Source organism: Alexandromys fortis, unplaced genomic scaffold (genome assembly GCF_014885135.2).
Source record: "Alexandromys fortis isolate MF-2015 unplaced genomic scaffold, M_Fortis_MF-2015_v1.1 scaffold_271, whole genome shotgun sequence".
In the NCBI taxonomy this organism is placed as follows: domain Eukaryota; kingdom Metazoa; phylum Chordata; class Mammalia; order Rodentia; family Cricetidae; genus Alexandromys; species Alexandromys fortis.
The window spans coordinates 422,128-529,985 of record NW_026068156.1 but is presented as its reverse complement, the minus strand read 5'-3'; the positions used below and the strand labels follow the sequence as shown (position 1 = coordinate 529,985).

Below are 107,858 nucleotides of genomic sequence, written 5' to 3'. Positions count from 1 at the left end.
TGTGTGTATGCACCTGTTCTGTTTCTCATTGTGTGGGTATAGGAATGGTGATTGGGAGTGAGGAAGGCATGGTTCAGTAGGTAAATAAACTTGCTAACAAGTCTGAAGACTTGAATTCAATCCCTGGTGCCCTCGTGGTGGGACGCAAAAACCGGCTCCAGTAAGTTGTCCTATGACCTCCACACCACCTCTTCCGTTAATAATGATTTTTAAACTAAATAAAATTTGATATTAAAGACCGTATAAGAAAAATAATGGTGCCACCTGTTGTTGATCCCTCACATAAGCAGGTGGGTCTCCATGAGTCTGAGCCTTCCCTGGTCTATACAGTGAGCTCTAGGCCAACCAGGGCTACAGAGCAACACCCTGTCTCGGTTTAAAAAGAAAAAGAATGTCTTTGTCTCCATGTGCCTGAGAGCACCTGTGAATGGATTCAAGCGACAGTCTCCGTTCATAGGTATCTAGCTATGTGATGTCATCTGTGTGTAAAGGTGTCTGTTGCACACATGTTGTATATTCAAGATTTGTAATACAGGGCTGCGTCTATACTCCAGTGCTTGCCTAGCATGCACAAAGCCCTGGGCTCTTCCCCAGCACCACATAAACTAGGCATGGTAGTCAACGCACTTGGGAGGTGAAGAGAAGAGAATTTTTGTGAGTTCAAGGTCAGCCTGGGCTGCGTGAGATCAGTAAATTAGTAATATCAAAGATTCACATTATGGAAGTTTTTGTTTTCAAAGATTGAAACTGGTGTGTGTGTGTGTGTGTGTGTGTGTGAGAGAGAGAGAGAGAGAGAGAGAGAGAGAGAGAGAGAGAGATTCCAAGCATGTTTGTCTGTCATATAAGGGTGTGATTATTGATTCTGTCAAGGCAGGAAGATGGTGGAGGTGGTGAGCGGGTGTATTTAGGCAGGAGAAAGGCTGCGTGTGTAAGAGTGGTTCTGTGTTTGTTACTGGGTGTTTTTGCAATGTCCTCATGTATACTTTTGATATCTGCAGTATTTGTTGAGGGAGGGCTCTACTGTACGTAGGCAAGGATAGGCTGGGTCTGAGTGGGTTCGTATGTGAGTCTGTGGGTGTGGTTGTATACATGGAGCTTTGCACATATGAGTAATGATTCCTCGGTGTATAATTTTTGCACACACAGTCTGTCTTTTGTGCTTTCAGTTTCAGCAGCCATGGTTGCAATTAATTGCAGATTGGAAATAACTGGTCAGCACGCTGAGGAACAGTGACTGTTAAGTGCTCAGCCCTAAATAATAGACCATCCATCTGTCTGTGTGTCACACACATGCACCAAAATTTGGGGACCATCATGGAATAAGAGACGGAAAGACTGTAAGAGCTGGAGGGTGGAGAGGAGCGCCATGAAAACAGTCTCTGGACAGGACCTGGCTGATGGACTCAGGAACTCACCGCAGCTGTGGTTACTCGCATTAGACCTGCGCAAGACCAAGGCAGCACGGTCAGTCAGTATTCCAGCAGGCAGCACTAATTAGACTCAGTGGGCTGCAAAAAATTAAAAAAAAAGTGGTATGAAGATAAAAGGGGGACATGCTTTTGGGGGAGTTCCAGGTGAATGGTGGAGCCATTGGAGGGGACATGATCAAACACATTTCATATATGTATGAACTTGTCAAAGAATAAATGATTCAAAAGAAATAAAAAAAGATAAAGTATTTAGAAAAGTCATGGAGTCCAGCTGTGTATAGCGGCTTCCTTCTATCATTTCAGCATTCAGGAAGCTGAGGCAGAAGTATAATCCATGAGTTCAAGACCAGCCTTGATTATAGAATGAGTCTCTGTGTCTCAAAAATAAAGCAACAGATGGGTGTGGTCATGTATGCCTTGAATTCCAGTGCTCTGGAGGTAGAGGCAGGTGAGTTCTAAGCCAGCCAGTGCTATACTGTGAAACTGTCTCAAAATAACAACAAAAGACCAACCAACCAACAAAAAAACAAAACAGATGATGTCTAAAACCCAGGTGTTGCATCACACCCTGTCACCACTCAGGAGTGGAGTCCGGAGGACCAGGAATTTAAGGTTACAAAAGGGTTTTTTGGTTTTGGGTTTTTGTTTTTTGTTTAATATTTATTTACTTATTATGTATACAATATTCTGTCTGTGTGTATGTCTGCAGGCCAGAAGAGGGCACCAGACCTCATTCCAGATGGTTGTGAGCCACCATGTGGTTGCCGGGAATTGAACTCAGGACCTTTGGAAGAGCAGGCAATGCCCTTAACCACTGAGCCATCTCTCCAGCCCCCTCTTTTCTTTTTTTTTTTTTTTTCTTTTTATTTTTTTGTTTTTCGAGACAGGGTTTCTCTGTGTAGCTTTGGCGTCTGTCCTGGACTTCCTCTGTAGACCAGGCTGGCCTCGAACTCACAGAGATCCATACCTGCCTCTTTCCTTTGAGTGCTAGGATTAAAGGCGTGCGCCACCACTGCCTGGCATACAGAAGTGTTTTTTAACAATTTATTTTGTGTGTGTGTGTGTGTGTGTGTGTGCATGTGAGTTTGAGTGTATGTGTTTGAGTTTGAATTGTGTGTGCACACATGTGTGCATGTGCACAGGGAAGCCAGAAGAGGGCATCAAATCCTCTGAATCTTGAATCTCTGGTGTTTGTGAGCTTCTCAATATGAACGATGGGAATTGAATTCCAGTCCTCTACAAGAGCAGCACAAACTCTTCTGAGTCATCTCTCAAGCTCTCAGATTTGAGTCATAACTAAACAATAAATATAAACTTTAAAAATTATTCTCCAAGTAATACAATATGCTGACAGAACTGGGCTTGGCAGTGCGAGCGTTTAATGCCAGCACTCAAAAAGGAAGAGGCAGGCAGATCCCTGTAAGTTCCAGGTCCAGCCTGATCTACATATCAAGTTCCAGGCCAGCCTGGGTGACACAGTGAGATCCTATCTCAAAATAAATAAGCTAACAAATAAATAAGCAAAGCAAACAATAACATGACAATATGCATAGCACATATATAATGAGTATGAATCATGTCAAGTAGAGATAGTTGGAAGTATATGAGGGCTAGAATTGTAGCTCTGTTGACTGAGCTCTTTCCTATCACGTACAGAGATGTGAGTTTAATCCTTAGCATCATACCTGCTGGTACACACTTCTAATCCCAGGATTTAGGAAGCGGGGTAGGAGGATCAGTAGTTTAAAGCCAGCCTGAGCTACGTGGAACTCATCTGAAGAAAGAGTCTGTACCCACACTTGGCACTTGGGTATGCCTTACTTTCTGCAACTCTTCAAGAAGTCCACACCCATGCCCTCGTGTGTGTATTCTTCTGAACTCCTCTCTTTCTCTTCACTCTCTGCTTAAGCCTATACTAAAATATCCTTATTAAACACCAACTCTGCTTCATTTTTAAAAAAAAAAAGACAGTACATGTAGACTTGAAATCCTCATACTCGGAAATCTGAAACAGGAGAATTGCTTCGAGTTTAAGGCAAAGCCTATTTGGAATTCATGATGGAACCCTCTCTATGTCTCTGTGTCTCTGTCTGTCTTTGGAGAGATGGTTCAGTAGGATAAAAACATTTGCTGTGGGCTGGAGAGATGGCTCAGCCGTTAAAGGCTAGGCTCACAATCAAAAATATGAGTTCGGTTCCCAGCACCCATGGCTGTCTCTCCAGCCACAATAAATAAATAAATAAATAAATAAATAAATAAATAAAAAATTTTGCTGTGCATGCAGTAAGATCTGAGTTCAAATTCCCAGAGCCCTCCTGAAAAGACAGGTATGACTTTGTGTACCTATAATCCCAGCATCAAGAGTCAGAGCCAGGCAGACCCAGGGAGCCCCTTAGCTGTCCAACCTAGCTGAAATGGTGAACTTTCCATTTAGACAAGAGATCATGTCTTAAGGGAACAAGACAAAGAAAAGACATCCTTGGTGGGGAAAGATATCCAACATCTTCCAAATGCTGGAACACACACATATCCATGTGCATGCACCACACACTCGTGTGCACACATGCATACAATAGTTTGTGAAAATATTGTGTAAGTTTAATACAAATATTCTGCTATTTTCTTTATTTTAAGACAATTTATTTGTCTGTTTGTTTGTTTGTTGTTTGTTGTTTTTTGAGACAGGGTTTCTCTGTGTAACAGCTCTAGCTGTCTTGGAACTGACTCTGTAGACTAGGCTGGCCTCGAACTCCAAATCTGCCTCCCAAGTGCTGGAATTAAAGGTATATGCTACTACTGCCCAGTTAGATTTATTTCTTTTTATTTTCATGTGTATGAGTGTTTTAACTGCATGTATGTGTGTTCACCACATTCTTGCCTGGAGCCAGTAGAAACTGAAAAGGGGCATTGAATCACCTGGATCTGGAATAGTCTTGTTCTTCTTCTTCTTATTATTATATGCAGGTCCTCAAGCTCCCCAACCCCAGGGCTGACTCTTTGTTAAAAGTTCAGTGTCCTAATACACATCACACACACCTACTTAGGCATAGGTCTCACGGTGGAGAGCAGAGCATGTGACTGGGCAGGGGGATGGGTGTGCCCCAGGGAGGGGAGCTGGGGCATGTGTCCTCCTGCCCGGATGTGCCTAAGCAGGAGTGGGTGTGGGTGCACAAAGCGGCCAGTGTGCGAAGTGTGTTGGCGCGCACGTGCACCTTTGCATCACTACGTCTCCTGCCTTGGCTCCCGGCCCAGGCTCTTAAAGCATGCATACCAGGTGACTTCTGCACTGAGCCTGGTTTCCTTATCTGCTGTATTCACGGGGTTGGGAACACTGGAAGAGACTCCCCGGCAAGGAAGGGTGTTCCCTTTACTACCCTACACTACTATGAGCCTGGCATGTTCTTCCCAGCTCACCCACTTGTTTGCTTTCCCTGAGACGGTTCTCATGACCTCTGTGGACCTCTAAGGACAAGCTCAGGTGAGCCAGAGAACCTACAGCCTGCTGCAAACACTCAAGAGACACCGGGTGAACGTGTAGGCACTTGTTTTCCATCCCAGGAGAAAGCTGCAGGCTCTCATTCACACTGGTCTGGAAGGGCAGGGGGCATCTAAAAATGTCCTAGCAGAAGCCAGGCTAAATGCCCTAACCCCAGGGCCTTGGGGGCCCTCATGGGGCCCAGCCCCCACACCTGGCAGACCTGTAAGCCTGGCTGGGCTAGACTGCCCCACCCACACACTGCCAGGCAGGCTGGAATGGAGGGCCCACCTGCCCCTGGGGGCCTGTTCCTGCAGCCAGGGCAGCCTCAGACACACTGGTTCTTCTGTGTACGCAGGCAGCCCCCAACCCGCAGCCTCCCTCCTGCTTCCAGCAAATTCCTGCCTCCTTCCTCCTCCCTCACCTGGATCCTTATTCTCTCTCACGCCTCCTGTCTCATGAGACAGAAAGGCCCTGGTTATTAAGCTTGGGGGTGGAGGTGACTTAGAAGGTTTATAGGTGAGGGGTGTTCAGGATTAAGTTTGGGGGTGCCAGAGAATGCCCATAAAAGTCATCTGCAAGGTTTTTGCTTGAGTGTGTATTTTTTTCTCATTTAATCCTCCCTCAAAATCTTAGCATAATAATTTAACCCTTGAATCAAGCTACTGGGTTGATTCCCCCCCCCCCTTGAGATGCAGTGTTTCTGGCCGGGTAATATAGCTCAGTGGGTGGAGGTACTGAGGAGGAATGAAGCCCTGAATTCTCTCCTTAGTACCCCATAAACTGGGCCTAGTGGGGTACACCTGTCATCCCAGATCTTGGGAGGTAGAGACAGGAGGGTCACAAGTTCAAGGTCATCTTTGGCTATATAAATTTGTGGGGAGCTAGAGAGATGGCTCAGCAGTTGAGAGCATTGGCCGGTCTTACAAAAGGACCTGATTCAGTTCCCAGTACCCTTGAGGCAGTTCACAATTGTCTGTAATTCCAGTTCCAGGGGATCTGACACCCTTACACAGTCATACATGCGGGTAGAACACCAAAGTACATTAAAAAAATTTTAATAAATATAGCCAGCTTGGACTCTGTGAAACCCTGTGAAACCCTGCCTCACAAACAAAACCACGCCAGGTGGTGGTACATACCTTTAATCCCAGTACTCAGGCTCTGCAGGCAAAGGCAGATAGATTTCTGTGAGTTCCAGGCTAGCCTGGTCAACAAAACAGAGAGTTCCAGACCAACCAATAACAAGACCCTATCTCCAAATCAAAACAAAACTAAACTAAACATGGAGCTGCTAAGGTGACCCAGTGCCTAGAATGAGGTTGTCACCAAGTCTGACAGCTTGTGCTTGGTACCCAGAACCCACATAGTAAAGCTGTCTTCCGATCTCTACACACGAAATGGCACAAGTGTGTAACACAAGTACACATACACAACCAGTAAACAAAATGTGGTTTAAAACACTTGTTGTTTTCTTTATTTTTAATTATGTATATGTGCACGCATGCAGGTGCCTACAGGACTAGAACCCAGGTCCTCTGGAAGGAAGCGTATATACTGACTGGAGAAGGTTACCTCTGCTGGGACACTGTCAGAGGAAGGCTTCCTGGAGGAATGGGGGTAGAGTCAATGCTGGAATGTTGGATGGTAGGAGATATCTTCACAAAGACATTCCAAACAGAGGAACCTATAAGGGCCGAGGCCCGGGGCAGGAATGAGCAGGGATACACGTGCCCTGTGGAATAAGGAATTTGAAAGGAGCTCCAACACCAGGCACGCGCCTTTAATCCCAGCACTTGGGAGGCAGAGGCAGGTGGATCTTTGAGTCTGAGACCAGCCTGGTCTACAGAGTGAGTGCCAGGACAGCCAGGGGCTACGCAGAGAAAGCCTGATTTAAACTCCCCCTTCCCCAACAGGGGCTCCTGCATTTGCTCTCTCTCTGATAATCTCACTGTCTCGGTGCCTGGCTCAGTCTCTCTCCAACCCATAAAACGTCTGCCAGGGACACTAGGGGATCACTTGAGGCAAGAGTTCCAGACAAGCTTGGGCAACAGAATGACACCTGTCTGGAAAAAAAAAAAAAGTTAAAAAAAAAAAATCCAGGTGACTAGGTGTGGTATACACCAGTAATCCCAACCTAGGATAGTTGAGGCAGGAGTATTGCTAAGAATTGGAAACTAGTCTGAGGTGCATACTGATATTCTGTCTCAAGAAAAAGAGAGAGGTGGGGAGAAAGAGAGAGATGAAAAGGATGATATAAAAAGAGGAGAGAGAATTTGCCTGCCATTAGGGAATCCCTGGATCCCATCCCAGCCACCCCCAAACCTGGGGTATGGTGGTGAAATAGAGGCAAGAAGGTCTGGAGTTCAAGGGCATCCTTGGTTACATAGTAGACTGGAGGGCAACTTTTGAAAAATAATATCCTGTCAAGAGGAAGGAGGAAGAGGAAAAAGAGGCAGGAGAGAGGGAGAAAGACAGACAGACGACAGAAGGGTTCTGCAACACACCCTAGCCTTCCTCCAATCCGCCACGGAGAGCACCAGACACAAGGAGTGTCTGAGAAACTGTCCCAGTCAAAAAGAATCGGAGGAAACTTGATAACTATGTGACATGTGGACCTGTGAGTGTGGCTCAGACAACTGGCCTAGCATGTTGTAGCCCTGGGTTTCACCCAAACAACACAAAAACCAGCGTCATCCAAGGTGGGCACTGAAGTAGAAAGGGGGCATTTTGGGAAAATTGAGGAGATCAAAGCAATGAGGGGACTTGAGTTAAAAATTAAAATGATTCCTTAATTTTTAAAATGTTTGTTTTTATTTGTTTAGCATGTGTATGTCTCAAAGGACAACTTGGAGAAGTCAGTTCTCTCCTTCCAACATGTGGCTTCTGGGGATCAAACAGAAGTCATCAGGATTGGGGACAAGTCCTGCAAGCTGTCCTCTTACCTCCTCTGACCTACACACCTATGTGGCAGCTTACACACCCACCTGCACTCATGAATACAAGCACTCTAACAAGAAATAAAAATCTTTAAAAAAAAAAAAGTAGTCTATAGTGCAAGGGATGTGCTTTGTTGGGAGAGACTCGAAACTGTCACTGAGGAACTGGGGTGGAGTTCAGAATCCACCAGTGAGATACCGGAGGTGGGCCTCAGTGGTGGAAAGCTGGCCTAGCACGTAGGAGGCCCTTGGTTCAATCCTATAGTACAAGGGAGGAGGACAGGAAATGGGAGGGGGATTGACGAAGCATGTATGCAAGTAACAGAGCCTAACTGAACATCTGGTCCAGGAGTGCTCACATACAATACGTGAGCTTCATTTGGCCCTGAGGGACCCACCGTCTCTAAGACATTCCTACTGGTACCCAGTGGACCACACAAGCTCTGTGAAGGAGGCCAATCTTAGGGTGTGGTTTCAGGGCCGGGAAGAATGCAGGGACTCAGAATATGGTTTGGAGATAGAATTGACAGAACTTGCCAAGGAATCCTACACAGGAGGGCAGGAGTGGAAAGGTAGGGGTGGGGCCTTGAAAATGCTCAGATCTCTCTGCCTTTCTCAGCCTGGAAGCTGATTCTCCCAGGTACAAAGATGGGGACATTTGATGAAGGGCTGGGTGAGAATGGCTAGTGTTGCTTTGCGTGGATTCAGTTTCAGGTCCCCAAGGGATATCAAGGAGGCCAGAACTTTGTAACGTACAGATACAATGACTGGTAAACCACCAGAGGCTGGGTCCTGTTCGGATTGTTTTGTTGCTGTTATTTGTTTGTTTGTGTTTTAAAGACAGGGTCCCTCTACATAACCCTGACATCCTGGCACTCTCTGTAGATCAGACTGGCCTTGAACTCAGAGATCTGCCTGCTTCTGCCTCCAGAGTGCTGAGATTAAAGGCATGTACCACTACCACTCAGCTCATTTATATATTTTTGAGACAGGGTTTTACAATATAGCTCTTGCTGGCCTAGAACTCACTGTGTAGATCAGACTGGCCTCAGATGTATAGAGATACATCTGCTTCTGCTGCCCAAGTGCTGGGATGTGCCATCATGCCCAGCAAAATTTATTATAATTTTTTTAGGTGTATGAGTGTTTTGTCTGTATGTCTGTACACCACTAGCATGCAGTGCCTATAGAGGTGAGAAGACAATGTTGGATCCCCTGAATCTAGAGTTACACATGCATGATTGTAAGCTTCCCAACCCCAGTCCTCTGAAGAGCAGCCAGTGCTCTTAATTGTTGAACCATCTCTCCAGCCCCCTCTTCCCTCTTGCTGTTTGTCTTAGGGTTTCTATTGCTGTAACGAAACACCCCAACCAAAAAGCAAGTTGGGAAGGAAAGGGTTTATCTGCCTTACACTTCCATATCATTGTCCATCATTGGAGGAAGCCAGGACAGGAACACAAACAGGGCAGGGACCTGGAGGTTGAAGCTGATGCAGAGGCCATGGAAGGATGCTGCTTACTCTAGGTGATTTCTTTCTTTGGACAGGGTTTCTCTGTGTAGCGCTGTCTGTCCTGAAACTGTAGACCAGGCTGGCCTTAAACTCACAGAGATCCACCTGCCTCTGCTTCCAAGTGCTAGGATTAAAGGCATGTGCCATCACTGCCGGGCTGTAGATGATTTCTTAATGGGATACAAACGGATGTTCAACTGTGTTTGGAAGGTAGTGATAACAAGGAGAAAAATCTGCACATGCTCAGGACAGCATCGGTGGAATCCATGGACACAGGGGTCATCCATAAAGGGGAAGAAGGCAGTAGGAAGGGCTGCTTCCTCTGGTTGGGATGAGTCCAGCTGGCAAACTCCTTGTCCTGCATGCCCAAAGAACCAGATTCTGTGTCCAACACCATATAACACGGGCAGGGTGGCTGCATGTGTGTCATCCTAAAACTCAGTAAGTGGAGGCAGAAGAATTAGGAATTCAATGTCATTCTCAGATACACAGGAAATTCTAGAACATTCGGGGCTATGCAAGACTATCTCGACATAATAAGACCTGGGGAGATGGCCTTGTGGGAAAAGTGCTTGCTATAGAAGCATGAGGACCTCAGTTGTGTCCCAGGGCCCACATGAAGAAGGTAGGTGTGGTGACATGTTTCTAACCTCAGTATTCGGAGACAGAAACAAGCAGATGGGTAGGGCTTGTTGGCCAGCCAGTGTAACCTAACTGGCAAGTTCCAGGCCAGTAAGAGAGCATCTCAAAACCCAAGACATGGCAGGCAACGTGGCTCGGGGGGTAAAAGTGCTTGCCACCAAGACTGCCAATCTGAGTTTGATCCTGGGACTCACATGGTGGAAGGAGAAAACCGACCTCTGCAACTTGTAGTCTAACCTCCAGACATGCACACATATAAATCAATAAACTGTAATACAAAGATTAAAAACAAGGAAGATGGAGTGCTGACGAATGACACCCGAAGTTGCCTTCATCCATGTGTGTATGTACATATACACACTTACACACACAAATACACAAAATAAGTATGTATGTCATGGGCATACTACTGAAATACTATCAATCAACACATCCTTATTTACCAGTATGCCCAATAATTTCATTTGGTTTCTTTCATGGGCATAAATACCTATGTGCCCCTGGGCACACACATATGCTTGCACACTCACACACATGTATAGTGTACATCATGCGTCATGCTCGTATATACTGTCAACATTGGAGCAGCTCAGGGTACAGCGCTCCCCTGGTGTGTCCTTGGTCCTTTGTATGTCCTTGATGAGAAGAAACATTTTGTCCACTCCATCGCTTTCTCCATTCCTCTGGTGGGAGGAGGTGCCTGGGCACACCGAAGCAAGCAGTGATTTAGCAACTATGAAAAGCAAGGTCAAGGGCCGTGGATGCGACTCAGTTAAAGGAACACTGTCTAGCCCCACACGAAGCCCTGGGTTCCACCACCAACATACAGAGTTCCGTCGCCAGCTGTGGTGGTGCACACCCATCACCCTGGCACTCAGAGGTGGAGGTGGAGACAGGAACACCCTCTAGTGCCTAGCAAGTTCGAGGTCAGCCTGGGGTTCACGAGCCCCTGCCGGGGAGAGTGTAAAGTTCCCCTGAAGTCTGCCCCCCAGCCCCCCACCCCGTCTTCTCCCCAGTGCATTAGCTCACTACATTTTTCACTCATCTGTTTTCTCCAGCAGCTTCGCCTTTTGACATTTACATCCCCCATCTTGCCCCAAACCGAATCTCCTCTGGGTCATTTTTAAAAATATATTTATTTACATGTATGTGTGGGCCTAAGTCTATATGTGTGCATGTTACATGTGTGTGGGAACCTATGGGTGTGAGAAGAGTCATGAATCCCCTGGAACTGGAAGTGCAGACAGTTGTAAGCGGCCATGTAGGTGCTCTGGAGGAGCAGCCAGTGCCCCTAACTACCGAACTGCCTCTCCAGCCCTCTGCTGGAATCAAATATCCTTAAGGAAAAAGGAAGCTTCAACACCAGAGAGTCTAAAGCCTTGCCCAGAGCTCAGAGCCTGATCTGCCTTTGGTTTCTTCCATGAACAGGAAGCTCACTACTTAGAGACACAGTCTGATTGGAGTCTGTCAGCTACAAAGTTCTCTCTTTAGCAGAATTATGAGTGGAATGACTGACGTTTGTGGAGTCTGTCTCCTAACTCTGGTGGATGGCTTTATCTGTTGGTTTGGCACAATCTAGGATCACCTGATGTACTGGCTGTGACGTCTCCCCAACCCCTCCTCCATCAATGTGAAAAGCTAGTTATCTCAGAGGAGTTTTCTCATAATTGAGAAAATTCTTGCATAAGATTGGCCTGTAGGCAAGCCTGTGGGCACATTTTCATAATGATTTATGTGAGTGGACCTAGCACACAAACATGTGTGTGTGTGTGTGTGTGTGTGTGTGTGTGAGATGTGGTCCTGAGTTGTATAAGAACATAGGTTGAGCAAGCCATGAGGACCAAGCCTATAAGCTGCAATCCTCCATGGCTTCTGCTTCAGTTCCTGACTCCAGGTTCCTACCTTGAGCTGCCGCCCTGACTTCCTTCGGTGATGAACTGTGATGTAGACATTGAAGATGAAATACATCCTTTGCTCCCTATGACATTGCTTTTGGTCATGATGTTTTATCCCAGCAATAGAAACCTTAACTAAGACACCTGGGCATAGTCTCAGAAAGAGGTTATCTAGATTAGGCTGGCCTGCCATCACGTCAATGAGGGACTTTTTTGACTTCATTAATTCATGTAAAGGACCTGTCCTTTGTAGGTGACACCATTGCGTGGGGTTCTAGAAAAGTCCTTTCTCCCTCCAGGTTGCTTTTTTGTCAGTTTTTCTTTAATATTTGTTTATTGAATCTATTTTTATGTCTATTGTGTGTGTGTGTGATTATGTGTTCACAGATGTGCTGGTGCTCATGGAGAACAGAAGAGGGTAGCAGATCCCCTGGAAATAAGTTACAGGCAGTTGTGGGCTACAGTGTGGGGGCTGGGAAGTGAATCTGGGTCCTAATGACTCTCTAGTCCCATCAGCATTTGATCATAGAAACAGAAATATAAACGAGACCACCAGCTTTCCCTGGGATTTCTGGTCTCCCATTATCCCAGCTGCATTGCCCTACCCTCACTTCCCAGTGTCTTGATTAAGCGCTGTTGTCCTAAGTATGAATACGATGAACACAGCATGGAATAAACTGAAAATCATAGGCTTGATCTGTAAAGATGGTTCAATAGGTAAAGTGCCCCGTGCATAGACATGATAACCTGAGTTTTGTATCCTGTCTTAATATTCCTGTGATAAAACATCATGACCGAAGCAACTTGGGGAGGAAAGGGTTTATTTGGCTTACATTTCCACATCTCTGTTTGTCATTGAAAAAAATTATTATAGGAACTCATGTAAGACAGGAACCTGAAGGCAGGAACTGATGAAAAAGAGACCATGGAGGAGTGTTCATTACTGACTTGCTCCTCCTGGCTACTTGTTCCTCCTGCCTTTCTCAGACTTCCTCTCTCTCTCTCTCTCTCTCTCTCTCTCTCTCTCTCTCTCTCTCTCAACTAGCTCATTGGTAGAGCATGGTACTTTTAATCCTAGGTTGTGGATTCAAGTCCCACATTGGGCGCCATTTGTAGGCAGAGACTACACTTTTGTTTCCCAGCCACCCAGATCCGAATAATCATACGAAAACTATATTAATTACAACACTGGCCAATAACTCAGGTGTATTCCTAGCTAGCTCCTACATCTTAAATTTACCCATTTCTATTAGTCTATGTATTGTCACATGGCTGTGGCATTACCTCACTTTCTACATGTTTTTGTTTCCTTGGTGGCTGACTGGCATTTGCTTGACTCTGCCTACTCTCTATATATGTCTCTGTTCAGACTTCCCACCTGGCTTTACTCTGGTTAGCTTTATTTATCAACCAATAAAAGCAGCACATATACAGAAGGATATCCCACATCACTCTTTCCCTCTATTTCTTTCTTTCTTTCTTTCTTTCTTTCTTTCTTTCTTTCTTTCTTTCCTTTCTTTCTTTCTTTCTTCTTTTCTTCCTTTCTTCCTTTTTTGTTTCTGCTTACTGTTATTTTGTTTTGTTTTGTTTTTGAGACAGGGTTTCACTATGTACCCCTGGCTGTCCTGGAGCCCACTCTGTAGATCAGACTGACCTCAAACTCAGAGATCCTTCTGTCTTTGCCTCCTCAGTTCTGGGATTAAAGGTGTGTACACCACTTCCCACCTTCAGACTGTTTCTTTATAGAACTCAGGACTACCAGCCTAGGGATGGCTCCACATACAAGGATTGGGCCCTTCCCCACCAATAACCAATTATGAAAATGCCCTACAGGCTTTCCTCCAGCCAGATCTTATGGAGATAATTTCTCAGTTGAGGTTCCCTCCTCTCCTATGACTCTTGCTTGTGTCAAGTTGACATAAAACTAGACAGCATATATTCCTAGCACCCACATAAAAACTGGGCTCAGTCATGGGCATCTGGAATCTCAACAATACAAGGTAAGAAGACAGATGAATCCTGGGAGCTCATTGGTCAGCAAGTCTAGCCAAAATTTAGTCAAGGACCCTACCTCAAAGAATAAGGTAGAGTTGGGCTGGTGAGATGGCTTCGCGTGTAAAAATGCTTGTGAGTGAGGCTGAAGACCTGAGTTCAGTTCCCAGATCCCACAGCAGAGAGAACCAACTTTTACAAGTTGTTCCCTAATTTCCACAAGTGTACCATAACAAGTGTGTGCCACAATCATATACATATCACATACACACAATAATACTAGATAAAATTATACTTTATTTTTATTTTTTCTGAGACAGGGTTTCTCTGTAGCTTTGGTGTCTGTCCTGGAACTAGCTCTTGTAAATCAAGCTGGCCTCAAACTCACAGAGATCCTCCTGCCTCTGCCTCCTGAGTGCTGGGATTAAAGGCGTGCACCACCACCACCCAGCTAAAATTATACTTTAAAAATAAAATGGAGGGATTAGAGAAATGCTCAGTATTTAAGAGCACACACTACTCTTGCCGAAATCACAAGTTCAATTTCCAGCACACATATCAGGTGGCTCACAGTCCTCTAACTACAGCTCTGAAGGATTCAGATACCCTCTTCTGACCTTCTTGCATACTGCACACAAGCACACATACCCATATACTAACATACAACTAAGAATAAAACATTAATCTTTAAAAATTAAATACAAGCCATGCAGTGGTGGCTGTGATGGGGCTAGAGAGATGGCTCAGAGATTAAGAGCATTGCCTGCTCTTCCAAAGGTCCTGAGTTCAATTCCCAGCAACCACATGGTGGCTCACAACCATCTGTAATGAGATCTGGTGCCCTCTTCTGGATTGCAGGCATACACACAGACATAATATTGTATCCATGATAAATAAATAAATATTTTGAAAAAAAAGAAAAAAAATATGTGACATCAAGATACCAGTGAGACGGTTTGGTGGGTAAAAGCACTTGCCACAAGTCTAAGGGTCTGAGTTCAATTCCCTGAACCCACATGGTAGAAAGAGAGAACCAACTTCTGTGAATTGTTCTCTGTCATGCACAGGTGTGTTGTCACACACACACAGAGACACATATACACACATAGGCACATACGCACATTTACAAACACAGGCGCATACACATATACACACACAGGCACATACACACATATATACACACAGGCACATACACACATATACACACACAGGCACATACACACATATACAAACACAGACATACAAAGACACATTCACATAGACACATCCTTAGATGTGACTGGGACACTTCACTGCAGTGTTCCTGACTAAAGAAGGCAATATGAATGTTAGTGAGCTAACTAAATGGCATAGTACATGCTTAGTACACTGTCTGGCACATTGATAGCTCTTTTTACAGATTTAATAAATAAATTCCTTCACTCAGTCAACTTATAATGTATGTATCCTATAGTTTCTACATTTGGAGAAAGGAAGGAAGGAAGGGGAATGCTTCTATTTTTCTCTCCAGGATTGAATAGAAAATTTCCTCTTGTCTTTAAGTTATGCCCAGATACAGAACACATACATAACATAAACACACACAAACAGATACATACAGATAGACACACATATACACAGAGAGAGAGACACATACAAGACACATACACATTGACGCATATATATCCACACCGACATATACACATAGACACAGACACACATACAGACACAGACACATGCACACACAAACAGATACATACAGACACACACAGACACACACACACACACACTAAAGCATAATGAATAATAATACAGTACCTGGCAAAAAGCAACTAAAGGTAGGGAAGATTTATTTGGATTCACAGTTCAGGAGCACAGTCAATTGTTGCAGAGAAGGGTAAGACAGGAGTGTGAGGCAGCTGGTCATATTCCATCCATGTTGGTGTTTAGCTCCTTTTCTCCTTTTTCTTCAGCCAGGGACCCCAGCCCATGGGACAGTGCCGTCTATATTCAGAGAGGATCTTCACACCCCAGCTAACTCAGTCTAGAAACACCCTTACCGACATGCCCAGGGATCTTTATCTCCTAGCTGCTTCTCGACCCTGTCACATTGACAGTGTTAACCATCACACTCCCTTCAGTTGTTTCTGCCCAGTATTTTGTCACAGTAACTGAAAGGAAGGGTCGTTATTGTTTACTTCTGTGGAGAAGCATGGGTATGACACAGAGTGCGCTGTGAGGCGTTGAGCTCAGGCTGCCGACTCTACCTGCTGATCCAGCTCACCAACCCCACTGTGTGGTGTCAGAGAGCAGGTACAATGTGCCTGGAGGCAAGGCTAGGACGTAGGTAAAGTCAGACAAGAAGGCAGATCCCATCATCGTGGGACCTGGATTCTGGGGACACAGTCAAAATCATTACAATGTTAGGAAGAGAAGTGGACTTAAGAATAGCCAGGTAGTCCATAAAACACAGAGATCTTGAGCTGGGTATGGTAGTGCATAGCTGTAATCCTAAATGCTTGCACAGCTGAAGCAAGAGGATGGTGAATTTGGGGCCAGCCTGAACTGCATAGTGAGAGAGCCTGTCTCAAAGGAACAAATAAGAAAAGGCATCTTAAGCTGGGAAGTGGCCCAATCAGTTAAGTGCCCGTTAAAGAAGAATAATAAACAAATCGGATCCTCAGCACCCGTACAGAAACCCACTGCTAGCTGGGGTGGTGGGGTGTGCTTTGACCCCAGCACTTGGGAGGCAGAAACAGGAAGATCACTGTGAGTTCAAATCCAGCCTGGTCTACAGAGTGAGTTCCAGGACAGACAGAGAGAGGTACATAGTGAGACCTTGCCTAGAAAAAGAGAATCAACTGGCTGAGTGGGTAAAGGAGATATTTGCTGCTAAGGCTGGCGACCTGAGTTCAACCCTGGGATTCACATGGTGGAAGGAAAGAACTGATTCTTACAAGTTCTCTTTGGACCTCCACTGATGTGCAGTGGTATGTGCTATGTGTACATAAAATAAGTAAATAAATATAATAAAAAAATAAAGGCTGGAGAGATGATAAAGTAGATAAGCACTCACTCATGGCCCACTGCCGCCCCTTATGGGACCGACCTCAGTCCCTCATGTGTTTATAAATGATAACAAACAGGTTCAGTTCCCTGAACACATTGGGCAGCTCATAACCATCTATAGCTCCAGTTCCAGAGAATCCAACACCCTCTCTTGGTCTGCCCAGGTCTCTCTCTGTGTGTGGGCTGCTCATATACACAATGAGACCCATAAAGATGCACATAAAATAAATTATTTAAAAAAAATTTGGGGGTGGATGGTGGTGGTGCATGCCTTTAATCCCAGCACTCAGGAGGCAGGCAGATCTCTGTGAGTTCGAGGGCAGCCTGATCTACAGAACGAGTTCCACAGCAGCCAAAGCTACACAGAGAAACCCTGTCTTAAAAAAACTAATAAAAAGAAAAAAGAAAATTTAAGCAACAACAAAGGGTTGGCTCCTGAGGAACTATATCTAAAGATTGATCTTGGGTCTCTACACAGACACACACACAGACACACACACACACGCACGCACACATGCACACACACACACACACACGCACACACACACACACACACACACATACGCATGCACACACACGCCCGCTCAATACTCTCATTGTACACAGGTAAATAAGCCAGTCATGCAAAATCAGTACTTACAAATATGAACAAACATTAACTTATTGCATGGAGTATCACATGGTAGATTACTGCAGTAATGAGGCCCAGTATGGCTGCATCTCTGAGTGTCCACACCTTTGGGGAGGATGTGCCTCCCCCAACTCAGGGCCAATTACATAACTTGTTAGGATCAATGGAAAAAAAAAATTTACAGAAGCAGAGGCTTGGAAAGCATTTGCATATTGAAGTAAGACCTTAAAGTGAGGTGGGGGTTGGAGGTGGAAGGATGACTCAGTCAGAAAAAACAACAAAACAAAAAAAGGCTGGCAACCAAGCCTGATTATCTGATAGCTTGACCCCTGGGATCCACATGGTAGAAGGAGAGAACTGGCTCCTGAGAGTTGTCCTCTGAACTCTACGTGCACATACAGACACATGCACACAAACACGGACTAAATAAATGTTGTGAAATAATACAAAAACATGAATTGCACTCATTAACTTTTTCTTTTCTGTGACAGGGTCTCACTTTGTAGCCTTGGCTGTCTTGGACCTTGCTATATAAACCACGCTGGCCTTCAATTCATAGAGATCTACCTTCTTCGGCCTCGTCAAGTGCTATTAAACAGTCTAAGGGTCTTTATCGGGTTCCTTTCCCTGCCAGTTAAAGAATTAAAAGACAGAAAAATCCTTCGCACCCCAGGTGGCAGTGGGGAAATCCCCAGCACAGCAAACAGCAACAGACAAGAATCAGCAGTGAGGACACAAGGAGAGAAAAGCAGAGAGGCCCAGAAAGCCAGTCTCTTCCGGAACGGCTGGGATTAAAACTCTCTGAAGGGTCTTCCTCCCTCCTTTAGGGTTGGTCAGTTTGAAGAAAGACAGGATGGCCGATTGGCCCACAACTGCTGTGCACCGTTTCCTGAGCAGGCCTTGAATGTTTTGACCCAGCCCAGCAGCAGCAGGGTCCTGCTGGCAGGAGACAAAAGCCTGAAAGGCCTTTGTTTTAAGCCTCAAGCTTTTTTGTCTTTGGTCAGTAGAGTGAGAAAGAAGCTTGCCACCTTTATTACCTAGCCCTGGCCCCTCTCTCTGTCTGACTGGGAATCTATCTAAATCCTAGTCTTTCTCTAGGATTAAACGGTGGTCGAACCACACCCACATTGACCCATTGTTTTTTTAAAGTCAAAGACTTTTTGGGAGTGGGGTGGGGGTTTCAATACAGGGTTTCTCTGTGCATCCCTGGCTGTCCTGGAACTCACTACAGAGATCTACCTGCTTCTATCTCATAAATTCTGGGATTAAAGAGCATGCCATCATGTTTGGCAAGGGAATAGTTTTGATTTTAGTGTTTTCATGTGTGAATGCTATGGTCTCTCCCTCCCTCTCTCCTCCCCCCTCTCAAATGATAATTTGTGGAATCCATTCTCTCCTACCGTGGGTTCTAGGGATCTGAACTCAGGTCCTCACGCTTAAGTGACAAGCGCTTTACTCACTGAACCATCTCTTCAGCCCTAATTTTTTTTGGGGGGGGGAGGTGGGCAGGTACTCATGTAGCCTAGGCTGGCCTCAGACTCACTAAGAGTGACCTTCAATTCCTCACCCACCTGCTTCCGCCTCCTGAGTGCTGTGCCTTGTCACCAGGCTTGTAGCATGTGGTAGTCCTATCGGTGAGGGGCAAGGTGCTTGTGGTGGAAGCCAGCACCTCGCACACCCTAAACACGTTCAGTGCCTCCGGTAGCACTTCCAGCTCCTGTCTAATGGTTTCCAACCACGCTGTGGGACGACCTTCCCCCACTGCTGGTGATGGCAAACATTTTCCATCTTTTTCCAGAGCAACTCAGCCGAGTTTCCCAACACTACAATGAAACTACTCAGCTGTGAGATGCTGTTGTCAAGCCCAGTGTTTGTTTTTCCTAGGAATGTCCTTACTCAGGTACTGCAATAACATCTTGGAGATAATGGGAAGCAATTACTGAGGACTTGGAACTGTGGCTAAGTAGGCAGAGCGTTTACCTAAGGAGACTAGGGTTCCATCCCTGGTATTGAACAAACCAGGCATAGCGGTGCTGTGATCCCAGCACTAAGGAGATGGAAGCTGCAGGTTCAGAAGTTCAGGATCATCCTGAGCTGAATGAGACTTTTGAAGAGTGGTCACTGCACACAAGTCTGGTGCTGAGCCCCCCCCCCCCCCGCAAACCATAGTTAATAGGAAGGCAAACGCCTATGAATTGCTCTCTGACCTCCACACACTTGCTACTACACATGTATCCTTCAAATAAATCAATGTAAAGACAGTTTTTAAAAGGAAGTAGGGAGGAAGACAGGGAGGGAGGAGGAGAGAGAGAGGAAGGAAGAAAGGGAGGAAAGAAGGGAAGGAGGGAGGGAGAGAGGAAGAGAGGAAAGAAGGAAAACAAATTTGTGGGTGTGGTGTACACCTGTGAATCCAGAATACCAGAGGTTGAGGCAGGAGGGTCTCAAATTCAAGGTCATCCTGGGGCTACACATTAAAAACTCACCAGCGCCTGGAAGTGGTGGCGCATTTGTCTTTAATCCCAGCACTCAGGAGCAGGAGCAGGAGGTTCTCTGAGTTTGAGGCCAGCCTGGTTTACAGAGTGAGTTCCATGACTGCTAGAGCTACACAGAGAAATCCTATCTCAGGGGGGAAAAAATCAAACAAACACACAAGATCCTACCTGGAAAAGAGAGAAGAGGAAGAGAGGAAGGAGGAGGAAGAGAAATCTTCATCCCAGTTTCATTTATGACAATGAAAAGCTTTAAAAAAAAAAAAAAAACCCAAAACCAAAACAACAACAACAAAAAACCTGGTGGAAGAAGAAGTCACAAGTTCAAGGACTATTTCACCTTCAATAACAAGACACCTCCTCCTGGAGCTCTATGAATTCTCCTAAATAGGACAACCTTGTTCTGAAAGAGGCCAAGAGTCTGACAACAAAATGTAGACCTTGCTCCCTTGGACGCCCCTCCTTCAGTTAGCACAGCGGGGCGCAGGCTGTTCAGCGCAGCTGCTCTGTAGGCTCATTCCTGCTTGCCCCTAGCTCACTGTGCTCGCCTGCGCTTCAATCCACCTGTACTCCGTGTCCTGGCTGCCTTTCCCACAGAGCAATACTGAAGAATATTTCTACGTCAGTAAATACAGATCCGCCCAGTTCTCCCCATACTCCTACGCTGTCCGCAGACTTCTACTTCCACAGCCACTGGAATTATTTTCCATTTCTCCTTTTGCCAGCGATGGTGTCACTGCCCAAAAGGGCAGCAATGAGCACACCTCCTCAGATACATGGTGATCAGTGGGGACACAGAGGTGAGGATCCTAAGGTTCCCTGGCCAACCAGTTTGGCAGAAAGGTGCTTCCTAGGCTCATTGAGAGAGAGCTCATCTCAAGGAAATAAGGTGGGAGAAGCTCGAGAGATGGCTCATTGGTCAAGAACATTTACTGAACAAACCAGGCTTTGATTCCTAGAACCCATTTGGAGGCTAACATCATCGCCATTGTCACCATTTATGCCCTGGCAGTGCTTAAGCATCCATGGGCAGCCTGTTTATGGCGGTTCTCCAGTTGTTCCTATCCCGAGCAGTCCTAGATGCTTGTGCTATTGTCATACCCAAGGTTCCACAGTCTTCCTTTATGATGTTCTATCCAGCGTTTTTTGGACCTTCCTCTTCGTTTTACTCCATGCACTCCTCCAAGCAGTGCTATCTTTGGGTATCTGTCATCATTCATTCTTATAACATGGCTGAAATATCTCAAACACCACATCCTGTAATTTACTCCTTCTGTAGATGGAGAAATTTTTTAATGTCATCTTTCCACAGTCTATCTCTTCGTATGACACCTAGCATTCTCCTGAGATATGCCATCCCAAACACCTTCCGCTGCTGTTCTGAGGAGCGTTTTATTGTCCAGGTTTCAGAGTTGTAAGGAAGGCAGCTCAAGACAAGTGTCTCACATACTTGTAATTCTGTTGTTGTTGTCGTTCTGGCTCTTGCTGGCCAAACCTTTCCTAGTGCCTGGAATGCAGCCCTAGCTAGTTCTATCCGCCTCTTGATGTCTGAAATAGTTCCCTCCTTTGAAGTGAGGTTTCCTCCCAGATAGACAAAGTTGCCTGTTTGCTTGATGTTCTAATTCTTCGTTACAATGTTAAAATCCTTGTGCGCCCTGCCCTTGTGTTGTAGCTCAGTCTTCTCAGCGCTTGCTCTCATACCAAGGTTGTCACTGACTTCCACCACTCTATTTACCATGGCCTGCAGCTCATTTGGACTCTCAGCAAGTAGTGTTGTAACGTCAGTGAAACGCAAGTTATTGATTCACACACCACTTATCTGCATGCCTATCTTGTCATCCTCCAGGGCTGTTGCTAGTATTAATTCCAGGAATATATTAAAGAGCAGTGGTGAGAGGATACATTCCTGCACCACTCCTACGATTGTCTTAAACTGATCACTTAGTTCTCCGCAGACTGTGACGGATGCAAAGGTGTCTTTAGAGACATTATCTAGTATTCTTATGATTTTCTCTGGGACCCTGTAGAACTCCATTGTTTCCCAAAGTGGTTTCCTCTAAATGCTATCGAATGCCTTCCTGAAATCGAGGAATGGAAGCATTCTGTCATAATTCCCATACATAAGAAGAAGGACAAGCTGGACTGCTCAAATTACAGAGCCATTAGTTTGTTGTCCCTTAGCAGCAAGAGCTACTCCTCCATTGTCCTGCAAGGGATCAAGGGCAGGACAGAAGAAATCCTAGCGGAGGCCCAGTAAGGATTCAGAGCTAACCGGAGCACAATAGATCAGATCTTCACTTTGATGCAACTGACAGAAAAATACGAAGAATTTTCAAAAGACTTATATGTCTGTTACATCGACTTCAGGAAGGCATCTGTCTTGGAGTCTCACAACTATCTGTAATTCCAGTTCCAGAGGCTCTGATGACTCCTCTGGCTGTCACGTGTCATGCATATACATACATACAAACACTCATATACAAAATATTAAAAATATATACTATTTTATTTATATTTATACAATATGTTATAATAATGTAGCAATAATACAAAACGTAAAGTAGAGCTCAATGGAGGAAAAAGACACCTGACACTGACCTCTGGCCTCCATGTGCATGCATGCACACCTGCACACACACACAGACACCTGCACACACATGTCAGTGAGGACACCCAAGGCTGACCTCTGGCCTCCGTACACACATGTGCCTGCCTTTACATGCATTCCCATATATTCACACCCACACATACCTACATGCACACACACACACACACAGACCAGATTTAAAAATGATTGTCATTTTCTGGCTCAATAGCTTTTCTAACCCAGTTCTCAGTAAGGCTGAATTTGTTACTATTTTTAGCCTTTTCCCAAATTAAGGAATAAGAATAAAATGTGTGAGAGTGTTACTGAGGTGGGACACTCAGTTATCTGTCTGTGAGTTGCTTTCAAGATTCTCGAAGCTGGGCTTATCCAAGCAATATTATTCAGTGCTAAAGTCAGGGATGGGGAACATCAGGCACTGGGGAGCACTCCTGACATCCCGGCACTCAGGGGCAGAGGAAGGGGATGTGAATTCAAGACCAGTCTCGGCTACTAATCTAGTTGGAGTTCAGCCTGACTATGTGAGTCCCTGTCTTTTAAAAGGGGAGTTGGAGCCTGGTGGTGGTGGCGCACACCTTTAATCCCAGCACTCTGGAGGCAGAGACAGGCAGATATCTGTGAGTTCGAGATCAGCCTGGTCTACAGAACGAGTTCCAGGACAGGCTCCAAAGCTACGAGAATCCCTGTCTCAAAAAAACAAAAAGTAAAAGGAAAGAAAGAAAGAAAGAAAGAAAGAAAGAAAGAAAGAAAAGAAGAAAGGAGAGTTGGATATATGTGGCTCAGAGGGCAGCGTTTGACCAGCATCCATGAAGAGCTGGTTTCAGTCCTCTACGATGTATACACTAGGTGTGGGGGATATGTGGCTCAGAGGGCAGCGTTTGACTAGCATCCATGAAGAGCTGGTTTTGGTCCTCTACGATGTATACACTAGGTGTGGTGGCCCAGGCCATGTGGAGATAGGAGGACCTGAGTTGGGTACCTAGCACCCAGATGAAAAGCTGGGTTGTACTTGTAATCGCAGTGTCGGAGAGGCAGTGGTAAGGGGTATTCCCTGGGACTCACTGACCAACCAGTCTAGATTAATGGGACCCCAATGTGAGACCCTGTTTTTAAAAAAATGCTTGTGGGACGGACCTGTTGGCAGGCACCTTTAGTCCCAGCATCCTCGAGGCAGAGAGAGGATCTCTGTGAGTTCAAGGCTTACACAGTGAGTTCCGGGACAGTCAGGTCTAGTATCGACAGCTGGGGCTGGGGCCGGGGCAGTAAGTGACAGAGCAGGCCTTTAATTCCAGTACTTGGGAGGTAAGGGCAGGTGAATCTCCATGAGTTAGAGGCCAGCTCATTTATTAGGACAGATTTCAAAGCTCCACAGAGAAACTCTGTATCAAAAACAAACAAAAAAAAAAAAAAAAAAAAAAAAAAAAAAAAAAAAAAAAAAAAAAAAAAAAAAAAAAAAAAAAAAAAAAAAAAAAAAAAACAAGGTGGAGAAGTGGTACCTGAAATTAATCTCTGTCTGAAAACAGGAGAGGAGTTGGAGGGGGCAGAGAAGGAAGAAGGAAATCATGAAATTGTATATTAATTAAAAAAAAAGACTTTAAAAGCTGCAATGTTTTCAGCTCTGAGGTATGCCTCTGGGTGAGTCACTCGGGCCTCTGGACCTGTTTCTGTCTCTCAGTCTGAGTAAGAACAACACCCATCACATGGGGTGACTGCGGAGACGTACAGTCCACTGGACTCGAAACCTAATGGTACAGCCCAAGGCACAGCTTGACGGGCTTGATGGTATAGTGCCTGCCTGCTGTGTGTAAGGTGCTGGCTTCTATCCCCATACCTAAGTAAATTAAAATGTTTCCAAACAGGACGGCAAAACTAAAATGGTACAAATATCTCCTGACTGGCTGCTGTTTGTCTGTCTTCTTTCTCTGGCATGTTTTAGAATCCTACAGTCTTTCTTCTCACAGGGTTGAGTTTCAGTAAAAGCAAAATCAGAATGTTTAAATCAAGGGGCCGGCCAGGTGGGTCAGCTAGAAAAGGGGCTTGCTACCAATTTTGACAACCTGAGTTCAACCCGTGGTATCTATATGTAAAAGGAGAGACTAGATCCTAGTAAATTGTCAATTGTCCTTTGACCTTTGAATATAAGTCATGTGGTATGAGCATATCCACACATACAATACATAACTTTTTTGAGATAGGGAAGAAATAACTTTTTTTTCTTAATAGGGAGTCTCTCTATGTATCCCTGGCAATCCTGAAACTCTCTCTGTAGACCAGGCTGACCTCAAACTCACAGAGATCTACCTGCCTCTGCCTTCCAAGTGCTGGGATTAAAGGCACTATTACCAATAAATAAGTTTTTTAAAGAATAAAAGAATGTTTAAAAAAAGAATGTATAAGTTGAGGGGAGAGCAAGAGGATGAATATGAAAAAAGAAAAGAAACTGTTAGCAGAAGTTTTCATTTTGTTTTAGGAAAGAGTCTTAAGATGGGCAGTGTGGCCCATGCTTTTAATCCTAGAACTGGGAAGGTAGAGGCAGGTGGATCTCTGAGTTTGAGGCCAACTTGGTCTACAGAGAGAGAGAGTTCTATAATGGCCCGGACTACACAGAGAAACCCTGTCTTGAAAGAACAAAAAGAAAGGGGAGGGGCTTACATAGCCCAGGCTAGCCTTGAACTCCCTATGTAGCTGAGGATGACCTGAACTTCTGATCTTCCTGTCTCTGCCTCCAGGTGCTGGAGTGACATTTGTGTACCACTCTTCTTGACTTCTGCAGGGCTAGGAATGGTGGATCCCAGGACTAGGTGAGCTCTCTACCAGCAGGGCCTCATCCTCAGTTCTTGTTCTTTTTTTTTTTTCTTTCTCTTTTTTATTCTTTTTTTAATTGTATTTTATATACATTGGTGTGAAGGTGTCAGATGCCCTGCAACTGGATCTTTAGACAGTTGTGAGCTGCCATGTGGGTGCTGGGAATTGAACCCAGGTCCTCTGGAAGAGCAGTCAGTGCTCTTAACCACTGAGCCATCTCTCTTGAGACAAGGTCTTATGCAATAACCCAGAGTGGCCTCAAACTCTCCTCTTTTTTTCTTGTTTCTCTTTTGTTTGTTCTTTGAGACAGAGTCTCACTGTGTAGCCCTGGATGGCCTCCAAGTCACAGAGATCCAACTGTCTCTGCCTCCTGAGAGCTGGAAGGGCCTCAAATCTTTCTCTACTCTTCCTCAGTTGCTTCGGTGCCCCACCTGGTCTCGTGTCTCCCGGTGAGCACCCATGGCTGCTACTTTTGTTTCACTTATTTTGTAAGCTTACTTTAGTTACATAGTAGTTTCATAATAACAGTTCTCCCGTCTCCTACCTCCAATTAAAAAAAAAAAAAAAAAAAAAAAAAAAAAAAAAAAACAAGGAGACAGCTGACTGTTCAATACTAATTCTTACAATTTCCCTTTCCAGAACTCCCAGAGATCTGCACTCTTCCCGCCAGGTTCCTGAATAGCACAATGGGAGCCCCCTAGTGGCAGAAAATAAAGTTAAGCCACATCCCCTCCCACTGTGAAGCCTGTGAGCCGCCACAATGAGCGGCGTGGCAACAGTGACGTACACTCTGGCGGATAAACAATGGCTACCTAATTGAACTCAAGGGCTGCTCAGCAGGAGGCAAAGCCTGCCTGGTACTGGTGTCGTAGCCAACTTCCCAAGGCTGGTGAGGTAAAGGAGAATCTACAACTGCCACTTTCCTGAAGCTGCATAATTCCTAATTGCATTCTAAAAACACCCACAGACAAGTGCTTCTCTTCCCAGCAGATGGAGACTATCAGAGAAAATCACAGACAAAATGCAGAGAACTGATCGCAGGTACCGCCTCCAGTGGATATCTACAACATAGCTTCTAGCCCTCAGGGAACACCGGGAAGAGAGAGCGGAAAGACTGTAAGAGCCGAAGGACCAGGACATGTGCTGTGAAGCGGTGTCTCCTAGAAAGTGATAGCTCCACAAGATGACTGTTGAAACGAGACATGGGCAGTGATAACACAAGCAGACATGTAACATGGAGGGAGGAAATCTCACAGGGTCCACCCCTCGACAAAGAACTGCGGGCAACTAAGGAACGCTGAGAGCAGAATTCGTTTTTTCCAAGGGACAAACCCCAGTTGATTGTCTAGTACTAAGTGATCAATCCTGAAACCCTATGACTGAGAAAGCCATATTTGTATATTTAAGTGTCTGTACCTTTTCCCTTGCTCAAGTCTAAAAAGCACTTTCTTGTTTCTTGCAGTACTGGGGAATCAAAACCCAGTGTGTGGGCTGGAGAGATGACTTAGCCGTTAGGAGCGTTTGTTGCTCTTGCGGGGTTGGTACCTACCCACATGGCAGCTCACAATGGCCTGTAACTCCAGCTGCAGGGGCTCTGATGTGCATTCTGAACACAGAGGGCACACATACTCACAAGGGCACACATAAACACACCCATAGACACATCATTAAAAAGCTTAACTTTAGACATACAAAACGTGTGCAGTCTAGTGGGTTTTAGTGTATTTATAGAGCTGTGACAGTGTGATGATCAACCTTGGGAATATTTCCTGGCTGGAGCTGTGGCTCTCACTTAAGAGTCAGAGGCAGGAGAACCAGGAATTCAAGGCCAACCTCATCTGCATAGCAAGTTCAAGGCCAGTCTGGACTATATAAGACCCTGACTCATATTAGAATATGACAAGAAGAAAAAGGAGAAGGAGGAGGAGGAGGAAGAGGAGGAGGAGGAGGAGGAGGAGGAGGAGGAGGAGAAGAAGAAGAAGAAGAAGAAGAAGAAGAAGAAGAAGAAGAAGAAGAAGAAGAAGAAGAAGAAGAAGAAGAAGAATTCAACCCAAGTCTTGGGTTCCATCCCCAACATATAACCCAGGGGTGGTGGTGTATACCTGTCATTCCAGCACCAGGAGGTAGAGGCAGAAGGACCAACAATTCAAGGTCATCCTTCAACACATAACAAGTTCAAAGCCAGCCTGAGCTACACGAGGTCTTGTCTTTAAAAATAAGTATGAGAGCCAGGTGGTGATGGCCCATGCCTTTAATCCCAGTACTTGGGAGGCAGAAGTAGACAGATCTCCATGAGTTTGTGGCCAGTCTGGTCTACAAAGAGAGTTCTAGGTTGGCCAGGGCCATTGCACAGAGAAACCCTGTCTTGGGGGAAAAAACAAACAACAACAACAAACAACTAATCCAAACAGAATAAGTATGAGAGCCAGGTGGTGATGGCCCATGCCTTTAATCCCAGTACTTGGGAGGCAGAAGTAGACAGATCTCCATGAGTTTGTGGCCAGTCTGGTCTACAAAGAGAGTTCTAGGTTGGCCAGGGCCATTGCACAGAGAAACCCTGTCTTGGGGGAAAAAACAAACAACAACAACAAACAACTAATCCAAACAGAATAAGTATGAGAGCCAGGTGGTGATGGCCCATGCCTTTAATCCCAGTACTTGGGAGGCAGAAGTAGACAGATCTCCATGAGTTTGTGGCCAGTCTGGTCTACAAAGAGAGTTCTAGGTTGGCCAGGGCCATTGCACAGAGAAACCCTGTCTTGGGGGAAAAAACAAACAACAACAACAAACAACTAATCCAAACAGAATAAGTATGAGAGCCAGGTGGTGATGGCCCATGCCTTTAATCCCAGTACTTGGGAGGCAGAAGTAGACAGATCTCCATGAGTTTGTGGCCAGTCTGGTCTACAAAGAGAGTTCTAGGTTGGCCAGGGCCATTGCACAGAGAAACCCTGTCTTGGGGGAAAAAACAAACAACAACAACAAACAACTAATCCAAACAGAATAAGTATGAGAGCCAGGTGGTGATGGCCCATGCCTTTAATCCCAGTACTTGGGAGGCAGAAGTAGACAGATCTCCATGAGTTTGTGGCCAGTCTGGTCTACAAAGAGAGTTCTAGGTTGGCCAGGGCCATTGCACAGAGAAACCCTGTCTTGGGGGAAAAAACAAACAACAACAACAAACAACTAATCCAAACAGAATAAGTATGAGAGCCAGGTGGTGATGGCCCATGCCTTTAATCCCAGTACTTGGGAGGCAGAAGTAGACAGATCTCCATGAGTTTGTGGCCAGTCTGGTCTACAAAGAGAGTTCTAGGTTGGCCAGGGCCATTGCACAGAGAAACCCTGTCTTGGGGGAAAAAACAAACAACAACAACAAACAACTAATCCAAACAGAATAAGTATGAGAGCCAGGTGGTGATGGCCCATGCCTTTAATCCCAGTACTTGGGAGGCAGAAGTAGACAGATCTCCATGAGTTTGTGGCCAGTCTGGTCTACAAAGAGAGTTCTAGGTTGGCCAGGGCCATTGCACAGAGAAACCCTGTCTTGGGGGAAAAAACAAACAACAACAACAAACAACTAATCCAAACAGAATAAGTATGAGAGCCAGGTGGTGATGGCCCATGCCTTTAATCCCAGTACTTGGGAGGCAGAAGTAGACAGATCTCCATGAGTTTGTGGCCAGTCTGGTCTACAAAGAGAGTTCTAGGTTGGCCAGGGCCATTGCACAGAGAAACCCTGTCTTGGGGGAAAAAACAAACAACAACAACAAACAACTAATCCAAACAGAATAAGTATGAGAGCCAGGTGTGGTGGCACACGTCTTTAATCCCAGCTCTCGGGAAGCAGAGGCAGGCAGATCTCTGAGTTCGACGTCAGCATGATCTACAGAGCGAGTTCCAGGACAGCCAAAGCTACATGGAAAAACCCTGTCCCATAAAAACAAAACAAAATAAGAATGGGGGGTATTCTTTAAATTGTCCCTCTGAGACTTGTCTTGTTACAATGAGATAATGAAGTGGCTGGTGGCATGACCCAGTGGGTAAATGCACTTTCCCAGCACCTGACACCCTGAGTTTATTACAAATAGTGGAAAGTGAGAACAAACTCCCCCAAAAAATCTTCCCTCTTTTTTTGGTCTCAAACTCATGGAGATCCTCCTGCCTCTACTTCCTGAGTTCTGGGATTAAAGGACTGGATCACCACTGCTTGGCCAAAAGTCTTGCTTTGACCTCCACACTTGTGTTCTTGAGTGTACGTATGTGAACATACACACACTAAATAAATACTAAATATAAATGACCCACACATCAGCCAACTGTGAATAATGAACATGCTTTAAGGGCTGGCAAGGACAGGTAAGTCTGAAGACAGTGGCCTTGGGGACTGAAGAGGTGACAATTGGTGACAGAGTTATTCAAATACATTGAGAACAAAGAGAGATTAGGGAATTAAAGCCCTGCTGGCGAAACTCCCAGAACTCAGGTGGTGAAGGCTGGAAGATTAAGAGTTCAAGACCATGGGTTTGTTGAAGGACATCAGCTGCGGAATTTGTGATTTGGGCGAAGATTGAAGTCATGGCTGGTCCTGAAAATGATGCCCAGTTCCAGTTCACTGGTATTAAAAAATATTTCAACTCTTATACTCTCACAGGTAGAATGAATTGTGTTCTGGCCAAATATGGAGGCATTGCTTTGTTGGTCCTATACTTCAAGTTAAGGCCTAAAAAAACTCCAGCTGTGAAAGCATAACTGGGTCTTTCAATGTCTGACCTCATCTGTTAAGTTCCATGCCTGAAGAAGCTGATGTCAACTCATCATGTGATACTCAATTTGTACAATAAATTATGAACCTGGAAAAAAAAAAGAGTTCAAGACCAGGACTGGAAAGATGACTCAGTGTTAAGAGCATTGGTTAATCTTCCAGAGGAACTGAATGTGATTCTGAGCACCCACATGGCAGCTCATAACCACCTGGAGCTCCGGTTCCAGGGAATCTGATGCCCTCTCCTGGTCCCCGAAAGCACCAGGCATGCCTGTTGTGCACAGAGATACATGCAGACAAAACACCCATCAACATAAAATAAAATTTAACATACATAAAGTACAAAGAAAGGATGTCAATGGTATTGGAATAGCAAGAGAAAGGAGCCAAAAATGGTTAGGATGGAGGCATTACCACGTGGCATAGCTTCGAATATTCGTTTTTCAAAAAATAATAATTTGTATGCCTGCATGTAAGTTTGTGCACCGTGTGCATGCAGAAGCCAGCAGAGGCCAGAAGAGCATATCTGATCCCCTGAAACTGAAGTTAAAGACAATTATTGGCTAGTGTGTGCTGGGAATTGAACCCAGATTCTCTACAAGAACAACAAGACTCTTAACCACTGAGCCAGCTCCCCAGTCTCTGAATTTTCATTTTAATCTGCTTCCTTATCCTTGAAACAAAGGGATCTGGAGGGTGCAGACACATTGGGGGTTCAGCAGCGGGGGGGGGGGGGGGGGGGGGGGGGGGGGGGGGGGGGGGGGAAGGGGGTTAGTAGCACTTCAGACAGTACTCTTGCTGTCCATGGTGCTAATAAGCCAGCCAGGTTGTTGTTTTGCGGGTGAGGGGTGGTTCAACACACACGACTCAGGGATCCTACCCTAACTATATCCTGAGAGGATTGTAGGCAGGGACGGAACAGAGCATTCGCTCAGCAGCATTATTTACAGCAGACAAAAAGTAGAAGTCACCTAAACGTCCTCCAGTGGGTGACGGATGAATAAGATGTGGCCCAGTTCTATGATGGAATATCACTCGGCTCTAAAAATGAAGGAAAAGTGAAACACCTTCCATTCCAAACAGACTCAAAACATGAGGACTGGTGAATAAGCCAGACATGAAGAGACCACCCAGGAGGATCCTACCCTAGGAGCTGTCAGACCTACAGACAGAAAATAATACAGTGCTGGGTACCAGGGGTCTGAAAAGGACATGGGAAGTTAGGGATTAATGGGAACAGAGATTCAGCTTGGAAAGATGAGATTTTGGAGATGGACAGTGGAGATGGTTGCACAATTCAAATGTAATAAACGTCGCTAAACTTTACATTTCAAAAATGGTTAAGAGGTGGAGGAATGGCTCAGCAGTTTAAAAACACTTGCTGCTTGTGCTGGCTTGTTTTCATCAACCTAGGCACACCTGGAAAAAGGGATTCAACTGAGGAACTGCCTCCATCACGGGCTTGTGGGAAAGTCTATAGGGCATTCTCTTGGCTGGAATTGATGTGGGAAGGCCTAGTCCAGCCACGCCTCGCTTAGGCAGGTGGGCCTGGGTGGTATAAAAGCAAACTGAGCAAGCCATGAAGAGCAGGCCTGTATAGCAGTGTTCCCCCAAGGCCTCTGCTTCAGTTCCCACCTCGAGCTCCTGCCCTTGCCTCCCTAGTGACAGATGTGATGTGTGAAAGAAAGCCTTTCTTTCCCAAGCTGCACAGCCATGGTGTTTATCACAGCCACAGAAATCCAGCGAGCACACTGTTCCGCAGAGGACCCGAGTTCAGTTCCCAGCACCCACATGGCTCCGTTTACAACTGCCTGTAGCAGCTCAGTGGGAGGATCTGATGCCCTTTGTTGGTCTCCATGGGCACCTGAATGCTTGTGCGCACACTCCCACACAGACATAGGCACATAAGTAAGAATACAAATGCATCTCTTTGGAAAAGATTAGGATAGGGGCCAGCAGAACGACTCAGCAAGTGATGGCGCCTGCAACCAAGCCTGATAGTCTGAGTTCGATCCCCAGGTCCCACAGGTGAAAGGAAGAACTAACTCCTAAAGCACAAATCATGTGCCCTCACCATAATAAATAAAAATGTAATAAATTAAAAATTTTTTTTACTGGTTTTATTTAGCTATACGTTTTTCTCCACTCCCCTCTTTCCCTCCCCCTCCCCTTCTACCGTCTCTTGTGACCCCCACACTCCTAATTTAGTCAGGAGATCTTCTCTCTTTCTGCCCTCTGCAGAACCACATGTGTATCTCTTAGGGTCTCTTGTGTTGTCTAGGTTCTCTGGAATTGTGAACTGTAGGCTGGTTTTTCTTTGCTTTATGTCTAAAAGCCACTTATGAGTGAGTACATATTATATTTGTCTTTCTGGGTCTGGGTTACCTCACTCAATATGTTTTCTACACTCATCATTTGCCCACAAATTTCAAGATATACTTTTTTTTTTTTGCCATTGTGTAGTAGTACTCCATTGTGTAAATGTACCACAAAAAAATGTAATAAAGGGGGCTGGAGAGATGGCTCAGAGGTTAAGAGCACTGCCTGCTCTTCCAAAGGTCCTGAGTTCAATTCCCAACAACCACATGGTGGCTCACAACCATCTGTAATGAGGTCTGGTGCCCTCTTCTGGCCTGCAGGCAGACACACAGACAGAATATTGTATACATGATAAATAAATATTTTTAAAAAAATATAATAAATTTTTCAAAGAAATGATTAAGATGGTTCATTTTAGGGCTGGAGAGATGATGGCTCAGCAGGTTAGGAGCATTGCTGAGTTAGCCTATGACTTGAATCCAAATCCCCAGAAATCATGGAAGTGAGGAATGGGCAATAGAACATTTGTAACCCCAGTGCTATGGAAGATGGGGACCAGAGAACGGTTGGGGCTTACTGGTCACCAGCCTAGCTCCAGGTTCCATGACAGACTCTGTCTCAAGGGAATGAGGTAGAGAGTAATAAAGTAGGACACCGTATGTCCTCCTCTGGCCTCTGCATGTGCACAAGTGCCATGTGCACATACACAGACAGACAGACAGACAAACAAAGATACACACACACACACACACACACACACACACACAGGTTCATTTGATGCACTGTTTATTTTCCAAGGTCTCTTTCACGAGGCCCTAAAGAAGCTTCTCAGAGTTTCCACTCTCCCACCTGGTCCAGCCTATGCTAAGGTCCTGGGATCTAGGCCCAGGCTGTGGCCCCATACAAGTATATCCAATGATGCACGTGCCATAGCCAAGTCACTATTGTGATTTCAGTGTGAAATGTCCCCCATGCCCATTTGAATTACTTGATCTCCAGTGGTTGGAGCTGTTTAGCAAGACTGTGGAAGCTTTAGGAGGAAGCGAGCCCCAGGAGTGGACCTTGAGATTTTGTACCTCAATCCTATTTTCTGCCCCCTTTCTACTTCTTGTCTGTAGATACAATGTGACCAGCCAGCCACCATGCTTCCTATACCATGATGGACTATACTCTCTGAAATGTAAATCGCCCCCAATCCCTCCCTCCCTCCCTCCCTCCCTCCCTCCCTCCCTCCCTCCCTCCCTCCCGTGGCTTCTTGTCAGGTATATCATTACAACAGCAACGGGAACAACTAAGACCTCTAAGATCTACAGTCACTTTCCATGGTTACCTGTTAGAGGTTAGGTTGCGGACTCTTCTTGCCCCCAAGTCAGTCTGGTTCAATGGCCTAAGCTGGAACAGTAAGCAAGAATCTGAGACAAATCTCAAGGTCCAGGGGGACAGGTTCATTTTGGGAAACCATTTCTGAGCACACAGTAGGAACAATGCTTAGAAGTCACATTTAAAAAATAATTTTATTTTCATTGCTGGGGATAGAACTCAGGGTCTTGCATATGCTCATCACAGGGCAATGCCCTCGGACCCTCACTGGGGGCAGGGTGGTTCTAGGCAGGCTCTGTACTGTTCTGTGGACCTACCCTTTTTACTTTTTATGGCAATATAAGGTTTCAGTAAGTTGCCTAGTCTGACCTTGAACTCCCTCTGAAGTCCAGGCTGCTCTTGAACTTGTGACCTGAATCGGCCTACTGAGAATCTTGGGATGACAGTCTTCCACCACCAAGCTGGGCTGAGATTTTCAGAAAGCCCTGTCTATGCCCACGTCTTGAGCAGAGGTGGTGATCCATCCTGTAGGGCTCAGTTTGTAGTGTATACTGTCACACAGAGCCCCTGCACACAGTAGGACTAACCGAGGTGCATAGGCCGTAGGAACTTTTTTTTTACTTTGTATAAGTGTGTGTATGAGAGGCTGTATGTATGCAAGAGTGCAGAAACAGTAGGTCAGAAAAGGCCACCAGATCTCCATGAGAGGCTGTATGTACGCAAGAGTGCAGAAACAGTAGGTCAGAAAAGGCCACCAGATCTCCAGAAGCTGGAGCTACAGCCAGCTGTGAGCCACTTGGGACGGGTGCTAGGAGTCCAACTCAGCTCCTCCGCAAGAGCAGGCTACTTTGTACCCCTTCTTTAGTGGCTGTGGGAATTCAATAGGGAAACTAAGGGATACCTGAGACACCCTGGGAGCAACTACAAGCCAGGCAAGAAGGGACTGTCTTGTCTGGCACCAGCATGCGGTGGACCCACATGCGAGTTGCCACTGCAGTGGGAGAAGTTACAGGCGCTTTCAGATTCCACCCTGCATGCTGAACAATGTGGTGAGGAGCCCCTGAAACCCAAATAAAGGCCCCGGCTGCTTCCAAAGGGGTAATAGTTTATTGGGGGTTAGGAACAATAGTTGGTCAAAGGTCATCAGTGCAGTTCTGCCCTCCCTTCCGGGATGGCAAGTCAGTCCAGTGTGTGGGCCTTGGAGCCAAGGGGGAAGGGCCCAGGGAGTGTCACAGTATAGCAGCAGGAATAGGGGTGTGAGCTCCCCCTCAGGCCCACCCTCATCCTGGTCCAGAAACAGGGGTCCCCTGTCAAGGTCCTCAGGCATCTGCTACCGAGCTGGGGGTCTCCTGAGGCAGGAAGCGTCGCTGCCGGAGCATGGACTTCTCCTCCTCCTGTAGAGACAGGCAACACGTGTTATCCAGACAGGGTGAATGCCACCCACTTTGTGGCATCTACATGACAGTCACAAATAAAACTACCCAACCCTCATCACTCAAAACCAGTTTCTTGCTTGATAAATGTCACCTCAGAGACAACCAGCTTGTGTATCATGACACACTGCCTATCCCAGGGACACTAACACTCTCTGATGGTTAATTTTATTTGTCGACTTGACACAATCTGGAATACCCTGGGAATGGAGAGTCTCAATAAGGAAGTATCTAAACTAAGTTGTTGTGGGAAGAGGTGCCTACTGTAGGTGGTACCATTCCCTAGTCAGGGCTATCCAGTGGGGAAGTGAGCCGAGTGCAAGCATGCATACACCTATTGCTGTCTTCTGACTGTGGACCTAATGTCATCAGCTCTGCTAAGCTCCTGCCTCCTTGTCTCCCCTGCAAAGACTGAATGTAACCTTCAATTGTGCGATAAGTAAACACTTTGGAGAGCATTCTGTCATAGCAACAGACCTGAAACCAATGTGGGTTTAGTTTGTCAGTCCCAAGGCAAGAATCCCTACATCTTCAAACTTGTGCTCTCATGCCACCCAGCACCACCCTCTGATGTGGGATTCTCCTCTGTATGCTGTGAATACCATTGGTTAATAAAGGAACTGCTTTGGGCCTATAGCAGAGCTATAGGGGAACAGAGCTAAGCGGGGTGGGGGGTGGGGCATAAACAATGTTGGGAGGAAGAAGGGCAGAGTCAGAGAGAAGCCATATGGCCTCCTATGGAGACAGACATGCTGAAACTTTACCCGGTAAGCCACAGCCACATGGTGATACACAGATAATGGAAATGGGTTAAATTAATATGTAAGAGTTAGCCAATAAGAAGCTAGAGCTAATGGGCCAAGCAGTGATTTAATCAATATAGTTTCTGTGTGATTATTTCGAGGCTAAGGGGCCAGGGACCAACAAGCCTCCTTACTACAACCTGCCTCCTTACTACAACCCTCCAAGACTTCCATCAGTACTCTCCAATCAGCGGCACATGCGACCTGCTGGGGACTGTCCATTCTTACCACCTCTGAGGCGGTGCTAGGGCTGGCACCCTCTGGGGAGCCCCCTTCATCCCTTGAGCAGTCAGGTCCCGCATCTTCCTCATACTCGGTCAAGCAATCCGATTCCTCCCCTGGGGTGGGAAACGCAGGGTACAGGTAAGGAGACACGGACTCTGGGCTGGTATTTCCAGTCATGCATGCTTCCCATCTCCAGGCCCAGCACCCTCAACTCTCAAGAGCTGCTTCAGCCCTCACCATCAGCACAGCCATCAGAGACGTAGCTTGTTGGAGGCTCAATCCGGGACACAATTTCGGCCAAGTCAGTGAAGCCAGAGCTTGGGAAGGTGAGTATCTGTGGGGGGGGGGGGTGTGAGGCTTTGGAAATAGGGGTGATCTAAGGGGTCTTAAGGGATCAGAGGGGACCCAGAGGTAGTCCCTGAGACTCAGGGATGTACTGGATCATCTGAGGTTTCCAGAATAGAGGGGCTTGGGGTTCTGGAATCTCTGAATAACATTGGCCTCAGCAAAAGCATTGAAAGCTTACATCTGCACGGCGACTTTCATTAAGGTCTGTAGACCGCCGGTCTGTGAGCATTTTCTCAATGACTTCACCTCGGGTCCAGCCTCCAAACACAGCCTTCCCATATTGGTAACCCACATCCTGTAAGACACAAGGAGGCTGGGACTATATCTGATACCATTCCCTGCCCCTGCATCTACACACAGCTTCCTTCAACATGCCTTAAGTGTTTGAGTTCTGGGAGAGCAGACATCTGGATTAAGTCTATCACGGAGAGGCATGTAGCATGCCTGCCCATAGATTTCCAGTTAGTATCCCTGTCAGACATTACCAGTCAACCTCTTCACAGTCTTTCCCACTCAGCCCCATACGGTATTTCAAGTATCAACTCACACCAGATGGCAACGTGCAAAATTATTTTCAAGGTCTGCAAATATGGAGTCTATTTGTGAATAGTGTCATGTCCCACGTCCACGGTAGACATTAGTCCATTACGGTACACCCTTCCAGCCATCACAGAAGTGTATCAGACATTTTAACATGGGGCCTCTGGGAGCAACTACTGATCAATTTCAACTGACGTGAGCTAGGACAGATTTTGCAGGGTCAGTGGTAAACAACATACTGCTACATCTCTCTCTAGACCCATGGCAGACATTACTAACTGATCACTGCTTTCATTCTCCACTCTGGCATTAGAAACCACTCCACAGTGCTTCAGGGAATGTAGCTAACATAGAATACACACAGCCATATCCACATTGCATCTACTGCAGACATTCCCATTCAATCGCCGTTCAGCTTCCCACAGACTCACATAGATCTGGTCAAACTTTCCAAAGTCCATGGTCTTGAAGCAGTCGATGGACGGGCGCAGGTACTCGCAATAGGAGCTAGACTTGACGACTTCCAGCTGCCGCACACACGACACGTATGCCAGGCGGGACTGGATCTCAGCCATGTCTGGAACCTTCACCTTGTGTGCCCAGGGGTTTAGCCGTTTCCACAGCAACCACCAGCCAGACAGACTGTCCCCATAGGTGCTGAGATCTGTCTCATCCTGGCTTCCCACGTCGATGGCAATGACTGTTTTGGCCCCCATGCTGCGGGCAATGTCCGCTGTGGAGCCAAGAGGTCAGCAGCCCAGGGCAGGGATGTCCAACCCAGTCCCACAGATACCACCGCAATATAATACTAGGGTGGGGTGTGTGAGGGTGCATGCAAATGGCATGGTGTCATGCAAACGACATGGACATTTATGCAAATGAAGCCAGGGGGAGAAGATGGTTCCGTGAGTATGGCAGTTATGTCTGTGGCTGTCTGTCTGCATGTCTATCTAATCCAGAGACTGTCTAGCAGGCAATCTCAGACCAAGGAAATCCCTGACTGTCTATTCAGAGTTTGTTTCTGGGTATGCATGTCATCTGCACACGCCTGTGTCTCTTCATACCCCTCTAGCCTGAGAACTTGTTGGAAGCAGTAAGTCTGTCTACTGCCTGCATCTCTGGCTAGGCCTGTCTGAATGCCTGTCAGCAAATGTTCATCTGTGTGTGTGTGTGCTGTGTGCAGGCTGGAGGTCAACACTGAGTGTCTTCCTCTTGGTACCTTAAAAATAAAAAAAGATTAGGCCGGGCAGTGGGGGCACATGCCTTTAATCCCAGCACTTGGAAGGCAGAGACAGGTGGATTTTTTTGAGTCAAGGTCTCCCACTGAACTTGGAACTCACTCATTTCACTAAATTGGCCAGCGAGCAAGCCCTAGGGAAGCCTCCTGTCTGCTTTCACCCCACAGTGCTGGGGTTACGGATGTCCACCACTGCACCCATCTTTTTTGTATGGGTACTGGGACGAAGCTCACGTAATTATGTTTGTATCATCAGCAATCATTTTTCCAGCCCATATGTGTCTGCACATCCAAGTGTGCTGGTCTCCTGTAGGTCTGTTAACACGTGCTCCACGCAAGGGGTTGTGGTCATATTTATATGTCTAGCACACTTAGAGCACTGGCCATTATTAACACGTGCTCCACGTGAGGGTTGTGGCAGTGTTTATGTGTCTAGCACACTTACAGCACAGGACCATGAGAAAATGATTTCAGTCCTGCCCTGAGTTTTACCCTTGTACTATGACAGAAACTGCAGAGAAGAGGTAGATCAAGGGGCATGGCTCTCCCAATAAAAGCTTATTTTAAGCCAGGCTCCTACCTATAACCCTAGCACTTAGAAAGTGGATGTAGGAAGACTATAAGTTCAAGATCATCCTCAGTTATGCGGTAAGTTGGAGGCCAGTTTAGTTTTAACAACAACAACAAGCAGGCCCAGTAAAGTGGCTCAGCAGGTAGGGACATTTACTAAACGATGATGAGCAGAGTCCAACTCCCAGGACCCACCTGATGGAATGAGAAAACTAACTTCTACAAGTTTGTCCTCTGACCACCACATGTGCTGTGGTATGTGTGTGCATGCTCACACACAAATAAATAATATGTAGTTATAAAAAAAATCCTTTATTCATAAAGCCAAGTGCGGGCCCAGAAGCATATTGTGTGCTGTAGCTGGCCAGCTCCTGGTCTATGAGACTGGGGTATACATTTTGAGAGTGATTTTTTTATTTCATTCATTCATTCTTTTTTGTTTATGTTTTTCGAGACAGGATTTCTCTGTATAGCCATGGCTGTCCTGGGAACTCACTCTGTAGACCAGACTGCCCTTGAACTCAGAGATCCACTCAGCCTTCCGAGTGCTGGGATGAAGGGGTATACAACCACCACCCGACCAGAGAGTGGGCTGTTTGTTCAGAGCAGCACACTCATTCACTTCCCATCTGCCCTTGTGAAGTCAGTGGGCATGCTGGGATGTAGCCTGCCTAGTACCGTGTCTGCACAGCACAAAGGAAGCCCTGGGTTCCATCCCTAGCACCATGTAACCTGGGTATGGTAGAGCACATTTGGCATTCCAGCAGCCCAGAGGTGGAGGCAGGAAGATCAGAAGTTCAAGATCATCCTTGACTACCTATCAAGTTTGAGGCCTGTCTAAAAAAAGAAAAAAATTAAGTTGGTGGATATGAAAAATTCTTGCTTGGTCACATAGACACCTTACTCTATCTGCATGTTTATACACACATATTCCATAGAGTGTGCAAGACAGGTGTGAATGAATATACGGGTCAGTGTGGATAAATTACATCTCAAGCATGTTTATTCATATATGTGCATGTGTTCTACCTATGTAAGCACCTGAGAGAGCAGGCGTGTGTGGGGAGCTGGTGTGCATATGTAGAAGTGCATTCTATACATATTTGCACGTGGAACTGTGCACCAGTCCTTGTTCCTCATGGGCACACCTCTCTGTGTCCACTGTGATACCTGAGGATGGAGAGGCACTTCATTTGTCTATTTGTTTACACACAGGCTTGTCTGGAACTTGCTTTGTAGGTGAAAATGGCCTCTGATTCCTGATGCTCCTGAGTCCTGGGAAGACAGGTGTGCAGCATCACGCCTGGTTTGTGTGAGCAGGGGGTAGAATGTAGAGTTTTCCTCACACTAGGTAAGTTCTCTACCAACTGAGCTATAGCCCACCTTTAACAATATATACATATATAGAGAGTGGGTCTCATGTAGCCCAGGATGGCCTCAAATTCACTATACAGCTAAGGATGGCCTTGAATTTCTTTTTTCTTTTTTCCTTTTTGTTTTATTTTGTTTGTTTGTTTTTCCAGACAGGGTTTTTCTGTCTAGCCCTGGTTTTCCTGGAACTTGCTTTGTAGATCAGGCTGGACTCAAACTTAAGAGATTCACCTGCCTCTGCCTTCTTAGTGTGTCACCGTTGCTAGGTGGGCTTGAACTTCTATCATCCTGCCTCCACCTTCCAAGTGCTGGGATCACAGGTGTGTTCTAACATGCCTGATGTGTGTATTTTTCAAGTGTTCATGTTCCTGCCCACATACACTCACCTATCTGTTTGTATGTATGAATATACACATGCATGTGTGTCAGTCTGCATTTCTGAGCAGGCTGTGTGTCCTCCTGAGCTTGTCCATCCACAGGTCTCAGCCCCTTCAAGCCCGCATGTGCAGGAGTCAGCATGGGCATGTGCCTGGTGACAAACATCCATGCAGATGTGAGTGGGCAGCCACTTGCCTGGCAGGTTGTTGATGTAGCCACCGTCCATGAGCAGGTGCCCATCCTTCGGGTCGCACAGCGGGGGCAGGTAGCCTGAGAGCGTCATGCTGGCACGCACATACCGCCACAGGGAGCCTGCCCGGTGGGATACACAGACACAGACACGCACAGACACGCTCAGACACACTTGGAGGCCCGGCCAGCCCGTGGGCTCGCTGACCTGGAACGTTGTTAACGTAACACCCGTCCACCAGCAGGTGACCGTCCTTGGGGTCGCACAGCGGGGGCAGGTAGGGGCAGTAGGAGGCACTGGCCCGGACGTAACGCCACACGCAGCCTGTGGGGGATGGCGGGAAGGGGTGAGGTGCCCGACAAATCTCCCAGCTCCCCACCCCTGGAAATGGACATACCTGGGGCCTTTGGGACATTAGTGGGTGATGGTTAGTGGTCGTGGACAGGCCCAGGTGGACGGTCACTTGTGTTAACAACGTCTCAGATGCTCAGCTGCCCCTCCCCTACAGCCCACCCACACACAGCTGGCCAGCATGGTTGTAGCAGGGCCAGGCAGGATGGCACCCACCATCTTTGTGGACACGCATGGCTGAGGCAGTGATGTCTGTGGTCACATTGAAGTAAGGCAGCCAGAGGTCCTGGGAAGGGGCAAAAACAGGTAGAAGCGGGTAGAAAACCCATGGGAAGAGACACGCAGGGCCAGGTGTGGGGGATGGACATACCTCAATCTGCTTATCCTGGAAAACACGGTGGATACTTCGATTAAAGGCCGAGCCAGTAAACATGGAAGTGACAGGATAGGTGAGGTCCAGTACGGGCTCCAGTACAGAAGTCATGCTCTATGGGTCAAATGGTCAGAACGACTTGCTTAGAATCACAGAGACATTACTGCTCAGGAAGAGTCAGGTACACACAGGGATTATGAGTGTTACTTGGTACCATGATGGCTCTAGCTGGAGTATGGGATTAGAGTCATTAGCTAAGAAGTCACGGAAGGGTCATCCGAGGTCCCAGTGATGTTTCTGAAAGACTCTAGCCAGAATCTCCAGAGCACGGAAACCTGCCCACACTACCAGATCAGGCTATGGCATCATCACAGGTCTCCCGGCCCTCTGGGCACCGAAACCCCATCTCCTTATACCCATAAAACACACCTTGGCCCATTCCCGGGCTCGTTGTTTAGTACGGCTGGCACTGCGTTCCTCCGCATACAGGGCTCCGATGAATGAGCCGATAGATGTGCCACCCACAAGGTCGACTGGTACCCCTGCCTCCTCTAATGCCTTCAGCACCCCAATATGTGAGCAGCCTCTGCAGAATGGAGGGAACCCAGTGACAGACTGGGGATCTGCTAGGACCTGTCCTGAGGAATTCTGCTCCCACTTCCCGTCCTGGCAAAGAAAACTATGACCAGCTACCAGGCTATGGGGTCTCTCCCAGGTAATAAGCTCCACCCACTGGGATTCCTGGCCCTGCCCCTTAGGATTCCCCAGTAAGGAAGCTATGTTTTTGAACAGGACCTTACCTGGCTCCGCCCCCACCCAGCACCAGGGCAATAGTGTTTCCTGTGAGCACCCTTGCTAAGCGGGAGAAGTCGCTGTGGCGGTCTGCACGCCTGGAGAAAACCTTCTCATACAGCTCATGCTGGGATCCGAGAAAGAATAACCATGCATTAGACTTGGGTAACAGTGACCAGGTCTAGGGGATCACTCAGGCACGTGCTGATCTTTGCTATCTATCCCTTTGGTCCAGACTCTGTCTTAGCTCCCTAAGTCCTGCTTCTAGACTGAGGAGGGTGTACCTCCTAGGGCCCTCTCAAGGCCCTGCCCACGCCCTTACCCTGCCAGAGCCCTGGTCAGTTATGAAGCATGCTGCACACCTTCAACCTTAGGCAGATGAGACCTGGCCCCAAACTTTACCCATAAGCAGAAGAGGGCATGACATCAAGCTAGCCCACAGGTGAAGGGCTGTGTCCCCAAACCTCAACCCAAAGCAGCACAAGGTGTATGTACCATTACGGGCCCTTCTCCAAGCCATGCCCAAACCTCAATCCCAAATAGAGAGCAGTTACCCTCAAGTTCTAGCCCCGCTGGAAAGGGAAGTAGCCCCCAAACTATACCTGCAATAAGAAGGTGTACTTCCTAAGGCTCTTATTCACACCACTCCCAAGCCCCACCCCTTTTTCAGGTTCCAGCCCTCACCAGTTTAGCTGGGCTTCGGCGTGAGAAGAGGCGGCGAGGGCAGCGCAGGTGCAGGTGCCCCGAGCACCAGCTGCGCATGTTGAGCCACTCCACTGTGCGCGTGGGACCCGGACCTTCCTCCCGGTGCAGCAAAACCAACTGCTTCAAGGCACGCACGGCAGTGTTCTCCAGCATCTGCTCCAGCTGTGGAAGACAGAGACAAGTGGAGGTCGTGGATTCCTTCTCTACCCTTGCTTGTAAACTCAGTTCCCGCACAGAACAAAACTGCGAGAATGTACATGGACTTATACAGGCCCAGAAGGGAAAGGGACGAGATCCTGAGGGAAGGACTGGGGGGTAGGGGAATGTGTATTACTATACATAGTTGCCAGACCTGACCAACGGTGGGTTCCTGGTCACCCAGGCCCACAATGAGGATGCAGTCGGCCTGGCGCAGACAACGCACAGTCCAGGGAGTCAGTGATGTGTCAGTTTGGTAGAGCACAATGCGATGGGCATCTTCCTGCTGGGCCAGCCACCCTGACAGCCGGAATTCTTGAATGCTGGGATAAGATGAGTGAGTGTCAGCTAGGAGCTGGCCTGGGGACTCGCAGCCTCTCCCAATAAACAGATAGTGTAACCCTACTGCTGGGAAGAGTCAGATAACCCAAGGTCCCAGCTAAAATGGGGGTGGGAGTGTCAAAATCGGGACTCAGATGTTGCAAGGGCTTCCGCATGTTTATTTTCACATATTTGTTTTGCATTACTTTGCTATGTGACATCATCTACAAAAATGCCAAAAACCATGTAATCAAGTTACACATAATAATAATAATAAACCACTCATAATTAAGTATGCTTTGAGCCCCACTATAGCTATGAGAGCTGCATATGGCCCCTGGGTTTCTGGTTGGACACCCTGCTACAAAGAGGTATTTGCCCACATCATCTCCCTACTGATGCCACAGATGGGACACCTTGTTCATAAGCCCAGCATTCCAGCCCCATCAGGAAGGATCTCCAATATATGCCTTCCACCCTTCTAGCCCCACTCCCCAGACCCCACACACCTATCCAGTGCTGAAGCCCCCAGGCGTGCCCGAATGATGTCGCTGTTAAGGAGGAGCGTGGGACCTAGTGGTAGTTGAGGAATGGAAATCAGGAACCCAGTTCAACACTTGGGAGGCCTCTCCTAGAACAGACACTTGTCACCCATCGCTGTGGCTCAGGATCTTCTCCCATCCCTCTTACCACCCACTCACCAACCAGGGTACATCACTGACTAGGGATGACGGGTGCATATACTGGACACACTTCCCACTCACCAATAGCCTGCAAAGCATGCTGCAGTTCCAGAGTAAAGGCCATCATGGGCACCTCAGCACACACGGGGAGGATGGCTACAGTGGACAGATTGCTGGCTGGGTTGGTCAGTTCTGAGTGTTGTGGAACACTGAGCCCAGAGCCTGTTGAAACACCAATAGCAGACTGGCTGAGCAACTCTGTTTGAAGCAGTAGATGTCTTCTCCCCTCCATTCTGTCCCTACTTCCTTATCTGCCTTCTCCATCTCCTTTTCCACCCCCCAGCTCCTCTACTTCCTTTTCATCCTCCACCCTCTCTTCTACCCCTCCTACCTTATCTCCCTTCTCCATCTCCTTCCCTACCTCCCCTCCACCTCCCCTACTTCCTCCTCTACATCTGCTCTTTGTCCCCTGCCTATGGCCCTCACTGCTCCCAGCTATGATAATGTCACACTGAGGCCATGGCTGTGTCTATCCTTGGGTGTTTCTTGTTAAGACGTGGCTAGCACCCTTCACTTTTGATCTTAATCTCAGTGAGACCCGTTATGCAGTTCTGTTGTTGCTATTATTTTTTTTTCTGAGACATGGTCTCATGAAGCTGAGAATGACCCAGAAATCTGGCCTCCTGCATCCAACCCCCAAGAGCTGGGATAACAGACATGTGCTATTATACCCAGTTACCCATTATGCAATGTTAGAACCATTCAGACTCATTCCACTCTGACTTGGGCTACTGTGTCCCAACATCAAGCTAGACAAGAATCTACTTCTGACTCAGCAGTCACTTCCCAGCTTCTCAGCTAACAGCCTAGATGCAGATGTCACTCTCAGCTCCTGCCCAGGCCCCGCTTCATACGTCACCTCCTGGTTGGTTCTTCTCTCCCATAGGTCACACTTAATGAGCTCAAATACTTTCCAAGGCCCCTGATCCCATCTTTCCCTCTCAAGTTACTCCTTGCAGTGGCTTAAAAGCACCAACCCTGGCTTGGGACTACTGGTCAGGTGGAGTGTTTGGCTTAGCATGAGCAACACTCGAGTTCCAGCCACATCACATAAACCAGATGTGGGAGCCTATGTCTGTTATCTAAGCACTCAGGAGGTGGAGGCAAGAGCATCATAAATTCAAGGTTATCCTTGTCTATATAGTGAGTTCAAGCCCAGCCTGGGCAACATGAGACCCTGTCTCGAAACAGAACAAACAAAACAAACAAGAACCCCAAACCACCAAACCTTGTGTGGACCTACCTCTTTCTCACATCTAGCTCTAGGTCAACTGTCAAGGTTCAGCCCATAGGCCTCAAAAGTCCCTTGTCCACCCCTCTTTCTCTCTCGCTTTCTGCCTGCAGCCCTGTTAATTGCCTAGTTTCCTTCTCTGTACTTACCACCTCCTGTCACTGGGATCTTTATGAGTTTTTTAAATTATGCCTTTCGTACCTACATGACCTTGACCTTTATTTCTTGAATGTCAATGTTCATGGGGAAAGGTCAGCAAAAATGTAGACCCTCAGGCCCATTCAGTGGCATGGCTTAAACAGACTGCTCTGTGATCTATTCTAGCTCACAGAAACCACACTCCAGTATATAGAACCACACTTCCTAGCAGGTCAGTTTAACTTCAAAAGTCACTTACCAATGTGCACTAGTGCCATGTGCCACAAGCTCTCTTGTTATTATATTCTGATTCTTTCCCAAGATGCTCAGACTGCATTCTGTTGGGACCAGGAACCAACCTCCCTGCTGAAGATTCCACCCCTCGGACCTAAGAGATGGCTAGCAGGTTGCCTCCAAGTCTGACTGCCTGAGTTGATGCCCCGGACCCATACAGTAGAAGCTAGAAAACTGATTCCTCTGACCCTCACACATGTTCGGACACACACACACACACACACACACACACACACACACACACGATATATAAGTGTAATAAAAGTGTTGCCCTTATTCAAAAAAGAACTTGCCCACTAGCACACTTTAGACCATTCAGCCAACAAGCTGCCTGGAAACAAGAGCTATATATAGAGCACACGGTGATAAGGGCAGCCCCCCACTGGGACAACTGCCAGTCTCAATCCTCCTCCAGCAAGATTTACAGTCAAATGTGCTTTCCTATCTTGCTGTTTTATAGAATGCTTGGGGCACAGCAGTCTAAATCCTCCACTATGCCCCGAGGCTGGCAAACTCACCTGGAAAGGGTCCTTGCAACTGCTGCAGATTGCCTAGAATTTTCTGGCTCAGCAGATGAATAAGGCGGGTCACAACCTGAGGCAGGGGGTTGGGGGAGGGTGAGAATTGTGTTCAGTGAGACAGAAGGGCCCCCACCTTAGCTTCCTTCACCTGGGAGGCTAGAAATCCTGTTACTCGGTCTGCACCCTGATTAGGGCAGCAAGGCACAGGGAGGCCCTGCTCCCTGTCCTTCACCTCCCCAACTAGATGTACCTGTGGGTACCGACGTTTGATGTGGCCCAAGGTGCCCTCCGGGAGCTTGGCCAGCTCGGTGTCTCGCACGGCGTGCACAGTGGTGGCTCGTGGCTGCCGGGTCAGAGCCTCCACCTGGGAAACAAAATATGAATTTACCATAGGTGATAATGGGACCTGAAGAGATATACTGAGGGTGGAGTCCAGACTCCTCCCCCACCAGGACTGATTGCTTTCGACTCGCAAGAGCCAGGAAAGCGGCTTGGGTCGGGACTGAAGTTGGGCACGCAGTCTCCACTTCCATCAGATTACCCGGATGATGAGCATGGAGGTGAAGGGCTGGCTATGCTAGGAGAGAGATGGGAGCTGCCCTTACCACACCAATGAGATCCCCGCGGCCATACTCCCCCACTAGCTCCTTCTTGCCGCTGCCTCGTTGGATGACGCTGCGGAGACGCCCATTGAGTACAATGTACGTGCAATCTGAGCGGTCGCCCTGCCTAGGGTGGATGAAAAGTGGAGAGTCAGGGAAAATTGTAGGTAGGGTCTGAACAGTGAGGTGGGATCAGGGTGGTACCTGTAGAGTGCACGACCGGCCTCCACAGCAGTCCAGTCGATGGCAAAGTCCATCTGGCGCACAAAGGGGGACATCCTCGCAGCCACTGTGTGCGCTGCGCTCAGCACCACACTGGGCTGTGCACGCATGATCCTGCAAGCAAAAAGAAGGGATTGTGGAACCAGGCATTCTTAGAACACATTAAAAGGAATGAAGAAAACGGGTGTCGGCTTGGGAATGAAACAGGAAGGACTCGAACCTGCCCTAGGTGGTGTTGGGAGGTGCTATATAGGGGATCTTTCTTGCCCTTCTAGAAATGGGGTAGGGGGGTACTGTCCTGGTCTCTCCCTCCTCTCTTGGAAAAAATAATTGGACTGCGGTCATCCGGGTGCCATGCCCACCCCAATCCCAGTCTTACTCATAGAAGTCAGATTTGGAGATCCGCAGGAAGGTACAATCTCTCTGGGCACGCAGTGTGAAGATGAGAGGTTCCCCAGTGAGCACAGCCAGCTGCCCCACCAGCTCTCCTGGCTGTGCCACAAACAGGCACACTTCCTCAGCCTTGTCAATCATGCGTTGGTACACGTGCAGGCAGCCCCAGAGCACGAAGTGCAGGCTCACATCCTGTTAGGACAGAGGTTGGGCCATGATGTGAGCCAGCCACAGCCCCTCTCCCCTAAACTCAGGTAGTACGCCTCACAGGAAAGCTTAAAGAAGAAAAGGCTGGAATAGAGCTCCTGTGGTAAATTAAAGGACTGGTCTAGCACACAGGAAGCCCTGGCTTCCATTCCCAGGGCCACATACACAGACATGGTGGTGCACACCTACAATCCCAGCACTACGGAAGCTGAGACAGAAATGTGTCAGGAGGAAGGAGGGGTCAAGATCACCCTTGACTACAGAGCAAGTCTGGGACCACCCTGGGCTGAGACCTGTCTCAACAACACAAGTAAAAGAAAAAAGAGCAAGCAAGCCAAGAGTAGTGTCTTACCTACAATTCTAGCTAGGGCTGTTACTCAGAGAAACCCTACCTTGAAACACAACCACACACACAAATATTCACTGGGCTGGAGAGATGGCTCAGTGGTTAAAAGCACTGCCTGCTCTCCCAAAGGTCCTGAGTTCAATTCCCAGCAACCACATCATGGTTCAGAAGCATCTATAATAAGATCTGGTGTCCTCTTCAGGGATATATGCAGGCAGAACACTATATATAATAAACAAATAAAGATTTACTTTTAAAAAAGACCTTTTAAAAATAGGCAAACCATATGTAGTATGAACTACTACTATTCAAAAATGGGATCCCCCTTGAAAAGATCCTCTTTGGGGTATTTGCACTGGCTCAGAGTAAAGACACTTGCTCCCAAACTCGACATCCAAGTTCAATTCATGGGCCCCACATATGGAAGGAGAGAACTGACTTTGAAAGGCTGTCCTCTGACCAATACATGTATGTTGTGGCACACATGCCCACATATATACTCACATACAAAAAAAAGAGGATTAAAAAAAACTTTAAAGCGATAGGCCCCCTTTGCGCCCGTGTATCTACTCCATTTGCTCCCCAACTGCTTGTTTCCTCCACGGAGCATGTTCCTTTCCAAGGTATTTTAAAGCATTTGTCTTTTTTCACACCCCCCTCCCCCACACAAAAGTGCTAGGGATCAAACAGGTCTTCATCCAGGTGTAGTGCTGAGGTCAGCACTCAGGAGGCACAGGCAAAGGGGGCTCCAGTTCAGGGGCCCCTGGACTATACAGTGACTATACAGGCTGGTCTGAGCTACTTGAGACCTCAGAGGAAAAAAAAACAAAACAAACCATGGGCAGGCAAGATATCTCAGCTGTAAATGTGCTTGTTGCCAAGACTGACAACTTGAGTTCAGTTCCAGGTCTCATATGGTGTAGGAAAGAACAGGCTCTCCCAAGCTGTCCTCTGACGGTCACACGTGCACCTTTCATGTACACACATGTGCGCACTCACATACAAACACACTAACACACACATACAAACACACACAAATAAATAAATGTAATAAAAAAAGAAAAAGACGATACTGGGCGTTCAAAAGCGAGGCGGTGACCCTAGGCCTTTTGCACAACTTGCTCCCTATCTAGACTGGCCTTTCCTCCACCCAACTCGTTGCCCCACCCTTCCTCCTTTGCTGGTGGTCACCTCCTTAGAGGCACTGCCCTGCTTAAGCCAGTCTTTGTAGTGTCAAGAATGTGACCTTTGTAGCTCTAACCCTCTGAGTTTACAAGGATTTATATGCTCCTCTGCGTGATGTCCATCAGAACTGCTGACTCACCAAAGGCATACAGATTTTTTTTTTTGCCACCTGTCTAGCAAGCAGGACAGGTCCCAGACATGGCAAAGGCTCAGTAAATGGATGTTTCTCTCTTTTGTGGTTAGCCTGACCAGTCAGACACATCCTACCCCACCCCTTTAGAAAAGAGGAATTGAAACCACCTAGAGACGGGAAGATCTTTCTCTGTCCAACACACCAACCTGTCTGATGCCATGCATATATGCTAGGACCTATTTCCAGGTAGTGTTTGGATTACATACAGGCATTATTAAGATCATGCTATTGGGAGTGTGTGTGTACACACAGGCATATGTGAGCATATGAAAGCCAGAGGGGGCAGGTTCAGGTGTTGTTCTGATGTGGGACTCCCCCCTCTGTATGCTGTGAATGTGTTTTGTTACCATTGGTTAATAAAGAATCTGCTTTGGGCCTATGGCGGGAATTCCAAGCAGAGATAGAGGAGAAAATAAGGTGGAGTCATGGAGACACCATGTAGCTGCCGAAGGAGACAGATGCCGCAAAACCTTACTGGTAAACCATAAGCCTCATGGTAAAATATAAAATAACAAGAATGGGACTAATTTAAGATGTAAGAGTTATTTAACAAGAAGCCTAAGCTATTGACCAAGCAGTGTTATAATTAATATAGTTTCTGTGTGATTATTTATGGTCTGGGCAGTCGGGAATGAACAAGCAATCTCTTACTATATTGTTCCTTAGGTGCTGTCCATCTTTCTGCTGTGATTTGAGTGCTGGAATTAAAGGCGTGCGCTACCACTGCCCAGTACCTCAGTGGTTTTTTAAGACAGGGTTTCTCTGTCTCTGTGTAGCCCTGGCTATCCTAGAACTTGCTCTGTAGACCAGGCTGGTCTCACCAAGACCCACCTGCCTCTGCCTGCAAGTGCTGGGATTAAAGGAGCTTGCCACCAACACTGAGAAGATTAGGAAAATTTTAGTGCAGGAATTCTCAAGGCCGTGAGCATGCTACTGAATTCACTCAGAATTCCTAAGAAAGGAAAAAAGAGCATTTCTCAAAACGTGTTTCACCAGATCCCTCCTTATAATATGGGCTGAGTATCCCTTATTCATAGTGCTTGGGACTAGAAGTGTTTGGTATTTTGGAATTCTACCACCTGGATTTTGGGATATTTGCAGAAGTAGAATGAGGTATCTTAAAAATAAAAAAACCGACAATAACAAAATGATACAGATCTAAACAGGTGTCACTTCTGTCTGATGTACATTCTACATGCACAACCTAAGTCTAATTCTTTTTAGGTTCATTTTTTTTTTCAATTGTTTTTTGAGAAAGGGTGTCTGTGTAGCTTTGGAGCCTGTCCTGAAACTCCACTCTGTAGACCAGGCTGGCCTCGAACTCACAGAGATCTGCCTACCTCTGCCTTCCCAGTCCTGGGATTACAGGCAAATACCACGACACTACAGCCTGCATTCTAATGTGGGAATGTGGGGTCTGGAGATCACACTCATGTCCTTGTGCTTGCAGAGCACACACCGTACCAGCTAAGCCACCCTTCCATGCCTCTAAGAGGTAATTTTTTATTGCTTCTTATTTGACTGTAATCTGTCCCAGGTCAGGAGTGGACTTCAATATTTATATCATGTTGGCACAAGCTTTTAGATTTGGGAGCACTGTGGATTTTATGCCTTAGAGATGGTGCAGAGAACTCACGTGGGAAGATGCTTGGTACAGCAGTGTTTTTCAGCGTTGACACTATTGATACTTTAGTCTGGATGACTCCTTGCACTGCCTGGGGATTCTAGTATCCTGGTCTGGGGGGCATACACACACTTCCCAAGTCATAACAATCAACAATTGTGACAGTTGGGTGGGTGGGAGGCACTAGCAAGATGGCCTAGTAGCTAAGAATGCATATTGCTATTGTAGAGGACCCATGTTTGCAGTACAACCACAACTGCCCATAACTCTAGCTCCAAGGGCTCTGATGCCTCTGGACTCCACAGGCACCTGTACTCACATGCAAATACCAACATATATAATTTTAAAAAGTAAAAAAAAAAATGACATAAGGTTTGGTGTGGTTTGAAAGAAAATGAACCCCAAAGGGAGTGGTACTATTGGGAGGGTATGGTCTTGTTGGAGTAGGTGTGGCCTTGTTGGAGGAAGTGTGTCACTGTAGGGGTGGGCTATGTGGTCTCCTATGCCCAGTGACACAGTTCACTTCCTGATGCCTGTGGATCAAAATGCAGAACTCTCAGCTCCTTCTCCAGCACCATGTCTGCCTGCATGCTGCCATGATGATAATGGACTAAATCTCTGAAACTGTAAGCCACCTTTTCCTTTAGAAGAGTTGCTGTGGTCATGGTGTCTATTCACAGCAATAGAAATCCTGTATAGTAGGACAGGTAGATCATGCTGGCCTCACACTCATAGAAATCCACCCGCTTTTGCCTCCCGAGTGCTGAACTAAAGGTATGTACCACTAACACCCAGTTAAAATAAATATACCTATTTTTAAAATGCTGGAGTCGGAGAAGGGTGGCTTAGTGGAAGAGCACTTGCTTAGAGCATGTGCAAAGACCCTGAGTTACATATCTATCACACACACACACACACACTTTTCTTTTCTTCTTCTTCCTTTTTTTTAAATGTTATTTTATTTTTTATTTCTTGAGATAGGGTTTCTTTTTTTTTTAATATTTATTTATTATGTATACAATATTCTGTCTGTGTGTATGTCTGCAAGCCAGAAGAGGGCACCAGATCTCATTACAGATGGTTGTGAGCCACCATGTGGTTGCTGGGAATTGAACTCAGAACCTTTGGAAGAGCAGGCAATGCTCTTAACCGCTGAGCCATCTCTCCAGCCCCGAGATAGGGTTTCTGTGTGGACAGTCCTGGCTGTCCTAGAACTTGCTTTGTAGACCAGGCTGGCTTCGAACTCACTGAGATCTGCCCCTGCCTCTGCCTCCCAAGTGCTAGGATTAGCACTGAGAGCTAGAGAATACGTGAGTAGGTTAAGAGTACTGGCTGCTCTTGCAGAAGACCTGGGTTCAGTTCTCAACACCCATACTAAGAAGCTCACAACCATCTACAACTCTAGATCCAGGGGCTCTAATGCCCTCCTCTGGCCTTCACTGGCACTGCACACAAATGGTGTGTATACATACACACAGGCAAAACACTCACACACATAAAAATAAATAAAGCTAACTAGGAGGTGGTGGCACACACCTTTAATCCCAGCACTTGGGAGGCAGAGATGATTGGCTCTCTGAGTTTGAGTCCAGCCTGGTCTACAGAGTGAGTTCTAGGATGGCTAAGGCTACACAGAGAAACCCTATCTCAAAAAAAAAAAAAAGAAATAAACAAATCCTTTTTTAAAAAGCACTGGTGTGAAATGTTAGAGATAGGCAGAACATCACAGCCATTCCCAACAAAGCCAAGAAGACAAGCAGAGCAAAGCCTCCTGCAGGGGCTACAGACTATAGTCAGGCCTTTCCGCAGGCCAGGACTGGGTTCAACTCAAGCATCTTCCTGATCAGCAAGGCCTTGGAGTGGGGCGGGGCTGTGACTTAACTTCCTCAGCTCATCCACCTGGGGTCACACTAGACTAACATCAGCCTCATCTGACTTCCTCTCCTGAAAGGTGCCTGCACCTGCTACGAGCAGCCAAGGGGATAGTAGAACACCCCCATCACGTGACAGAACACTCCACCTGAACCCCCACCTCTATTCCATGTTCTCAGTGCCTCTATCCCACTGCTGGCTTCAACCATCACTAGAGACACACTGAGCTACAAGCCGCTGCAAAGCTTTTCCTGGGCCATGGCCTTTGGATCGATGCAAGGAGCTGATGGGCTCTGCTTATTATCTCCACGCCCACAGACTGAGGAAGCCGAGGACTTTCTAGGGTCTTTGCCTAGAGTCACACAAGGAATTGGAGACAAAGTGTATTTCAACTCAGGAGTTGGGAACTGGCTCAGCTGTTAAAACACTTGCTGCTAAAGTGTGACAGTTCAGATCCCCAGAACCTACATAAATGTCAGGTTACGGTATGGCAGACCACCTATAATTCCAGTCTCAGGAGGAGACTGGATCCCCAACACAGCTAGCCAGAGACTTGGTGTATTGGTAAACTCTAGGTTGGGATGAGAGATGCTGATGGAGGATAATTCCTGACATCAACCATGAACCTGTAAATTCATGCATCCATGTGTACATGCATGTATTCATACATGCATCCACACAAATGAAAAAAGTATGCATATGTATATACACACACAAAAAGAAAAAAACACAAAGGGGAAGTAGATTTCAAGTCTCAACCATTCACCCCAGATTCTCATCTCCACATCTGAATATAAGATCCTAGTTTCACAGCTTCTTCCCTTGGTGAGCCTCAGATTCTCCACACAGAGGAGGGTAGCACAGGCGCTGTCACACCCTGATGTTATCAGGAGGCTCTAAAACAGCGCCTCAGGCTTGCACAGGAGCCACTCCACAAGCGTCTGAATGGATGGAGGCAGAAGACACAATGCAGACAGAGTCGGGGTGTTGCAGCAAAGCACTTGCCTAGCATTGTAAAGTGCTGGGCTCAATCCCCAGTGCCAAAATGACTATAAGTAATAGCAATAATTATGAAGAACGAAAGACCAACCTAGCTCCACGCCAACGACCACAACCACAGCAGACACAATTGATGACTGAACCCTTCCTCTGCATCCTTCTCAACACAGGTGAGAATGTATGGCCTCTGGATCAATTTTACATACACACAAACACACATACTTCTTGGAGTTTAGAGACCAGGTCTTATGTAGCTCAGACTAAGTTTGAGCTCATGTAGTTGAGGGTGACCCTGAACTTCTGATTCCCTTGCCTCTACCCTCCTGAGTAGTAGGATTACAAGCATGTTTGTTTATGCCAGTTTATGTTGTGCTGGGGGTGAAACCCAAACTTCACGCATGTGAGGAGAGCACTCTACCAATCTGAGTCCTATTCCCAGCCCTATTCCTGCCATTTAATGAGCACCTATCCTATCAGGCAGGCACCAAGGCTGGAAGGGAACAGAACATGGAGGTGCATCACAGAATCAAGAAGGCCTCAAGAGGAGAGAGCTAGAGGTTGGGAATACCAGGAGGAAAAGTTCAGGCACTAAGGGTGAAGGTTTGGTAGATCAATGGGACTTGAAGTGAAAGTAGAGGGTGGAGACCATACAACCCAAGGATAGGTTATACATGATGACACACACCCTAAATCTCAGCAGTCAGGGGGAAGAGGCAGATCTCTGTGAGTTTGAGGCCAGCCTGGTCTACACAGAGATCCAGGCCAGCCATGGCTACACAGTGAGATACGGTCTCAAAACAGCACAACACAGCCTCCTAGCATAAGAGGCTAAAAACTTCAGGTATAAGAAGTTGAACTCCGGAGAAGAAGAACAGCAATCACTACTTAAAGGTCAGGGATCAGAGGTCAGAGGAAGAGGTCTAGTAACACAGGTCAGATGTCAGCCTTACCTGGTCCCCCTGGCGGGCTATGATGGTGCCAGCTTTGGCGTGATGGAGCAAGACTCTGCTGTTCAGTAGAGAGGGGTCCTGGGAAGGGAGGGGAGTTGAGATGGATCCAGCCAGGCCTTTAACCTGCCTCCCTCATCCCCTGCCTCCCTCCGCTGTCTGCCCACCTCAATCCGCATCAGCTTGGCCAGCTCTCTCTTCGCAGCCTCAAAGATGCTGCTTGTCTGGCGGCCCTGGTAGGGCCCAAAGGGGCAGCCGCCTGTGGCCGACTCATCTTCACAGTAGCTGTATTCGCAGGCACCTGCTGGCTGCTCCCGGAGCTCCTGAGTGGGGGTCTGTGGAAGGCAGGGCTGGGTGACTTCCTGCCGACCTCCCAGTTGACCTTTTCAAGTGACTCACCAAGACTAGAGGTCGGAAAGGGGGGGTGTGGTGAGATGAGAGAAAAGAGAGGGCCTCACCCTAGCGGATGCTGTCTGAGGTCCTCCAGATGCCTCTTCTTGAAGGGAAACAGATATCCGGCCACGTTCATAGGCCATGTCAAAGTCAGAACGAGGCCCGCCTTGTAAGCCTGTGCATGGTGGAGAGGCAAGAAAGCCAATAAAGATGGAGCTGGGGAGGAACTCAACCATGAAGTATCTGCCTAGAATGTGTAAGGTCCTGGGTTCCACCCCCAGGCTCAAAGTAAATAAGTAAACAAATAAGTTAGTGCCTGCAGCTATAAGCTATAACCAATCTTAATTCCACACTAACCCTGCAACCACGGCAGACATGACTAATTGATAACCACACTTGACCTCTGCATCTTTCTTAACACAGTGGGGAGGAGAACGATCCCAGAGCATACTCACCAAAAATAAGCAAGAAAATAGGATCTATATGCCCATTTTGTAGGAAAGAGAACAAAATCAGGACTGACAAGCAGCATGTCCTGGATTCAAATCTAGACCCCTGAGAGTCCTTTCCACACACCCACCCCTTACTTCCCACCACAAGGGCTCCAAACCTGAGATGTCTACTGGCATGGAGATGCAGCGGCTCAGCAGAGGGGCTGAGGGGGCTTCTAGAGATGTGGGCTTCACCGGATCCCCTGGGGAGAAAAATGCTCAGTATCCAGCACTCAGACCCATAGGCCTCAAGCTAGGACTAGAGCGTGAGAAACAGAAGGGGCCTGGGGAGGATGGATTTAAACCTGTAACACTAGGCTCAGTGAGTAAGGGCATCAAGAGTTCTGGTCCCTGGACTCACATGGTAGAAAGGGAGCACTAACTCTGGCAAGCTGTCCTCTGACCTCCACTGCTTGCTACGGCATGTGTGTAACCCCCTACCCCCAAATAAACACATGTAAAAAAAAAAAAAAAGCACACAAAACTGAGGGACCGGAGAGCACAGAGGTGGAGACAGGGCTGAATGGGGTCAAGTCCCTAGCTGCGAAGAGGAGGAAGGAGTCGCTCAGGTACCTGCAGGTCCAGGCAGTGGGGCTCCGGTGGGGTCAGGGGGGCGGCCAGAGGTCTCCTTCGAGGCTTCCTCGGCACCCGAGGTGCTGACTACCCGTTTAGAACCACGAACAGGGCTGGTGCGGGTTGGGAGGCCAGGGCTGGGGAACAGGCGTAGGGGCTGGATCTCCTGGAGTAGGGGAGTAGAGAATAATTTATGTCTGTGTCCCCCCTCATTGTGTCCCCACATCCTCTTGCATCCAACTCACGTGGCTGAAGAGTTCATTTGTCAGACCTAGGTAATTGTGAAGCGCCAGGAAGGTCACTCTCTGCAGCCTCACCATGATGATCTGCAGGGGTAGGGAGCAGGACCAGAAGAGGAGAGCAGTCAGGATCAGCAGCCAGCATCAGCAGCCTCCACGGAGGTCTGCTGCTCAGGAGTGATAAGCAACAAGTCTGCCTATCCACCGCCGCACCGATGCCTGGGATAGGTGGGGTGGGTCCCAGGGTGGGGTGCTCTGCCGCCCACGGAGGAGGTGAAGGGCCAGCTGACCTGCACCACTCGCACCAAGCTCTCAGGGTACTTGGTGAAGACAGCCGAGAAGGCTTCCACTGGGAGTCTCAGTACCGTAGAGTCCCGGGCAGCCCTAGCTGACACAGTCCGCTGGGGATGCTGGTGACCCTGGGAGATGGGTGGAAGAAGAGGTCAGATCTGTGAGACCGCTCACTGTTCCTTGCAGCCTTCCTGGTGCAGGTGACCACGAGCAGCATCGGAGCTGATGAAATGGGGCCTCCTACCTCTCTACCCAGCACAGAACTGTCACTCACGGTGATGACGTCAAGGATGCTCAGAAGGCTGTTGACGCTGTCTCCAGGGACCACTTCCTTCACCACACACTCCTTCCCGTCCTGAGACACAGGGACCACTGATCAGTGCCAGCCTCCTCCTAGTGGTTGTCACTGGACCTCACCTCCGACTCATCCCAGTAATAACCAACCTCCTAACCAGCTGCTGTTTTCTGCCCATCACTCCTTGCCCATTTGTGTGGACCTCCCCAAATGGTCACTCTGTCCTTTGATAATTTTATAGCACTAGAATTAGAACCCAGAGACCCTGCATGTACCGGGCAAGCACTCACCAGCGAGCACTTCCTTGGGGAATTCTAGGTAGCAGCTCTACCGTACCTATTGCCCCTCACCAGGCAAAGGTTCTACCATTGAGCTCCACATGAAGTCATCATTAACCTGATTTCTGACCACACAACTCCAAAAGTAGTGTCTAAGTCCAGGAGAGATGTGCAGTTGCCCACCCTCCCACAGTGGCTCCGAGAGGTTCACTCACAGGCCCTGGCAGGCAGAGCTCCAGTAGCCCATCTTGAACCACATAGATGCTGGCATCTGGCTGACCGGGCCGAAAGACGTAGTCGCCCTGGCCAAGACGCTGGAAAACCATGTGGCGGCAGAGCTCCAGGAAGAGCGGCTTCTCAAAGTGACCCAGCACCCTGTAGAATGGGCAGTGAGAGAGGGACAGAGGGGGTCAAAGCAGCCCCAGGCTGTGCAGGAACCTCAAAGCATCCAGACCCTGATGCTTACCGAACGTTCTTGAGCATGTAGAGCACCTCAGAGGGTAGGTGGGAATTGGCTAGGTCGCCTTCTGTGAGGTCAGCCTCCAGCACTGAAGGTGGGGGCTCCTTCCGCTGTAGGGTGGGAGTCTCCTTCTGGATACGCAAGATCCTGATGGGAGGAAGGGTTGGGTCAGTGGTTCTCAACCGAACACTACAACTCTTTAATACAGTTCCTCATGTTGTGGTGACCCCAATGATAAAATTATTTTCATTGCTACTTCATAACTGTAATTCTGCTACTGTTATGAATTATAATGTAATATCTGTGCTTTCTGATGGTATTAGGCGACCCCTGTGAAAGAGTCATTTGACCTCCCCAAAGGGGTCTCGAGCAACAGTTTGAGAACTGCTGAGTTAGAGGGATGACAGAAAGCTCAGGCACCCATTTACCCCTTCCCTCTGGTTTATACAGAGCAAATTCCGGCCCATTGTCTAGATCAGGCCCTCTACTTACTTTTATCATTAAAGTTTTATTAGAACACTGCCGTGATAATTCACTCATGTATTACTTATTACCTCTTACTTCAAAGGGAGAGCTGAATAGCCAGCACAGAGACTATATATGTATGCCCCACAAAGCCTAAAATGTTTACTATATGACATTTTACAGAGGAAATTCATGGTGCAAATTTCAGGGACTTGCTTCCCCAGTTACAGGGCTCCGGAATGGATCCTCTAGTTTCTCAGGGGGTTATTTTATTCATTCACAATTTCACACATCTATCTAATGGACTTTAAAGGTACCCTCCATCATCCTCTCTAGCCCTCACCTCCTTCTTTTGGGGAAGTTCCCTTCCTACTTTTGTGGGGTGTCTGGTTTATTTTTGTGGCCCTTGGTATTTAATTAGGGGTGCCTGCAGGAGCATGAGTTGGAGGTTATTTACTTGAGCAAGGGCAACTTCCTGGTGGCTACACCATTGTGGACTATGACTCAAAGCATCACTGATAATCCATACTTCCTCAGAAAGGGGTGGAGCCTCATGAACCCATCCCCCTGTACTCTGTAGCGACCCACTCAGATAGCAATCTGAGCTTCAGGCTGCAGGCAGAAAGAGCACCTGTAAAGGAGACCTGAAAGTCATTCCAGCTCAAAGAGTCCTGAGTGAGCCTCGGACATGAGCATGCTCTGAAGAACACCCCAGATACAGACTTCTGTTCTCTGGAAAGACCTTTCTGGGTTTTTGTTTTGTTTTGTTTTCAGGAAGCAGGGGCCAGGGCAAGGGCTAGGTGGAGAGCCCCTGTTGTACAAGCAAGAGGACTTGAGTTTAATCCCCCACACCCACGTGCTTTGCCAACCTGAGCCATCTTACCAACCTGACAAGAACAAACTAGAAACAAATAACCCTTCTAGAAATCATAGAAAGCTCTGCAACATCATGGTTTGCCACAGAGTCAAGGATGGCCCCTGGAGTTAAATAATACAGCCTTGAGAAAGACCTTCAGGTAGGACTCCTGCTGCAAGAAGATCCCAGAAACCATTTCTTAGTTTACAGAGATTCCTGAAGAGCCTTCTTAAAGACACCAACAAACACCTGAGTCAACCTTCCTGTTTCTTTTCCTTTCTCTTCCTCCCTCCCTCCCNGGCTAAACAAGAGAAGTGTTTACTAGCTGTATAAAAGGAATACAAACTCTTTTCTTCTTTCTCTCTGTCTCTCTCTCTCTTTCAAGACAGGGTTTCTCTGTGTAACAGCCTGGCTGTCCTGGAACTAGCTGTTGTAGACTAGGCTGGTCTTGAACTCATAGAGATCCACCTGCCTCTGCCTCCCAAGTACTGGAACTGAAGGGGCGTGTACCACCACTGCCCGGAACAATGAATCTGTCATGTGACTAACATTTCTAGCACCTTGGTCTGCATCTTGAAAGGCATCCACCTGCAGACCCCAGGAGGGAGGGTGAGGTCACAAACTCAATACTAGAACTAAGTCAAGATGGAAATACATATTCCAAAAGGACATCAGATTATCCAAAAATATTTAGCAACTTGCATTTACAGACCTTAGAGACAAAAGCTTTTTAATCAAATTTCAGAAGTATCATGGTATTCTACTTAAAGAGGTAAACATTTTTTTTTTTTTTTCGAGACAGGGTTTCTCTATGGTTTTGGAGCCTGTCCTGGAACTAGCTCTTGTAGACCAGGCTGGTCTCGAACTCACAGAGATCCGCCTGCCTCTGCCTCTGCCTTCCGAGTGCTGGGATTAAAGGCGTGCGCCACCACCGTCGGGCTCAACAAAGAAATTCTTAAAGATGGCAAACATGATAGGCACAGGCCTGTCATGCCAGTTACTCAGGAGGCTGAGACAGAGGGATCACTCATTCAAGGCCTGACTGGGCTACAGAGAAAATTCAAGACCTACCTGGATAACTTAGCAAGACCTGGTCTCAAAAAACAAAAAACTATAGCGCTTGAGTTTGGCTCACTCAAACTTTAACTAGCATGGCCAGGTCTCTGAGTTTGATACTATGTAACAATAATTTGATACTGTGCACCAAATTAAATATGCTCAGTAAAACAGAAAAGTAGGGCCAGCAAGATTGCTGTGTGCCAAGTCTTACAACCCGAGTTTAATCCCGGGGATTCACGTGGTGGAAGGAGACAACCAGTTGTCATGCACATGCTATGCCATGTACACCTCTACATATGAACACATATGCAATAAATAAACAAATTTTAAGTAAAGTAGGGGCTAGGGATATAGCTCAGTGGCAGAATGCTTGCTGCAAAAAAAAAATACTTGCTGTAAAAATAAATGAATGAATGAATCAATGAACGGGGGTGTGGTTCAGCTGGTAGAGTGCTTGCCTGGCAGGCACAAGGCCTTGGGTTTAATACCCTGGACCATATAGACTAGGCATGGTGATATATATATAATCCCAACACAAAGGAGAATCGGAAGTCAATGTGAGTCCTGACTAAATAGAAAGTTCCAGGCCAGCCCGGGCTAAATGAGGCCTTGTCTCAAAAACCAAAACAAACCCAAGCAAACAACAACATACACACATACACATGATAGCTCCTAGGGAAAAAGAACTACCCCAGGTGAACAACACAGAGAACTCAAGAGAGATGCTCTCCTGTATGGAAAGAGAGATGCCCGTGGAGAAGAGAATCCTGAAACAGCCCCTCTAGCTAGCCGCACAAACATTGAGGAAAAAACAAAAAACAAAAAACTGCAGTACGTCGCCTTGAATAAACTCTCCAATATGGCAAAACACCAGGTGTAGATACCTAAAGACATGGTAGATAGCCTTTGGGACAGGGGAACATTATCGAGACAAGTCTTAAGCACAGGCACATAACACCGTAAGCATTATGTCTGGGAAAGCAGAACTCTGAGATAGCCGCTGCCGAGTGAAAGCCTTGAGATGGCCCTCTGATGTGGAGCCTCCAACTCTGAGATACAGGTATGGGCTGACCCCTGTCCACCACTTGATATTGTACCCAGTGCCAGCCTTACTTCTTGGCAATGTTAAGCATCTTCAGTTTCTTCTTCATGCGGGGCCGGGAAGTGGTGGAGACTGATGTGTCCACCAGGGAAGAAGTGGATTGTGATACCTGGGAGAATTAAGAATATGAGGTCAATTAGAGAAAGAGGAAGGGCAGATCCAAGGGGACCTTATATAAGGGCAGAGGTGTCCCCTAAGAAGTGTAAATAGGAAAAGGGCTGAGTTCCTATGGTCAGCCAGGCCAGCAGGAGGTCCTGGAACTCACCTTCCGCATAATCTTCCGGCCATAGAAAAGCACTTTATCCCGCTTCCGGAACCGATACCGGGGGCCCTCCGGGGCTGGAGTTTCTGGGGATAGGTGGGAGAGAAGGTGCTTTGAGTTCCACGCAGGCTCCAGCAAATTCCCCACTCCTGCCCCTTGGGCTCTCCGGGTACTGAAGCTCCCCTTCCATCCCTACAGTCTTTCCCCAGAGGGGCCCTTTGAATCCTCACTCTGCACCCGTAGCCTCCGCACCACCAAGAGGATGAGCACAGCGGTGACCAGCACCGCCACTCCGGCCCCGATCATCACGCCCAGCACCTGCGGAACGAACGGCACAGGCTGGGCACCGCATATCCGTCTCGCCAAGCCCTCCTCCGGGGCCTTTAGAATCACCTCTGCCCCAGAGGAGGTCGTATTCAGCTCGTGACTCGGTGTCCCCATCTGCAGAATGGGTCAATGCCGGTTCCCTTCCCACCTCCACGGGGGAAGCGACCGACACATTCCCTGAGGCTGGGTATCCCGCGATGCATGCCGGGAAACGTAGTTTCGCCTGCACATTCATCGTTCTCGAAGAGAGAATCCCGCGGCGTATAGCAGCCCGCCGGGAGTTGTAGTCCTGTGTACAAATTCCCCAACCCTTACCATTCCGGTTTGCAGTGGAGCCTCCATTGGTTGTTTCAGACTAGGTAGCAGGTCTGATAGCCTGCAGTCCTGGAAATCGAGGAGCAGAAGGGAGCAGAGCAAGATGTCAATCAAGCCTACCCAGCCCGGATCACAGGCTCTTACCCCAGTTCTACTCACAAACCACGCCCCCTAGATACCTTTGGCCTGGATGACTTCTCCATTCGCCAGGGTTTGGGTGGGAGCGGCTAGAGGGGTTGCTGCTGGACAGAGGGATGCGGGCAAATTGACCTCCCATCCCGGATCTAGGGGTGAGATCAACCCCAGCTCCTTATTTGACCCCCTTGCTTATACATAAGGCAGACCAGACTCCCCAACATACTCATCAGCACCTAATGGTAGTGGTCCAGTCAACAGCTCCCTGGCAGGTGTCCTTAGGCCATGGTCTCTTCTGAAAGTGGTTCCTTCGTTAGCCTTGGCTTTTCGTAGGTCTGACTAGTCTTGACTAACAAACCCTCAGGCTGGACGCCCTCCTACATCCTGTTAAGACTTGATGTTCCACTCCAGGAAAAGCTAGGACCCGTAAGCCAGGAAGCTGAGGCGACAACAGGACTCTGGACTCCTAACCCAAGCCTGTCCCATCGAGAAGTTTGGGAGCTGGGGCGTTGAGCACTGCCATGGACTCTCTTGGAAATGGGACCCTAAGGCCCTCGGGGTGGGATGAGCTCCCAAAGTGTTATAGATTTACGCTTGCAGATTGAACTGTCATGAAACAGGAAAGTTACGGTGCGGAGTATCCCTGGGATCAAAGGAATGATGCAGGCAGTATAACCAGGGACGCCGGAATTGGGGGAGGGTAGGAGGGGCGGCGCACTGGAAAGTTACTGAGAGATCGGGAGATATACATAACTACTATCTAAAAGTCTAGGTGTTGGGAGAGCACCCGAGCTTTCTGGAAGGTACTGAGGGAAGATGGAATGCTACGGGGACTCTTTTGGGACGCTGGAGATCTTTTTGATACCTTGGACTATTAATGCGAATTTAGAGGGATAGCAGAGCCCTGAAATGCTACCTGGAACATCGTTAGAATGTTACTCCCCTTCTGTACTCCAGGACGCACCTGGCTATGGAAGCGGAAACACCGGCGCTAGGAACTCGGGAATGGGGGTGGGGTGGGAGCATCAGAAAGTCGGGACCTACCCGGAATCAGAGGACAAACCGATACGGGACAAAACTGAAGCTTGCTAACGGTCCTCGAAGGGACATCCTTGCTCGATCGATGGAAACTCGGACCACCCAGGAGCTGCAACCAGTGTTCACCCAGCGTTGGCCAACACCCCTAGCTTTCCGTCCGCAGCCGCGGCACCTTTAAATTATTCCACTGCAAGGCACGCCCCAGCCCCGCCTCCTGCCACGCTTGGAAGGTCGCACTGCACCAGCCAAGCCCAGTGTGGCGGCCTCTTAAAGGAGCTGACTTGTGGTGAAAGGGCTGCCCTCCCACCCCAGCTACAAATTAGATCATCACGTTTATGTTCCCTTTTATTTAACAGCAACCCTACATGCCCTCCCTTTCCCAGTGTCCGATTCGACAAGTCCACAAGGCCTGTCAAAAGCAAATTTGAAAAATAAATAAGCTGGGGTTCCAGCAGTACAGGGGATAAAGTCTATGGCAATGATCCTGGAGTCAGTTCACCAGCAGCGAATGGTCCTCCGGGGAGTCCCTGGAAAAGAGAAGTGGAAATAAGGGCCTTTGGATCTCTGGCACACACGCCTTCCCCTAGGCTCTATCAACCCACAACCCACACCTGGGGCTCCAACCTTCCACAGCAGCAGAGCAGGCTGCAAGCCGAGCCACTTCCGCGCCGGAACTTGCCAGATGTAGGACTATCTTGGCACTGCTCGATGTAAGCCTGGAGCTCGCTCTTCTCTGTGCCAGTACCTCCCGGGTGCTGGGGAGAGACGATGCCCCAAAACAGCATGAAAGTTGGTCCTGACTGCTAAAGCTCTTAAGGTTCAGTCAACTGGGTGTCCACTGTTTCTCCGATGGGACCACCTTGGTCTCACTTCTGGACCTTTGCCTTGTAGCTTGCTTCACTGTAGAAACCTTTTCCATCCCTGGATGTGGCCACAGGGCTCAATTTTATTGGTTTAGTGCCCTCTGCTGTAGGCCAGGAGCCTACACTGTGTATTTTAGCAATCTATCTTGAAACAAGGCAACTCACAGCTATGAATGTGAGGCCTGAACTCCTACATCCAAAGGTGCTACAGGAGTGTGCTCCCAAGACTCAAGGTGGCTGCTTGGGGCCTGGGTGACAGTACTATACTTGTGGGATGGCTACAGATCATCCATGTGGGAACGGGCACACATCTGCTATCAATGACATAGAAGGAGGCAGGGTCCCAGGAAAACCTTCTTCTCATGACTTCCTGGGACCACCACTATTTCTCCAAGCTCTTTCTGGCTACCACGTCTTGAATCTTCCAGTCTTGAAGTATGCTCTCCCTTGGGATTTCATCTCTCCAATCCAGAATTCTTAGGAGTAGAGGGGAATATTCTAAGCAGCCACCTGCCACAAAGGCTTTTGGATACTTATGTATATTTGCTTTATTTGTATGCGTGTGTGCTTAGCTCCTGTGTCTTCTTGGGTGCTAAGAAAAGGTTGTTTTCCTGCAGGCTGTGGGAGGCTGAATGAGAGGACAGTGGGGTATCAGGGAGGCAGGAATCACACTCAGTGTACTCAGTGTGGAGTACACTGGGCATCAAGTGGTCAGCATCCATCTAGTGCTAATGGGAAATATGAATAGTACATGGATTGATAGCCACTAGCAAGAGGTATAAAAGAAGCATGCAAAGTTACAGAAGGACCCTGATACAGTTGGTATTAGGGTAGGGCTGGAAAAGCTTCTAAGCTGGAAACGTGGCTCAGTTGGAGAGCGATCGTGCAGCGTACGGGAAGCCCTGGGTGCCATTCCCGGCACCACATACACTTGATGTGGTGGTAAAAGTATCTATAAGCCCAGCACTCAGGTGGGGGAAGCAGGAGGACAGAAGTTCAAGGCTGTTCTCCAAGGGCAGAACTTAGCAGGCCTGTAAGATGGTTCAGAGGGTAAATAAAAGTATTTGACACCAACCCTGGTGATTCCACATCACGGAAGAAGAGAACGGACTTCCACAAACAACACTATGCTGTGCACAACCCTCTCCCACCCCCCAAATAAGAAAATGTTTGAAAAAGATCATATGGGAGAGGGAGGAGGCCAGTGAGACGGCTCAGCAGGCCTCGAGCTCAGGTCCATGACTCGTGTGGTGAAAGGAGAGACCCAATTCCGGCAGGCTGTCTTCTGACCTCCACACATGTGATGAGATGTGTATGTAAGGGTGTATGCATACACACACACACACTGAGGAGAGAGTACATAAAATACAAGACTACAGAAATCTGTCCTTTCCCACCCATCCGGCTGAATGCAGCTGTGATATGCCCTAGGCTTCTCTTTCAGGATGACCCCCACACACAACCCCAACGACCCGCAAATCCAGTTCCAGCCTGCCCTCTCCTCGGACTGTCTTTCCGGCTTGACCTACTGTGACCCCAGGTCAACTCTGTGAAGTCAGGCAGCCCTGGGAACTGATTCAGGAGGAGGGTAAAGATGGCTGACCTTGATGGTGTCGTAGGCGCCCGTGATGAGTGCGATGAAGAGACTCAGCACCATGTAGATGAAGAGGCTGATGAAGGAGTAGAGGTAGAGCTGGGAGAAGAGCCACACCAGGCTACTGCGACCCTGCTGGGCCTGCATGGCTGCAAACGTCACAAACATGTCGTCCCCGTTGATGAGCGAAAACAGACACTCAGAAACCATGGACAGCGAGCGGAACTGTAGACAGTGAGAGGATAGGTATGGCTGGGGTTGTCAGGCTCACTGGGGTCAGCGGCAGGATGACTGGCAACTGGGCCCATCTGAGGGTCATCATATCAATGGTGAGGTCAGGGAGTTAAAGGTCACAGGCTCAAGGCTGATAGGTGGACTAACCCAAGTCAAGACAGTCATCAGTGACCACAAGAATGACCAGGCCGCAGGGTCAATGTCAGGATCCCTGGGGGTCAGAGGGGACAGAATATAAAACTGCTACAAGGTGCAGAGGAGGTGGCTCAGCTGGTAAAGTATGAGATTCCACGTTTGAGCCCCAGCATCTACATAAAAAATTGGGTGTGGAAGTGTGCCTGCAATCCTAGTCCCTTGGGGCTCAGAGGCCAGATAATTGATCCTGATCATGGGTTACAGACCAATTAGACCTGTCTCAAAAGAAAAAAACCAAGATATGGCTGGACATGATGACACTCCCAGCATTCTGGAGGCAGAAGCATGCATGCCTGTGAGTTTGAGGCTAGCCTGTTTATATGGTAAGTTCCAGGATAGTCAGGGCTACACTGTGAGACCCTGTCTTAAAACAAAACTATTGGGGTGAAAAATTTTTTTTAGAAATGACAGCAAAGGCTGACCTCTGACTTCCATATATGTGCATATACAGTACATGTATACATGTGCTCACACACATGCACAATTTACTTACACAGATGATAAGACAAAACCTACAAGTCTGTAGGTATGGTAGCAGAGGTCAAGGTGGGTCTTTCAGGTAATCAGATCAACAACTAAGAGACCAGAGGCTGGGAGAGGGGTGGGAGCCTGGGGCCCTTTGGCAGTTCACAAATACAGCCTCCAGTAGCCCATACCTTCACATGGTAGGGCCCCAGGACAATCCAGCCACAGAAGCAATAGCCCAGGTAGATGACAGCCACACAGCAGCAGAAACGCATGACACTGGGCAGTGCCACACGCAGCGTGGCAATCAGGATCTGCAGAGAGGAAACGGAACCACAGTGAAGGCAATGGTCACAATCCAACTAGCTCTCAAATGGCAGGGAGGACCTCACCAATGTGACCAGAGGAGCTGCTGAGTTTAGATAGGGCAGGACCCACCTGGGAGGAGCCTAGGACATACCACAGCTGGATTCAGCTGGACGGGCAGGTAGGGACAGGCTCCCGTGGTCCTGCCCGGGTACAAAGACGCGTATGTCTGTGGTAGGTGGGTATAAGAAAGAGATTTGTGGTTTGGTAATGGAGTTCAGTTGTAGAGCGCCTAGTATGCACAGGGCCTTGAGTGTGATCCCTGGCACTACCTAAAACCAAGCATGATGGCATACAGCTATCAATCCAGCACTTGGGAGGCAGAAACTGAAAGAACAGGAACTCAAGGTTATCTTCAACTAGTAAGGCCAGCCTGGGCTACACAAGACCTTGCCTTTAAAAAAAAACAAAATACAAAGCTGATGGTAGTGGTGCATGCTCTGAATCCCAGCACTCAGGGAGGCAGAAGCAGGAAAATCTCTCAGTTCAAGGCCAACATGGTCAGGACTACACAGAGAAACCACGTCTCAAAAAAAAAAAAAAAAAAACCCAAAACCTAAAACTAAAAAATAAAGATGTGGTGGTGCACATCTTTAATCCCAGCACTCAAGAGGCAGAGGCAGGCAGATCTCTGTGAGTTTGTGGCCAGAGCAAGTTCCAGGACAGCCAGGGCTACACCGAGAAACCCTGTCTCAAAAACTTGAAAATAAATAAAAAGATAAATAAAAGGAAAAGAAAGGTGTTTGTGATGGGTCACCGACTGACAAGAATTAGTGACTGCTTTGTGTGCTTGGGTTTGTTTGAGAACTTGGGGCAGATGATACCCAGGGCCGGCTCAGGGGCAGGAGACTTACGTTGTATTTGTGGAAAAAAGTCAGGTAGCGGATGACACCAACCCAGACGAGCAGTGTGGAGGTACCCAAGAGGATGCTGCAGACATCATAGCTAGCTAGGTTCTGTAGGCAGGAGTGAGGGATCAACTCATAGGCATACTCTACATGGGGGGGGGGAGTTGGTCCCCAAAAAGGCAAAGACATGAAGACAGAGACACAGGGCCCCGAAAGCAGGTCACTGGAAGGACTTGTACCTTTGCCTCAATGCCGATCTTCATGACAGTGCCCGAGATGGTAAGCACGTCACTGGTAACCAAGAGGATGTACCAGCCATTGACAAACTCGAGCCGTTCCCACAGACTGATTTCCCGACCCCGTCGCCGCCACATGAATGCAACAAACTCCTATGGGAGGAGCCCAGGTGAGGGTCTATCTAGAAACTACTAGGCCATCACCCCCACCATGGCCCCAGGGCTGGGCAAGGCGGGCACCAGCGCTCGTGACACCAGGGCCTCACGTTCTGCAGTAGGAAGCCACGTAGCAGTGAGCGGGCACACAGCAAGAAAGACAGGGAGCAGGTGAGGATGACCACCACATCAAATAGAAGCCGGAAGCTGTTGTCTCCTACAGGAAGGAGGGTGGGTCCCATCAAAATTCACATGGGGCCATAAGAGGTTGGGGCTAGGGGTTGGGCCAAGGAAGGAGTCCTAGAGGAGAGGGTGTGTGTGTGTGTGTGTGTGTGTGTGTGTGTGTGTATGGCTGGTTTAGGGCCATCAGTAGATTTAGGGATTCCCTAGCATGGAAAGTGTCAAAATTCTTGATGAACACTGATATGGAGCATAATTCTTTTGCAGTGTTAAGTCAAGCACTCTACCACTAAAATACATCCCTACCCTGTTTTGTTTGGTTGTTTGTCTCAAAGACAGGATCTCATATATCCCAGGCTGATCTCATACTTACTATGTAACCAAGGTTGGTCTTGAATTCAGCCTCCAGAATACTAGGATTATAGGAAAGCTAATTTTTTTTAAAGTAATTTCAAAGCACTGAGAATGGAAGATATGACCTCATATCTGCTAGAAATTACTCTGCTACTGAGCTACATCTCCAGTCCATTTCGTTTTATTTTGAGACAGGGTCTTGCACAGCCCAGAGTAATCTGGGATTCACGACATAGTCAAGGTAACCTTGAACTCCTAACCCTTGTGCTGAGAGTATAGGAAAATATTTATTTACTCATGTATTTATTTGCAGTACTAGTGACTAAATCTAAGCCTTGAGCATGCTAGGCAACAATTGTACCACTGTCATCTTTTTACTTTTTGTTTTAAGCTCTCTAAATTGCCCAGCTGTCTTTGAGTTCACTCTGAAGTCCAGTAGGCCAGGCAGATTTTGAATTTGTGATCATCCTACATCACCCTCCTAAAGAGTTGGGATTAGAGGCCTGCCTACTTGTGGTGGACTTGACTGGGTCCAGGACACTCCCAGGCAGGTTATGGTGCATGACTGACGGTGGTCTGGGGCTCACAGACAAGGCGTGGAAGGTAAGGACGCTGGACAGTACTATAGGAAACACCTGAGAGTTATGACTGTTTGGGAGGCAGTGTGGGGGGGGGGGGGTCTGAAGGTAGGAGGGTTTTTACCATGTCTGGAGACGCTGGGATGTTTACACTCCTGGATGTGGGTCTGGGTCTCCAGGCGGATAGGGATTCGCCCACTGTGTGCTTTATTGTCAAACGTGATCTGAAGAGGTAAGGGCAGAGTAAGCCTGAGCAGCCCCAAGTACCAGTCCCCAACCCTCATGACAGATGGCCCAGGTCCTAGCCTCTACCCCATCACTCTCACACCATCTTGGTGAAAGCTCTCTGATGCCCCCTAACCAGGCAGAGGGTGCACGGGAGTCAATCTGCTCACCAGGACACTGAAGGTGTAACAGTCTGGGATCTCATTGTTGATGAGGCTCTGCAGGTTAATCGTCTTCAGCTGGAAGTGGATGGTGACGTTGATCAGCCTATGGGGGGGGAGGGCTTAGGTGAGGGTCAGGGGCCCAATGTCAGCTGCTATCCTGTGCTGACTCTGCAGCTAGCAGAGGAAACAGCTGTGGTGGCTCCAGCCCCCGACCAACTCCATGAAAGTGGCTTCAGATCCAGATGTCTGGACTCTTGCCACCTCCACCCACCCCATCCTCAGCTGGGCCCTTGAGCCCCTCAAGGAATCAATCCCCTCAAGAGAAAATGGTAATACTTGTGGAATTTCAGTGTGAGGTTCTTGTAACTGGTGCTGCTATCCAAGAGCTCCAAGTCCTCACTGGGGATGTCGGGGGGTCTGTCAGGAGGATCCACCTGGATACAGTCTGAAGACAAGTAGTCACGTCATATTCTGGGGAGGCCCAGGCAGTCTCCCACAGTTCTGTCAGGCTTTCTTCACTGTTTCAACTCCCACTTTATGCTTTATTGCTTTTTTTCCAGCACTAGGGATCAAGCCTAGAATTTGCGTGCTAGGCCAGAGTTCACCAGAGCTATACCTTCAGCCCTCCTTTCACACTTGACCTTTTGCTGCCTCCACCCAAACCAGGGTTATGATCTACCTTATGCTCTACAAAGACCACAGCGTCCCATGGGCTCTCCGAAAGCTCAGCGAGTGGATGGCATTCAAAACAATGCCTGGCTCTTCCTGCGGCGTGCATTCCAGTCAGCACGCTGCACATGTCAAATTGCTCATGATTATACAATCTGATTACACAGACAGACAGCTGACAAGGGCAGGATTTTACATACTTTTTTCTTTTTCTCTATTTCCCTTTCTTCCACAGCCTCACCTTTACCCTCTCACTGGGGGATTCTAGGCAGGCTCTCTAGTGCTGAGACATATCTGTAGCCCCTAGGTCAGGATTTTAATCCTGGAAACCTAAACTTCCCAAAATTAGGCCCTGCCCTGGCTACTCACCAGTGACTACCCTTGGGTCAATGTCAAAGGTATCATTGGCTGGGTCCACATGGCCACGGTGGTAGTACCGCTGGCAGAGAGCCAGAGCAGAGCCATTGGCCCAAGGACCACCCCCACCACGGACGTAGGCATACCGGCCCAGGGATATGTCAGGCAGGATCAGGTACTGTGAATAGAGAGAAGAGGGCCTGTCAGCCCCACCTGTGCTGCACAGTACTCCTGCAACCCTCTCACACCCCCTACCTGGTCCACAGCGTAGAAGATGGCTTGGTAGAGCTGTTCCCGTGTGTAGGCAGCAAAGGTGTCATCAGCACCGTCAGAGTAGCCCAGCAGGAAGAGATGTCGGAAGGCGATGGTGTTCTCTTCCCGGAATGTCACCACCAGCTGATTGCTGAGCCCAAAGAGAATGAGCTGCCAAGAAGGAGCCAGAGGTTGGTGAGGAAGAAAAAGAGAATCCAAGAGATATTCCCTGGGGCGAGACAAGGCCCTACTGGCACTGCAGGGGGAGCCTGTAATTTGCTATTCAGTCAAAGATAACCCTGACCCTGACCTTCCTGGCTCTACCTCCCAAGTGCTGGGATAATAGGTGTACACCACCACACCTGGTTTATGCAGTACCGGGGATAAAACCTAGGGCTTCATGCACGCCAGGCAAGTGCTCTACCAGCTGAGCTAGATTCCCAGCTGTCTTGGGGTTACTACTGTGATGAAACAGCATGACCAAAGGCAACTGGGGGAGGAAAGGGTTTATTTGGCTTACACTTTCACATCTCAGTTCATCACTGAAAGAAGTCAGGACAGGCACTCAAACAGGGCAGGAGCCTGGAGGCAGGAGCCAATGCAGAGGCTATAGAGGGGTGCTGCTTACTAACTAGCTTGCTCTATATGGTTTGCTCAGCCTGCTTTCTTATAGAACCCAAGACCACCAGCCCAGGGGTAGCCCCTTCCACAATGGGCTGGGCCCTCTCATCAATCATGAATTAGGAAAATACCCAACAGCTTGTTTACCACCAGATCTTATGGAGGCATTTTCTCAATTGAGGTTTCCTCCTGTCCAATGACTTTAGCTTGTGTCAGCATATAAAAACTACCAGCTCCTTGTACTTCTTCTTTGCCTTGAGTAACATGGCGCTCTTCACTTCTTATTCCTTAAGTTCCATGCTACGCCCATAAAAGCATCCCCAGTACACAGCACAAGATGGATACTGGTAAACCTCACAGCAGTGGAGTATGGTCAATATGTTTACTGATTGGCAGGTGGTGTGCTAAACCCAAGCCTCCAGGATAAGTACTGTAGGTCTACTTTTGCTGAGAGGAGATCAGGATAGCATCAGATTAACTGGATTCAAATGATGTCTACACAGTGCTCAGTCATGACTCTTAACCTGTGTGAGCCTCAAGGCTATTTAGGTATACACTGGAGGGAAGAGTATGGCCAGTGCTTCTGGGAAGCTACAAGGAGTTCCTGAGCACAAATCTCAGACTCCTTCCTAACTGGTAATACCTCTGTCATTGTCGTTATGAGGCAGCAAGGGGCCCCTCTGAGATGAGAACAGTGGCTGTGGTGGTTTTGGTAACATTTGGCAGAAGCCCTGCCTGACTGCTCTCACCTGCACAGTGACCACCAAGATCTTGACCACCTGCAGCATCAGCTTGCAGGGCTTACGGCCTTTGGCTCGGAACTTGTCACAGGGACTCATAAAGAAGTACTTGAGGCGGCGGCGGAGGTCTTCCTCTTCTGGAGGCGTTGTTGGGACTGGTGAAGTCCCCACCTGGGTCCCATACCCAGGATTGGGGGTCAGCAGTCTCTCAGTTTCTAAAAGAATGGGAAAAGATAGTAGAAGATCAGGGATGGACAATGCCCTTTGCTTCCTTCCCCAGCAAGTCCCACCAATCCTACAGGCAAGGGCGAATGCAGAAGAAAAACTAGAGTGAGAGCCTGTAAAATAGCTCAGTAGGTAAGGGGTTTACCACCAAGCCTGACAACCTGACTTTGATCTTCTGAACCTACATGGTGGAAGGAGAGAACCCACCAACTCATGCACAGGTGCACACATACACAATAAGTAAATGTAATAAGAAGTATTTTATAAAAAAAAAAAAAAAGAAAAAGAAAAACCAGGGCTGGGATGTAGCTCCGCTGTCAGAGTGTTTGTCTAGGAAGCACAAAGCTCTGAGTCTGGTCCCAGCGTAAGAGAAAGTGAGCATGGTGGTGGTGCACCTGAACTCCCAGCTCTCGGGAGCTAGGGGCAGGAGGGTCAGGAGATCAAGTATATCTTTGGCTATCCAGTAAGTCTGAAGCCAGCCTGAGCTACACGGGCCCCTGGTTAGAAAGGAAAGGCAAGTGGGGAGGGTGGAGGTAGGAAGGGGAGAAGGCACAAACGTAATCTGAACACTGGAAAGTTGAGGCAGGAGGATTACAAGCTCTAGGCCAGCATTGGCCACACAGTGAAAGAAAAAGAAACCTGGCAAGGCACAGGCCTATAATCCAGCACTTGGGAAGTAGAAGTGGGAGGATCAGGAGTTTAAGGTAGCCACGAGTCTGGGGCCAGCCTGGGGTTCTGTCTCAAGGAGAAAGGGGCGGGGGCGTAGGCAGTAAGATGGCTCAGAGAGTGGAGATGTTTGCTACCAAGCTTGGCAGTCTAAATTTATTCTCCTCCCTGAGCCTCAGCCTCATCTTCCAAAAGAAGTAGCCACAATCCTCCATAAATGGAGCACTCGATACTTATAAAGCTTTTGTCTCAGAGCCTGGATTGAGGCTAGCCAGAAAAATCCACCAGTCTTCTTGTGGGCTCAGGGGCAGAAGGATCAGCTTGGTCTACGCTGGCTTCTTGGAGAGCTTGGCAAGGCCCCTATACTTATCCCAACTCTAGTCTACAGGTAATTAGCACATAGCAGAGCCCACATTCCAGAGTTCTCAGGACAAATCCCACAAGAAGAACCTTTGAACCCATTAGAAACCAGCCCATCCCAGGTCACAGGTCTGGGCCTAACAATAATAAAGGCTGGCATAATGATTCATGTCTGTAAACCCAGCAGAGGTGAAAGTTCAAGTTTTCCCTGAACTACATACCGAAACACAGGCCAGCTTAGGTTAGAACCTGACCCAGAAGAACCCCAAAACTGGGGCTGGCTTAGGTAAAGTAGGTGACTCATTAAGTAGGTGAAGATGCTTGCTGCCAAGCCTGACAACCTGAGTTCAACCCCTGGAACCCACATGGTGGAAGAGACAGGTTGCCCTGTGCAACCAACTCACTTATCATCCTTCAGGGGACCACACAGCCAAGAGCCAAATTCCAGCCTCAGTTCGCCTCCCCCAACTCTTCCAGAAACTGGAAATTAAAACCATTTTCCCCTAAGGCTGAGATCCTGAAACTGCTTTGAGAATCCTGCTAGATCCAGCAGGGAAGAGCCCGTTCTTCAGTGCATAGCTAGGTCTGTGTATAGGTAGGGCACAGCATGGGGCTCACACCTGCCAGGCAAACACTTGAGAGTTGGAGGCAAGAGAGCTATGAGTCGTAGGCCAGTGTGGGAGAGTCAACTACGAGCACAAAAACAAAGTTCCCAGGCGGCAGCAACGGTTGGGGTCCCCACCAGTCCTGGTTCCTGGTAGCTGAGACTTGTCTCTAACAGCCTAGTCACCTCCACTGGAAGACCTTTCGGGTCTCAGTTGGTCTTTCTCATATTCTCTCTCTCATTCTCTCTCTCTCTCTCTCTCTCTCTCTCTCTCTCTCTCTCTCTCTCTCTCTCTCTGGAACAAAACAAACAACAACAACAACAAACAGATGTAGTCCCAGGTGGCTTCAAACTCATTAGAATTGAAGATGGCCTTAAACTCCTGATTCTCCTGCCTCCACCGCCCAAATGCTGGATGCTGAGATTGCAGGCATGCCTCTGCTCCTGGCTTTCATCCTCTATCTAACAAAGCTATGTAGATTTCCCCGCTTTAAGACAGGGTGTCACTGGCTGGCTTGAACTCACAGGAATCCACCTGCCTTTGTCTCTTGGGCCTGAGTGCTGGGATTAAAGGCATACACAACCAGGCCTGGTGAAAATAGATTCATTTGTGCTGCTGGAGATGGAACACAAGTGTTCTATCTGTGAGCCATTCTTCCAGCACTAAGCCTGCCAGGATGAAGCTGGCCCATGTCACTACCTGTGGTTCTTCAAGTCTGGACCTGGCCCCTCCCTATTTAATCTAGGTGAGCTTGTTTACAAGCTAGTAGGGGAAAGCCAGAGGCAGGCTGTTACTCCCCAGCTAAGATCACAGCTAACCTATCCCAGACACTACTGGCCAGGCCTCCCACAGGAGTGTCTGAAGTCAGAACACAGTGGGGATCAACATGAGATTTCACCCCAGATTTCCCCATGGCAGGCCTGGAAGCTGGGAACATACAATCTCAGTTTAGGAAGGCAAGACCGCATGTGTTGTAATTGAATTAGTCCCCTAGATTCATGGAGGCCATCCCGCTAGCTCCCTTCCTGCCTGCATTTAGGGAAGCTGAGCATTTGAACATTGGCTGCCAGAAGCGAAGCCTTGAGTCTCATGTGAAAGTTACTGAGTTTCAGTAAACTGAGCAACTGGACCTTTACAGCTGGGGATATAGCTCAGTGGTAGTGTGTTTGCTTAGTAAGCGTGTCCCTAGGTTCAATCCAGAGAGAGAAGAGGCAGAGGAGGACTACTTGTCTAGGCCTGTAATCCCAGTGCTCAGAGGCCGAGAAAGGAGGATCGCATATTCAAGTCTGGTGTGATGGTGCACACATGTAATTCCAGCACTGTGGAGGCAGAGGACGGCACATCTCAGAGTTCCAGGACTGCCAGGGCTACACAGAAAGACCGTCTCAAAACAACCAAAAACAGGGGCTGGAGAGATGGCTCAGTGGTTAAGAGCACTGTCTGCTCTTCCAGAGGTCCTGAGTTCAATTCCCAGCAACCACATGGTGGCTCCAAACCATCTGTAATGAGATCTGGCGCCTTCCTCTGGCGTGTGGGTATACATGGAGGCAGAAAGTTGTATAAATAAATAAATAAATCTTAAAAAAAACCAAAAACAAAAGCAAAGCAGGTTGAAGTCTTGCCTACAGAATAAAACACTGATCCCAAACAAAACAAAAGCACCACTAATAAAATCCTTGGGTTTCAACTACTGTCCTAATAGGAGAAGCTGGCTGCTGTCTGTGTTCACAAACTGAGCAGAGACTAGGTGCTAAAGGTAACACTCTCATAGGTCACATACTACCTGGAAAGAAATGCCCCAGAATAACAATAAAGCCATCCATGATGACCCATGCCTACAATCCCAGCACAAGGGAGGCGGAGGCTGGGGTTATAAGGAGTCCTGCCCTTTGAAGTTGGAGAAGTTTATGCCCACCCACAGTCAGAGTTCTCGGTACTATCTGCCTCTTTGAAAGGCCAGTGCCCATCCACCGGTCCTAGGAACCATCTGCCCATGTTTCCTCCATAGGGCAGCTAAGAAGTCTGCACCAGACTTAAGGGGAAAAACTGAAAGCTTAGTGTCAGCGGTTGGGAAAGACGGTGGTCACTCACCACCCAGTTCTAGGAGCTGTGGAAGCTCACTGCTTGAGGCCAAGCGATGCTGGTACCCTTCTACAACCTAGGTTCTGGGTACTATGCAAGCTCTCCACCTAAGTTAGAAATGTTGGTACCCACCCACCACCCAGGTTCCCATGGGGATTCTGGGGAACTTCAGAGCTGGAAACTGGGAGCTCATCCCCCAAGTTCTCTGAGCCTTCTGCCCTTCCCTTCCCTTCCCAACAGAGCAGCAGAGAAAGTCCGCACTAGACTTGAACGCGAAGCTGGGCGCTCACCGCCCAAGGTCGGGGATGTTGACGCACACACGCTGCCCAGGTTCTAGGAGGCATCTGTCAATCTCTCTCCCATAGGAATGCAGAGAAGACCTCAGAGAACTTCAGAACGTTAACTGGCCGCTCGCCTCCCAAGGTCAGGTATGTTGATACCCACCCGACGCCCAGATTCTAGGATCTGTGGAGGCTCTCCGCCTGAGGTCGGAGATGCTGGTGCCCACCCGCCGCCCAGGTTCCAGAAGCCGAATGCCCATTTCTCCCGCTCTGGACTTGAGGAGCGGAGGGCTGGGCGCTCGCCTTCCGAGATCAAGGAGCCGGACGCGCCCTCCCGCCGCCCGCGCTCACCTGAGCCGCGCCGGCCCGCCGCGGTGGCCATGGCCGCACGGTGAGCGCGGGGCGCGGGCGGGTCCGAGAGCGCGCCGCGGTCACTGCGGCCTCGCTCCCTCCCGGCGTCGCTTCAAACCCTCTCGCGTCAGCTGACAGGAGCCGCGGTCACGTGAGCGGGACGCCAGCGCTGAACACGTGACGAATTCTGACCCAGCCTAGGATGCCAGGGCAGTGCTTCCCCTCCGTCCCTCCATTCCCGCAGTGCGCATGCGCCTCCTCGGTAGCGCCGTGCCGGCTAAGGGCAGTCGCGCGGTCCTAGCACCGACTAGCAAGGCTAACAGGTCTGGGAAACTTGATTTCTAGCGTGTGGCAGGGACTGGTTCCGATCTGGCTCCGTGTCAGCCTCGTGACTTCTATGCCTACAGCTCGCGCTGTTACCCTTCATGGTGTCCGGTGATGATCCTACGTCCTAAGCCTAAAGTACCCTCCCCTCAACTCCCAGAAACTTTTCCGGTCTCCCATCCAGGTTACAAGCAAACTGTACTTTCTAAGCCAAATAAAACCATTTTCTACCAGCCCAAACACTTCGGCCTTTCTGCACTCAGTCCTGCCTTTTACTGCCAACCTCCGCCTATGAGCAGCCTGAAGGACCTCCATAGAATTTGTCTCTACTAGAACCTCCTAGTGGTTTCCCGTGGCTTTGCAAAGACCTGAAAACTTCGCGCTCAAATGGAGACTCCACCTCTTTATGGCCTCAGGACATTTGCGGTCTTCGGTAGCAAAGATAGGTTCTGTGTAATTTTGAATCCAAGCACTTCTAACCATCACTTCAAAACTTTCCAGAGTGCCTTAAACTATGCGATCTATTTCTTTCTATTAATAATAATAATAAATTAAAATCTTGCTGGGCGTGGTGGTTTATGCCTTTAATCCTGGCAAGTGGAGCTGAGTTCAAGGTCAGCCACAAAGCAATTTCCAGGACAGCCAGGAAGAGAAACCCTGTCTTGGAAAAAAACCAAAAACAACAAAAATTTCTTTTTCTTTGTAAAATGGGAATCACCCACAGTTATCTGCCTCTCAAAGCGGTACAAGACCATTTTCCCAGTGTTGAGGCTGTCACCCAGTTGGTAGGGTGCTTGTTCAGCAAGCACAAACTGGGATCTGTCCCCAGCACTGCAGAAACAAGGCAGGATGGCCAGTGCAGTCAGTAATATTGGTAAACATAGTAAGACTCCCTCAAAAGCCAGACATGGAGGCTGGTGAGATAGCTTAGTGGCCTAAGTGCTTGTTTATATGAGTTCGGGACTTGAATTCAGGTCCCTAGAATTCATATAAAAACCATGGCTTGGTACCTGCAATCCCAGCATTGAGGAGGCAGAGAGGAGAGGATCCTTGAGGCCCAGGCCCGGGTGCCAGGCATTCTAGTAAATCTGTGAGCTCCGGGATAAAACACATAAGGGGCTGGAGAGATGGCGTAGCAGTTAGGAGCACCGGGTCTTGTAGAGGATTAGAGTTCAGTTCCCAGCATGGCAGCTCACAACCATCCCTAACTCCATTTCCAGTATATACTGACCTCCAAAGTTACTAGTCACAGTGAACACTTACCTGGAAGCAAAATACTTATAGATCTATAATAAAAATAAAAAAAGAAGAGCAAAAAGGAAGACATCAACCTGGATCCCTTACCTTCATTGTACACACAAACAGGCACTCACATCCACACCCACAATTACAACACACACTCATACACACACACACACAAGCAGGCATGTTGCGTCTTGTAGAAGATGGTTTTTGAAACCACAGCAAGGTCTGTGTAGTGATACCCTACCCCTAAAACAAAATAAATCAAACATAAAACTCTTCCTCAGGAAAAGTGATCCCTCCACTAAATCAGAAACCTTGCTATGCTTTAGAATGTTCCACCCTCTGTGCTTAGCTTTATAAGTGTCCAAACTGTGCTGGTCTTGCTTCCTGCTGGGACCTCAATGAGCATTAGATGTTTATTGAGGCATGATGGTTTACAGCTATGCACCCAGGAAACTGAGGCAAGCCTGGACTACATCGAGTTCCAGGCCAGCACGAGGTACAAAATGAGACTTTATCTTAATAAACAAACAAATCAAGAGCAGAGATCTTTCGATGTTAATCCTGGGTCAGTACCCAGGACCCACATGGCAGTTCATAACTGCCCATAGCTGCCGTCCAGGGCATCCAGCACCACTCTGGCCTCTCTGGGCACCAGGTATGCACTTGATGCACTTTGTATGCAGGCAAAACACTCATACACATGAAATAAAAATAAAACTTTTAAATAAAATAAAGAAGGTTGGTAGAAGGCTTATCAGGTAAAGGCACTTGCTGCCAAGCCTGATGGGTTTAGTCCCCAGAACCTTCATGGTAGGAGAACCGGCTCCTGAAAGTTATCTTGCCTCCACACAAAATGAATGTATATGATGACTCAGTGGGTAAGAGCACTACTGCTCTTACAGAGGACCTGGGTTCAATTCCCAGAGCCAAGATCATGGTTCATAACCAGCTGTAACTCCAGTTCCAGGGGATCCAGCGTCCTCTTCTGGCCTATGTGGGCATTCCATGCACATAGTACACAGATATACATACAGGCAAAACATTTATACACATCAAATAAAAATAGATATTTTAATATAGAAATAAGCAACAATCACCAAGTAATAGCATAGCCTTTTGGGACAGAGTCTCACTACATAGCCCAATCCTCCTGCTACCACCTCCAGAGAGCTGGGGTGACAGTCCTGCGCCACTACACAGGCTAAGAGATGTTTGTTAAGCACATAAGGAAGAGCAACCTCCACTCCCCCAGTGGCTTTTCAAGGGCAAGGAGGTTAGCTCAAGGATCCAATGGATCCTTTAGTAGCCCACTAGAACATCAGCATGCCTGAAATTCCAGCACTGGAAAACACCCACAGACGTTGAGTGACTGATCACAGTGGCCAGACCCAGGAGAACAGTGGCATGATGTGTGGGAAAGATTGTGTGGGGCCTTGTATGGGAAGCTAGGAAGCCTAGAGGGTGTGCCTCCACCGGTCTGGGCTCTGACCACACCCTCCACCCCTACCCGCAATAGGAGAAAGCGCAAAAGGCAAGCAACACACAGAGTCAGGAGGCAGGAGGATTTTACTATGAATATAACAGACACTTTCCCCAAACCACCATAGATGCCAGTGCCCCCTTTATCCATCGGGCCCTAGCAGTGCCCCTTCCTCCTTTACCCACTTGGGACTCTCTCCAGTTGGAAGGGCTGGGCTGGGACTGTCGTGAATAGGAGAGCAGAGATTCATTTGGGACTTGGGGTTGGGGTCAGGACTGGGGACGAGATCGGGGGTTGGGCTGGGATCAGATTCTTGGTCAGGACTGGGCACCACATCAGGGTCAGCATCATGGCCTGGTTTAGGGTCAGAAGACAGAACAAGATCGGGACTGGAGACGGATCCTGAGTGGGTCTGGAGGATGGGATTTCGGAGTGAACCCAGCACAGAAGTAGGATCAGGACTTCGAGCAGAGCTGGCACCAGAACTGAGGTCCAGGCCAGATTCCAGCACAGAAACAGCATCGGGACCTAGGAAAGAGATCTGCCCTGGCCTCACCATAGAAACTGGGCTCAAGCCAGGCCCGAGGCCCAGCCCAGCTGCGGCCGCTGCAGCAGCTGCTGCTGCGGCCGCTGCAGCTCCCTCGTGCACCCGCTTATGCTTGGTGAGGCTAGAGGCTTGGCCAAAGGCCTTGCCACAGAGCTGACAACGGTAGGGACGCTCGCCAGAATGCACGTGGAGGTGTTGCAGGAGCGCCGAGCTCTGCCCAAAGGCCTTGGAGCAGTGTGGGCAGGCATAAGGTCGCTCACCAGTGTGGATGCGGAGGTGGTGCTGCAAGTTGGAGCTCTGCCCAAAGGCCTTGCCACAGTGGGGACAGCGGTAGGGACGCTCAGCCGTGTGCGTGCGCTGATGCTGGAGCAAGGCTGAGCTCTGCCCAAAGGCCTTGCCGCACTGTGGGCATGGGTAAGGACGCTCGCCTGTGTGGGTGCGCAGGTGTTTAAGCAGCGCAGAACCCTGCCCAAAGCCCTTGGCACACACCGGGCACTTGTGGGGACGAGGGCCACCATGTGTGCGCAGGTGTTGGGCCAGCAACGAGCCATGACCAAAGGCCTTGCCACACACCGGGCAGTGGTGTGGCTTCTCCCCGCTGTGGCTGCTGCGATGTTTGAGCAGTGTGGACCGCCAGCCGAAGGCCTTGCCGCAGGCAGCACACTGGTAGGGCCTCGCGCCCGTGTGGATGCCTCGATGCTGGGCCAGTGTGGCGCCGTGGCTGAATGACTTGCCACAGTCGGGACAGCGGTAAGGCTTCTCTCCACTGTGGGTGCGCCGGTGCTGGCTCAACCCAGAGCTGCGACGGAAGGCTCGCCCACAATCGGGACAGGAAAACGGACGAGGTGGACTTGCGGGGGCGGGAAGCACTGCTGGGTTTGTGGCCAAGATTTCAGGGGTGGCAGTGAGGCCAGAGGGAAGGGGATCCACATCTGGAGCAGCCGGGCTGAGGGTGTCACTGCTTGGGTCCAGAACCAGGGGCACCGGGCCAATGACATCAGGATCAAGGTCAAAACTTGAAGACGTGGGATCCAAATCTTGGGAATCTGAGTCTGGCTTCCCCAAAATGGACTGCTGAGCTTCTTCTGCCTCAGGGTCCAGATCTTCAAAGCTGGCGTCCCCATCTTCTGAGACAGTGTTGAGGTCTTCCGGCTCCGGCTCGGGGCTTTCAGAAATAGGGTCTGGATCTTTGGGACTGGGGTCCAGGTCTTCTGGGTCTGAATGGAGGTCTCCATAAAGTGGCCTAAGGCTCTTGTGGCCCGGATTCCTAACCAGGACTGAGCGTCTCATCCTAGAAGTGCAACTGCTTGCGGCTTCTGGCACAGAATCTGCAGTATGAGCACAGGAGATTGGTGGAGGGAGGTGCGGGGGAAGGGGAAAGAGACTGGCCCATGCCACACAAAAGTCCCTGCTAACTACATAGATTTTGTTTTTGTTTTTAACCACAGGAAGAGTTCTAACTGGTGTCCTACCTAGGATTTAGAGGGGAGGGACCCTAGTGGGACATGCTGACAGTCTCCGTTTTCAGCTTAAACCTGGAGGGGATAAGAGGCCATCTTGGGTTTTTGTTTTTTTAAGCAAGGTCTTGTGTAGCCTGAGTTGTCTTTCAACTCATAAGTAACCAAGGATAACCTTAAATTTCTTATCCTCCTGCCTCAACCTCCTGAGTGTAGAACTGCAGGCTGTGCACGGGCACATTCGACTTAGGTAGTCCTGGAATTCAAACCCAGGGTTTCCTGCACGGTAGGTGAGCGACATCTCTAGCTCCATCCTGAGCTCTTGTAGGAAGGGAGCTTGGGTCTTATAGAAGACAATTCTAAGGTCTGACACCCTTCATCTGGAGAAAAGGATGTCAGGGTTCTTTGTTCCTCATGAGGTCATGGTCTGAATTCTTGCCCCACCTTAGAAAGTGGTAGATCAGGATGTTCCTGATAGAGAGGGGAACTTGTGTGGTTTATCCTGCAGAAGCAGAATGGGTGGTGGTAACGCTGAGAAGTTAATGATAGCTGGTACCCCTTCTGTGTCCCAGTGAAGAATTCTAGACCTCCCAGCTTGGGTGGGATATATTATCTCCTAGACAGAAGATCTTTGGTGTCTATTCCCTAAGCTAGAGGACACGGGAGAGGAGACCTGAGCTAGCTGGCTCAGTACACACCTGTAATCCCAGCATCTGGGACGCTAAGGCTGGAAGATCTGCACAATTCAAGGGCAACCTGGGCTACAAATGTAACAGTTTTCAAAATTAAGGAGAGTGAATAAATACATGGGTCTTTCCTAGGGAAGAGAGTGCGACGGGGGGGGGGGGGGGGGGGGGGGGGGGGGGGGGGGGGGGGGCACTAAGAACTCCACAGCCAGAAGGGAGGAGAGAGCAGTTAATAGATCTATTTTCCAATTGGTTAGAGGATTGTGCTTTTAACCCCTTGGTGAAAACAATAGCTGGGCACTGTGGGGTGATGGAGAAAACTGGGGGGGGGGGGTTGACAGGATAAGGGAGAGGAGGCATGTCTCCAGGAAACTGAATGCCTGAGCCCCAGACTCAATGATTAGGGTGTGAAGACTGTGTTAAGGGGAAGGCTAGGGGGGCTGTGTTAAGGGGAAGGCTAGGGGGGCTGTGTTAAGGGGAAGGCTAGGGGGGCTGTGGATTGGGAGAAAGTAAGAGAGCTCTACTTTGGGGCTGAGGGAACTCTTTTGTTTGTTGGACTGGGTTCCTGGGGATTAGGAAAATCTACCCAGCCCCAGCCTCACAGCCAGGAGACTTACACAGAGGGGTGCTGAGTTCCCCTAAAAACTTCTCTACCCAGGCCCCACTGTTGAGATTAGCGGGCAATACTCCCGGGAGTCCTTCCAGATTTCTGGGAGGCAAGGGACTTTTAGATTGTTTCGAAGGAAGCAGTTTCATGAACTCCCATCTTGGATGGAAACTCCCATCTCTTAGACGAGGGAGAAGGCAGGTGCACCCGGATCACCTCTTGGGAAAAGGGGCTTCAAAGAACTCCCAAGTCTGGGAGGTGGGAGATAACAATTGGGATTCTTTTCCTGGGACCCTTGAGGTAATACTATACCTCCCCGCTGCACACACACACTATGGAGTAAAAGGCCTTTCTTAAGTCCCACATCGGAGGAAGAACAATACCCCAGGCTTTTCTTGGTTTCCAGAAAGAAAGCACCTCCACCCACCCACCATCACCTCCTGAAGCAAGGAGGCGTCCTGCGCTGCAGGACCTCAGAGCTAGCGGGCGCCTCCACCCACCCCGATCACAGGCTCACAGTGGGGGGGGGGGGGGGTTTGCGGGTGGTCCCGGGGGTGGCGGTTTAAATGCACTAGGCCTGAGCTTCTTGGGGACCCCCCGTCTTCCACCGCGTCTGCCACCTTGACTACCTAGCTCGAGAGCTGGCACCACACACTCGGCGAGGGGTGCATATAAGTAGCCCAGAGCCGCGCCCCGCACCCTGCTCTTAGTGTGGGGGCCTCCTCCCAGCCACCTCCCCCTTTTGCCGAGTCTTTCCCAGTCTGCCCGATCCGCTCTCGGGGTCACTCACCCGATGCCCCTCGCCCCTGCCCGGCCCAGCTGCACCAGCGCTGGCCAGACGGCGTCTCCCCGCCCCAGGCTCGCAGGAAACCCCACCGCCCACCAGCCCCGCCGGCGGCCCCCTCGGCCCAGCGGCCCCGCCAGGCGCTCCCGGGGAGCGAGAGGGGCCGGCCGAGGGCCGCTGCGGGAGCTGCTGGGACTTGTAGTTCGCCCGCGCCCTCGGCGGCCGGCGCCATCGCTGCCCCCGCCCCCCGGGCCAAGTCTTTGTCCCGGCCCTGGCCACCCCGGCCAGCACGCGTCCAGTCTTTGTCTGCGTCCTACCAGCCCGCGCTATCCTGGCACGATCCCTCCATTCACCCATGTGCCTCTTTCCGCCCCTTCTCCGACTCTGATCTTGACACTCTCCATCTGTATCCCTGTCTGTGTCTCCATCTGTACATCTCTCTTCTATTCTGTCCGCTCCTCTCTGTCTCTTTTTGCCTTCACCCCCTTAAAAAAATTAATTATTTGATTTAGTGTGTATTAGTGCCGTGTTGCTCATGGGAAAGGAAGTTGGAGGACAACTTGCAGGAGTCAACTCTCTCCTTCCACCTTATAGATCCCAGGGACGAACCGTGATTAACCTGTACTTGGTGAAACAATTCTCCTTTCTTCTTTTCTTTCTCTGTTCCTACCAGGCTCTCTCTTTTTCATCTTTCAATTTCTTTGCCTCTGGCCCGGTCATTTTCTGTGCCTTTGCCCTCTTTTGTTTCTGCCGGCCTTTGTCTTGGTCTTTTGCCCATTTTTCTATCTTGGTTCAAACAACAGCTATCATAATATCCAACCACATAGGCAAAGGGAGGCTCTGAGAAGCCCTGCAATTTAAAAAGTGTTTGTCTTTGCTTCATCCAGTATTATCTCAAAAAGTTTAGGGCTGTCAAAACAGTTCAGTGGGTGAAGGTCTGTGGTGAGACTGATGGGGACAGGGAGGTGACCCAGTCCGTAAACTGCACGCTGCAGAAGCTTAGGGACTTCAAACCTCTGGCAATGATGTGGAAAGACAGACTCAGTGGTGGGCAACCACAGTCCTAGATTTGAGGTGGCAGAGGCAAGAGGATCCAGGGACTCACGGGCCAGTCAGTCTAGCTGAATTAGTGGTTCCAGTTTCGTTGAGGAACTCTGTCTCAAAAAGTAAAGTCAGAGGACCAACGAGGCAGTTCAGTGGGTAAAAGTACTGGTTCAAGGGCTCTTAGACCTGAGTTTGATTCCCTCGTCCCCACATGGTGGAAGGAGAGAACTGTCTCCTACAAGTTGTCCTCTGTCCTCCACCTGCAAGCCATACGTACCCCACCACATAAATAAGTAAGTAAATAAATGTAATCTAAAAAAAAAATCAAGATAGCCTGGCTGTGGTGGTACACTCCTTTAATCCCAGCACTTGGGAGGCAGATGCAGGCTGATCTCTGAATTTGAGGATGACCTGGTTTACAGAGCTAGTTCCAGGACAGTCAGGGCTACACAGAGAACCCTTATCTTGAAAAAACAAATATAATAAATAAACAAACAAACAAATAAATTCCATATAAATAAGGAGGTGCACAATTGAGGACGACACCTGAAGTCAACCACTGTACTCCACACACATGTATGTGTGCAGCCCCCCCCCCCCCACACACACACAGTTGTTTGTTCATAGAATCCTTCACTACCTTCAGGAAACTTTTTCGTCCCCTGTCCCCAGTAGTAAAGTCTGAAACTTCCATCTTCTCAGCCTCCTATTCTAATGTCAGGTCAAGAAGCTGGAGCAAGTGCTGATTTTGGGAACACTGACATCGCCTGTCAGCCAGGATTAAAGAAGGCTATAGGGCAAATTTTACGACTTAGACACACCTCCCTCCACCATAGAGAATAGAGAATGAAAACAAGCCCTGGGCGGCTGGCAGCGGGACACAGACCTAAGCATAAATGATGGGGTACAGCAAGGCCACCCGCTGACCATATCTGACCTAAGATAGGCTGCAACCAAAACAATGACCACACATCCCTCCTTTTCCCCATAACACAAATGACTGCCCCTGTCTGCCAGCCACAGCCCACATTCCATTTTCAATCCTCCCACAGCTCTGAGATAAGAGTTGCTGGAATCCCAGCCACAGACTGTACCAACCATAACTGCTTCAATTTCCCCTAAAGCCACCTGGCGCAAGTTTATGCCCCTCCCCCAGAAGTCTCCCAACATCCTCTGCTAAAGAGAGTCCTCTTTCAGCCTGGGATCTTTCTCACTGAATACAGAAGCTTGTGTTCCTCCCTGTTTTCCTCCCTCCCTTCCTCTACATGTAGCTCAGGCTGATCTCAAACTCACCATATAGTTGAGGAAGACTACCCTGGGCTAAATGAAACCCTTTTTCAAAAATATAGAAGCAAAACAAGATAGACAGAAAGAAACTGAAAACAAAATGCCCCCCAAAGAAAACCAAAATAACAGGAATCACCCCTGGGAAAGAAGAGGACATTGAAATGTGGAGCTCTCTCCCTCCACCATGTGGGTTCTCAGGGTGGAACTCAGGTCTCCCCAGGTGGCCACAAATTGGACCTGCTGGGCCCATCCCACAGGCCCTTTTTCAATCTTATGTCATAAAAGACATATACGATTCTTTTTTTTAAAATATTTTATTTATTTATTATGTATACAATATTCTTTCTGTGTGTCTGCCTGCAGGCCAGAAAAGGGCACCAGATCTCATTACAGATGGTTGTGAGCCACCATGTGGTTGCTGGGAATTTGAACTCAGGACCTTTGGAAGAGCAGGCAATGCTCTTAACCACTGAGCCATCTTTCCAGCCCTGACATATAAGATCTTACACACATTTTTTTTGACAAAGAAGAGATTGTGTCTACTCCATGTGAAATTGGTGAGCTGAATTCTCTGTCCGCACCAAATGATGAAGGTAATGAGGTAGAGATAAAACTGGCATTATCAGAGATAATCGAGGTGGATTCTAGCTGCCCCTTCCTCCTGACAGATTAAATACTCCCTGTCCACAGAACCTAAGTATTCCTTTCAGTAGTGAGAGCTCACTACAGGCTTTAATTTACCCTCGTTAGGTTATGACTTTCAACTAGATAGATGGTCTGGGCAGACATAGGTCTATTGCTAGGAGACAAGAACCAGTAATATTAGGCCCCAGAGGGAAAAGATTGTGGAGTGGCCAAGCATGTGGTGTATACCTTTAACCCCAACACTCAGAAGGCAGAAGCAGGCAGATCTTTATGAGTTCAAGACTGGCCTGGTCTACTCTAGGCCAGCCAAGGCTATAGAGTGAGATCCTGTCTCCAAATAAACAAACAAAACCAAAAACACAACAAAAACATTATGGTGAGAGCCAGAAGGATGGCTTTGTGGGTAAGGTGCTTGCTGCCAAGCCTAAGTTTAATCTCCCCCCTTATCCACATTGTGGAAGGAGAAAATCAACTCCTATAAGCTGTCTTCTGACCTCTACCCAAGCAACGCAGCACTTGTGCCCCACAGCAACCCGCACTAAGTAAATGAATGTAAAACAAACAAACAAACAAAACCCCAAACCATTGAAACTTTTAAAAAACTGGCATGCTGGTACCCACCTTTAATTCCAGCACTCAGGAAGCAGAAGAAGGCAGATCTCTATGAATTTGAGAACATCCTGGTCTACATAGATAATTCCAAGTCACTTAGGGCTACGTAGTGAGATGTTGTCTCTAAAAGGAAGGGGCGGTGGCCCCTGAAGAAATGGCTTAGCGGTTAAATGCATTTGCTGCTCTTACAGAGGACCAGAGTTCAATTCCCTGCACCCACATAGCGTAATTCACAAATACCTGTAACTCTAGCTCCAGAGGACACGATGCCCTCTTCTGGTTTCTGTAGACATAACCAAGATGCATATAAATAAAATAAATATTTTTTAAAATTAAAAAAAAAAAAGACCTGAAGGAGTCTGGACTGATACTGTCCCAGAGTCCAGGACTCTTCACCACACTCAATGTTCCTGCCCAAAGCCTTTGTACGGCACTAGCCATTTTCTCCTTTATAGTAAGTACTTTAAAGACTTTCATTTTCTCTCTTTTCTAGTAACTAAAGACTTTCTTTAAAAGATTTAGTCATTTTTATATGTATGGGTGTTTCGTCTGCATGTATGTATGTGCTCCACAAAGAAGCAAGTGCCATAAGGGCCCAACAGAGGGCATCAGAACTGAAGTTAAAGACAGTTAGCTTAGGCAACATATGGGCACTGGGAATTGAGCCCAGGTCCTCTGGAAGAGCAGCTAGTGCTCTTAACTGCTGAGATATTTCTTTCTTTTCTTTCTTTTCTTTTCTTTCCTTTCCTTTCCTTTCCTTTCCTTTCCTTTCCTTTCCTTTTCTTTTCTTTTCTTTTCTTTTCTTTTTGGTTTTCAAGACAGGGATTCTCTGTGTAGCCTTGCTGTCCTGAAAAACTCACTCTGTAGACCAGGCTGGCCTTGACTCAGAGATCCACCTGCCTGTGTTCCCCAAGTGCTGGGATTAAAGGAGTGCACCACGACTGCCTGGCTGATTTTTAACTTTTTAAATTATGTGTCTACATGCATATCTGTGTGTGTATGAGAGAGAGAGAGAGAGAGAGAGAGAGAGAGAGAGAGAGAGAGAGAGAGAGAGAGAGATCAGTGCATTCGGAAGCTGGGGCACTGGGGCTGGACTCACAGGTGGTTGTGAGCCACTAGACGTGAATGCTGGGAATAAAACTCAGGTTATCTGCAGGAGCAGCCAGGGCTCTTAACCACTGAGTCATTTCCAGACCCGCTATCCAGAAGAGCTGGATGTTGGTGGTGCATGTCTTTAATCCCAGGAGTCAGAGGCAGGTGGATCTCTGAGTTCAAGGCCAGCCTGATGTGCAGAGAGAGTTCGAGGACTACCAGGACGACCAGGACGACCAGGACTACCAGGACTACCAGGACTACCTCTTGCCTGAGTCTCCAGGTGTGCTCCACCACACACAGCTGCTCAGGTGTCTTGGTGACATCATTCTCTCCAGCACAACCCTCTGTATTAGTTACTTGTCTCATCACTTGAGAAACTATCTGATAGAAGCTCACAGTTCAGGGTTGTGGAGATGGCTCAGCGTTAAGAGCACCCACTGCCTTCCACAAGACCGGGATTTAAATTCCAGAACCTACATGGTGGCCCACAACCATCTGTAACTCCACTTCCAGGGGAGCCAAAGTCCACTTCTGGCTTCCACAGGCACCAGGATGTCCATGGTGTGCAGACATACATGTAAGCAAAATACACACACACTCTAAGAAAAAAAAGAAAGGAAGGAAGGAAGGCAGAGAGGGAGGAGGGAGGGAGGGAGGGAGGGAGGGAGGGAGGGAGGAAGGAAGGAAGGAAGGAAGGAAGGAAGGAAGGAAGGAAACTTCACAGTTTGAGGGCACGGTTCATCACGGTGGGATGGCAAACTGACAGGAGCTAAGGCAGCTGGTCACATTGCCTCCACAGTCAGGAGAAGGCTGGCAGTGAAGAATGCTGGAGCTTAGGACACTTACTCCTTGTTCAGGCTGGAACCCTAGATCATGAAATTGAGCCACCTATACTTAGGGTCTTCTTGCCTTACTTAACCTAACCTAGAAACTCTCACGTAGACATGCTCAGTGGTTGGTTTTCACAAAGATTCTAAATTCTGTCCAGGGCAGTGAAGATGGCTCAGCAAACAGAGGCCTTGCCACAAAGCTTGGTCCTTGGGGACCTGAGATGGTGAAAGGAGAGAACCAATTCTTGCAAGTTGCCTTCTGACACCCGAACCCTACTGTGGCAAATGCTCAAACACAAATCAATTTTTTTTAAATTAATGAAGTTTTTTTGTGAAGATAAAGCCTGTCAAGTTGACAATCAAGTGATATTTATTGCTGGCTCAGGCAAGGATACAATGGGAGTTGGGGGCTCAGAGGGTCTACTTTCTGTCCCCAGCAGCCCACGCTTTTGGGCGTGCCCAGTGGCACATGGCTCTCCTGAATGTTACTTGGCTTCAGTACCAGCGGGCCCTGGTACTTGAAAGGAAACTGGTCTTGAAAATGGGTGGAGAAGAAGCGCTGTCCACCCAGAGGGGGCTCTATGTGGCTGTATTTGCACTGTGAAGTCAAGGTAGGTGATTTGTCAGACAGCCTTGTGCTTGCTGACCCTGGCCACCTCTAGATCTCTCTGGGGAGGGCATTGGAGGGCGAGAAGTCGCTCAGCACTGTACCCTATATGGGAGGACCTGCATTCCATCCCTGGGGCCTACATGGTAGAAGAGAATTGACTACAGCAAGTGTCCTCTGACCTTCCCATGTATACCAAGGCATGTGTGTGCCCATGCATTCACATACATGCACACACCCACACACCCCACTAAAATAAAATGTCATAAAAATTAAACGATCAGGGGCTGGAGAGATGGCTCAGAGACTAAGAGCACTAACTGCTCTTCCAGAGGGCCTGAGTTCAATTCCCAGCAACCACATGGTGGCTCACAACCATCTAGAATGAGATCTGGTGCCCTCCTCTGGCCTATAGGTATATAGGCAGACAGAACACTGTATATATAATAAATAAATAATAAATCATAAAAATTAAATAAATAAAATCATTTTTTAGACAGCCCCTAGAATGACCCCAGGACTTTGGATGGTCTTAGGTGGCCTCTAAATGAACCCTTCTTTTGAGATTTAAACCAACCTGTCTGGTAATAAATGTATCTGAATTGGTGTAGACTTGAGAGTTGGGAGAAGCTAGGGCTAACCTTGAAGCTGGGTTATTAACATGACCTCTGAATTCTGAGTGGTAGTGCATGTGTGCCTGCAACCTCAGCCCTGGGGAGATGGAGGGAGGGGGTCATCTCGAAAAAATAAAAAAGACTCTTAGCTTGATCCTCAGCACTGACAAAATTACTTTCAGCACAGGTTGACCCTAGCTGACTCGACTGTGATTCTGAGACTGGGGTTGACATTAGTCTGAGGGGTGCTGATGAGGGGATGTATCCCCTCCCTCTGACTCACCTTCTGTAACAATTCTTCGGTGATAGTGGCTCGAACTGTTCCATGCGGCTTCATCATCTTTTGGTTCGTGGTTAAAAAGTCTAATTCTGGAGATTTGGGTTTGGGGAAAGTTGGGGAGCAGAGGAAACGAATGAGGCAGGGTATGAGGGACCAAGGGTGGAAGATACAGGGTTCAGGGACCTATGTTGAACTGAGGTAAAGACAGTGTGAAGTGTCAGCAGGATTAAGCCAGAGGAGTCTGAAGGGCGGGGCCAGGGAAGTCACTGCCTAGCCAGCGCCTAACAGAGGAGGAGGGCTTAGGGATGGATGAGGGAGAATAAGGGAAAAGGGCCTTGCCCAGACTATAGGATTGGAATTACACATAGTTTGCATAGTCCAGGAGATCAGAGTTGTCAATCCAAGGTGGAGTCAATTCGAGGTAGGTGGTGGTAGGCACTTTGAGGGACGGAACTTTGGGAATGGGTCGGGGCTTTAGGAAGGGGGGATGAACTTGGGGGATGGGGATGTGGCTTCCAGGGAGTTATGAGTCCAGCGATGGGCAGGTCTTTAAAGATAGAGTAAGATTTCTAGACATAAGAAGTATTTGATGGCACACGACTTTAATTCCAGCACTCGGGAGTCAGAGGCTGGTGGATCTCTGAGTTCGAGGCCATCCTAGTTTAAAAAGCGAGTTCCAGGACAGCCAAGGCTACACAAGGCTACTCAGAGAAACCCTGTCTGGGGAGGTGGGGTCAGGGAAGAGAAGCAAGTAATATGAGCATGTCCTTGGAGATGGAGAGTGGACTTCAGGGGATGGGCAGGTGTGTGGGAATGAACAGGGAATTGGGGCTGGGGTGTCTTTAGTACTGGCGCTGTGCTTTCATATGCGGGGGGGGGGGTCTTTAAGAATGAGGTGATGTTTTCAGCAATGGACAAATCTTCCAGGGACAGAAGCAGATCTTTAGAGCTGAAGGAGGGGATGGAGTGAGGGGCGGGGCATCAGGAAGGGACGGTTTTTAGTGAGGTGAGGCTTTCAGTGATGGACCGTGCTTCCAGGAACCAGGGAGGATCTTGGGGATGGGACAGGGTTCTCAGGGATGGGTAGACCACACTCACCACCTGTGCCCTCAGGCAAGTTACTCTGCAAGAAAGAAAAGTTACGGACTCTCTGTTTTGGGCTGGTGTCCGGAGGGCAGTAGGTGGAGCCCGTGGAGGTTTGGAAGAAGTCTCGGAGCAGCTTTTCTTCTCCCAGGATCACGTGATGCTTCAATTTCTCATGGGACACATGTCGCGTTGGAGGCTGAGTCACAGGAGGCGGCTGTAGGAATACAAGCTTCTAGAGATCTCTGGTCCAGAGGCTCCAGCACCGAGAAGCAGTCGCGTGGCGTGGGTAGCTCCCACCCTCTGGGTTCCAGATGGGCTTAGATTTAATTCGGTTATTGTATTTTACAGACAGAGCCATTGTGGCTGATACTGGTGCGTGTGCGTGCGTGTGTGTGTGTGTGTGTGTGTGTGTGTGTATGTGTGTGTGTGTGTTTGAATCCCAGGGCCTGAGGTCTATACTGAGCTTCACCTCTTGTTCTGCCTTTGAGACCCGCTTCCCCCCCATGAGAGCACACTGGCACCTTCTCCCTCTTCCTGCTGACCTCACCATAGAAGAACTTTGTGGAGGTGGCAAGGCTGCCAGGGCCAGGGCACCAGTTTCCTTCCAGGATGTGCGACTCTGGGGTCTTATCATGGTGAAGGACAAAAGGCTCTGCTGGGGAGAGGTGTGTCAGTGGTAGGCAGCACACAAAAAGAAGCCAGGGATGGAGTACACACACCAGTTCTCACCTGGCTTTCGGGGATAGAAGTGGTCGTTCATGGTGGTCCTGTCATGGAACATGCCGTCTCCAGGACCAATGCTCACCCGGTGGATGTGGGCTGCAGTCTGGGCCTTGTCATACCTCAGGCAAAGTGATGGGGTAGGTGAACCAAGGCTGAGCCTGGGGTGTGTCGATGTTTGTATAAGTTTGTGAGGCAGACTGAACCTGTAGTCCCGGCTGGCCTGCCTCTGCCTCAGGAGTTGTGCTGGTCAGTGGTCAACTAAACACAAACTGAATCACCCTGAAAGAGGTCCCCTCAACCTAGGAATTGTCTCCATCAAATTCCTGTTCTTGTGGTGTCTGTCTGAGGGGATTTTTTAGAAGGGCATTTTCTTCATTAATGATCGATGTGGGAAGGGCTGGCCCCTGTGGGTGGTGTCACCCCTGGACTGATGATTCTAGGTGGCTTACAAAAGCATGCTAAACCAGCCCTGGAGAACAAGCCAGTGAACAGCATTTCTCCAGGGCCTCTGCTTCAGTTCCTGCCTCTAAGAGGTTCCTCCTTGAGTTTCCTTGACTTCCCTCAACGATGGACTATAATCTACAAACCACTTTCCTTCCAAGGTTGCTTTTGGCCTCTGTGTTTATCGGAGCTGCAGAAGCCTAAGCAGGACAGGAGTGCCAGGATTAAAAGTATGCGCCACTTTGCTCAGCCTTTTTATTTTTATTAATTATTAATTATATTTATGTTTTTGGAGACAGAGTTTCGTCATATAGCCCTGGCTGTCCTGAAACTCACTCTGTAGACCAGGCTGGTTTGTTTCTGCCTCCCGAGTTCTGGGATTAAAGGTGTGTGCTGCCGCCGCCACTGCCATCACCTGGCTGTTTTGGGAGGGGGCGGGGGGGTTCAAGACAGTGTTTCTCTGTAGCTTTGGAGCCTCTCCTGGAATTAGCTCTTGTAGACCAGGCTGGTCTCGAACTCATAGAGATCCACCTGCCTCTGTCTCCCAAGTGCTGGGATTAAAGGTGTGTGCCACTACAGTCTGGTTTCTCACTAGCTATGGAGCCAGTCCGGGAACTTGCTTTGTAGGCCAGGCTGGCCTCAAACTCACAGAGATCCATCCACCTGACTCTGCCTCCTGAGTGCTGGGATTAAAGGTGTGCGCCACCATTGCCCTGCAACACCTGGCTGTTTTTAAAGATGATTGTTTTATGTGTATGAGTGCTTGCCTGTATATATGTAAGCGTACCACATGTTCCTGGTGTTTCTGATGCCCATAAAAGCCAGAAGATCTCCTTGAACGGGGATTACAGATAGTTGGGAGCCACCATGTGTGTACAAGAAATCAAATTCGGGTCTCCTGCCAGAGCAGCAAGTACTGCTGAGCCATCTCTCCAGCCCTTGTTTATTTATTTTAATTTATTTATTTTGAGGCAGGGTTTTGGTATGTGACTTTGGCTGAGCCAGAACTATGTAGACCAGGCTGGCGTTGACTTCACAGTGAACCCCCATTCTCTGGCCCCCAAGTTCTGGGATTCAGGGCATTCTCCTCCATACTCAGTTTCCCATTTTAAAAAGAATTTTTTAAATTAAATGTGTATGGGTATTTTTGCCTGCATGTATATCTTTGCACCGCATTCATACATGCTGCCTAAGGAGACAAGAAGGCATCAGGTCCCCAGGAACTGGAGTTACAAACAGTCATGAGTTGCCATGTGGGTGCTGGGAATCAAACTTGGGTCTTCTGGAAAAGCAGCCAGTGCTGTTCGCCAGTGAACAGACCACCCTCCCTATTTTTCAAGACAGAGTTTCTTTGTGTAGCTCTGGCTGTCCCTGGAACTTGGTCTGCAGACCATGCTGGCCTCAAACTCATAGAGATCAACCTGTCTCTACCTCTTGAGTGCTGGGACTAAAGGTGTGTGCCATCACTGCCTAGCCCTTTCCATTTGTTTGTTTGCTTTTAAAGATTTATATTTCATTTTTATTTTACATGCATGTGCATGTGCTACGTGTGTGGAGGCTGGCAGAGGCCAGAAGGTGGTGTTGGATCTTCAGAAACTGGAGTCATAGGCTGTTGAGAGCTACCACGTGAGTGCTGAGAACCAAACTCTGGTCTTCTGCATAGGAACAAGAGCTCCTATGCAGCTGTGGAAACATCTTTCCTTCTCCTTATTTTTGTGTGTGTTGTGCTGCTGTATGTGTGTTGTGCATATACAGGCTGTGTGCAAGTGTGAGCCCGAGTGTGTGTGTGTGTGTGTGTGTGTGTGTGTGTGTGTGTACCTGTGCTTCTTCCATGGTGCACATGTGGAGGTCAGAGAAGAGATTATGGAAATCAGTTCCCTCCTTTCGCTATGTAGATCCTAGGAATTGAACTCAGGTCATCAAGCTTGGTGGCAAGCACCTTTAATCACGGAACCATCTCATTGGCCCCTGTCTTGTTATTTTGAGAGCGAGTTTCACTGATCCTAGAGTTAGGCTGGCAGCTGACACGCCCCAGTGATTGCCCTGTCTGTGTGTACCACACCCTGGGGATGATGGGCACATGGCCACAGGCAGCTTTTTAGGTAGGCGCTGAGGATTTGAACTCATGTCCTCACGCTCATGCTGCAAACACTTTTCCATACTGAGCCATCTCCCCAGCCTCCCACAGGGTGCTGACAGGCAACTGTGAGCAAACTGTGGTCTTTCCTACCTGTGTGGTGGCAGCTCCTGAGGTGTGTACGTCTGTTTCACGTATGAGCACAGGGTGCTGTAGCCAACCTTGCTGTCTCCTAGGTTCACACTAGAGGAGGCCTACGGGCAAAGAAGGGTGGAAAGGTGGAAACCACCCTAGCTGCCATGGCTGCACCCTCCCCCCGCCCCAGCAAAGCCAGAGCCACATTGATTTACCCTCTTACACATCAAGGCAGGTGGGCCTGGGAGGGCCTGGAACTGATTCTGGTAGGAGGTGCCTTCCTTTCCCTTGTAGTTCCACTTCAGGGGATTGGGGCCCCCTAAGGAAGAAGAGGAAGGTAGTGGGAGAGAATGGGGCTGATTCTCTGCAGCCTTAAGGCTTTCTGGGATTGTAGCCACAGGAAGGTAGTCTGAACAGCCCTGAGCATTCTAGACTGAAGGATATCTGCAAACTATCCCCAAAAAACAATAAAAAAAGGGGGGGCTGTTGAGATGGGTTGGTGGGTAAAGGTGCTTGCCACCAAGCCGGATGACCTGGGTTAGAGCTCCAGGTTTCACCTGGTGAAAGAAAAGTGTCTCCTGCAAGCTGTCCTCTGACCTCGTACTTGAACCCTGGAACATGTGCACATGCATATAAACACAAGAAACATAAGATAAAATAACTACCAAGGCTTAAGACAGGCACCTTGCTAAGTCCATTTCCCTTAGGGTCTCATGTCGTCTGGTCTCAAATGTCACACAGTCAAATATGGCCTTGAACTGACTCTCCTGCTCATGCCTCCCTGCAGTGCTAATTTTACTGGCATGGCCACCATGCCTGGGCTCCTCTTTCCTTTCTTCTAAATATTTTTGTTTTGTTTCAGGGTGTGTGTGTGTGTGTGTGTGTGTGTGTGTGTGTGTGTGTGTGCATTGAGAGAGTATAGGAACTCGCAGTTCTCAGCCTTCTGAGTGCTGGGGTCATGCGCCCAGCTCAGGCTGAATGGGACCTGGTATTCTCTCACTCCTCTTACACCCTTGTGGTACAGAGACTGCAAGTGGCCGGGTAGAAAAGAAGAGCACGGAGGCTGGGCAGTGGTAGAGCGCTTGCCTGGTATGTGTGAGACTCAGGACAAAGAAAAGGCTGGGGAGATGCAGTAAAACATTTGTTTCCACAACCATGAGGACCCGGGTTGGGACCTCCAGAATTTACATAAAAAGTCAGAAATGGTGGCACAAGTCTGTAGTCTCAGCACTAGGGAGGCGGCTCCCAGGTGCTTGCCTGCCAGCCAGAGCAGCCTATTTGAGGACTTTCCAGGTCATTGCCAGACCCTAAGTTCTGGAAGACAGGTCCCCTCTCTCTTTAGACCTGAGAGTGTACATCTTAAAGTGTTCTCCATGGCCTGTTGCCCAAGGGTGGGCTGTCCCCTCAACTCTGTGACAAGGAGGCAAGAAAACAGCAAAACAATCCAAGCATGAAAACATCATGTACTTGAGAACAGCTGGAAGGTGAGCCACTTGGAACAAACAGAACTACTGCTTATCCCATGACATGAAAGCCCCTGGGCGGGAAAGGGAGGACATTCGGCCCTGGGAAGCTCACCGCAAGGAGACACTTCCCTTCCCCACACCCCCCTCTCCTCTGTAGACTAGGCTGTCCTGGAGTTTGCTCTATAGAAGAGGCTGGCCTAGGACTCACAGAGATCTGCCTGCCTCTGCCTCCTGAGTGCTGAGATTAAAGGCATGCGCCACCATGACGTCAGTTTTGCTGCATGTTTGAGCTCCTGTTCTGATGTCATTTCTATCCACTCTTTTTTTCATTTGGAAGCCTCCCCTGTGAGCAGAGCCTCACTGCTCTGCCCCAGGAACAAGGGGGCTTTCCCAGGTGGTCTCTGACGGATGCTCTGAACACCCAATAGGAGAATGTTTACTAGATAAGGCTGGTTTCTACTGTGTCATCACTTTGGTTTTTTTTTCTGTTATTTTGGCTTGCTATATACTAATAAACTCATTCATTCAAAACCAAAAGTATGGCTATCGTAGCTCATTCTCTTAATGCATAAAACACCCTGTTTCAAAGTAAAAGATGAAGATGTCTGAGCTCTGAAACTCAAGGTTGTCCTCTAAATGACATGGTTGCACCCAAATCACAGAATCCCAAAGCCCAACTCAAAGGGTATCCTCTTACAACTACGGTTATACTGGAGTCATTGCCAGACAATTCCAAAACAAAAGTAAAAAGAAAAACCTAGGGCGTCATATACACTAGTCCAGTGTTCTACCATTGAGCTATGTTCTCAACCTTTTTTCTTTGGGGAAACTCACCAAGTCTCTCAGGTTAGACTTGAACTCATGCTGTAGCCAAAGCTGGTCTTGAACTTCTCTCAGCCTCTTAAGTGCTTATATTACAGGCATGAACAATCATGCTCGACTTTTTGTTTGTGTGTGTGTGTGTTGTGTGTGTGTGTGTGATGTGTAGGATTGAGAACAACTTGCAGGAATGAGTCCTTTTCTACCATGTAGGACCTAGGAATTGAACTCAGGTCATTAGACTTGGCTGCATGTGCCCTTTCCCAGTGAGCTGTCTCATAGTCCCTGGTACCTAAATTTCCTTGATATTTGGAACTGGCTGATTCTTTTGTGGGGTAGTGCTGCCGCTGTGCATGGTAGGATCTGGGACATGAGCCAAAATTTGTAGTAATCCCTTCCCTTAGCTCCTGAGTGCTGGGATTGTAGACATGAGCCACCAAGCAAATTGGGATTTTTTTTGTTTTGTGTGTTCATGTGTGTGGGTACATGAGAATGCACATGCATGTGAAAGTCAGAGGTTGATGTCAGGTGTCTTCCTCAATTGCTCTCCATCTTATATTTTGAGACAGGGTCTCTCACTGAACCTGGAGCTCTCTGATTCAGTTAGACTGGCCAGCAATTGGGGAGGTGTGTGTGTGTGTGTGTGTGTGTGTGTGAGAGAGAGAGAGAGAGAGAGAGAGAGAGAGAGAGAGAGAGAGACTCCTACCTGTCTCTTTCTCCCAACCATGCATAATGTAGGTATTAGGGGTGGAACTTGGGTTCTCATGCTTGCCGATCAACCAGTGTACTGACTGAGTCATCTCGCGAGCCTTGTTTTATTTTTTGGAGACAGGGTCCCAGGCTAATCTTGAACCCACTATGTAGCAAAGCTGAACTTCTGATCTGAAGTGAGTCTTTACTTCCCCAGTGCTGGGATGATAGGTGTTGGCCATCATGCCTAGTTTATATAGTGCTCAGGTTGCAAACCAGAGCTTCATGAATGCTAGGTAAATACACTACCAACTGAGTAGTGTATTCTCAGCCCTGGCAGTTTTAGCAGCAGCATCTTTGGTCTCTACTGGGTAGCAACTAGAAGCGTTTTCCCTCTCCAAGATGACAAGTGGCCATTTGGGGTGTGGACGAGGGTGGGGGTGTAGTTTGTGAGGGGTCCCTGAGCGACCTTAAGGTGCACTTGGCCAGAGCGCGCGCTCACCCAGGTGGCTGCTGGGCACACGGGGCTGAGGAGTGTCGTCGTCGAATGGCGGGTAGTGTGCCTGGTACGAGGTGGGAGGAATGCCGAGCTGCTCCCTGTCGCCTAAGGGCACCGAGTCGCGATCGAAGATGAGGCGCGCGCCTCGGATGTCCTCACGGGCGTGCGGCTCAGGCCAGCGGTAGTCAGAACGTGCGGTGGACAGGTTGAGACCGGTGCGCGGGTCCGCGTGCACGTGCAGGTTGCTGATCTGCATGGCTCGCACGCGCTCCATTGTCTGCTCCCGCCGCTCTTCCAGCGACGGCATCTCGGGAGGCGGCGAGAACGCGCGGCGCACCTCGGACACGCGCTTCTGGGCCGCCCAATGCGCTTCCATTTGCAAGACCTTGGGGTGCGGTGGCGAAGCTGGGGGCCGCGCCGGGGTGACGGAGGAATAGGCCGGGAAGTCCCGGTGCGTCGTGCATTGCATAGTACCATCGTGCAGCCGCGGATCGGGGCCCAGAGCGAAGTGTGAGGCTTTGAGGAACTCCAGGGACATCGGGCACACAGGCATCGTGAGGCCCCTGGCGCCACCTGCGAGGGGCGGAAGACAAAGGCCTAAACTCGTGAAAACCGCCTTCTCCACCACAGGACAATGCTGCCTTTCAGTCCTTAGCCTGATCCCAGAAAGAGGAAAGAGACTCCTTACTTGGCTCCTGCTGTGTAGGGGTGTTGTACTGTGCTGGCTAGTTTTACGTCAATTAGACACAAGATAGAGCCCTTTTAGAAAAGGAAACGTCCAACAGCTGAGACAATGCTTCACTAGATTGACCTGTGGCTCTTCCTTTCTCTCTTTCTTTCTTTCTTTCTTTCTTTCTTTCTTTCTTTCTTTCTTTTTTTCTCCCCCCTCCTTCTTTCTTTCTTTTTCTCTATTTTTATGGACCAATCCCAGTTCTCCCTCCATCCTCTCCCCTCCCCCCGAATCTGCTTCTCATTGAAATTAAGGCCTCCCTGCCTCCCTTGGGGAGTCCAACTAAGACGTGTGCTGCGTTCTATAAGGCTGAGCAGGCCATGAGGAGCAAACCAATAATCAGCACACCTCTATAGCCTCTGCATCAGGTCTTGTCTTCAGGTTCCTGCCTTGAGTTCCTGCTCTGACTTCCCTGGATGATGAACGAAAAGCTGTAAGGTGAAATACACCCTTTCCTCCCCAACTTGGTTTGGGTCATGCTGTTTTGTCACAGCAATAAAAACCCCGAGATGGTTACCCCTGTCATCAGTTAGCCAAAATAGATCAAGAGCCCTGCACTTTTGTTAGCTCAGGACTGGAGACACACACATACATGAGTGAATACTTAAACATTGTGATGGGCAGTGAATCTGAAATCACATAGGAGGCAAGCCTCCAGGCAGGCCTGTGAGAGACGAGGTTGGAGGTTTATTGTGAGTTATACACTAAAAGTGACCCTGAGCTCGGTCCTGGACTGGATAAATCAGCAGTTCTCAACCTGTGGGTTGCCCCCCTTTTGGGGGTCAGATCACCCTTTCCCAGGGGGTCACATAAGGCCATTGGAAAACACAAATATTTACATTATGACTCATAACAGCAAAATTACAGTTATGAAGTAGCAACAGAAATAATTTTATGGTTGGGGGTCACCATGTGAGGTACTAAGGGTCACAGTGTTAGGAAGGCTGAGAACCTCTGGTGTAAAGGCTAAAGTGAGTTGAGCACAAGCGTGGGTGGCTTTGCTTGTCGACTGCAGATGTCATGTGACTGGGCTCCTTCCACTTTCAGCTTCAGACGGTCATCCCGCTGCTCGGCCAGCTGGAACTTGGTGCAGAGCTGCCGCATCCTTTGTCTTCCTTGATGCTCCTCGGAGACCCAGGCTGCCCATCAACATTCGCTCTCCCTGACTGAAGCCTGCTATGTGCTCACATTGAACTCTTGAAGCAATAATATATCACCTTTTCTTTTAAACTTCAGGCCCTGGTATGCCTTCGCAATGATTAGTATGATGTTAGGAATGAGTAAGCAGAACTCTTCAAACACACTGGGTGTCAACAAGTGAGAGGCCTGGTTTAAAATGGTTCCTAATGTAAATTGGTTTGAAGAAGGCACCAGAATTGTTACGGTGAAAAACTGAATTAGTCATGAGTGTTCTGGCTTAAATTCAAGGAGAGATGAGAACAAAAGGGCTAAAGAGTACAATCAGACAGAGTGAAAGAAATCTGGAAACCACGTGACTCAGGATGGAGAGCAATGGAATCAAATCCCTTAAATAAAAATTTATTTACAATAAAAAACCTTACATTAGGTGCTTGATTCTATAGCACATGAAAATAAGCATAAATGAAAAGACAGAAATGCCATATATTGGGCTAGGGTTCTGATACGTTGGCAGAACGCTTGCCCAGCATGCATTGGGTTAGAACCCCAGCACTGCATAAACCAGGTGTGGTGGTACAGGCTGTCACCCCAGCAATCCGAAGGCAGGGACTGGAGGTTTAGAAAGTCAAAGTCATTCTTATCTGCATAGAGAATCCAAGGTTAGACTAGGCTACCTAAGGTCTCAAAAAGAAGGGACTGGACAGATGGCTCAACCGTTAAGAGCACTTGTTGCTCTTGCAGAGTAGTTGGGTTCGATTTCTAGCACCCACAAGCTGGCTCACAGCCATCTGTAACTCCAGTCCCAGAGGATCTGACACCTTCTTCTGGTCTCTGAGGGCATCTAACATACATGTGATGTACATACAATCATGCAGGCAAAACACCCAGATACTTAAAATAATAAACTAAGTAAATCTTAGAAAAGAAAAAGAAAACAAAACAAGATTTGAAGTTTGGATCAATCCATGAATTTGATACCTAGCATGCTTGTTATGTGGCTCTTATAACCCCAGCATTGGGGTGGCAGAGACAGGGGGATTCCTGGGGCTCAGTGGTATTTAACCTAGCTTAACCAATGAGCTCCATACCAGTGAGAGATGTTATCTCATGGAAATTTTGAGAATGACACCTGAGGTTGTCCTCTAGAGCCTTTACACACACACACACACACACACACACACACACACACACAGTCAGCTGCCTTTGTGCTGGTAATCCCAGAATTTGGAATGTAGAGTCAGGAGAATGAGAAGTTCAGGCTCAACCTTGAGTGTGAGCTTGGGATCAGCCTGGGCCAATGAATGAATGAATGAAAGAATGAATGAATGAAATAAGGAGCCCTGCACTGCAATCTGCTGGTAGTGTTCACCTAGCATGCATGAAGACCTGGTTCCACTCCCAGCATGGCATAAACCAATCATGGTAATACACCTATAATCCCCAGGTTAGGAGGTGCAGGAAGATCAGAAATTCAAGGTCACCCTTGACTGCAGAGCAAGTTGGAGGCCAGCCTAGGCTACGTGCAACCCATCTCAGGTTAGAGCTTCAGCTTAGGGATTGAGTATGGGCTTAGCATATGTGAGATCCTTGGTTCAGTCCCTAACAGTGAGGGGGTCAGACCTACCTCACTGGGTTAATGAATCTTGAACTTAGAACACGTCTGGTCCCTCAGACTCCCTCTGGCCCCCGGTCATGCCAGGGGCTGGTCTTCTGGTCCTTTCTAGAGGTTAACCCAAGGTGACTTAGCCCCGCTCATTGTGACATTGTGGCCCCAAGAGTTCCTCCAGATGACGTTGTCACAAAGGTACCCTGCTACCCCTGGGGGCCGCCTGGAGGACCTGGACTTGAGTTCTTGTAAGAGACCCATGCATGCAATTTGGGTTTTCAGAACCTCAGTTTTGTGATCTGGGAAACAGGATGGATAGTAGTGATGACTTTAAAAGCAGCAGTGTGCTGGGGCTATTATTTTGCTATTATTATTTTTTTTTTTTTTGGTTTTTCGAGACAGGGTTTTTCTGTGGCTTTGGAGCCTGTCCTGGCACTAGCTCTTGTAGACCAGGCTGGTCTCGAACTCACAGAGATCTGCCTGCTTCTGCCTCCCGAGTGCTGGGATTAAAGGCGTGCACCACCACCGCCCGGCGTTTGCTATTATTTTTAAAGATTTTCTGTTCATCTTGACCTTTGTGCACGGGGACTAACGCCCTTCCGTCACTGGCTTCTTCTTACCATTCCAGGACTCACAGGTTGCCAAACAACCTTTTTATAATTTAATTCCTTAAAAAAAAACTTCATTGGTTTACTTATTTATTTTGAGACAGGGTTTCTGTGTGTACCCCTGACTGTCCTGGAATTCACTCTGTAGACCAGGCTGGTCTTGAACTCAGAGATCCGCTTGCTTCTGCCTTTCCAGTGCTGAAATTAAAGGTGTGCGCCACCACTGCCCAGCTTTAACTGTTTAAAAATTACATTTTCTGAGGTTAGCTTTAACTTTCAATTGACACAACCTAGAATCACTTGTGAAGAGTCTCAGTGAGGAGCTGTGTAGATCCAGTTGACCTGTGGACTTATCTGTACCGGTTTGTCTTAAGTATCGATGTGGAAAGACCCAGTCCACTGTAGGTGGCAACATTCCCTAGATGGGGTCCTGGGATGCATAATGTAGTATGGAGAAACTAATGAGCACATCGAGCAAGAAAGTGAGCACCGATGCGTTTAATGCTCTTTGCTGTCAACTGCAGATGTGTTGGTAGTAACTCAAGTTCCAACCTTGCCTTTACAATGATGGACAGTGAGATGAAATACCCGATTTCTCCCCTAAATTGTTCGTTTTTTAGAGAACTTAAAACACAGCAATATAAATAGAACTAGAGCACACTTATTTGTATATTTTGGGAGTGCTCCATGGTGGCCTGTGGATATCAGGGAACAACTTTTGGGAGTCATTTCTCTCCTTGGGTCCTGGGGATTAGGTCATCATGGGGGTCACTAGGCTGATGGCAAGTGCATTCACCCACTGAATCATCTTTCTGGCCCCTGATTATTTTTGAGATGAATCTCATGTAGCCCAGGCTGTTCTCCAACTTGCCATATAGTCAAGGAGGACGGATGTGCACCACCATATCCACGTTATGTGGTGCTAGGGATGGGACCCAGGGCTCAATGCATGCTAACAAACACTCCACCAACTGAGCTACAGACCTGGTCCCTCCCTCAAGCTACTATTTAAATGGATGTTTCCCTACTACCCAAAGGTTGCTTGGAAACACATTCTTGGTTAAATGAATTCTGATGAATTCAACTGATCTCTCTCTCTCTCTCTCTCTCTCTCTCTCTCTCTCTCTCTCTCTGTGTGTGTGTGTGTGTGTGTGTGTGTGTGTGTGTGTTGGGTGTTTTAGAAAGTCTGCAGAGGATTTGTTTTGTATGAGTTTGGTGGGAGAGAAGGGAATGGGGCTTTCTGGCTGGGGCTGAAACTCATCTCGGTTACGGAGGCGCAACACCAAATTGGCCTAGTTTCTTTTCCTTCTTCCTTTTTTGTATTGCTGTGGATGGAACTCAGGTTCTCCCACACGGGTAGACAAGCACTCTGCTAGTAAACTAGGCATGGTGGTAAATGCACCTGTAATCCCAGCATTGTACTCTCAGCAGTCAGGAGGCGCAGGTTCAAGGCCAGCTTGGTCTACATAGTGACACCTTGACTTAAAACAACAAAAAAGTGATGGGTCGGGGCAAGATGGATGAGCAGGTAAGAGCACTTGCCACTGAGTCTGATGATCTGAGTTTCACGAATTTCACTGTATGTAAATTATGCTTCAATAATGCCTGTTAGAAAGAATACCCCCCCACACAGAGAGAGAGAGAGAGAGAGAGAGAGAGAGAGAGAGAGAGAGAGAGAGAGAGAGAGAGAGAGAGAGAGAGAGAGAGAGAGAGAGAGAATATATTTTTTAAAAAAACAAACTGAAGGCCAGGCCTGTGGTGCATGTCTTTAACCCCAGAATGCAGGAAGCAGAAGCAGGTGGCTCTCTGTGAGTCTGAGACAGCCTTGTCTCTGAAGAGGGTTTCAGGCTAGCCAGAGCTACTTGCTGAGCTAAAAAGGTCAATGTTGAAGTTACAATGAACACCAAAGCAATTTGGATGGCTTTCTTCTAAAAAAAAAAAAAAAAAAGCAGTTCCAGCCAATTGTGGCTTTTGTCCCTTGGGTTGAGGCTAGTTCTCCCAGCCTCCAACCCACCCAGGGCTTTGGTCCAACCAGCCAGCCAGACACAGCATTTCCTCCTCTTTCTCCCGCTTGCTGGAAATGCAGGGCCCAGGGTGGGGGTAGGCGAGCGGGGTGTGATGTGGCTCATCAGCAGTGCTTGCCTAGCATGAATGAAGCTCTGTTTCTTGAGTCTCTGGAATTGTTTTAAGGAAGAACCACAAAGAAATGAAGCAGGGACGAAGCTGTGATTGGCAGAGGACATTAGTTACTCTCATAAACTAGGAACAGAGGTTTGGGGTTGGAGAGATGGCTCAGAGATAAAGGTGCTAGCCACCAAGCCTGGTGACTGAGTTAGATTCCTGGAACTCCTGTGGTGGAAGGAGCGAACCATCTGAATGTTCTCAGACAGCCACCTGCACGCCACAGCACCTGCACGCCCACCTACTCACACACACGATAAATAAACCCAAAAAGAACGGAGGGCTGGCGCCTCCTGTCTGTGCTCAGCTGTGCACGCTGCCTGTGTTTAGAGACGCGACAACAGAGTGGCCTTGTCTCATGTGGGTATTCTGTGTTGGGAAGGAGGACATTGGCTGGAGACCAGTGGTGACTGCCAGACCGTGCCTGGCAACTCCAAGGCCAGCTAGGAAGGCCAGGGCAGCATAAGTATTCTTCTCAAAGGTCAGTCAAGCTCGACTCTTCACCAGATGGTAGGTGCTGGGAGAGCATGGCCTGCAAAGTTCAAAGCTATATCTCAGGGTGAGGAATGGCAGTGGCGGGTGGGGGCAGGTGCAACAGCTGGAGGGGCAGAGGGCATGGTGGTGGTTCTGCAGAGAGCCTGGCAGCATGCAGGGCATTCAGAGAAAAGCATCGTGCAGACACAAGCCATTAGGGAGAGCATATATTCAAGGACCTTTCTAGACATGTCTGTGCTCATCTGGAATCTCAGCATTTGCGAAGTGGAGGCAGGAGGATAGCTGCAAGTGAGGCCACCCTGGAACATATAGTGAGTTTCAGGCCATCCAGAGCTACAGAGTGAGACCCTGTCTCAAACAAGTAAACAACCACACACACACACACACACACACACACACACACACACAAATCCCAGAGTCAGTTATGGTAGTACACACCTGTCATCCCTGCTCTTAGGAAGGAGGGACAAGACTCTGTGGCGCTCAAGGGAAACCTCAGCTGTTAGCAAGTTCAGGACACCTGTCTCAGGGGCTGGGGAAGTGGCTCAGTTGATAGAGGGTTGGCTATGCAAGGACCCAGGTTCAATCCCCTGGGCTTGTTGCTAAAAAGCAGGGTATGGTAGCATACTTCCAATTCCAGCACCAGGAAGACAGAGACAAAAGGATCCTTGGGACTCTATGTGCAACTGGCTCCAGGCCAGTAGGAGACCTTATCTCAAAAATAAAGTGGAAGACATGGCTGTCTAGGCTCTACATGTGTGTGTACACATGTGTATCCCCCTCATTAGAGCTCAACCCAAATAAAGGTGCAAGGAATATTCAGAAGGTGTGATAAGTAAGGTCCCATAAGATGATGACATTTAGGCAGAAGCCCAAGAATCTTGTATGCAAGGTGAGTATAGGCTAATAGAATGAGACACTGTTTCAAACATGAAAGTGAGTAAGAGATATAAGAAAATATGGACAGAAGGTGAAGGCAGAAGCCACGTGGGTATCTAGAGGGAAAGCACTCCAGGTAGAAGGAACAGCTGTGCAAAGGCCCAGGGGCAGAGAGAGGCTTCATTTGAAGGGACAGGAGGAAAAAGATGGGGTTAAGAGCAGCGGAGGGAAGGGGAGAGAGTAACAGAGGTTAATGGACAGTAGATGTCTTCCAAAAATGAGTTGGTTATCCTGGTAGGAAAATGCAAGATGGAGACCACTTCCCATCCACCAGGCTGATTATCAGAATAAAAATGATGTTGCAAAGACACTGGCGGGGCTCCAGTCCTGCCGCATTGTGAGTGGGGACGTAAGAGAGCACAACTACCCTGGAAAACAGGCAATCCCTCAGAAACCTGGAGCCAGGGAGATGGCTCAGCGTGGAGAGGAGCTGAGGAAGGCCTGAGTCGAGACCCAGCTGACTCCCGAAAGTTGTCCTCTGCCTGTCACTCATGTGTGTGCACACCCACATGTATGTTAATAAACAAAATGTAAATCCGATTTTTGAAAGTTAAACACAGGGCTTGGGGTATAGCTCAATGATAGGGTGTTGCCTACCAAGTGCAAGGCCCTA

General features: G+C 48.3%; 5 protein-coding genes across 24 annotated transcripts; 1 reads left to right on the top strand and 4 right to left on the bottom strand.

Moving 5' to 3' along the window:
- The first annotated feature begins 29,986 nt into the window (after positions 1-29,986).
- On the top strand, positions 29,987-30,325 carry LOC126491630 (ATP synthase membrane subunit K, mitochondrial-like). Its single transcript, XM_050127434.1, has one exon. The coding sequence runs from the start codon at positions 30,040-30,042 to the stop codon at positions 30,211-30,213; it is 174 nt and encodes a 57-aa protein (XP_049983391.1). The 5' UTR covers positions 29,987-30,039; the 3' UTR covers positions 30,214-30,325.
- Positions 30,326-34,953: 4,628 nt separating this feature from the next.
- Positions 34,954-63,980, bottom strand: Pnpla6 (patatin like phospholipase domain containing 6). Of its 17 annotated transcripts, none has more exons than XM_050127351.1 (36): positions 63,803-63,978; positions 62,985-63,401; positions 62,803-62,865; positions 62,624-62,692; positions 62,212-62,299; positions 61,985-62,067; positions 61,731-61,828; positions 58,244-58,384; positions 57,993-58,152; positions 57,479-57,559; positions 57,204-57,332; positions 56,920-57,000; positions 56,675-56,840; positions 56,221-56,304; positions 55,676-55,785; positions 55,385-55,552; positions 55,221-55,298; positions 47,831-48,036; positions 47,434-47,565; positions 47,233-47,356; positions 46,878-46,991; positions 46,625-46,700; positions 44,465-44,605; positions 44,210-44,273; positions 43,534-43,702; positions 43,161-43,343; positions 42,485-42,603; positions 42,114-42,270; positions 41,682-41,798; positions 41,528-41,597; positions 40,966-41,082; positions 37,646-37,947; positions 36,853-36,969; positions 36,564-36,660; positions 36,330-36,439; positions 34,954-35,259 (listed from the first exon to the last, which is right to left on the bottom strand). In XM_050127351.1, exons 3-36 carry the CDS (start codon positions 62,824-62,826, stop codon positions 35,185-35,187), a joined length of 4,050 nt encoding a protein of 1,349 aa, XP_049983308.1. In that variant the 5' UTR covers positions 62,827-62,865; positions 62,985-63,401; positions 63,803-63,978; the 3' UTR covers positions 34,954-35,184. The 17 variants fall into 17 exon arrangements, with proteins under 17 accessions (XP_049983308.1, XP_049983310.1, XP_049983313.1 ...); XM_050127353.1 differs by having other exon boundaries at positions 62,985-63,197; XM_050127356.1 differs by having other exon boundaries at positions 62,985-63,175.
- A 143-nt stretch (positions 63,981-64,123) lies between these two features.
- Mcoln1 (mucolipin TRP cation channel 1) lies at positions 64,124-77,649 on the bottom strand. Of its 2 annotated transcripts, XM_050127363.1 has the most exons (15): positions 77,464-77,649; positions 72,903-73,108; positions 71,536-71,703; positions 71,293-71,458; positions 70,591-70,699; positions 70,261-70,357; positions 69,990-70,089; positions 68,864-68,970; positions 68,601-68,750; positions 68,368-68,469; positions 67,608-67,682; positions 67,339-67,461; positions 66,263-66,478; positions 64,421-64,551; positions 64,124-64,323 (listed from the first exon to the last, which is right to left on the bottom strand). In XM_050127363.1, the coding sequence occupies exons 1-15, from the start codon at positions 77,492-77,494 to the stop codon at positions 64,287-64,289; spliced, it is 1,818 nt and encodes a 605-aa protein (XP_049983320.1). In that variant the 5' UTR covers positions 77,495-77,649; the 3' UTR covers positions 64,124-64,286. The 2 variants fall into 2 exon arrangements, with proteins under 2 accessions (XP_049983320.1, XP_049983321.1); XM_050127364.1 differs by lacking the exon at positions 67,608-67,682 and having other exon boundaries at positions 77,464-77,642.
- Positions 77,650-80,092: 2,443 nt separating this feature from the next.
- Znf358 (zinc finger protein 358) lies at positions 80,093-85,461 on the bottom strand. 3 transcript variants are annotated; one of them, XM_050127441.1, is made up of 2 exons: positions 84,914-85,461; positions 80,093-82,390 (listed from the first exon to the last, which is right to left on the bottom strand). In XM_050127441.1, exons 1-2 carry the CDS (start codon positions 84,951-84,953, stop codon positions 80,658-80,660), a joined length of 1,773 nt encoding a protein of 590 aa, XP_049983398.1. In that variant the 5' UTR covers positions 84,954-85,461; the 3' UTR covers positions 80,093-80,657. The 3 variants fall into 3 exon arrangements, with proteins under 3 accessions (XP_049983398.1, XP_049983397.1, XP_049983399.1); XM_050127440.1 differs by lacking the exon at positions 84,914-85,461 and adding an exon at positions 84,603-84,843; XM_050127442.1 differs by lacking the exon at positions 84,914-85,461 and adding an exon at positions 83,218-83,306.
- Positions 85,462-90,479: 5,018 nt separating this feature from the next.
- Saxo5 (stabilizer of axonemal microtubules 5) lies at positions 90,480-100,099 on the bottom strand. Its single transcript, XM_050127344.1, has 8 exons — positions 99,550-100,099; positions 96,288-96,391; positions 96,091-96,191; positions 93,426-93,538; positions 93,239-93,348; positions 92,709-92,910; positions 91,614-91,699; positions 90,480-90,707 (listed from the first exon to the last, which is right to left on the bottom strand). Exons 1-8 carry the CDS (start codon positions 100,097-100,099, stop codon positions 90,480-90,482), a joined length of 1,494 nt encoding a protein of 497 aa, XP_049983301.1.
- Between the last annotated feature and the right edge of the window lie 7,759 nt (positions 100,100-107,858).

Coding starts and splice junctions, on each gene's coding strand:
- Mcoln1 (XM_050127363.1), bottom strand. CDS start 77,494: ATGGCCACCGCGGCGGGCCGGCGCGGCTCAG. Junction 68,751..68,863: donor GTGGCTTCCTACTGCAGAAC/GTGAGGCCCTGG, acceptor CTCCTCCCATAG/GAGTTTGTTGCATTCATGTG. Junction 67,462..67,607: donor TCCAGCTGAATCCAGCTGTG/GTATGTCCTAGG, acceptor TCCTCTCTGCAG/ATCCTGATTGCCACGCTGCG.
- LOC126491630 (XM_050127434.1), top strand. CDS start 30,040: ATGGCTGGTCCTGAAAATGATGCCCAGTTCCAGTTCACTGGTATTAAA.
- Znf358 (XM_050127440.1), bottom strand. CDS start 84,828: ATGGCGCCGGCCGCCGAGGGCGCGGGCGAACTACAAGTCCCAGCAGCT. Junction 82,391..84,602: donor GCAGGGGCGAGGGGCATCGG/GTGAGTGACCCC, acceptor CTCATACTGCAG/ATTCTGTGCCAGAAGCCGCA.
- Pnpla6 (XM_050127362.1), bottom strand. CDS start 62,543: ATGAATGTGCAGGCGAAACTACGTTTCCCGGCATGCATCGCGGGATAC. Junction 43,344..43,533: donor AGGAACCCACCGTTGGTCAG/GTCTGGCAACTA, acceptor TGTCTTCCACAG/CTGGAGCAGATGCTGGAGAA. Junction 42,604..43,160: donor GCCGAAGCCCAGCTAAACTG/GTGAGGGCTGGA, acceptor CTCGGATCCCAG/CATGAGCTGTATGAGAAGGT.
- Saxo5 (XM_050127344.1), bottom strand. CDS start 100,099: ATGCCTGTGTGCCCGATGTCCCTGGAGTTCCTCAAAGCCTCACACTTC. Junction 93,349..93,425: donor CTTCTATCCCCGAAAGCCAG/GTGAGAACTGGT, acceptor TCTCCCCAGCAG/AGCCTTTTGTCCTTCACCAT. Junction 92,911..93,238: donor CAAAGTTCTTCTATGGTGAG/GTCAGCAGGAAG, acceptor GTATTCCTACAG/CCGCCTCCTGTGACTCAGCC.